The sequence below is a fragment of the Periophthalmus magnuspinnatus genome, chromosome 17, assembly GCF_009829125.3.
Source record: "Periophthalmus magnuspinnatus isolate fPerMag1 chromosome 17, fPerMag1.2.pri, whole genome shotgun sequence".
Lineage (NCBI taxonomy): Eukaryota > Metazoa > Chordata > Actinopteri > Gobiiformes > Gobiidae > Periophthalmus > Periophthalmus magnuspinnatus.
In genome coordinates this window covers 11,631,825-11,770,828 of record NC_047142.1, presented here as the reverse complement: position 1 = coordinate 11,770,828, position 139,004 = coordinate 11,631,825, and the positions used below count along the sequence as shown (strand labels likewise).

Below are 139,004 nucleotides of genomic sequence, written 5' to 3'. Positions count from 1 at the left end.
ATATCCTCGTCCCCGGAGAGCGGAGAAATCAGAACAAAACATGGCTGCATTTAGACAGAGGCCATTCTATAGGGAGACAGTGGGCTGTGAGACAGGTCTAAGAGGAAGGACACTGAGCAGCTTTGGAGTGGTTTTGCAAATGATTAAATATCACCTGATACAATGTTGTCTCCATGTCCCCAGAGCTCGGTCACGCAGAGAGAGCTTGGAGTAGAGCCGCTGCTCCTCCATGTCGAGAGGGGCCAGCTGAGGTGGCTATTCTGGATGCCTCCTGAACACCTCCCTGGGGAGGTGTTCCGGGCATGTCCCACCAGGAGGAGGGCCCGTGAAGACCCAGGATATGCTGGAGGAACTATGTCTCTCAGCTGGCCTGGGAACACCTTGGATGACGTGTCTGGAGGGAGGGAAGTCTGGGACTTGTTTAGACTCCTGCCTGGATAAGCAGAAGAAAATGGATGGATGGAATGTTGTCTGATGATCAAGTGACTTAAATACGACAATGTGCATGTGTCTGCTCTATAGTTATAATCTATAACACCTGTGGATCATTATGTCAAAATTTGCACATTTTAAATCGCAATATTCATTTAAAACAACTTAATAAAAGAAAAAAGTCCACTGACTTCTGTGTTAGAAAACTGCGGTGCCCAACTGGAGCTGACGTCGGCGTAAACGTCATCACAACAAAGAGTCTGCTCCTCCGATGGATACCTGCACGAGCAGCAGATTTTTTCATTTTTACCAAAATGACTACACAACGCTGACGAATACTTCGTGTATCACTGATTAAGAAAATAAAATTGGAGAATGAAATAAGCACAGAGCAGTGTGCCAGTGGAGGTAAAAACAGAGATTGATCGGCAATATGTTGTCTTGAAAATAAGCGATTAAAGATTGCCCAAACATGCACAAACCACTCCAAATAAACTTGTAGTGAGTAAATGTTGAAAGGAAACAACTACAGAATGGTTAAAAGCTCTGAAAAGTCAATTTTGCAGAATAGCTCTGTTTTAACTGACAAGTTTTTGTTTCTTCACAATGGCTCATTCCCACTGCTGCCAGTAGATGTCTTTCCCATGGTTAATTTCCACTCTCACACACATATCTGTTAGCATCATGAAGCATCATCATGAACCCATTCCACTAATTATTCATTTCTAAATTACTCCACTGTGCTGCAGGTTTTCCTATGCTTTATTTTATTGTGTGAAATGTGACGTAAACAGATTTTACACCAGAGCTAGTTACCCATATCAAAATTACAACCCTTAAGAGCACATCCAAGGACACTACCAGTGCTCACAGATTATCAACGCTCAATCCTTAGAGCTAGCTTGTCTGCGCGTTCTGTGACTACACCAACCCAGGACACGTTTGAATGTCACCACGGCCCTGAAAAGGTTGAAATATTATTGCTATTATCAGCGTTTTGCCCCTGTTTAAGTGTAAGAGAAATGGTGTGCGCAGATCCCGGAAGCACAGCTAATTTAAGGTAGTCTCGAGTGGACCGCATTACAAATGAAACCAAAGCTGCTTTAATTTCTTAATTAGGACTGTGTCTGTGCTTGCAGTTTTCCCACAACGGCATCCCAAATGAGGTACCTGAATTAACATGAGGAGTATGGAGGGCACATATGAGACACATGATTGGGACATGAATCTTGGAAGTAATGGGAATATGGGCTCACGGTCCAGCATTTGGTTTGCGTATTATCCTGGTGAATTGTGGGCAGCGTCTGGGAAGGTCAAACAAGAATACAGTTGTACTTGATGTAGATCTGCCCACTTCCTTGAAAAATTTTAATTACATTTTGATAATAATAATAATAATGGATTGGATTTATGTATAGTGCAGCATGTATATTTCAAGCAGTCGTGGAAGAAGTACTCAATTCTGTTGCTTAAGTGAAAGTACAGATCCTAGAGAAAAGTAAAAGTAAAAGTATCACATGAAAAAAGTATTAAAGTACCTATTAAAAAAAAAAAAAAAAATTCACACAGATTTTCACAGAGAAAACATACTTTTACTTTTCAGTCCTGTTCAAAAATGTAGTAGAGTAGAACATAGATACCTGCTCCCAAATGTAGTAAATTAAAAGTAAAAAGTCCACATTAAAATTTGAGTAAAAGTACAGATAAAATTTGTACTTAAGCTCAGTAATTTGCAACTTTTACTTTGTTGCGTTCCAGTGTATGTTTTCAATAAGATAGAAAAAAATCCATCAATTTTTCCCATATCTCCCAGGCCAAACTGAAAGGGAACAATGACCTGGAACTGCTCCTGTACTGAAGACCAAGGCATAGACGTTGTATGGGTGTGTACTTATCATCCAGACATGCCCCTGGTGAACTGAACCTTGAGAGAGAAAGTTCTGACCTGTAAGTTGCCATAAATCCTGGAATAAATATATTATTGTTGTCAAAGTCATTGTCTCTATGAATGACATGTGACCAGCTTGCATTTCTTTTCCTCATTGTAAATCATACATTGGCTTAAATATATTTCTAGGTGCCCAGACAGTCCCTTTCATCCCTGCAGTGCTTTTGCTTATTCCATACGTTTATTTGAATTATCTTCCCCAGTAGATGGCGGATGCGAAACCTCATTCCCATCATCTCATTGCAAAAAATTACATGTGAACAGATCATCAACTGTAACTAAAGTAACCAACCATTACCTCCACATCAACCTGCTCCTAACGGTACTGAAGGTGTGTGTAGAATGTTCACAGTGGTACTCCAGAGCCGGTGTTGCACAGAGCCTCAAAATGGTGGACACGGGAGAGGGGGAGAGGGGATAAACAGTTTGTCTGATTGAGACGGAGCGGAGTGCATTAGAAATGATTGTAGCGCGGTGATAGAGCGGAGTAATGAAAAGGCCCTGATGTTATCTGTGCTCAGCCCTCTGTCTGTTTGGGGGCCCTCTTCCTGTTTAAGGCCCAGCACACACAGCAGGATTATCTTTAACTTCTGCCTTTTAGCGCTACAGTAAGTGTCTTCGGAGTGTGAGAAAAGTAAGGTCATGTGATTGGAGGATCATTTCTGAACTGGGAAAGAAATTAATTACAGCTAACTTGAATATCCTGTATTAAATCAGATCTATTCTTGCAAAATCGACTTTTCAGAGTTTTTACGCATGTTAAATGTAGTTGCCATATTGCCGATGAACTCCCGTTTTACCTCCATCGACAGACGCTCACTGTGATGTACGCACTTTGTTCTCCAATTTTATTTTCTTAATCGGTGATCGGTGTTCTGCGTCCTGATTGGCTAAGTAACTGCAGACCATTGTCCATCACTCTCCTCTGTGCCGTGTCTCCTGTACAGTACAGAATGTGTTCAGACAAATTTACATAAAAGTTTGATCGACACTACAGTGGAGTGACGCCAGGACGAAGAGGCACGGTCAGAGGAACTGTGAAATACACACGAGTCACTATTAATTAAACAAGAGAGAAATGTAAGAAAATGCCAATGCCTGTCTGAGAAAAGTGTATAAAGTGTGTGGTGAGGGGTTTTACAGCCGCAAAACATATATAGTAATTGTAAAAATAAACCTGACTACTTTGCGGATTTTGCCTATTGCGGGTTATTTTTAAAACATAACCCCCACGATAAGCGAGGGAACACTGTACTCGTAGGATTCGGCTGTGTCATGTAGTCATTTTGGTACAAATGAAAAAAAATCTGCTGCGCGCTAGTGTGATGTGCAGCTATCCAGAGGAGGGGCCAACCGCTCTATGGCTCTTTGTTGTGATGACGTTCACGGTGACGCTCCCATTGTGCACCGCGGTTTTCTAATATGGAAGTCAGTGCAGTCCACCAGAAGTTTCATTCTGCACAAAATAATTGAGTTTTTAAGATTTTGTAACAATATTTTCTTTGTTCACACTGTAATCCCCAGACTACACCTGTCTAAGCTCAAATACTTGGTCACCACTGAGTCACATTATGGAATGGTCCACAGAACACTCTTTTGAAATTGCCTTTTTCTACGTTGCATTTTCTGGTACCCAACTTTGAGGTTAACAGCGATTGTTATTAGCCTCATTCAAACCGCCTCACTCGTCAGTGCTCCAGCAGAGGCCGAGTCTTTGCCTTCTCTGAACATCTTATCCCAGCTATCCTCACTGAAGAATTGACTTTTTATTGACATTAGATGAACTGTTGACCATAGTTCCCTTGAGCCATAAGACTCCAAAAATGTGTCTCTATCCAAACACGTTCATCCCTGCACAGTGACATTTTGCACGTACCAGCTACATCATCTATTTATTTTATTTTTCAGTTAATTATTTATTTCAAGCAGGTTAACAAACACAAGAAGAAAGTAAGCACACATGTATTCAGAAGACTAAATGTACATTTCACTAGTTTTTTTCATATTTAAAGAAGACATTTGTGCGTATGTCTGCTATATAGTTATAATCTGACACCTATAGATCATTATGTTATAATTTGCACATTTTAAATCATAAAATTAATCTAAAATGACTTGACAAAAGAATCAAGTTGCTGTAAACGTCGTCACAACAAAGAGCCGTAGATAAGATCTTATGGATAGCTGCAGATCACACTAGCAAGTAGAATTTTAATTTTTTTTTCCCGTTTGTATTAAAATGACTACGCAACGCTGCTGAAACCAATGAGTATCATTGATTTAAAAAGTTTTATTGAAGAATGTAGTAGGTACAGAGCAGTGGGCGTATGCCTTTGGTGGTGAAAACGGGGGTTGATCGGCAATAAGGCGTCTTGAAAATAAGCATTTAAAGATTGCTCAAACATGCACGAATCACTCTAAATACAGCTTGGAGAGAGTAAATGAGAAGGGAAACAAATATAACACGGTCAAAAGCTCTGAAAAGTCGATTTTGCAGAACAGGTCTGCTTTAAGCTCGAAAAGGAGTGGGAAGAAGAAAACATTAAATCTCAAGCTCTCGTGATTGTCTATGTCTAAAAACTGGCTGCATCAGAACTGAAATAGGAAAAAAAGCTTTCAGTTATTTTACTTCCCAAAAATGGAATACATTTCAAGAACATGCAAAACTGGACACACTGGTGCCACTAATGCGCTTTAATAATCTGATGATAAACATGTATAATCAAACCTGCTCCTGTTTTTAATGTTTAAATAGACCTATGCAGTTAAAATAAATTGGCTTTTTTTGTCAGGTTGCAACAATGGTAAAGTACAGCACATACAGTTTGCACATAAAGATGCAAATGTATCCTCTCAAATATGCTTTTTCAATTTGCCATAAAATTTAATGTTTCTCCAAAATACATTCAGGTTGGCATTATGTATTTTCTGTGTAATCCAGTTATCCCCAGGCTGCTGTGAGCACGTATGAAGGCTTATAGACGTGTAGACCAGTATTTCCCAACCAGGGGTACAAAACACTGGTCTGGTACTTACAATTGATTCAGATTTAAAAGAACTGAATCTAAAATGTTCTTTAAAGGTCCTATATTACGCAAAATTGACTCTTATGAGCCTTAAGCCATGTTATAATGTTGCTCCCTCATCAAAAACATACTTTGAGTTGCGTTTTGTTTCATTCACACATGTTTGAGTAACCCTGCATTATTACTCTGTCATCTCCAAACCTTAAAATGCTCTGTTCCACCTTATGATGTCATGAAGTGGTAGTTTTCAAGTTAACAGATACTTTTTGCCTATAGTTCAGTAGAGATTGGCTATTCCAGGGTTGAAATCATCCAAATAATTCTAGTTAAATGTGTATGGCGTTTAAAAACACAGTGGAGCACTTCCTGTATTACCACATGATGACATCACAAGGTGTTTTCAGTTTGAGAGAAGAACTCAGCCGAAATATGCAGGCTTTGTGTGTTAAACATGTGAATGAAACAAAACACAACTCCAGGTCTGTTTTTGATGAGGAAACAACATTATTACATATCTCAGAAAACAGCGTAATACGAGCCCTTTAATAATGTTTCTGTAGGATCATTTGGACATAATTATCATTAAAATAAGAAAATGCAACAGTTACAATTTTAGAACTACAAAGAACTATATATATACACACAATAAAGGGGGTAGAGTGCGTGAGAAAAGGTTGGGAAGCTTTGGTGTAGACTGCTGCAGACCCAGTGTACCGCATACACCCTCACTGCAGCGCCATGGCAACACTCACACGCCTCATGCCACGTGCCCAACTCTGTCAATGAAGCAAACCCGTGAATGAAGCAGCGCTCGGAGGAACATACATGTGCCGGAGGTGGAGGGGAAAGAGGGGAGAGAGGGAGGGTGGTGCAGAGGTAGGCATTCACAAGCTTTAAACCGCAACATGAATGAGGAAGGGGTGGGGTGTGATGGCCACACGCATAGGATCTTCATTCAGGCACTTCTGCGAATCACGTATTTTTAGCTTGTTTCAAATTAAATAGTTGATAAGAAAATCTGAGTTTACCCTGCTCCCTTGACTATATCTCTTGTTCAAGGACGTGCAAAACTGGGGACACTGGTGCCACTTATGCACTTTAATAATCTGGTGTTAAACATATATAATCTTGTATTGTTCTGTATTTGAACAAGGCGAACGTGAAAAATAGAGTCTGGTCTCGTGAGTCTCGTCCAGGGGGCGACGTTAGATGTTTGTTTGGAGGAGCTATGGGCGTGCGAAGTTCTTCAACGGGGGCTTAATTGAGAGTCTTAAATGGATTCTTCCTCTGCCATGTTTGCATCGCTGTTTTGCACAAGTTTAAATGTAGTTAGCCCCTGTACTGGTTTATGAAAACTAAAACACCACCTCTGCTCTCATTGGGCTCTCTCTGTACAAATAAAGATAAATGAAAAAAAAAAAAAGTCAAATGCATAGAACAAAACTCCATAAAAAGGTCTATTTGTCATTACTGGCTATAGCAGAACGATTGGGTCTTAAGAAGAACAGGTAAAAAAAACATCTACTAACTTGCTAATTTCTCACAGAACTCATATTTATTTATTCTTTTTAGTCACCAAAGATTCAAGATTTCATTGTTATTATCATCGAAAACAACAAAATTCCATTTAGAGCATCAAACACTGCACAGTTTTGATGTAAAATGCAATACAAAAGGTGCAAGAGCTCATACAATAACCCCATAAATTACCCCATTGCTGCAATATTAAACAAATTCTGATAACGGCTTGGGGTCCCACTGGAGGAGCTGGAGGACGTGTCTGGGGTGAGGGAAGCTGGGGAGTCCCTGCTTAGACCGCTGCCCACACGACCCACCCCTAGGTAAGCAGAAGAAAATGGATGGATGGAAATTTAAAAAGCAGGAATGTGCATTTTGTAGCACTAAGAACCTCTGTAATAAACAACAGGCTTGTTTTTTTAAGTTTATGCAAGTTCATTAGTTGAAATGTTACACAGTGGGGTTTTAAACGTCACTGTATTTTTCTGTAGGTTGTCAATCAGTCCTTTTAAACCTGTAACGATGTGGATATGGCATTTTAACGACACAGATCATTATTAATCTTTTGAAAATGTACAATTGCTGGTTGAGAATTAACATTACTTCACATATTTAAAAAAAAAAAAAAAAAAAACACAGCATCTTAAAGAGCTCATATTACATATTTTCTGATCTATGTTATAATGTTTCCTCATCACAAATAGACCTGGAGTTGTGCATATTTAGCATGAGTTCTTGTCTCACACGGAAAACACTCTGTTCCACCTTGTGATGTCATCATGTGGTGATACAGGAAGTGCTCCACTGTGTTGTTAAACTCCATACACCTTCACTGGAATTATTTGGATCATTTCAGCAGTGGATTGAAAATTGCCAATTTTTTTACTGAACTAAAGGTAAAATGTAGCTGTTAACTTGAAAACTACCACTTCATGACATCACAAGGTGGAACAGAGTGTTTTGAGCTTTGGAGATGTAAACGGACTGAAGATAAAGGTTTACTCAAACATGTGGGAATGAAATAAAACACAACTCTGGGTATGTTTTTGGTGAGGTAACAATATTATAACACGGCTAAACACTCACAAGAGTCAATTTTGCGTAATATAGGACCTTTAAGTGATAATACGGTAAAACATATCCCTGCTTACATTCCTATAATCGTTGTTTAGTCCAGTTTATAGATTTGATTTTGTTTCGGCAATATCATGGATTTCAAGATTCATACTAACAAGATTACCAGTTTTAAACCGGTTAGCACCAGTGGAAATCTACTTTAAATACTGGGTTTTTCCTATACGTAATCTGCATCACCATTACAGTAATATCCCATAATGACTGCTCTTTGATGCACATCTGTGAACAAAATGGCGTTTGTGCGTGTGTGTGTGCGCTCCACCTGCTCCCAGCATGTGTCTGTGGGTAATTACTGTCAGTGTGCTGGTGATGAATTCTCCGTCGCAGAGGCTCTGTCCTGGGTCTCCCCCCTGCCGGGTGACCCCCAGGTGCCGGGGGAAACCTGCCCATATTCCAGCCCGGAAACCCCTGTCGCCTACACTGGAGCGCGCAGCTATTTTTAGACCCGCGCTGATAAATAATAAAAGCTCTCCCCCACATGCGCCGCGTTGACTTCAGGCTCTCTTCGTGCAGACAAAACGTAGAGGAGACAGTGACATGTTTCAGTGTTGAGTTTTGTAATTTTAAATGATGGTTTAAAGGTCCTATATTATACAAAACTGACTCTTGTTAAGCCGTGTTATAAGGCTGTTACCTCATCAAAAACAGACCTGGAGTTGTGTTTTGTTTCATTTGCACATGTTTGAGTAATCCTTTATTACTAGTCTGTTTACATTTCCAAGGTCAAAATGCTCTGTTTCACCTTGTGATGTCATGAAGTGGTAGTTTTCAAGTTAACAGCTACCAGTTACCTGTAGTTCAGTAGAGATGAGCAATTCTAGATCTGAAATAATCCAAATAGTTCTGGTGAAGGTGTTTGGATTTTAAAAACACAGTGGAGCACTTCCTGTATCACAACATGACATCACAAGGTGGAACAGAGTGTTGTCTGTTTGAGAGAAAAACTCTAGGTTTGTGTGTTATACATGTGTGAATGAAACAAAACACAACTCCAGCTATGTTCTGATGAGGAAACAATATTATAACATAGCTCAGAAAATAGCGTAATATGTGCCCTTTAAAGCTGCACTGTGTAACATTTCTAGTAGAGGGTCCACCACCTGCTTGTCTCTATGGGGATGTAATTGTTTTGCCTGGAATGTTCCACAGTACAGTATTGAACGTGGCTATTTTGCATTTGTTCAATTACAGGTGTTTTTATTGGTTAAAGCAGACATATTGTGCTTGTGTCGCTCTATAGTTATAATCTCTGACACCCGTGGATCATTATGGTACAATTTACACTTTTTAAATTGCAATATTCATCTAAAACGAAACTACTGTGTCTAATGGGAGCTGACTTCTCCGTAAACGTCATGGCAACAAAGAGCCGTGCAGCTGTGGATAGCAGCAGATCAGGCTAGTGAGCAATTCAAGTTTTTATTATTATTATTATTTTTTTTTAATTTATTTGCGATTGTACCAAAATTGAAGAACAAAGCAAGTACAGAGTAGTGGGCGTGTGCCAGTGACGGTGAAAACGGGGATTGACCTGCAAAATGGCGTCTTGGAAATACCGCAGAAAGCATTAAAAGGTCAAATGTCACTCTTTGGATGATTGATTGATTCATTGAATGAGGAAACAAACAGTGAAATTACAATTAGCCACTTCCTCTGATGTACACAGACACAATCAAGACAACGCGGTGAAACCAGGACACAACATTTAAACAAGAGAATTATTTAGCATGTGCTATTTTAGCCTCGCAGCGACAACGTTAAGTTCACAAGGTAGATAAAACTGCTTTTCCAGACAGGGTCAAGCGCAAAGACCCGCTATATCGTCAATCATTAGAGTACTGCACTCCGAGGTAGATTCTAGCGATGCGACAGTTCCTTAATGTGAACGATCGGACCTGGATTTAGACCTTTTTCTGTTTAATTTCTCTGCATTTTTACACAGATTATCCCTGAACCTACACAAGAGTCGACACAGATCAGAGCTTTGTGCAAAAAATAAAACAAAACACACGCATTTATCATCGTAATAATGTTGTTTTTTTTTACTACTTCAGCGCAGCGACACATCATTTCGAAGGGTAAACACGCTCCCACTCCCAAATCCAAGCCTGGGTTATATCTGTCTGTGATTAGTTTGCTATTAAAATTAGTTCTCACATTGGCTGCTGTCATATAAATAAATAGTAAAAGAGCCAGTTTGATCAGCTCTTGGAAAGGAACGGATTTGCAAGATTTAGATCCCACAAAACAGCTGAAATTCCCATCACTAGCACACACACACACACACACACACAAACACACAACATGCTTTTTACACCACACTCGCTGCTTTGTGTAATATGATTTGTTAAAGTATTGTAAATTATGAATAAAAAGCCAAAATGGATGACTTTAGGAGGTCCCCAGTGCAGAGAGACACGACGCAGGCTGGAGTGGGAGGGAGCGGTCCGTTTCTCCCCGACACTGGTGTGGATATGTCTCCTGCACCATGACGACAGTGTCTGAACCGCATTTGTTTGGTAATCCTCTCTTTTATTATATAGTTACACATGCTAATTTTGTCATTTGCTTTTTAAGCTTGCCTAGGGGAAGCCATTTTGTCACACGACAGCACTTGCTTTGTACCAACTCAGCTGAAAACATGGATTTGACGCACCAAAGCCAAAGGTAATAAGCTGACATGAGAAATACAGTGGAATATCAGTGGAATATCAGTGGAATATCAGTGGAATATCAGTGGAATATCAGTGGAATATCTGTGCCAACGCTGAAAAGTGTTGTGTAGTTACTTGAGGATTACATCACATATAAGTAACACATTTGGATCAGTTTTGTCTCATTGTATTTTTCTCTACACTGGTATCGGCTGATATCGGGAATCAGCAGATACTTAAAAGCTCTAGTATCGAAATTGGAATTGCAAAAGGCTCGGTACATCCTTAATAGTAATTGTTTTGTGCTATGTAACATCGAGCCTAAAATTCAGATCATGTCACTTAAACTTAAAGTCATATTTGGTTGTTTATTGGTTCAAATTGTAGCTACTACGTTTTCTCATCAATTGCAATTACATAAAAAACAGCCATAGATACATCTTACTTCTTAAATTTCTATTAGTAACATGCAAACAAAATGATGTTGCCTCACAACATGCTAACAGTAGTTAATGTGCACAGAGACTACGAGCAGGCAACAAGTCCATGCGCCAACATAACCAACGGAGCTCACAAGTTCGCTCTGGTTTCGGAAGTAAAATTATCCATTAATTTTCCCCATAGACTTTTTCAAAAATTCTAATATTAAGAGTTTAAAGGCATCGCAGAGGCTAATGAGCTACGTGCTAACTCATATCCATAATACTGTTGTTTTAAATCCAAAAAGTACGTTTAAAACACAAGATTTGGCAAAACGTTTCAATAATGTAGCGGTTTATAAAAATTCAGAAACTGATTTTAAATACATTTATAGAATATGTGGTCATTTTTGAAAAGTCTAGCCTATGGGGAAAATGAACGGGAAATTTACTTCCCATTTATGGAAATTTACAGCCATTGTTGAGCTCTTTTACACCTGTTGTAGGTCTAGCACAGGAGTCAGCAATTTTGTGTTAGTTCTTTTTTTTAAACTGTAGTTCTAAATTGGAAGATTATTGTGATCTTGAAATATTAAAATAAAATTACATAATTTTTTGTTGCTCAAAATAAGTGTTACACTCACGGAAACCAGTATAAAATGCCAAAACACTGCCCAAAACGCATTTGCAGGTATAAGTCAACCTGATCTGGAGCTGGAGCTGGCTGACAGAGCTGACAACGATATGTGGGTGTCCAAATTCAAACACTTGACATAGGATCTTTAAGATGCCACCCATCAGAAGACCACTCTTGATCAGAATCACAAATGGAGTGATACTGAGAACCTTCCAAGACAAACTCATGTTTGAAACATGGAATGTCATCCCTGACACCGACATAAACATGAAGAAATCTGCATTTGGAGTCCTGTTGATGTTCAGATCCACATACATCTGTGAGCAGCTATTCTCCACCATGATCTATGTTGAAAACAAACGCTGCTCAAGCCTCACAGACGACAGCTCACAGTCCTGCGTAAAGATGAAAGTGAGCCCCTGATTTACAGACGCTGTGCACAAAGGGTTAGGAGCAGAAGTCCCATTAACCAGTTAAAAACAAATATTTATGTTTGTTTAGTCACACAGTGCTTTTTTTCCAATTTATTGAAATTAAATTCAGGTCAAGGCTCCACCACACTCTCCGAAAGCCCAAAGGCGATATAAGGATGACGGTTTATGGCATTTTGTGTTTCCTACATGGATAACTTAAGTCCAGCTTTTTAATTCATTTTAACAAAGCATAAAGATTTTTAAAAAATAAATAAATTATTGTGTTATCTTCTTCATTTTCGATGCCAAAAGTATTTGCGGCTCCCAGTGTTTTCTTTTCTGTATAAACCAGGTCCAAATGGTTCTTTGTGTGTTAAAGGTTGCTGACCCCTGGTCTAGCATAACACTCAACACTCAAATTATACTACAGAAAGTCTTGAAACATCTTCACATTAATTTTCAAATTAATATGATTTAGAAAAAAACAGATTAATCAAGCAGCAGCATTTTGTACCTCTAACACTCAAACTTTTTAGACGTTTTTTACACTCTTAGTTAACACATGTTCTAGTTCTTCATATTTTAACTTGTAGCATTCACACTTTAGCACCAATGTCCACAGCAAATCCTCCTTTTCAGATACACAAGGCATTCCCCGTGTCATTCCACGGTAACAGTAACACCACACTTCTAAATACTTGTCATTACCACAAGAAAACACCAGATAAAAGAAGAATGGGAAACTGGACACAACATCTCAAATGCAAATGAAGCAGCACTCCTGATTTCTGACGATATAATGAACACACAATTTGAAAATGTAAGCAATAAATAAGTTAATAAAAACACATTTGACAAACACATAAAATCCACAAATAACAGAAACCAAACCATGTGCGGTCCTCTTCTGGCATGACGCGCCATTTCGGTTTTGTTTTTTTTGTTTTTTTGTTTTTTGTTTTTTTCTGATTCCCGTTGGTTTGTCTGGTCACGATTCAAAGCCTTCCTCACAACAGCTTGATCGGAACCCCCCTTTCCCCCCCCTCCCCTACCCCCAACACACCCGTTTGTAGCCTCATCCATCCTTCCATCCCTCCCTGCATGCATCCTTTTTTTCTCCTCTCTCTCTCGCTCTCCTCCGCCCACGCCGCTCTCTCCAACCGGCACCGGCGCTAAAAATAGCAACCAGGAATCCCCGCATCAATTCTGCCAAAGGGAGGGGGCTCCAGTCGGCAGCACACAAGGTCAAAAAACCCCTCTAATATTAGCTAGAATTGGTTTTATCTGCAAATATTTTTACGCACCAAATGTACCTCACAGTTTTGGCCAAAAAAAAAAAAAAAAATACGCGCAAACGTTCCAAACATCCTCATAGCAGTTTTACGCATGAGCCACTTCTTCCCAAATCATAATCTGACAGTTAAACGCATTTAGGCTTCGCTAGGGTATTATTTGGGGAAAATCAAGCATACCAATTTGCACGTAGGCTACTAGGTCGGACAAAGCCAAGCAGCCAATCGTTGCGCGCACAGTGGAGAGGAACATGCAGCGTGCGTCTGTGTGTGACTGTGTGTGTGTATATTCCCAGTTATTCCGTGCCATGAGCGACTGGAGACGCGAGCACTTACGGGGACAGCCCCTCTTCAAGACTGGAGACACATATTGATTTGTGTGCAGTGATTTACAGGAGTCGTGAATGAGCTTTTCCTCACGCGGACAGAGGGAATACGCGCGTCAAAATAGCCGGAATCCCATGATGAAAGAAAGGTAGGAGAGGATGTTCTTCTTTTTTTTCTTTTGGGATTTTTTTGTTTTTGTTTTTAGTGTGGAATTGTTTAGATGTGGGAAGTGTTGGGAATACAAAAGGATTAGTGGACTTGTAGTGGACTTAAATGTGTGTTGGGGATTATATGAAAACAAGTAAAAGACACATTTTTGAGCAGAAGGGAACTTTAATCTGAAACAACTAAATATGGCAGCAAGGGAAAAGTGTTTTATTGTTATTTGAAAATGTATTAATTGAATTATTCTTAGGGGAATTTTGAGTTATGGGCAATCACTTTAAGTATTTTGTTTTTCTGAAGGAGGTAAGGCAAAAAAAGTTTGTGATATCTTTATTATAATGACATGTGCCACATACACTCCTCACACAGCACTAACTGTGTAAAAATATGAAAAGTGTTGTTTAAAAATAGAATATTGGAGCAACGTGAAAGAAGAAAACAATTATGCCGGCATTATTCAAAATGCAGTCAGTGTTACGTGATGAACACAGCCATTTTGTTTTGTCATCGTCTCTTGAAATACTTCAGACATTTGCTGCACACTGGTCATAATGGCTTTTATGTTGACATATGTCGTTTTTAAATAACATTTTATGACCGACAGTGTGACTGTTCAGCATGCTGTTTTCATCTGCTTCATTTCAAATTTTCAGGGATATTATGAATCATGTGATAAACTGGGAATAGATGTGCTTTTCCTGATATATTTGGAAGATGTTTTTGTTGGTGCGGTAGTTTGACTTTGCTTCGTGGGTTCTAATAAGTTTGGAGCAGCTTAAAGGGCTATTTTCAGTTCTATGTTATAATGTTATTTCCTCGTCAGAAACAACCTGGAGTTATGTTTTGTTCATTCACACATGTTAAACTACAAATCCTGCATATTTAAACTCAGTTCTTCTTTAAAGCAGAAAACACTTTGTTCAACCTTGTGATGTCATGTAGTAAGTCGCTGAAAACTGAAAACTACCACTTCATGACATCACAAGGTGGAAGAGCATATTTTGAGCTTTGGAGACGTAGACGGACAAGTAATAAAGGATTACTCAAACATGTGTGACTGAGAAACACCTCCATTAATGTTTTTGAAGAGATAACAACATTACAGCGTGGTTTAAAGCTCACAAGAGTCAATTTCGCGTAATATAGGACCTTTAAAGTTGCACTGTGTAACTTTTCTGGTGTCGTGCTTATCACCTGCTTGTATGTGTGAAGATGTAATTGCGTTACCTACATCGTTCCACGGTATGGCATTAGACTTACCCATCCTGCGTTCATTAATTGCAAGATGTTTTCCTGCTCAAAATGTTTTCCATGCCACAAATCGTCATGGAGATGATAGGTGAGTTTAATGCCATACTCTGGAAGATTCAGGCTAAATCAGTAAAATCTCAATGGTCACAAGCCAGAAAAGTTACTGAGTGCACCTTTCCTCGGTAGACAAACATTTGCTCATCAACCCAAAGGTTTGCAGTTTTGTTCCCAGAATTGTCAAATCTGTTTTGTTGGGCAAGACACTTCACCCACCTTCAGGGGCTTGTTACTCATTTTGCTGTATGTGGTTGCAATTTAACTACCAAGTTTAACTGTCACTGATATGGTTTGGGTTTTTGAACTGGTCTACAGCCAATCCTCTGTTGGTAAAAGCATGTGTTTGGAGCAGAGTTCAGACTTTAGAGGAAGAAATGTGTTTGTTTTTTTGTGTTAAATGGCACAGATATGACCTATGTTGTTTATATTCATGAAATCAATAGTAAAAAACATGTATTTTATTTTTGAAAAGACTGAATAAAATTGAATCATCAAAAACCCCATTTCCCCCACATCGCCCAACTCTACCGCTGCATGTCACATAGTCTAGGTTGTTGCTTACAAAATGCTGCTGATTTCTTTTTATAGCAGACGTGTACGTAGCCTTGCTGGTGTTGTGGTGGTGCTGAGGTCATGTGATCATGTCCTTTGTACTGGGGGCCCGATGATGAGACGGGCCCTGAGCCTTTGAACCTTTGCATGGGCGATGAGCTGCGTCCTCTCTTTATCTGGCATCACCATATTTTACATTTTACAAGCGTCCAAACGGATGGAGGATCTGTGAAAGCCTGATGCAGTCCGCCCACAGTACACGTGCGCAGACACACACCCCCCAGGGCTCCCGGCTTCTATGCACCGCACTTACACAAACCAAGCACTCACACATGTTCAAGGTATATGACGTTACTGCCGGAGGGGAGACAGCTTTTCAGTGCTGGTGGGTCAATGAATAGAGATGAGCCCAGTGGTAATGGAAGTTTGTGATGCAGTTTCACAATAAATGAGTTTAATGCCATACAGTGGAACATTTGCTGGAGAAGGAGGTGACAGATCCCCCACTAGAAATATGCCAGTGCTTTTCACATGGTTATAATGGTGAGATTGCCAGGTGGATCAGTGCAGTGTCTGCTGTGATGCTGTCGCTGTATCAGAAGGAGCTGGGTCCAAAGGCAAAGCTCTCGATTTACGGGTCAATCATGATCATCTCACACCACAGATACAAGTGTTCAAAATGAGTTTCCTCCAAAGGGCGGTTGGACACTCCCTGAGAGATAGCGTGAGGAGTTTAGTCACATGGAAGGAGCTCAGAGTAGAACTGCTGCTCCTCTGCGTGGAGAGGAGCAGCTGAGGTGGCTTGGGCATCTGTTCCAGATGCTTCCTGGATGCCTTCCTGAGGAGTTGTTCTTGGCATGTCCCACCAGGAAGAAGTCCAAGGCAAGACCCATAAAACCATAAAGTGAAAGAAAATGAATGGCTGGATAATGGTGTTCCTTTCATCATTAGTTTACTCTGACTTCAATTTTGATTTTGAGCTTTCCTGCAATGTGCTGCTTTGAGTCTTGAGTGCACAGAAAACGTCTCTAAAAATCTTTCCACCAACCCCTAATCCCCACCCGCTGCTCTTTGTTTACTTGCAAATATTACAAAAATGCAGACTCACATCATACATGTTGGCTCCAAAAATGCGACATAGCCTTTTTCAGCAATAAAAACACATTTATGAAAATGCTGTTTGCTACTGTAGCAAAGCAGCAGATTTTCATAAATGTGTTTTTATTGCTGAAATGTCACTATGAATAGCCGCAGCCTCTCAGTTTAGCAGTTTAGAACAGGAAGTCAATGGAGCTTTTTATTGTTAAGCCGTTGAAAATAAATATTGCGGTAACAAAATGTAAAACAATGATCTACCAATGTTATAGTTTCATACTAAAAACTCCACAAAAAGCATCATATATTTGCTTTAGAGACACAAAATTAAGAATTGTGAGGAAAAGGCTCAAAATTGCCTCATAATTTTCAACTCTAAGGAATTACTCTTGCACTTGTTACGTCACAGTGCACTATGTGGCTCTATAAATTGCCCTGTTATGTTCACCTCTTTGTCCTCCCCTCTCACCACTCTCCCTTAATGCACAGACACCATTGTGAACGTGATGGTCCAGTGCTTCCAGCCAGGCCTCACCTTAGAAATCAGACCAGCGCTGGCTTGTTTGTTTGCCAGCATGTGGATGTGGGAGACGGCAACGAGAGCCAGCTGAACGTTGAGAGGAGCAGACAGGAGAGCGACTGTAGCCCCCACAGACGGAGCTGCTGAAGGGAGGAGCATGACGTCAAACTCTGTGGAGCTCCGGATATCATGTCTACACCAGAGTTACAACCAGGGGTGGCTGATATTGACTAGGTCTGCCATGACAATTACTATACCGACTTCAGTATTTGACAGATGGAACAATAATACAATAACCGATACTTGCTCAAACATGGGTACTTTATCTTAGAACTAATGGCCGACTTTTGTTATTTTTGTGTACTACGATGAGACTTAAGCCATAGAAGGTTGAATAAATAACTCAGAGGACTCATTATAGATGCAAACTAAGATTTATTTATTGGATTTCATGTTTTTTATCAATACTGTCAATTTAAAATAATGTTTTTTGGGTAATAGGGGTTAGTGTCAGTGCCATAAATGAAATACTATTGTTCAATGTTATCTCTAAGGTCACATTTTTACATAGTTTTATCATTTTATCGTCTGTATTTTCTCAGCAATATATCGCACTTCCAAATGTGTTATTGTGTGTAGATCAAAATTTTTTGCATAGACATCCAGAATTCATATTTTAAATTTATCTCTCAGCTGTAGTTATGATTAGCGTTCCAAACAGGAAGTGATCTTGGGCACACGTCCGGCTCCATCGACACTGAATTCACTTTAGATTAGAAAACTGTCGTCTCTCTGTCTGTAGCTACTGCTGTCAGACTCATCATTCCGACCTTAAAATGTTCGTATTAACCCGCTCTACATGATCCTGGTCTTTCACTATCGTGTCCCTAAATCACGATATGAACATTAATATCAGACAAAACACCTTCTTTCTCTGAGGTTGCTCTTGTTAGCGTTAGCAACAGGTTTAATCGACAGCGTTGCTAAGTGGCTGCTCTGTGCTAAACCAGCGGTGCGAACGGGAAGCGGTGTTACCTTCAACAGCCTCGCTCCGGATTGGCTCTTTGGTTGCTATGATACTCGCGGTTGGAATTCCTAATACAGAACTTGGCTTCAAATTCACTGTATAACTGTTGAGCGTCATTCGATTGAAGCCGAAGCCGATGTCACGTTTTTGATATAATGCCTCATGTCTTTAATATTTTAGTTGATGAAACAGCAGTTCGAATGATTTTTTTTAAGAATACTTTTTTTTTGAAACCTTCACAATTACTGTTTTTTCCCCATCACATGTTTATTAGTATGTCTTAAATCCATTTGCCTACTCCTTATTCAGTTTGTGGAATTGCATGTATAAGATTTATTTTGCTACTGAATTTCATGTGATATACTTTGGCCAGTGGAAGTTGTTTCAAATGCGTTATATAAATAAACTTGGACTGAATGGAATTGAAAGATCACGGCAGTGCCCTGGAAGAGGTCTATGCTGCCTATTTCACGGTGACTGTAGATATTATGATGATCGCGGTGGTAAAAGTAGAAGTATTACAGTAGTAGTGGTGGTAATGTTAGAGAAACGTCATGTACTGTTCTGAGGGCTCTCACTGTCAGCTCAGTCTCTGTTATCTTAGCCTGCGTCATCAGAGGTATAATACTCCCTACAATGGAAGTATAGCTAAACTGGACTGCACCAGACTGGAATGGACAACATGATCACAGTGTCTGGAGGGTTCATGTTTCCAGGTGATGGGTCCTGTACTGATGTAATGTGTTGTCATGTCTCTTCTTTCAGCTTTCAGGTTACTACCGTTTATTCTACAACCGGTAGTAGTAGGTTTTGTAGATAAATGCCAATATTAAGTCAACTATTGAATGTTCTGGTTGTAAATTGCATTTTTAAAAGTGTATTTAACTGTAGTTGTCAAAGGGAATGTATTTCTTATTTATGCACTGTCCTCCATTTGACACTTTCACCTACCCCCTATCTCCGCCCACTCCTCTGGACGTGAGATTATTCAGATTTTTTATTTTTTTTTAATGGAAATCTGCTTGCTATGGTGAAACGCCACTAGAAGAGACAGGGCCAGCAGCTGCACTTTTTAACAGAAAGACATTACACCAGTTTCTATTATTTATTGATAATTTAGATCAATATTGCATCTACATATGTTATAGTTTAATACTGGATACATAAAAAAAAAACAATTGATACTTTGCAGCTGATGTCATCAACATTCTCAGGGGGTGTGATGCTAACTGGAGGCTCTGCTCTGTCTAAAGCTCAGTTATTCAAATTAAATGTTAATCTGAGCTTTGTTTTAACATTATTTGACTAGAAAGAACCACAGCAACAACAGGCGAGACAATTTGAGCACTTAAACCAGTCTCTCACATAAAATTACAGCCACTAGTTAGCATTAGCCAACAGTATTTAAGTTAAGTCTGACACCTAAACTCGACCAGGTTCCTGAAAATGTGTTGTTTAAATCCATTTTGTATTTTGTTCTTGAGTTTTCAGACCACGTTGCACATTTCACAGTGTTTGCTAATGTGTGCATTGTGTCACCATGGTAATTGCTGAACATTCCAGCACAGACATACGTGCACAACACCCCCAGCTTGATGTCAGTGCAAAGAACCAATATGTCTTTAATGCTACTGCGACAAAGCACAGTGCAGAAAGTCCCTCCTCCCAGATTTTCTCGTCATGTCTCTTACAAACAATTACTGACAATAGGATCTGGCTTGGTATTGTTGGTGGTAATCTCTTAATTAAAACCGAGGCAAATGTAATAATTCGGTTCAGTAATAGAGCCGTGCAGATATCGTTGGGTGCATAATCTGAACATGTCTGTGGACACAGTGTGGCCGTAGAATTGCTCTCTTGTCCGCATTGTGATGCTAAGGACCCTTTACTGTGCGCTCCTGAGCTGCTGCTGCTGCTGCTGCGGTGTGGCGGGAGGGGATTACCCATGATGCTGCTTGAGTGGATCCCCTTGTGCGTTCAATAGGATCTCATATGTTACACCTGGGTTTGGCTCAGACGGGGGGGAAATGCTGTGTCACAGTGCTCTGCGTATTTGCTTGGTCCATGTGCGTTTGAATTGTGAGTTCAAAAAGCGTTTAACAGCGGTTTGAAACGACATTCACAAACATGTTCACGTGCAACGAGCCAAGGTATTATCATTTTTAAATCTAAATCATATTATCTTTATTATCTCTACTTTGGCCATGTTTAAATCCAGGCTCAAAACACTTCTGTTTAGCTGTGCATACGACTGAAAGCTTTTTTATTCTGCCTCTTCTCATTTAATGTCCATTTTATGATTATTTCTGATTATATTTTGATTAATTGCATTATGATTTGAATGTATTTCTTATTCTGTAAAGCACTTTGAATTACTTTGTGTACCAATTGTCCTATACAAATAAACTTACCTTGCCTTACTATGATTTTGGTGCTGCCCTAATGATAGATAATACCAGATTTTTTTCACTTTTGGTCCATTACTTGATACTAATGAATACTCGAAAAGAACTTAAGAGGTACTGCAGATAGAAACCAGTGATAAGCTTAACGTCTCTGTACAATATCCCTTTAAGTAAAGTTTAAACAAAATGAATTGATAAACTATAAATTTCCCATTATGAATAACAATGTTTTGGGGCACCACTGGAGCAGAACTAACTTGACTGGGTTTTGAAGAATTCAGTGGAAAGGTTCATTCCTGCCGGTTGTACTGGAAAACAAACCAGTTGTCTTTCTTTAAGGCGCACAATATCGATACTGTATCACCAAATTTAGTCTCACAAAATATAGACAAAAACCCCAGAATCATGTAGTGCAGGTTAATCCGGACATTTTAAGAGAGAGGGGCGACAGTTTTCCAATGTGAAGTGAATTGGAGCCAGTGGAGCCGGAAGTGTGGCCATGATTACTTCCTATTTGGAGCATGGCTGCTAGCAGATTAGCTATGTACATTTATATATATAATCTATGGCTACAACCCTATTGACAAGAAAGTAAATTCACCAGATATTATCATTAAACAACACATTTTAAACCTTCTTGTGGCTTTAATCTCCTATTAGACATGTTTTTGGTCATCTTTAAAACTGCACATTTTTACCTGTGACGCAACAATTTGGGCGAAATTTGAACAGTGCATTTTGGCTTTTAACACCGCGTGAGTTGTGTGCTCCTCTGTGTTTTTTTTATTATTTATTTTTACGTGTTTTATTGATTTTATGTACAGTTAGTTATTAGTCAAATTAAATGAGCACCTATTTATTTTTGATTGTTGTTCCTTTTTATTTTATGTCACTTTGTCTCTGTGCAGCACTTTGGAAACAATTTGTTTATGAAATGTGCTATATAAATAAAGTGGATTGGATTGGATTGAACAGAGAAGACAATTTTGGATTAATGGATCAATGGAACAAGCGTGAATGTTGCAAAATACAACTCCAGGATGAGGGACAACAATATAACTTATACCGTTCTTCAGTCACCTTGAACTTGAGTCGGACAGCCATCCTTGAGTGTCCCCTTCCCTTCTTCTCTGGCTGCTCCTCCTCCTCTCTGACTGTTGCCGGTGGTGATTAATATGACTGTGGGCTGATGGGGCGGGCTGAATAAACGCTGATATGGCCCTCTCATGATAAACAGCCTGTGATGGTGCTGGAGATATGAGCGGCCCGTGACTCAGAGAGGGCCCAGGGAGCGCCTCAGCCCAGCGAGGAGAGGCTGACGCTGGGGTTTATCACCACAAACACTGGCTGCTGCTGGATCATTATACTGATCTTCTTCAAGTGACTAAAGCTCTTTGTCATGTCTCACAAACAGGTACAGCTTTAACGCATGACTCCGTGCTGTGTTTAAAGGGCCTGTATTACGCACATATTTATGTTATAATGTTGTTTATTCATCACAAACAGACCTGGAGTTGTGTTTTTTTTTTCATTCACACATGTTTCACACACAAACCTTGCAGATTTAAGTTGAGTTCTTGTCTTAAACTGAAAACACTCGGTTCCACCTTGTGATGTCATTGAGTGGTGATACAGGTTTTTAAACTACACCTTCACTAGAATCATTTCAATAAATTTTTAATCTACATCTGTTTTAGTCTTGTTGAAACGTCTTCACTTCTTGGTATACCAGGTTTTATGTGGCAAACTCAACTGAACAAAATGTAAAACAAAAATAAGAAAGAATTTGAGTGTATTAAGTTGAAGGCTAAAACAGCTGTTAACTTTAATAAGGTGGAACAGAGCATTTTGAGCTTAGAAAGTGTAGGCAGCCTAATAAAGCAGCGTTGCTAGTAGTTCATCACCTGTTTGTTATAACAGACCTATGCAAAACTGACTTGAGAGCTTTTAACCATGTTAGTCGTTTACCTTCTCGAAGTTGTATTTGGACTGACTCATGCAAGTTTGAGCAGTCTTTAATCACTTATTTTCACAAAGCCATTTTGCTGACCCCTGTTCTCACCTCCACCAGTACACAGCCACTGCTCTCTACTTACTTCATTCCACAATTTTATTTTCTTAATCAATGATACTCATAGGATTCCTCAGTGGTGCGCAGTCATTTTGTCAAAAATGAAAAAAAAAAAAGTCCGCTGCTCGCCAGTGTGATCTGCAGCTGTACATTGGAAGTGCTGACTCTTTGTTGAGATGAGGTTTATGATGCTGTTGGCTCCCCCTGGGCACCTCAGTTTTCTAACACAGAAGTCAGCTGACTTATTTCTTTTTATCAAGTCGTTTTAGATGAATATTGTGATTTAAAATGTGCAACTTACGATCCACGGGTGTCATAGATTATAGCTATAGAGCAGATACAACTACAGTAGGTCTTCTTTATCCATATCGTCTAGCTCTGATGCAGTGCTGAAAAGGCTGAGGGTTATGTTCATAATTTGAGCAAACTAATAAAAACAGCCAGAAGAAAACTATCAATTCAGTTCAGGTCAGTACTTAATACTTTAAAAGTAGATTTTTATGTGACACGTTTACTTGACTTTTTTCTTTTTTTTTTGGTGTCTGTACTTTTACTTACGTAACAAAATGGAGTACTTCATCCAGCACTGCTCTGGTGAAATGTAAACCTCCGCCTCTCCATCGCCCTTGCAGCTTCTCACCAGTTAGTCATGGCAGAGTGAGATGACATGTGCAGAGGTGACAGACCACTTCAAGATGGCTACCTTCCCTTAAGCTGATGGCCCACCAGGCGACAAGGACCGCTCCACTGGGTCTGAGCTGCTACTAGACAAGTCACCAACAAAGTCATAAAGTCACAGCCTGTGCATATCCTCTTATGGCTGATGTCAGAGAGTTCAAAGTTCTTGTTCTATTACAGGATGATCCACTCTGTTAGGAAAGTAACTTTATTTTAGGAGACACAATGGAGAAACCTTCATGACTAGATCGAGACTGATGAACTAGATGTTTTTATAATATCCATTCATTTTATTCTGCTTATCCGGGGCTGGGTCAAGGGGGCAGCAGTCTAAGCAGGGACTCCCAGACTTCCCACACCCCAGACTCTTCCTCCAGCTCCTCCGGTGAAACCCCAAGTTGTTCCCAGGCCTGTTGAGAAGCATAGTCCCTCTAGCATGTCCTGGGCATGCCTCCGGGGCCTCCTCCCGGTGGGACATGCCCAGAACACCTCCCTAGGGACTCATCTGAGAGACATCTGGAACAGATGCCTGAGCCACCTCACCTCCTGCAGAGGCTGCTCCTCTCCATGTGGAGGAGCAGCAGCAGCTCTACTCCGAGCTCCTCCCGTGTGACCAAACTCCTCACCTTATCTGTAGGGGAGCACCTAGGCACCCTACGCAGGGAGCCCATTTCGACAGCTTGTTTCTGCAATCTTGTTCTTTTGGTCATTACCCAAAGCTTATGACCATAGGTGAGAGTGGGAACGTAGTTTGAGATCTTTGCCTTTCGACTCAGCTCCCTCTTTACAGCAACTTTTCCGTGCATGCTTCCAACTCCATCGACTCATTTTGGTCTTAAAATATTTGCATTAACCCGCTCTACATGATCCTGCTTTTTAAATTTTTGCTATTGTGTCCTTAAATCAAGATATGAACATTAATAACAGACAAATCAGGTGCCTTCTTTCCCCATGGTCACTCTCAAAATCATTATCAACAGGTCTTATTGATTGAGGCATTTCTAAGCATCCGCTCCCTGCTAAACCAGTGATGCGGGAAGAGGCGTTACCTTCAACAGCCGCACTTTGGAATTCCAAATATGGAACTCAGCTCCAAATGGCCCCAGTAACTGCTAGAGCCTCGAGGACCTTCATTTGACTGGAGCTGAATCCTGTGGGTGACGTCACACTCACTTAGTCCACTTCTTTATACAGTCTATGAATACTTTCCACATCTAGTGGCGGAATCCTAGATAGTATCGGTGGTGGTGAAGAGGAGGAGGTAGAAAGGCTGAGGTGGCTGACAGTTCTGTTGCTGTGGTGGAAACAGCACTACGTGTATGATTGTTTGAAGGGTTAAGTTATGGGTGTGCTAGGCTAGCCACTACAGACAGGTATCAGGCAGTAAGAATGAGATAGGAAACAAGTCTTTTCATTGAGCTCCTGCTACAACTGCCCAGATTGAACAAATTGCAGTGCTAAAGGAGAACACTCATGTTTGCTTTTGAGCACACGATGCACCAATTTTATTTAATGAAAGCATCTGTTGCCTGTGGGTTTGTTCATATCAAACAGCTTGTCCCTACAGGGCTTCCATAGCAGTTTACAGCCTCAAAAGCACTAGAGTAAATAAGCATGTTTACCACCAGGTTCTATTTAGTGTGTTTATTGTTTTTACTTATCTCAGGTAAAGAGAGTATGTTGTTGTATGGCTTGCTTGAATTGTTTAGCATAAATATGTTAAAGGTGATTTTGATTAAATATAGATTTAAAGCTCTCTACCATGTTATAACCTGAAGACATTTTAGATGTCATCCATGGATGGTTGAGTAATTTAGCAATCTCTCCTGGGCATTATTTAAGCCCTCCTTGCAGTTACCCTCAAGTTTCTGTCCAATGCTCTGCCCACAAGCCTACGTCATCCACGCTCGCACACAACAATTCTCCATAAATATACAAAAACATGATACATAACTGTACACAACAACTTGGCAAACCTGATGTGATGTGCAGTAGTTTCATTGGCGGGATGCACGCTGACTGTGTTGTGATATCGCTCTGAGAGGGGAGTAACTTAGTGCAGAGAGCAAAGGGCGAGGAGACTCAGAGCATAATTTTTTTTGTCTTGACTTGTTAGGTCTTTTCAGATCTGAAAATCTTAAGACTTATTTCAACAATGAGGCTAGGAGATTTAGTACTTCAGAAAGGCTTAAACAAGACATAATATACTGTTTTGGACCACTGTTTTAATGACTTAATAACAGAAATGGCTGCATTGACTTCCTGTTCAAAACTGCAGAACTGAGAGTGGCATTTTACCGTAGCAAGCAGTAGATTGTAATTTATGTGTGTTTTATTTTTGAAAAATGACAGGGCATCTTTCAACTCCAGGTGTAAGAACCAGTCACAGTTTTTTGTGAGCAATTACAGAGACGTGGGCGGAGATAGGAGTTAGGTGAAAACATATTTCTGCACTCAAGCCTTAGGACAATACAGGATTCTGAAAACATGCACAAATCTGCACAAATTATTTGTAAGCATTAATGCTGTCTGGAAATGTGTCTTGGAAAAATATCTTATACCTCATACAGGCCTCAGGGTTATTTTTATTTATTTATGTATGCATGTATGTATGTATGTATGTATTTATTTATTTATTTATTTATTTCGAGCACATCTCACAATCTGGTCTCATACAGGCTCGAAAAGGAGGAATCACGTGAAGCAGTGATATTATGATGTGTCTTCTTCATCGTCACCAGGATCCATTCATTTAATCACTGCTGTGCCTCTACTGTCAAGGTTTCAGCAGTACTGCGCTCTGTCGCTGTCTGACTCTTTCACAATAAGATTCCTTTGGCACTGAGAATGCTCAGACCTTTATTGTGAAAGAGCCATTACGGAAGCGGCGGTTAAACTAGCGAAGCCTTGACGGTTAAAACAGCGGGACTTCTACAAGTTCCGGTACTTTTGGGATGCGGTCGTTTTGGTGATTTTCAGCAACATGAGAGGACAGACCGCGCAGTTTGCGATCGTGATCCGGGATTTTAACATCGAGGCGCCACACGGAAATGCGGGAACGTTTAGCAGCGCTTTGACCGCGGGGATGGGACGCACGCGCGGCTCGGGTCCTCCACTGCTGCTACACGTGCGCCAGGTAAACACACACGCGCACATACAGAGAGAGCAGAGGAGGACAGGAACAAAACCTGCAGGATCACACGCAGAAAAGCGCAGTTTAACCTCTCTGAACTTGCATATTCTGCTTTTTGTATGATCCATCAGCCCAAAATGTCCAAATTGTGCACACCGACTACAAGATAAACTACTTGCCTTCACTGCATGAGCTCAATTTGATCTGCCAACATGGTGAAAAGAAAGGGCTTACATATCAAACATCATAAATATCCACATTGGAGGGCTGAAATGCCACTTTGATACATTACATATGAATTTAACAGGTTTTCTTTTGGACCGGGGTTGCTGTAAAACTGTCTTTTAAATGTGAAATGCTTTTATTCTACACAGTATATTAAAGCGTCCATAAATGAGCTCACACAGGGCTTCACTAATCTGGTAATGGAAGCAGATTCTCAATATCTCTGTCAGCATCATTTATAAAGAAATATCCATATTCAAGGCAGTGATGGATGGGAAGTATAATGCGTATTTTTAGACAGGGCGTTGTGTCGAACGAAAGGCATAGATCAAGGCTTGTCAAGTCAAAAATGTTGATTAAATGTAACTTATCAAACTAAAGAACATCATTTTTCACTTGAGTCATAACTCAACCATTTATTTTTTCTTAAATGAGTCCAAAGAGTCCAAAATTGACTTTGCAGTGACATCACGCTGGAGGTGTTCTGCATGCATGTCTAAGGTGGAATGTTCAGCAGTTACCATGGTGATGCAACACACTCATTAGCGACACTGCGCAAGATTATGTGGAAACTCAAAATGCATTTAAACAACACATTTTCAGGAGGCTGTGATCAATACGAGTGTTCACGGTCCTGTTTGATTTTCAACAAAACGACGAGAGTGACTAGCGGAAAAACTGTTGGCTAACGCTAGCTGGCTTGTGATTGTAATTTTATGTGAGAAACTTGTTTAACAGCACAATTCAGCTCACCGGTTGTAGTTCCAGCTAACTCTAAATTAAGTGAAGTTCTTCATGGTCAGATTGTGTTAAAATAAAGCTCAGGTTAAATTCTAATAAAGCCTCAGACAGAGCAGTGCCTACGGTTAGCTGCAAAGTATCAATACCAGATTTATGGGTGTATACTAGTCTATGCGGTCTTGTACTTGTTCCAGTACAGTTCAAAATCATTCCAAAGCCGTTTAGGAAAGGTTATCAATACCTGCTTAAATCTAGTTCTGATACAAAACACCAGATACTGCAGACTGAATGTTTTACCAGTTGAACATCTATAAACAAAACCTTACGTGAACTTTTTGCTACAACCCTGAAAATTCCATCCAGACCTGGTTTACGAGACGCTACGGTTTGATTGAGCTCCTTTATTTTACCGTTATTGAAGCTGCTGAAGTAATGTTTTTTTTGGCTTCGGCTCGGGAGGACCATTGCGCGTTTGCACATCCAGGACTTGTAAAGTTAAATTTAATTATTCATGCGGAAGCCGTAACATCTCTTCCCAAACTAGCAAATGAAACTCCATCTTGCCAAGCAGCGGCTCAGCACAGGTCAGCGCCACCAATTACTTAATGAAATAGATCGGGTTTCTCTTCCCTGCTCCTGGGCACATCCACACCCTCCGAACCCTCTCCAAAACCACCATAAAACACATTGTTGCCTCAGCTTTTGCAGCGGATTTTGGGGTAAACTGTGCAACCGCTGCAGTCTTCGCGAGCCATCAAAAAACGTCTAAGCGCTGAGCCAGCCTAGGAGTGATCACTTATTAAGAGGGCTACTGTATGACGCAAACGTTGGCTGGAGATGGGACCCTGGCACGGTGGATGTGTACTCCGGCCCGGGCCAAAGTAGACTTGTTGCGTTGGTACATTTCTCAAACCGAACAGCTCCTCAGACATTTGCACATTTAACTTTTGACAAATGACTGGTGTAGTTAGATAATTGGGCGTCTCATAAGGCAAAAGTAATGGGCGTAGGTTTCGAATGAAGGTTTTGTTTTCGCCTCGCGGTGCATTACGAGAGCGTTCGGGCGTTCTGAGTGCTTTGTCGTGTACCTGTCTACTAAACATAACGGAATGGAACGCTGGAGTTAGCTGCAGAGATTGGCATTCTTTAAGTAATATTACGCAAGAGAAAAATCGGTCTGTTTCTGGCAAGCGGGCAACAACATGCATAAGTAAAGTAAACAAAAGAGTTACAGAACCAGTAGGGTTGTCAAAATGATGGAAAATCAGATACTAATTGATATTAAACTAGAATCAAAACTAGACACTCATTAGAACAAGTGTCGATACTAAAAAAGTCACATTTACAGGACAGAAATGAACCTTTCCTGAGTAGCTTTAGAATGATCAGAACAAGTTTAAGACACATAGACTCCCATGGTCCTCTATGAGCCTACCTGAACGACTGAGGGATCACACAGATAGAGAGAAGGTAAGAAAGTACTATGATTTAATGTTGAAAATTACAATCTATATAGAGTTTGATTGATTAACTCTAACTGGATCTTACATTTTCATTAGCATACTAGTTAAAGATGCACTGTGCACTTCTTCTGGTGGGGGATCTGCTACCTGCCCATCTCCAAGGTAACACGATTGCTTGGAATGTTTTACAGTTAAATTTGCGGTCGCACCCTCGTCTCTCAACAGATCTGACCTGTAACTTGACCTGCTTAAGTTTAACGTGGAACATACCTGACAAAGCGATGACATCTCAGTGGAGACGAGGAGGTGGCGGCACACCCTCACCCAGAAATGTTACATTGTGCACCTTCAAAGATCCCATATTGTACTATTTTCTGATTTATGTTATACTGTTGTTTCCTCATCACAAACACACCTGGAGTTGTGTTTTGTTTCATTCACATGTTTAACACACAAATCCTGCATATTTAGGCTGAGTTCTTCTCTCAAACAGACAACACTCTGTTCCACCTTGTGATGTCATCATGTGGTAATACAGGAAGTGCTCCACTGTGTTTTTAAACTCCATACACCTTCACTAGAATCATTTGGATGATTTCACCCCTGGAATTTTTCAATCTTTTTCAATCGTTTTCATGTCAAGTTCCAAATCAATGATATGGTATTGTAGATATTCAAAAAGAAAATGTACTGTTAGCCACGGAAAGGAACATCTAATCAACCACAACCACAAAATTAAATAAAAAATAAAGATGGATGACAGGTGACAGGTAAAATATTCAACTATGAAAAAAAAACATAAATTGATTTGTGCTTAAAAGTCCTGTGAGCTTTAAGTCACGTTATGATGTTACCTCATCAAAAACAGACCTGTACTTGTGTTTTGTTTCATTCACACATGTTTGAGTTAGTTTATTATTAGTCTACATCTCCAAAGCTCAAAATGCTCTGTTCCACCTTGTGATGTCATGAAGAGGTAGTTTTCCAAGTTAACAGCTCTTTTTACCTTTAGTTCAGTAAAGATTGGCAACTCCAGGGCTGAAATCATCCAAATGATTCTAGTGAACGTGTGTGGAGTTTAAAAACACAGTGGAGCACTTCCTGCATTACCACATGATGACATCACAGGGTGGAACAGAGTGTTTTCAGTTTGAGAGAAAAACTCAGCCTGAATATGCAGAGTTTGTGTGTTAAACATGTGAAAGAAACAAAACACAACTCCAGGTCTGTTTGTGATGAGGAAACAACATTATAACACAGATCAGAGAATAATATGGTCTCTTTAATATCTCACTTGTGTCAAATCCTGACGCAGACTGTGCTATACTGAATGCTGTTGTTTTAAGCATATCCAAAAATGGCAGACAGCACTCAGATACATGTGTCCACATTTGCCCCGCGTGTCCTATTCCTATGGCTGTCCCCTCTCATCGGCAGAAGGCTCTATTCCTGCGTCCCTCCGGAGGGTCCGATATTTCAGACCTCAGTCCTCCTCACAGCTATGACCTCTCCATCTTTATCTCCTCTCAGTCACATGCTCTCGGGACACGTGTGAAGTCACCCTCCCAAGCTTAAAAATAGGCGAATCAAGTTGTCTTCTCCAATTCTCAATAAACTGGAGACTTACTTTTGTTCCAATTGTCTCTTTTGCCCTGTCCTTTTATGCGATGAGGTCTATAGCAAATGATAAAGGGATCGGACCTATTTTGGTTTGAATAGCAGCCCAGAAAATGTGTTATATTTTGTGTGAAGCCACGCAGTGCTGTGACTGCTTTGTTTTGGTTCAGCTCTAGGCTCTAACGGGATGTGAGGTGTTTTTTCACAGTTGCTATAGTTACGGCGCGCGGTGCTTCTGTGGCAGTGGACTACAGTTTGGATGAGGTCATGTTTGGAGCAACAACAAGTGTTTTATTCACAACTCGAACAGATGTGGAGTCCGCCGCGCGCTGCTGCAGGTGACGTAGCCGCGCGCGCTCAGAGCCGCATTGATAAAGTATCGCTTCATGATGGAGTCCAGAGGATGACATCGATCCGCTGCAACCTGTGTGCGCGCGCAGAGGGAAGGAAGCCGCTGCTTTTTCTTTCTTTCCCTTTTTTTTGGCCCCGTGACGTTTTAAGGCAGGTCCGTGTCTGAGCGCCAATGATACGAGCCGGTCCTATTCAGCGGGGAGCAGCGCGATGAGCGGCGGTGGCAGAGGAGCACCGCGAAGGAGCAGCCAGCGCGCGACGAGGAGGCGACACCCCGAAGAGAGGCGACCGAGAGGGGCATGCGGCATCGAGACCACAGCCCCCCCGCCCAGCAGCTCTTCAGCCTGCCGCCCCCGCCCTCTTCTCAGCACCGCTACAGCCTCCACGAGCTGCCGCGCGTGAGCCAACCCCCCCGTGGCGACCCCCAGCTTCTGCCCGGCGTCAACACCGCGCAACACCGACCTCCGTCCTGCAGCCAGCCCCAGCAGGACCCCTGGGCCCCGCAGCAGCCCGTTCCTCCGAGCTGCCACTGCGGTGCGCCTCCGCAGCCCCCCCCGCCACTGCCGCGTCCCCTCCCGCCGCCGCCGCAGAGCTCCGCGGCGCGAGGGGCTCGTGTCCGGACCCCACAGCAGCAACAGCAGCGGCAGCAACAGCAAGCGGCGGACAGCCGCAGGGGGCGAGGCGCGGACCCCTCCCCAGCTTTCGATGAGAGCGCGCGGACCCAGGACCCGCAACAGACCCCGCAGCTCCGCGCGCAGCAGCAGCTCCTGGTTGGGAGCAGCCTACCCATCAGCCACTGCGCCAGCGGCTCGGGGGAGCGATGTAGGAGCCCGCAGGTCGGCCCCCCGCGCGCCCCGCAGCACTGTGAGCGGCAGCGGAGCCCTCCGCACCGCGTAGACGCCCCCCCCGCACGGAGCAGCAGCCGAGGCTCGAGCCATCACCTGTGGCCCGAGAGCCGCAGCGACCTCCGTCAGGTAGGCTACGCACTGTGCGCGTGCACAAACACTTTAGTCTGTGTCCGTGCGCGGCCACGCCTGCTCGCGTGTTTGTGAATGAGACACATGTAGATAAAGACAGAGGTGTGGAGTTTTGGGAAAGAAGCGGCAGCCTGTTGTTGTGGTGTTTCATGTGGTGGCGCGCGCACGCAGCTCGCACGCGCACACACCTGTTCCGTGTTGCAGCGGTGACTTGTCCGCGGACAGTGGACACTCTACGGACTCTAAGCGGGCTATGAGCGGGCTATGAGCGGGCTATGAGCGGGCTATGAGCGGGCTATGTGCGGGCTATGAGCGGGCTATGTGCGCTGTAGGACTCTCTGTTGCTGTTGCGCGCGGTGTGTGGATGTGGTTCTGGCTGTGGAAGAGGACACATCTCCGCAGACGGCAGCCTCCGCTGCGCTGAGCTTAATTTGATTACGGACAACCTGTTAGCATGGTAGCTGCGTCTCCATGAGGATGCCAGGCTTCTAGAGCCATCCACAGGTGAGACATGTTGAGTGTTTCACACAGAGGCAGAGGAGCAGGAGCAGAGGAGACTGCTGCAGTGGAGGACAATTTAATAAGCGCTGTCTGACAGTGTCCGTGCGCAGGGAACATGAGAGCCTCGCGCTGTCTCTGTCTCATATTCAAACTTAGACATAAATCCTTTGACACTGGATGTAGGCTCTAGGGGTGTGAGGTAGAACAGCTAAAATTAGACTACAGACAATATTTAACGCTTAAACTGTGTGATTTCAGGGATGTGTTCATGAGTTATGACTTGTTGCTGATCTTGCTTAAATAACCCATAATGACAAACAGGCTATTGCCAATGACAGGCCCAGTAGCAGCAGTGTGGGCGTGCTCCTTTTAGCTTCATCATATAGGTTAGAAATGTTCGGCTAACCTGTGGGGTTTTTTTAATTTGTAAATTGATAAAGATCATTGCAAATTATCTAGAGAATCATTGTCTTCAAATGAACATATTTGAGTTCAACTTTACCCAACCTCTTCAAACTTTTACATTACTGAAATACTTTTTGGAGCAGGGAGTTGCTTTCCACATGAGGAGAGGGCACATCAAAACTCATGCTTAATTAACATGCTGAAGGTCTTGAGCCAGGATCTCCCCTGAAAAAGAGATCAGCTCGACAGCTTTCCTGCTTAAAGGTCCTATATTACAGTTTAGCCATGTTATAATGTCATTACCTCCTCAAAAACGGACTTGGTTGTGTTTGTTTTTGAGTAACCCTTTATTATTAGTCTGTCTACATCTCCAAAGCTCAAAATGCTCTGTTCCACCTTGTGATGTCATGAAGCGGTAGGTTTCAAGTTAACAGCTCCTTTTACCTTTAGTTCAGTAGAGATTGGAAATTCCAGGCCTGAAATTATCCAAATGATTCTAGTGAAGGTGTATGGAGTTTAAAAACACAGTGGAGCACTTCCTGTATCACCACATGACATCACAAGGTGGAACAGAGTGTTTTTAGTTTGAGAGAAGAACTCAGTCTAAATATGCAGGATTTGTGTGTTAAACATGTGTGAACGAAACACAACTCCAGGTCTGTGTGTGATGAGGAAACAACATTGTGACTTAGGTAGGAAAACAGCGTAATATGGGTCCTTTAAAAAAACGTTTAAATAAATAAAATTGTTGGCCTATAGTTAAGAACCCATTGTTTCTCTGTTGCTTACCTTTTCTTCAAGAGAAAATGCCAAATGTGATTATGAAACAACACTCCCTTATTGTGCATAGACTGATTTTAGTAAGTAATAGGAATTCAGATTAAACTGTTGATTTCAGTTGCAACAAATCTTTACTAGTAGTTTTAATACATCCAAGTCTTCTGACATTACAATACTGATTCCGATACTACGATGATGATAAAAAAAATAAATAAATAAACCCTTTTTATTTAGACAATTGAATGTGATTTTCAACATTAAATTGTAGTACTTTCTTTTATATTCCCATGTGGCCTTATATCCGTGTAATGCGTCAGTCGTCCAGTAGGTTCCATAGTGGTCCAAGGGCGTATACTAGTTGTTACCTGCTCAAATGAGTATCTAGATTCGATACTAGTTTAAGTATCAGTTCGTAGTTGACTTAAGATACTTGACAACCCCAGTATGGATAGCTTTTATCGGGGAATAGTGACAATAGTAGCGAAAAAAAAGTGGATTTAGTGTTCAGTTTCACTTTTAACTTGATGTTTGTTTTTGTAGTGTGTCTTGCTCAAGGACACTGTGCCATGTGGGTAGCAGGACTAGAACTGCCAACCTGGTTAATGGGTAAATGACCCTACGAACAGGCCCAGGGTTAAGGTTTGGAACAAGTATAAGACACACAGACTAGTATACACCCATGGACCGCTATGGAACCTAATGGACGACTGAGGGATTACACAGATATAAGGACACATGGGAATATTAAAGAGTGTGTTATTATCATCGTGGTATCGGAATCGAGTATCGAGTCTATTCCTTAGCATCGAAATGGAACAGCACTAGTGTCGACTGAACTTGCCACAGTATAAAGCCTCTGCCAGTCTGAAGCTACAGTTAATATTAAAGCATAATGAATCTATTGCTTCAAAACCTTTTTACCGCACAATACAACTCCACTTTCCTAAATAATGAACTACACTACACCCCCACCTCCACCACTGCACACATTTAATGCATTTTATTACGTAATCCCAATTATAATCTGTAAAATATAACCGCAGCCGAAAGACACTAAAATCTCCCAAGTGCATATGACAGGTTAGCTTACACATTTCACTAAAACATATTAACATCATTGTATTTAAGATTTTCCAACAAAAAAAATCCTACATTTTTCTAGTTTTTTTGGATTTTGGTGAAGTTTATAATTTTACAGAGGTAATTCCATAAGTTTTACACCTTGATCTTTTATGATAATTACTATATCGACTTATCGTTTGAACAACAGTTGGTCAGTCGGATGAGTGTTTTTCCACTGATCTGAACGTTGGAGGTTCGAATCCCGCTCTCGACCTAAAACGTCATCGGTAAAGCGGTCAGATCCTCTCACCCACAGGTTGGTGGTGCAAACTGTATACTGTCCTTGTGTCCTCGGGTGAGTGGTTCCTTGATGTGAAGAGCTTTGAGTGCCTTAAAGATGGAAGCCAGTATTTTTTAGGGTCAATATTTATCGTCTGTAAGTTTTCTTTGCACCACTGGGAGATTTTTGGCTATTTTTTGGCTTTATGATGAGATTCGAGCTGTAGAAGTTTGCATTAATAACTTCTTTGACTCATTACAGATGCAAAGTCAAGTGTTTTATTCTGCTGTTTATTTATTGCAGGCCCATGTAAATTTAGAATTGTTTTTGTGGTTTAAATTTGCTGTTGTTTTTTTTGTGTCAGTTGCAAAAATAGTTTCAATATTATCGTTTTTCGCTGATTTTTACTTATGGGTACGATTTTGAACTTCAAAATCTATTATCGTGACAGGCCTAGTTACACAATATTTATGATTAGGTTAATGAAAATAAATGACAACATGAAAATTTAAACTGTCAGAAAAATATGTACATCGCACGTAAATGATCTGTGCCTTTTGGATGTAATGTTCATGTTGATAACAAAGGTAGAGGGATTCTGTTTTCAAACTCGGCACTACTTCTTTTGGTTTTGTGCTTTTCTTTTCAACTTTTTTGCCCACAAACTGCAATTTAACTTAAGTAAAACTATGATAAATATTTACAAGCGATACTATCCCACCAAACCAAGTCATAAGGTGGTATATATGGCGCTTTTCCACTTTTTCCAGCACTTTACATCAAGGAACCACACACACATTCATTTGGGGGGAGTCAAGAGATCAAGATTTGAACCCCCAACCTTTGCATCAGTGGGCAAACGCTCTACCCACTGAGCCACTGTCGGTCATGCACTCTTTAAGTACCCGGCAAAGCTCCATTAGCTAGTATTCTGATACGCCCTCGTCTTCTTATCTACGCATGGATATTTGCTAGTATCACTGTTACATCTTATTGGCTAATTAGACAGGACTTGGCTACGCTGCTGGATTTTTGAGGTACTTTGAACAAAACACTTGTGACAGAACATGTCCGATAAGGGGTTGGGTTGCAGCATGAAACCGTAACTCAATAGGCGTCCCGGTGATGGTTGAATTGGGTCCAGTCGTGCTTCCATTGTGGAGGGCTGTGTAAGTACTCTAATGCCTGCCACTTAAATGTAGCACTGCGGGGACGCGGGCTACATAAACGCTAATGGATAGTGAACAAGGTGCGGTTTTTTTTTTTTTTTTTGTTCGTTAAGAGTGATTAATGCTTTTGCGAAGGTGTTTGTCAGATTTGGCGGTAATCCAGGTCATGGTAAACTTTGAAAGGGGTGGGTGCGGATCGGGAAAGTTGTGAAGAGATTTGGAATTGGAAGTTGAGATACAGTACGGTGTCGCGATACTAAAGTTTCAAACTCGATTTCGATACGGAGGAATAGACTCGATACTCAATACTGATACCACGATAATGATTAAAAAAAACTCTTTTTAGTAGAGAAATAGAATATGATTTTCAACATTAAATGGTAGTACTTTCTTTCATATCACCATGTGGCCGTATATCTGTGTAATCCCTCAGTCGTCCAGTAGGTTTGTAGTGGAGCGTTTACTAATCTATGTGTCTTCTAATTAGTATCAATTTGATACTTTTGACAACCCCCCTATGTTGTTTGTGGTGTTTTTATTGTAGAATTGAAAGAATATTAAGAAGTGTGGTATTTGCATTCCCAAACTGCAAATGTGGATTACGTTTACTTGAGTCACTTTCAGTAAAATTGTACTTCTCAGAGTAGTTTGCAGACACCGTATTCCAACTTGAGTAATATAATAATGCATCAGATTTCTTTGGACACTCAAAGACATAAGATACTATTGTAGCCACAGCTGCCCTGGGGTCAAAGCGAGACCGCCAATTGGCCCCTCCGACCACTACACACACACACACACACACACTAGGCAACGTGGGTGAAGTGTCTTGCCTAAGGACACAATGACTGCCACTTGCGCCCCACTGTGGCACCTGATATTCCCAGCAGTCTCCCATCCGAGTACTAAACAATCCGAGTACTCTACAAATGACAAAACCTTTAAGTCGACAATATGAAATGATTTGAACGTGTGTGTTTCTTGCAGCGCTCCTTCAAATATAATGTCGTTTTTTTCAAATTTTTGTGTCTGTCCTTTGAAAATACCAGATTACGTGCATCATTTAATGTTTTGTCCTTCCACTTACATTAACTTCACATTGTAAATCAGATATTACGTCCAGACAGTTACCCTTACTTGAGTTTCTTGCTTATACGTCTACTTGAGTAGTATCATTCTGAACTAACAGTAACTTTGCTGCTTGCTCATGAAAGTACCTCTATTCTCGTTTTATTTCCGGAACATCCTGAATGATACTTATTGGGTGTGATAAGTGGAGGTGTAGTCCTTTAGTTCATGGAGTCGACCAAAATGTATAAGTTCATTTTAGTTAGATTTAAGGATTAATATGGGGCAACAGCAGCAACAGCAAGATATGTTAGCTAAGTTAGTGCAAGATTTGGAAGTGAATAATTGTTTTATCTGCAATTTATCGCGATTTAGCATGAACTCCCCCTGCAGGTGTAGTCTTGTAAGTGCAGTTTGGGTCGGATACATACAGATACGTAATCGCTTTAAGGGCTTTTGCCACGCCCCTTTTTAGTCGACCAATCGATCTGCGGCACGTGTCTTTTGTGGACCAAGAATTTTTTTAATCGGCTACAGCCCGAGTAATAAGTAAATCTCGTTGTGGTTAACCTTATAGTGGCGGCAGAACTCCGCTCTGGCCTCTCAGATTTGTGAAAAGAGCTTATAAACTCATCACTGTGAATAATTAGAATGCTCGTAATGCGTCAGGGAAGTGAGGAATAACTTCGGACCACGGTAAACCATTTAATAGGCCTGTCACAGTTTGTTGCAGCTCATGTCTTTTAATGAAACGGTCTATTTAAAAACGGTTTACTGGGATTATCCTGCTTTATTTTAATCTTAATCAGTGGCGTGAAGTACTTTCAGTATTATCATTTCTCGCAGTATTTCTCCGTAGCGCTATATCGTGCTTCAAAATTTGTTATCGTGACAGGCATACCGTTAAGTTTAAGATGATGAGTTGTGTTTTTCACTTTTTTTAACGTAGCGTCTTGGAGTATCTCATGCCCGCTCGCGTGAGTGTGCTATTTGTTCATTTTTGTGTTTTTCTTTACTTTTCCCATCTCCCAGAATGAACCAGAAGGTCAAGGTAACAGGACTGAGGATGTAAGCTTGGATTGACCTCACTCGGAACAATCGATGACGACAGATCTGCTTACGGAGTGTGATTGAATAGTGGATGTGTGCCAGGAGAAACATTGTGTTGATTTAAATTTTGCCTATCAGTCATCCTCGAGCTGCCGTAACCGTCCAGGCCTTTGTTTCACTCTCATTAGAGCCATCGGCGCTTCGGCCTTCCAAACCCGAGAGGCCAGAACACGCCGACCGCCGGACTGCTTTATTGTTGATGCAAGTCTCAGCCAAGTCGGGGCACTTTTGTCCTTGGAACGCCTCCGGTAGTCGCTGGAAAACTGAAATGACGTTGCAAGATCTACTTTTTAAAAATGATCTCATCTCATGGGCGACAGTGGCTCAGTTGGTAGAGTTTTTGTCCACTGATCTGAAGGTTAGCGGTTCGAATCCCGCTCTCAATGTAAATATCATTGGTTGAGCGAGCAGATCCATGGACCCACAGGTTGGCAGTGCGATTCCAGCTCCCACAGACGAATACTGCGTACACTGGTGTATGAATGTGTGTGAGTGGCTCCTTGATGTAAAGCACTTTGAGTGACTTGAACGTGGAAAAGCGCTATATAAGCTGTCAAAAGTTTCAAAAATCAGATACTAATCGTTACTAAAACTAGTATCAAATCTAGATACTCATTTGAGCAGGTGTCAATACTAAAAAAGTCCCAATCGCAGGACATAAATGAACCTTTCCTGAATGTCTTTAGAATGATCTTGAGCTGTATCAGACACATAGACTAGTATACACACACATGGACCACTATGGAACCTACCTGGACGACTGAAACTACCCGGTCCACTTGAACCAAAATTGCATAGTACCAAAAAGATCCATCGGCCTTTTCATTTCAAACCATCACACATTGAATCAGCTCCAGACCGTCTGAAATTGTTTGTAGATTTGAATAATTTTACTAGAAATTTGAAAAAGTACATTTTAGATAATCAAACATGTCCACACTGGTCTAGTTAATTTGTAATGTTTCACTGTAAAAACCTGCACATAATTGATTTTTTTAGATTGGTATGGACGGTGGGAAACATACTGTATTGGACATGGGGGACATTTATTGTATTTTACTGCTACTGTTTGTCTTCTGATGTAATCGTAATGACCTGTGTATTTTAATGTGTGTTCACCTGCTCAGGGGCTGCACATGGAAAGTAGCAGTAGCTAAATCTGGAACAAATCATCTTTTCTTTTGTAAGATTAATGAATTTGTACATGGTCCCTGTCAAATAAAGAATAAAGAAAGAAAGGGATTACACAGATATAAGGCCACATAGTGATATAAAGCAAGGGTTAAATGCAGAGGACAAATTTCCCTACGGGGACAATTAAGTACCATAACCTTAACCTTAACATAAAACAAAGTACTACGATTTAATGTTAAAAAAAATACATTCTATTGTCTAAATAAAGCGTGTGTTTTATTATATTACACATTGTGGTATTGAAATTGGTATTGAGAATCAAATCTATTCCTTAGTTTTGAAATTTTCACTATAACACTATTACCTCATTAAAATTGTATTGTAAAAGTATTTGTAGTAAAACAAGTGCAATACATAAGTGCAAACTGTAATGCTATGAGCTACAGAAAAGTTTAGGTCCCACTTGTTGCAATACAATGTATGTGAAAGTGTCTTGCTCACTTGCACAACATCAACTTGCTTAAAGGTGCACTATGTAACTTTTCTAGTGGGACGTCCGCCAGCTGCTTGTCTCTTTAAAGATGTTATTAGCTTGCCTGGAATGTTCTGCAGTGTAGCAATAGTCAGTCTTTGTTTACTACTTTCTACATTTTAGAAAGACATTCGAAAGACGTCAAATATGTGAATCAAGATGTATGGAATTATGTAACAAAGAATGTATGGAATTATGTAACAAAGAAAAGGTGAGGGTGGCTATAAAAAAAAAAAACTCAAACAAATTTGGAGTTTATCTTCTGTTTACAGTACTACATTTCAGGTGGGTCCATCCATAGGTTTGATAGTTTCAGTGAGGATCTACACTGTAAATGATTTTGCACAACAGCTTTACTTAATGTGTAGCTCGATTCTACTTTTAGCACACGTATATATCTGTGGATTACTTTATGCATGTGCTTTGTGAGGACCGCACTAAACATAGAACAAACTAAATGTTTCATAACTTGTGATGTTCGCTGCACTGAGTAAAAGCACAAGATCTATATATATAGTCTCATGGCTGCATTCATTCATACACACTTGTTCAATGCTTTATGAAGTCTGGTCACCGCTGAATCTGTTTTCAAATGGGGGTGATGGATTAGCCAGTCGGGGACATGTATGGTCCATCCATATTGGAAGTACCGATGGGACTTTCAGTTCTTTTAGGGGATCCGAATCTTTTGGATCCATTCATTTGAAAGAGCCGTTCAAAACATATTTATTATTATTTATTTAAGGTATGCTTTTCTTGTGCACAAACTGCTCACTTGCGTCACCTGCTCCGCTTCTGAGCCGGTTCCTGTGTTGGTGCAGCACTAATCAGTTTAAAAATGCATAAAAAAAAAAAAAAAAAGATTTGTTTCTTTTAAAAAATTTGATCCAGTTCCAACCATTTATGTTAAGGGACCGTTCAAAAGAGCCGACTCAGTCACGAATGTCACATCACTAACTGGAAATAATAAAGGAAAAAATATATGTCACGGGGCTGAAAAACATGGAAGATTTCTGCTAAATCAACTCTGTGAATCTCAGGTGAGAGAAATGTCATTTTGCTTATGAATCACAGGTGACCAATGAGCTCCTCTGTTTCACATTTGTCACTGAAAAGAGTGAATCTGATTGGACGATCACGTTTGACCAGGTTTGAGACACAACGAAGGACATGAGACTGATATCAATCTGTATAAAAAATATAGAAAGAGATCACAGTGGATTCTTAAAAATCTCCATCAATTTCCACAATGATTCTTTTTTATTTTACTTTGTTGATCGATACTAAAACTAACATTGAAACCAGATACTAATTTTGAAGAAGTATCGATACTATCATAAAGTTTTATCCTGATTTTAAGCTCTATCAAAATGAATATAGGACGTCACGTTAAGATAAAGGACATACTATCATTTTTTATATGAAAACAACATTGTATTACTAAAAAAAGGAGCATTTTTAAATTCATTGTGGCATCGTAATCGGTATCGAGCATTGAGCGAATTTGCGAACAACACTACTTTGTTGACCAACCATCTCTCCACCGTCTTTTCAACACTTTGCAAGCCGCCCAACCCACACCTCCACTCCCGCCTAGAACAATAAAATACCACTCCGCTCCCAGCTCCAGCCTCCATGCCCCACATCCTCCCAGGGCTGTGTGACGAAGGAGTGGTCCGAGCAGGAGATCTCAGATAAGGCTAACAATGTGCCCCCAACCAAGCTATCCCCTTCCACTGTAGCGCAGCTGGCAAAGCAGAGCAGACCGTAAGTACCAACACGAGGCGCTCTTAATAATTGATGCCTGTTTTGCCCACTTTGAATGTGGCATAGAAGGGCTGGAATAGATTTGTGTGTGCTGTTGCCATGGAGAAACGGGCTGGTGCAAACTGGGGATTTGAGAGGTATGGTATTTCTGATTTATAGACATGTGCAAAATTGAGTTTTTAATCATGTTAGAATTGAGAAGTTTTCTGTTCTCATTTGCTCACTCAAAGTTGTATTTAGTAATCTCCTGTACTTGCTAAGTTCACTTTCTTTTTCTTATACGTGGTTATTTTTTTCTATAAGATTCAAACCGTTTAATTAATAACTGTGACTTGTTACAGATGCAAGCTAAGTACTAAAGTGCTTCATTCTGCTGTTTATTTATTGCAGCTCATTATTCTTAACAATATTGTAGATTTAGAATAGTTTTTGTGGTTTAAATCTGCTTTTGGGTTTTTGTGTCACTGGCATAAATTAGTTTCAATATTATTGTTTATCGTCTATATTTACTTCAGCGATATATCACACTGCAATATATTTTCTTACATTTTTACGGTGGCTACTGTGTGGTGACTGGCAGTTATACGGTTATTTACTATAAAACCAATTCAATCATTTGTAAGTTTTGAGAAGAATTGCATTCAGCGCTGACAATCAGAGGCAGGTAGTTATATTTACTGAGTTACATTTATTTGTGTAACTTTGTAAACTTTAGTGTTTCTCTTTTTTGTGAAATACTAGATTTTATGCATTATTTAATATTCTGTCAACTTCAAATTACATTCACGTCAAATTATACATCAGATGTTACGTCCCGACAGTTACTCTTTAAGTTACTCTTACTTCAGTAGTTCTTTTTTACTCTTAAGTAATTTCTTGACCCACTACTTTGTACTTCTACTCTTACTTGAGTAACATTTTTGGCTTCTCTACCCACCGCTGCTGACAATGAATTTGAGAATTTTGCGTTTTAAACATTGTAATGTCAACCAGGCTAAAGAAAATACAGGTCATTCTGTTATTGATGCAACTTGATGTGAAAGTGTCTTGCCCAAGGACACAAGGGCAGTAGTACGAGGTTAAGTGGGAAGCGATCTGTGAAACCTATCGCCGACTATTTTGGAATTATACAATCATAGACCTTTATGTAAACATCAAAATTTATCTGATATTATTTCCGTTGTTTTACCTTGGATCATTTATTTGTGCATATGTTTTTTTTTGTTACGTCATAATTTCTGAATTTGTTGTGACTTGGGGAAATCAGGCATGGTTAACTTATCGCAACTTTTTATTAGACCATTAAAAAGAGTCTGCTGACATATGAAAAGTGTGATTGTCACGATGTTAAGAGACAGGAAAAAGTCAAACGTTTGGACACACCATCGCGTTCAGTGTTTTTTCTTTTTATGTTTATTACTGCTACATTTTGGACACACACTGAAGACATCAGATATATGTTATGAGTTATTCTTAATTTGCTACATTCCTCATGTGTTATTCGTAGTTCAGTGAGAATCTATAATGTAAATAATCATGGAAATAAAGAAGAAAAATTAAGGATAAAATGTGTCCAAACTTTTGACTGCTAGTGCGTACATTTTAAACTTGTGTGAATGTAATATTGTGGTAAGTTTGTTCTATGTAAAAGCCGTAAGGGCAAACACACCATTTCCTTTCGTCGTGCTGAGAACATCCTCTATCCTCTCCTGTTACTTCCTTAAAGTTCAGCAGCGCCAATCCATCACAAGTGTTTGTCAAGTGTCCAGGCACTGCTGCGGTTTCTCGGATTTTGGCTAAAGCTTAAACGTCCATATTATGCTAGTTTCTGATCTATGTTATAATGTTTCCTCATCACAAACAGACCTGGAGTTGGGATTTGTTCATTCTTTTTAATCTCCACACACCTTCACTAGAATAATTCGGATGATTTCATTCCTGCCAACTACCAATCTCTACTAAACTAACTTTATAAACTTTGGTTAATGTCAACAATGGCGTAACATGCAAAATTGAGCTTTTATCCATGTTAGAATAAAATACTCAAAGCTGTATTTAGTAATGTTTGTGTAATCTTTATCCTTTTGCATTCAAGTTGGCATTGCTCAGAAAATTCCTGTTTTCACCATCCTGTACGCTAATCTATTTTTCACAGGGTGGCAGGGGAAGCGTGGCCTCTGATTAGCTGCGTTGTTCCTGTCCGTGTCAGCTTAAGGTTAAGCATTAGCTGGAAATGGTTAAGGTGAGGGAATAAGCTTGGGATAACCAATCAGCAAAGACCTTGTCAGCCACAAGCCAATCAGAGAGATCTTAAACAATGATACTGGTATGATTCAACCGTGCCGCTTCACCATTTTGGCACAAATGAAAAAGAAAACAAACATACCTGCTACCAGGCGCCAATAGGTCCAACACATTTTGAAGCATGATATGTTGAAACTATTTTATGCCACTAATACAAGACCAATAACGTAACATAAAACCAGTAAACAATTTTTAAATAGGCAGTATCATTAAGTGGAGTGAGCTGCAAAAAAATTATAGCAGAATGAAGCAATAATTAGTCACAGAAGTTACATTTTCAATCCTTTACACCTCAAATTTTCTCTTATTACAACAAAAACTCCAAAATATATTGTTCCAGCTATTGAAGTCGATATAGTAATTATCACGACAGGCCAAGGCGTTAGCATGGTCTGGCAACGCAGCATTTTGTTGTGACGCTGTTTGAGGTGACGTACTTAAATCGTTTTTTTGACACTTTCTTGAGCAAAACATTCCATTTATCCCATACAGGGACTTCTGCACGGTAAGAAAGTTCTAAAAGAAAGTATTACAGTACAGTTACAGTTTCTACAGTGTCTTTCAGTGCTATGATCTTTTAAATGGTTTTCAGTAATGTTTTTCTCGTCTGATTTATGCAGATGTCTCTCCTTTTATATACTGCTTTTTAACTTGATTAAGGATGCAGCAATATTCTTATGCAATTCAAGTATTACAGTGGTGCTCTCATTGGTGTTGGCTTGGTTCCTGGAAGAAAAAGCATTTGAATCTCTGTAAAGTCCCTTTGGCCTTCACAATGCATTCATATTACCCATTCATCTTAGTCAAATAGTGTTTTAGTGCAGTTTGTACAGCTTTGAAACCAGCTCGGCGATCTATGGAATTCAAACAATGTAGGTAATGTAATACGTATGCAGAGTTTGACCTTGACTTGAGCCTTAACCACAACGTTTGAGAACATTTCTGTGGAATAAAAAAAAAAAAAAGGAAATAAATAAATAAATGAATAAATAATAAACATTAAATCATTATATTTTTTTGTCAATACTGCCCAGAGCTATGGAGCGAAACAGTGACCGCCTGCTCAGATTCCCGAAGTAAATTTTCCATTCATTTTCCCCATGGACTTTTCAAAAAATTCAAATCACATCGTGGTGGCTAACTAGCTACATGCTAACTAATATCCGTAACATGGTTGTTTTAAGTGAAAAAAGCACATTTAAAACACAAGATTCAGCGAAATGTTTAAATTACTTTGCGGTTTATACATTTTCAGAAATAGATTGTAAATACAATTATAGGGCTTATGGTCCTTAGTTACCACAGAGCTGATTATCTCCAAGGAAGGTTTCAAACTTATAATTTACTTTTTTTTTTCAGAAAGTATATGAAAAAAATTAATGGAAAATTTTATACCGAAACCGCGACGGTCACTGTTGAGCTCCATAGCAATGAAAACCATCGTACGACATATTGAGAAGGTGCATGAAACACGTCCCGGATCATCAGACCAAGTGTTTTCAACTCGGGACAAGAAAACACAGAGCAAATATGTAAGATTTCGCAAACATGCACAAATGAAATAAATCACAACTCCAGATATGTCTTTTACTTGTTCTGATACAGCTCAAGATCATTCCAAATCTATTCAGAAAAGATTAATTTCTGTCCTGTGAATGTGACATTTTTAGTATTGATACCTGCTCAAATGAGTGTCAAATGAGTGTTTCAATACCAGTTTTAGTATCGATTGGTATCTGATTCTTGATACTTTTGACAACTCTACTGCGCTGGTGTGTCAATATGTAATGCTATAATAATGCCAACTAACATGGTATCACTACAGTTTGATTTAGATGAATTTTTGACTACTTATCTACTCCTTAGTATCGAAAAGGATTTTGAAATGTTTGTATTGTGACAACATGGGTATGTTTTAGTGAAGCAGTACTCTAACCTGTCGTTTGCACTTCTGTGTGGGTACGCTGTGCCGCGTGCACTGTACTGTCGCCGTGTAGAGTTGCCGGAGCGTCTCGTCTGAGTGCGTCCACACACAGAAGAAGCCGCGCTGGATTGAATTACTCTCAGCCCAGTGAAACACAAAGGCGGGTGAAAGCATGTTAGGGCTTTCCTTAACGTCTCACTACATGTGCCCACGTCTCCTGAAGCACTCCGGGACCTGACTTTTGGCCTCTCATCATGTTTCCATTCACTAATGTGTGTAGCTACTAGGGTTGTCAAATGTAACGTATCGTAAATTCAATTGGAGAGCGACGTAAGTACATAGCAATGGGTGTGTACCAGTGGGGGTGAAAACGGGGGTAGATGGGCAAAATGGGGTCTTGAATACAGGAGCGTAACGATTACTCAAACATGCTTGTCTTAGGCTACGAAAATGTGAGTTTGGTCACTGGTGAATCTCCCCATTTTCAGATTAGCGTATGGTCTGTTCGTATTGTAAAAAAAAATATCATGGGACTGAAAAACATGGCGGATTTCTGCAGAATCAATGAGACAAGCAGTAAACTCTATGAATCTGAGGTGAGAGAAATGTCATTTTGTTTGTGAATCATAGGTTACCAATGAGCTTCTTCATTTCACATGAGTCACTGGAAAAAAAAAAATCTGAATGCACGATCACATTTGACTGGGCTTGAGACATAATGGAGAAAAAAAAATATAGAGACATCATTCTGGATTTGCCAGGCAACACACATGCATGAAACATGCAAAATAAAACTTTGAGGGGGTAAATGAAAAGGGTTTAAAAGCTCTAAAAAGTCTATATTGTACTATAGTAATAATCTACTTAAAAAAAAAACAACCCTAAACAAGCTAAAATGAAGCATTGCACTTTGTCACTCTCCTGTTGGACTTCGCATGTTTCTACTCACTAATGTGTGTACCGGCTATACTATACTATATCTGTTTTCCCCTCTCCGACGTGGTGTCGTGTGCCAAGCCTTCAGACGCTGCTCTTAGCTTAATAAATGACCACAACTAATTTATATGGTAATTCTTGGGCGATCTTAGCCAAGAAGTGCCAGCCATATAATGTATCACGGCCATGCATATACTTTATGGCTAATTAGCTTATTGATCTGGGGCTGGCACCATCACAACACGCTACTATGAATAATGCGACGCTAAGCACATATTTGTTGTGCATTACACTGCTAAGAGGCGCCTGCTACTCCCATATCCGACGCTGATGGCTACATATGTGTCCCGCGCACTGGTGGAAGGTAACAAAGTAAACTACTCTACTTAAGTAGAATTTTTAGTAAGTAAATTGTACAGAGAATACTTTTTACTTTTACTCCACTACATTTTTGAACTGCACTGAAGAGTAAAAAGTACTTTTCATATTATTTGAGGGGTTATTTTTACCATGTTTTACCTGATTAAAGGTTCTGAGTTCGATCTTTGGCAAAATTCTTAAGAAATATTAAGAAATTGATTCGTATTGTTTCTGTTGACCAAAATATGTGTGTGTGTGTGTGTATATATATATATATATATATATATATATATATATATATATATATATATATATAATTTCTTAAAATAAATATCACTACATTTAACACTTGGGGTAGGGGGCACTGTTTACCCAGGGCCCAGTGCAGGGAGGGGCCTCTCACAAAATATGTACTATGCATTTTCATTAGATAACATGTAGTCCAGGCCCACCATAATAATTTGTACTTAGGGCCCAAAATTTGGCACGACACCCTTGACAGGAAGTGCGGTTAGCATGCTAGTGATTGTTAGCTTGTGACTCTGCACTTGCCTCTGAAAAATGCTTATAAACTCAGCACCGTGAATAATTAGCACGTTCAGAGTACACAAGGTAAGTGAAGAATAATTTTGGACAACTGCAAACCATTTCAAATGAACTAGTTTTGGGTTTTTGTTATGTTTTTAAGAAAGAAAAATTAGGCAGTGGTTGTTTTTACGAAATGCTAGAAGAGGATGATTCACTTTTCTTTTAAAATAGTAACACATATTTTTAACCAGAATGAATCAATTATTTTGAGGAACTTACACTTTATCAAAGTTGCAAAATTATGACGCAGATAATTGTCAAAGTAAACTATTCCTCTTTGGCAGATGTCTTATAATTAGTCAGCACGTAATATACAAAAAACATAGGCATATTTCGATAATGATATTTAACTATCATCATGGTTTCAGAATCGGTATTGAGTATTGAGTCTTTTCCTAGTCCAAAAAAACAATAGCAATTAACATTAATATATCATTACATATTATCTTATTACCACACCTGTGCAGTAGGCAAAAGTATTGAAAATCAGATATTGATTGATACCAAAACTAGATACTCGTTTGAGCAGGTATCAATACTAAAAAAGTCACATTCACAGGACAGAAATGAACCTTTCCTGAAAAGCTTTAGAATGATGTTGAGCTGTATCAGAACAAGTATAAGACACATAGACTAGTATACACCCATGGACCACTATGAACCTACTGGACGACTGAGGGATTACACAGATATAAATTGTGCGTTTTTTATGATCATCGTGGTGTCAAAATCGTGCAGTTATGCTAGTGTTTACATGCATTACCCCAAGTTGCTGTGTTATTCTTGACAGTGATTGGCCGTAGTCCCGAGGGCCGTGCCGGAGATGTCACACGTACAAGTCTATTTCATCAGAGTTAGCTCACCTCCCCTTCGCCCTTGATGCGTCTCCGTGCTCGGAAATACGTCAGTCTCATTGCAAAAAAAAAACCTCACATAAGTACTCGGGTGTATGCTCAGTGTATACGCCAGAGATAGACCAATATTTGCACTTTTTAGCGTTTCGGCTTCCTGCCTTAAACTTCCGACCAAAAAAATACACACAAAGCTACTTAAAACGTGACTACGGTGGGGTGAAAAAGAGCTGTCTGTGAGTTTGTTGTAAGTCCAGTTTTTTTTTTATTAATTAGCCCAAAAATATTGGCAGAACTTAACAGCTGTCGGTTCCTCTGGATGCTAACAACCGCTATCAGCCATAATCTCTAGTATCTACCCCCATATTGTGTCCGCTCCCTTTGACTTTCTGAAAACATACATGAAACAAGATGGCCTCCTCCTCCTCCTCCTACCCCTGCTCTTGCCCGGGGACATGCGTCAGGCTGAGTGCTGGTGGTCTCTTGGGTTATCATCGCATTGCTCCATATGTTGTACTCATCTGGGTTAGCGTGCTACATTCCTCCGGCTGTGTGCGCGGATAAATATTCAAGGAAAAGTAAGCTAACTGAGCTAATCGTCGCGTACGTGATGTGGATAAACTGTGGATAACATTAGCGTAACGGTGCGCTATGTGTGACCAAATGTGTTAATACTGATCACTCTTATATTTGATTAATTATTGTGGGGGAAAAAAAAAATGTTGTTGGAAAATAACAAGCTACAAAACAGGTGAATGCTAATGTAAAAAGGCGATATTAGGTAGCATTATATTAGGATTTTGGTGTACATATTGTCAAGTCTTAAAGAGTTTGAACTTTAAAAACATGTAGGATTACAGCTATAGAAGAATGAAAGACAATATCCCAGGGAAAGCAATGTCATCTCCATGGAGACAGTAGTTAGAGGACCCTCCATAATCCATCTTTAAAGTGACTCTACCCAATTTTTGTCCATGATGTAGAGTAAAATGAGTTTTGCCTCAGTACAGATATAATGTAAAACGGCTCTTAGTGTTGCGTTTGGAAAGAGAGGAATAACTTTGGAACGCTGCAAACCAAAACTAGTTCAGTTTTTCATGTTTTAAAGAGAAAAAAAACAGGGATAGATTACATTTTGTTGTTTTTTAAAATTCTCATAGTGATGCGTTAAAGTTTTTGTACTGACACAAGTCTTGCACACGCTGCTGTTGTGAGGGAGGTTCCATTAACGCTTCCCATGTTCAGTTAAATAATGCATCAGAAGAAGCCCGGCCTAAACAACCTGGTGCAGTGGGCTGTGCATATCAGTTCAATTCAAGTTTATTTATTTAGCACATCTAAAACGACTTCAGCTGACCGAAGTGCAAAAAACAAAACAAAACATGTAGATAACACCATACAGAGGGAAAGTACAATAAAACACCAAGATATCCTTTCTAGCTAGTATTAAATGCCAGGGAGAAGAAGTGGGTTTTTAGTGTAGTCTGAAACTGCGTTAAAAACTGAGAGGATCTGACAGGCAGGGGGCGCTGTTCTATCGTCTCTGGGTGGAAATATAGGACTGTAGTAACTCCGTCAAATAAAGAGTGAAGAAGAGCTTTAGAAAGACACGTAAAGATGAGAGAAAATTTGCGTCAACCACTTTAAATACTTAAATACTAGGTGGATGAAGTGTCTTGCCCAAGGACATAACACTGGACATAGACACTGATGGGAACTGGGATCTAAGTAATCTTCTGTTTTTAAGAAGATCGCAGTATCGCTATTGTCCAACCAAACTGTAAGTGGCGTTATTTTGTAAAAGTATAAGTGTATTTTTTTTTGGATATTCAGTATGAAACTATAGCTTATGTAGGAAATTATTGCAGAATTTGTTCATAACCAATATATAAAACCAAATGTAATGTCGTCTAAAATGGCTTGATAATAGAAACAGGTCAAATGATTCCCTGTTCAAAGCTGCAGCACTCACAGACACTACTTTTTCATAGTGGCATTTCACTGTAACAAGATAGATTTTCAATTAGTAAGTACAGAGCAGTGGGTGGGGATAGGGGGTAGATGTAAACAGGATTTTTCTGATAACTCAAACCTAATCTCAAATTCTAAACAAAGCAGGATTACTCAAACATGCATGAACCAATCAAAATGTAACACTGAGTCAGCTAACGATGAAGGAACACCCAAAAAAAAGAAAAGAAAAAAAGGCTATTACAATATGCCTCCTTTAAACCTACAAAAAAACACTAGAATATTTAAAATGTTCAGGAAAAATCTCGTAAAAGTTGGAGGCAGCGAGGCTATTTGGTATTATAGTTGCACCTTAGCTGCAGTCTCGTCTGCAGATAAGTCCTGTATTTTGGCTCTGACTTTGACCTTTCAGACTATTATGATCAGACCTGCTGTGGTGTGCTGATAATGTGCCACAATAACATCTGAAAAGTCATGGGTACAGTGTGGCACCAGACCAAGTCAGAGCTGTGCCAACGTGGGCTAAAGTCTAAAAGGCCAACAATTATCTACTTCAAAATAATTCAGACATAAACACTCAGAGGCGAATGCGTGCAATGAAATCCCTTCTAATACTAAGCACATGGTCGGAAATTCATGCATGTGAATACTAGCAATGTGGGAAAGGGTGGTTGTTATACCTAACCACCTTTTAGGAAAAAACTGACAAAAAAGCAAGCATGTTTTTTTTTATTTGTGATGTTTTTATTGCACTGAAAACAAAGAAAAACATGTGTCCTTACAGTGAGTGGGCTTACATCTCCACAAACCTGACTTTTCCATGATTTCGGAGTAGGAATAGGATTCTCAATACCGATTCCGATACCACGATGATACTAAAAAACACTTTCTTTCGGCCAGGGGTGTCAAACTCAATTTCACCAAGGGCCACATCAGCAAAATGGTTTGTCTCAAATTTACAAAGATATAAAAAATATGTCTGTGTAACTGCGTAAGTCCTGATAAACTGACATTTTAAGACAGTCATACATTTAAATTTATCTTGTCGTAGGCCACATAAAATGACATGGCGGGCCGCATTTGGCCCCTGGGCCTTGAGTTTGACACATGTGCTTTAGGCAATAGAACGTGATTTTTTCGACATCAAATAGTAGTACTGTCTTTTATATTACCATCTGACCTTACATCAGTACTATCCCTCAGTTTTCCAGTGCTTATAGTAGTCTGCGTGATTTTATACTTGTTCCAGTACAGCTCAAGCTCGTTCTAAAGCTATTAAGGATTCAGGAAAGATTAATTTCTGTCCTGTGAATGTGATTTATCAAGATTTGTTCAAATGAGTATCTAGTTTTAGTATCGATTAGTATCTGATTTTCGATACTTTTGACATCCCTAACCTCCAGAAAGTTACGATGTTGCTTTAAATATCTATACTAATGGCTTGAAAATCAGTCCTTGCAGCTTTAATACTAGTAGCACAGGCTCTTCATATCAGCAGCCTATTCTACGTGTTTTCTTCATCTACTGTGTAATTGTACTATTATTCCTCAGGCTGTCACACTCACTGCCTCTCTGTTGGTGGTTTTCTATGGAGTCGTGGCACCCCCCCACCATATACCGCTGCTAACCACTCTGCCGCTCTCTGGCCTAATTTTTTTTTTTTTTTTTTCAAAGTGCCATTTTCTACCCTAACCCCTCCACCCACCTATTCTTTGGGAGCACATTCCGAACGTTTCCATTCCACAGCCATCTTTATCAGGCTGGAAAAATAAAGTTTTAAATAGAATCAATTTACGCTAAAGGGCCCGCGGGGAACAGCAGAACGCTAGCACTTAATTTGATAAGTGAAAGAAGCTGGTAGCTCGGGGCCGCACCACATATCTGCACATCTGTAGCATAAGAGAAGACAGAAAGACTTGTGCACGACTCTAGACCACACGTGAACTAGTGTTGTCACGATGCTAATATTTCAAACTGTGTGATTTTTGATACTTTGGACAACTCTCGTACGAACTGGAGCTCATTATGGAATGTTCAGAGAAATTAAAGTGGTAATGTTTGGTTTACAATTTCAAAGTAAAAAGCTTTTCAATACAATTACGATAAGCTGTGTTTGAGTAATCCTTAGTCTATTTCTATTTTTGAGCGCTCACTATACTTGATTCCACCGAGTAACGTCACCTGCAGCTATCCAGAAGTGCTTCTAAGTTTTTAAAGCCCATATTCAACGGGAACAGCGACTATTATTAATCTGAATAAAACTGCTTCACTCTCTTGTGCTTCACTTCTCTTGCACCCCCTGTTGGTGTTTCTTTTTACACAAACATAACACTAAATCACTACTTATAGGCATAATTTTACATGCCTGGGATCCAGAATAAACACTTCTCCAATATTTAAAGATGTGAGTCTTATCACCAGTTATACCTACCTGAGTTCAAATGGGTTTGATTGACAGGTGTATTAGCCAATCAAGGCATTGTATCAAAACAAATATAGCTGCTTACGAGGGAAAAAGAAGGGGAAAAAATACCAGGACTAAAAACATCAAGGGTGTTTGTGTAATCAGTGAGCGAAGCATTGAAGTCTGTTAATTTGAGGTGAGAGAAAAATCATTTTCTTTATAAATGCCAGGTGACCAATGAGCTCCTTCGTTTCACATGAATCATTGAAACAAATCTAATTGGATGATCATGTTTGAAAATAGGCAAGACAAGGCAAGTTCATTTGTATAGCACAATTTGTACACAAAGTAATTCAAAGAGCTTTACAGAATAAGAAACTCATTAAAATCACACAAATCAAAACATAAATAATCAAATAAAATCATAAAATTAACATTAAAAGAGAAAAGAGCAGAATGAAAACCTTTCAGTCGTATGCACAGTTAAACAGAACAGTTTTGAGTCTGACAATGTTTGACAATGTTTTTAACCTTTAAACAGTGTCTCACATCTTCAGGAAGACGTTTTAGCTGCATAAAACTGAAACACTGATTCTCCATATTTAGTCCTGACTCTGGGCACCTGCAGACCTGAGCACAGGACGCATGTGCTCGTACTTCCTGGTTCTAGTCAGGACCTGAGCAGCAGCGTTCTGGATGTATTGCAGCTGTGTTAAGGCTCGTTTGGAGAGACCAGTGAGTGGGCTGTTGCAGTAGTCTAATGTACTGGAGACGAATGCATGGATAAGTCTCTCCAAGGCTGATTTTGACAGTAAACCTTTGATTTTTTGCAGTGTTTTAGGTGGTAAAAAGCTGCAGATGTTATTGATTAGATGTGGCTGTTAAAGTTCTGAAGTCCATTATTACCCCACAGGTCAGGGACCTTTTATCTGAGACACATTTTCCAATTTCAACAAATTACTCCCAGTTTTCTAGATAGGACTTGAACCAGTTTAGTGCTGCACCAGAGATGCCCACCCAGTCCCCTAGTCTCTGTAAGAGGATCCCATGATCCACAGTGTCAAAGGCAGCACTCAGATCTAACAGGATCAAGACTGAGACTCTGCCTGCTGTTTATCTATACACAGATAAAAAGCCAGATATAGTGCATTATTACACATCTGCATATTGTGATATAGATGTTTGTCTTGGAATAAAATTATTAATTCCACAGAAAAAGATACTGCACATGAGTGATTGTCACAGTGTAATTTGCAACTAGATTGCAATCATTTATTAGCATACTCCCAGTCTGTCCTACAGCAAGAATATTCAACTTACTTTTCTATATAAATACATCCTTATGACCATGTGATTGATATTTATTGAAGTGGCTATTTACACAAAAACTCTTCCAGTCAGTCCCAAGACAGCTGCGTCACAGAACTAGCTTGGGGCTCACATTCCGGAGGTGTCTAAAAAACCTTTGAAACACCGATATTCCCGACTAGCTAATCCATATTCTAAAGACACAGGACAAGAATGCCAGTACGCTGCTAGCTGCCTCTCACACTGTCCTCTGTTGGAGCGTAGCAGGGAGGAACCGCGGCTCAGATAAGGATATTCAATTAGCACTGGGTTCCAGGCGCCTGTGCTGTGAAGGGGAAGACGTTCACACGGGCTAGCTAGCATACGGCTTCTCTCTCTCCCTGTGAGCGACTGTGACACTGATATCAGATATGTGTATACGTGCTTTCCCTGCCCGCATGTCAAACACAAACTGCAGACACGCACGCTTCAGTGGGTAGGCTACTTCCAGAGCACACTTGGAGATGATATAAACAGGGAAGGGAAAGGATTTTAGGGAAATAATTAGAGCCAGTTAAATGGTTAAAAAGAGATTGTAGGGAGTAGGGTGGTCAAAAGTATCGAAAATCTAATATTAACCAATACTAAAACTAGTATCGAAAGTAGATACTCATTTGAAGAAGTATCAATACTAGAAACGTCACATCAACTGGACAGAAATGAACTTTTCCTGAACAGCTTTCTTCATGGACATGTTGTCACTTGTCCTGGAACGTTCCACAGTATGGCATTTAATGTACTAATTTCCATGGAGGCAAGCAGGTGACGCTACCAGGTAAAGTTACAGTTTAGATCTATGGAGAGACGGGCCCTCTCACAGATAAGACACACAAGATCGGTACGCAGTACGTTCTCCATGGCGATAAGCAGGACTGTCCACCAGAAAAGTTACATTGAGCACCTTTTTAACACCAGATGCCCTTCCCTTACAACCAGCAATAATCATTTTATTTATTTATTATCAACCCAGATTTTGTCGTCCAACATAGTATTGAAATATGTTTTGGGAATTGTCGTTTGTGCAACAGTTGATGGATTATAGAAGTTAAATGTTCCTTCATTTTCCTGAGGTCATCAAAGAACTATCCCTGCCTCCATTTGTCAATTATATCGTATTAGTATATAACATAAGCTTAAAAAAATCATACACGAAATAACCTTCTAATCTGTACAATGTTATGTCAAGCCAAATAACTGCATTGCAATATATTTATTACTTGAACAGTTTGGAGCAGACTGCCAACAATTTCACAACAGACTCCGCCTTGACCTGAAATGCCCAGCCATTAGGAAACATTAGCGTCATCCAATATATCATTTACGCTGTGAGATTGTAAACTGCACCTTGAAATTGGACGTTTATTAAGATGAAAATTCCTCAAAATTTTCCCCTCTCTCCCCTGTAATAAATTTCACCGGGACATTTGCAGCCAACTCTCCACCCAGTCAATCTTTAGTGAGTTTGTTTTGCTATCGATCCCTCCCGTGGTATAAGTTGTCCTGCCTTTTCTCCCTCTTCTTTCCAATATTGATGCCCTCCATTGCCTCCGGGAGCAAAATTGAACGGCGCCAGGCCAGAATTTACAACACGCTTGTTTTCAAATGACTCGCAATCGCTCGGCAATCAAAATACAAAGTCGGGAGGAATGATGGGAGCTGGATTTCGGGATGAGTGGCCGCGGAGGATTCCCGAGTTGTTGTGTTGGGAATGGTGATGGTTACGATGCACGGAGGGGTGATAAAACAGCAAGAGGATATATAACAGAGGGGTAGGGGATGGGGGGGGGGGGGGGTTGATGGGTCACTATGGGAACTGTCACGTAATGAAGATGAGTTGGCCATTTGTGTCCATCCCATAATGCCTTTTAGATGATTGTGCGTTCATTCAACAAATATGGAACCCACGAGTGGTGGTGTCTGGTTTAGCTAGCTGAAGAAGGCAGGTATTTATACGCTTATTGATATCCTTTGAGGCCATTTGCTGGTGATTCTGGTCGTCCTGGGGTGAAGCTAACTGTAGGCGCTGCTCTGTCTTAAGCTCCGTTACTCGACTTGAATCTTAGCTTTGTTTTAACACAATCTGACCAGAAGGAAGTGATTACTACAAAGGTGAGTCCCTCTCAAATAACATTACAGTCACAAGCAAGCTAGCATTAGCCAATTTTTCAGTTTGTCACTCTCACTTTTTTGTTGAAAATCAAACTCATAAACAGGACCATGAACGGATCACAGGCTCCTGCATATGTGTTCTATGATTGATTGATTGTTGAGTTTCCAGACGATTTTACAAACTTTTTGGCAGTGTTTGCAGTAACATCACGCTGGGGTGAAGGGGTCTGCATGCATGTCTATGGTGGAATGGTCAGTAGTTACTATGGTGGTACAATCCACTCACAATACAATTTATTGATCACAATAAGTATCAATAAATCTAAAAGTCTAAAGTTCTCAGCAGAGATAACTAAAGTAATGACAGTATATAAACAAGTCTGATGGTGGAGTATGGACTTTAAAAACAGTAATTAGTCAATACTGGTGTAGAAAAGGCATTTTAAGATCACAATATAAAATTTTATAGTATATTAAGTATAGTACAGGGGTGTCTAAACTTTTTTCATCAAAGCCCAGATCAAAACACAGGCAAAGGAGGAGCGATCGAGGGCCAATAGGTCATAGACTGGTGGTCAATACGGTGAGTAATTCAAATATTTGCATTTATAACACACTACCAGACCTTTATTCAAACTTAGATCCTCAATAGGACACAGAAAAGATTTCATATGGGCTTTATCAAGGTATATTTTCAAAAACTTACAGTAAAAAGTGCTGCTTAAAGTAATATGGGCCAATTCACTTGGAAACCTGAGGGCCAAGAAAAATTGGTCTGAGGGCCGCATTTGGCTCCCAGGCCATAGTTTGGACATGCCTTGGATATAGCCCATTGGTATAGTATATCTGTGTATCTGCATCATTCTGACTGTACTGTTTAAGGTTAATTTAATCTTGCTATTGATACTTTGCAGTGACATCACACCGGGGGTTGTTCTACATGTACCTCTATTGGCGAAATCTTCAGCAGTTACCATGGTGACACAATGCAGACATTAGCAAACACAGATGAAAACATTTTAAGATAGTCTGAAAACTCAAGAAAAAAATACAAAATGGATTTTAAACAACACATTTTCAGGAGTCTGTGATCAATACGAGCGTTCATGGTTCTGTTTAGGTGTTTGATTTTCAACACAAAAGGTGAGCGTGACTAACTGAAAAACTGCTAGCTAGCTTGTGACTACAATGTTATTTGAGAGGGAGTTCTTGCAGTTCCAACTAAGTCAACTGATTCTGGTCAGATTGTATTAAAATAAAGCTCAGATTAAGTCTAACTTGAGAGCTTTAGACAGAGCAGTGCTTACAGTTAGATTCACACTCCCAGAGCATGTTGATGACATCAGCTGCAAAATATCAATAACATTCACAGATTAATTTCTCAAGTGTCCCCAGCCCTCTAGGTCAACCTCAGTGGTCAGCGGTATAAAAATAACACGCCGCATCATCGTACACCTGACCATTATCAATTCACTAATGACTTGTTTGTCTAATATAAAACACCTGAGCCTCTGGTAGCCCCTCCCCTTAAGCTCTTTCTCTCTCCTCTGATTGGCTCAAATCTGTCTCTAGTCAAAATCTCCCTCATTTCCTTCACTTTGGTCGGAATTAGCCGCTAATATGGGCCATTAGGTGTACGGAGATAGTGCAAAGAGGCCGGTATCCATGGGGAGACAGGACACGGGAACAAGCCCATGGGAATTCGACATTGTTAGCACACAACGTAATTATCCAGCAGCAAGCTAACAGCGTGTACCGAACAGAGAGAGTATGTTCAAAATGTGGTCGCGTGGAGGAGGGGGCGGTTGGAGGTTGGAGGAGGAGGGGGAGGAGGGTACTTTTCCTTTGGGACGGGCCACTGCCTCGTTTAGGAAAAATTAATTTCGCCAAATTAGCAGGAGGGATGGTGCAGGCCTAATTTGTGGATCAGGGCGGAAAAGATGGAACGATTGGAATGGAGCTGTAAGTAGACCGCTGATAACGAGTATGAGAGGAATTTTGAAGTTAAAGTTTGTACGGAAGTGAAAGTAGTAGACATAGTAGTAGTAGTAGTAGTACAATGAAAGTACCATGCAGAATAGTCTATGCAACCCTTTAGGAGTTAAAAGCTGTACAAAGGTCCTATATGGATTATCGTGAGCCATGTTAATGTTGTTACCTCATCAAAAACATACTCAGAGTTGTGTTTTGTTTCATTCACACATGTTCGAGTATTCCTTTATTATTAGTCTGTCTCTATTTCCAAAGCTCAAAATGCTCTGTTCCACCTTGTGATGTCATGAAGCTGTAGTTCTCAAATTAAGAGCTGCTTTTTACCTTTAGTTCAGTAAAGATTGGCTATCCAGGTCTGAAATTATCCAAATGATTCCAGTGAAGGTGTATTGGGTATAAAACACAGTGTAACATTTCCTGTATTACCACGTGACATCACAAGGTGGAACAGAGTGTGGTCCTTTCACCCTCCCAGACAGCAGCAGCCGCAGCAGCAGGGCCCATGCAACAGAGTCATAAAAGCTCTACAATAAATCGCGTCAACACTTAAAAAATCTGGCTGAGTCGTGTGCGGCAGTAGCCTCGGGAAAGCCATAACCTTTACTGAAGCGAAGAACTAGACTTAAAATATAGCAGAGTAGTGAACACTCCCTAATGCTAGCTTTAGCGAGCTGACAACCGCTAAAGACTGTGGTTACTCCTGCTATCAATCACACCAAAGAGGTAGACAATGTTTGTGTAGGCTGAAGTGAATGCTGAGGGAATGAATAAGCGGTTAATAGTGGTTGGTGGTGAATTTAAAGGTCCTATATTACACAAAATGGATTCTTGTGAGCTTTAAGCCATGTTGATATTGTTACCTCATCAAAACATACCTGAAGTTGTGTTTTGTTTCATTCACACATGTTTGAGTATTCTTTTATTATCAGTCTGTCTACATCTCCAAAGCTCAAAATGCTCTGTTCCACCTTGTGATGTCATGAAGTGGTAGTTTTCAAGTTAAGAGCTACTTTTTAGCTTTAGTTCAATAGACATGCAATTCCAGGGCTGAAATTATCTGGATGATTCTAGGAGTGTTTGGAGTTTAAAAACAAAGTGGAGCACTTCCTGTATTACTGTATATCACTGACATTAATGTTCATATCTTGATTTACAGACACAATAGTGAAATAAAAATACCAGCACCATGTAGAGCGGGTTAATATGAACATTTTGAGACCAAAATGACCAGCCTGATAGCAGCAGTTACAGAGAGAGGGGCCACAGTTTTTCAATAGAAAGTGAAATGAAGCCGGAGCCGATGGAGCTGGAAACGCGCTCATGATCACTTTTTATTTTATTTGGAACAAGCTGGCTAGCAGGTTAGCTATGTCCATTTGTGCATACAGTCTATGATTTAAATACAGAAAACTATGCTTGACTGAGAATTGACTGAGTGCTTCATAACGTTATTAATTCCGCGCTCTGTTCACAGATTTATTTCTAACCAGCAGTAGTGGAAGGTAACAAACAATAGTAAAGTACTGTACTTCTGTAGAATTTTTTGGTGTCTACTTAAATACATGTTACACTTTTTACTTTTACTTCACTACATTTGAGACCAGGGATCTTATTTTTACCATGTTTGTGGCAACATCCTGACTTAAATTTTTTAGTTCAAGCTTCGGCTTTGAGAAAACAAAAATAACCACACAAAATTCATGAGAAATATTACTTTTACTTTTAACTCTTAGATACATTTTTGAACTAGTACTTTAATACTTTTTAACTTATCTACTTAATTCGATTTTTTCATGTGTTACTTTTATTTGAGCAACTTTTTACCTCTATAACTGTACTTTTACTTAAGTAACAAAACTGAGTACTTCATCCATCACTGCCAACCACCCCCAGTTATACCTTAACTTTAATATAACTTGTAAACAAACTGTAGAAAACCTCTAATCCCAACTTTAACATCAACGAAGTACTACTATCAAACCTGTAACAAATTGGCTGGAACATGACGTGCAAGGATCTTTGTGATATAACAGTTACTATTTTGCATATTTCTCCATAATCAGCCGCGATGGTGTGACTGCATTCATATCAACATATTGTACGGTATGTAGTAGGCAAGCTGTTGTGGTTCGGTGTTGGCAGGAGGGTGTAGGCTGTCAACGGTGAGCGCGGGTGGATGGTATGCTAGCTCACACGTTAGCAGATGCTTCATACGGTCGGAATAAATGCATGAGACATGTGCCGTACTCGGGCGCAGTGGCTTCTCTTTAGCATTTCAAGCTCTCCTCCTGACAACTGCCTGACACGCCGCGGCTGCTGTTTTTGTCAAGAACCTCGGATTAATGTTATTCATGGGGAAGTGGAGTTGGAGCGGTGTGCGGATTTGGGGTGTTGGTTATATAATGTAATGAAATATTCAAATGTAGGAAATATATACTCAGATTTCAGATGTGTTCACATTTTAGCTTGTATTTATATGTAATTGTGGACTTTTCTTGTTGTTGGTCAGTTGTTTTGTATTTGGTAGTTGTCATTTTGGCATGTTTTGAGTATTTGAAGTAGTATTAAATAAACTATGGAATAAGGATAGGATAGAACGGGTCTAACACAGGACTAGCGTTAGTTGATATCAAGCTGTAACATATAGTCTCAATAATTAGGCTATGTTTAAAGTTGGGACTAAGTCTAGAACTAAACCTAGACCATGACTAAACCAAGTCTACAACAGGTCCTAACAGGGATCAAACCAACACTAGAGCAGTACACGTGAAAGCAAGCTGACTGCTGATTGTCACGCTTGGGTGGAGTGTGTTCTTTCATAATACAGTGATTTCAGAGATTTACTCCACAGTTTGGAGCCTTGACTTGTTTCACACTGTCTGTTACTGTATCCACATAATCCAGGCTCTGAATGAGGTTCTCTCTGCTCCACCACGGTCCATATGCACACTCCCCTCCTATTCCAATCCATCTGCTCCAGTCTGCAAGATCCAAGTCTCCAGCACTTAAGATTCAACACACATAATGCCCACTTTAAGGTCCAATGATATGGCAAATTTGCTTTTTGGACATTTTAACCATTTTATAACATTATTCCCCTACCAAAACCACACCTGGAGTTGTATTTTCCTTCATTCACACTGGTTTCTCTAATCCTCTGTGAAAAGTCTTATGCCTCTGAGCCACAGCAAATATGCCGTTTGAATTTTCCCAGGATTGTTGCATCACAGGTAAACCCCGCACCATTCTTAAGTCTGTAAATTCTAAGCAGACTCGTCCCAAGCAGTGCTCTGTTCAACCCTGTGATGTCATTTGGCATATTCACACAGTAGGAATCTTTTGCAGTCACCTACCCAGTTCCCGGTTTTAAAGTGCAAAGGTTGTCAATAGTTTAAAAAGCGTAGAGACCTTTAAGAAACAATGGCAGCTATGAATGTTCCATTGTCAAATTATTGTAAAGCAAAATACGGCAGTTGGTGTGGCTCTCTTTTTATATATCACCATAACGATTACAGGCTCCTATCCCCATTTTTTTATATTAACCAAAAAAAATATATAAAATAAACAAAATCCAAAATGCTCTGTTCCAACTTGTGATGTCATTAAGATGTATTTTCTAAGTTAACAGCTAACTTTTGCCTTTTTTTTTATATAGTTTGGCAATTCCAGAGCTGAAATTTGTAGTTGTTCCAATTCTAGTGAAAGTCCATGGAGTTTACAAGCACATTGGAGCACTTCCTGTATTACCACGTGACTTCACAAGGTGGAACAGTGTTTTCTGTTTGAGAAAAGAACTCAGGCTAAATATGCAGAGTCTGTGTGTTAAATGTGTGAATGAAACAAAACACAACTCCAGGTCTGTTTGTGATGAGGAAACAACATTATAACATAGATCTTTAAAGATACAAGTGTAACATTCTGATGAAGGGTCCACCACTTGCTTAATTGTCTCTATGGAGATATTCCACAATATGGCAGACCCTCTACCCGAAAAGTTCCACGGTGCATCTTTAAATTCGATTTCCCCTCTAAAATTCTTTCAATAACATGGTCAAATCAAGATTAATGGTAAAGCCTATTCATTGTGACACCCATAGTGGCACCTTAATCCAGCGCTAAAGTCTTTTCTATCAGACGGAGGAGACCGCGACTCCGTTCTGCACCGTCGCTTTTCCCTTTGATTAAAGAGGCTTCATTTCAGAGGGTCTGCGCCGTACCAGGGGGAGACAGAGCCCAGCCTGCTCATACAGAACCACTATACCACCGGGGCAGCTGAGGACAGGTGAGGGGAACTCCGGACCAGCGCCGGCCCTCCGAGTGTGGGGTTACACGAGGAGAAGGGGAGAGGAGGAAGACTGTGAAGTAAAGTGAGGCCAAAAGTGTTCACAAGACATGGAAAAGTACCTACGATATGGTGGTATCGCATCAAAAGTCTCACAAGAGTTTTATTTTGTGCAGGAATTACTTGATGTTATATTTGATGTTGATGTGTATATATTATCTTCAAGACTGGTAAATGAAAATACCACATTCAGAATCCAATCTGACGTTATTTCTAAAGCAACATGGCTGACCAAAGTGCAGTACACAGCAATCATCATAATAAAAATGGACACAGATTGCAAAAATACAGGCATATAAAAACACTGTACACTATAAAAGTCAACATAAATCACGAGACGCTAAAGAGAACAGGTGAGTTTTAAGAGCTGATTTAAAAACAGAAAGTGACTCAGCCTGTCTAAGCTGCAGGGGCAGGGCAGTCCACAGTTTTGGATCTGCAGCAGCTAAAGAATGTGTCCCTGAAATGGCGTATCTTAAACTAACACTATTTCCTCTTACTTTGCAATTAGATGTCTATGGAATCTCTCAGTCATCCAGGTATGATCCACAGTAAGAAAAATTCAGACCTGTCAACTGGACAAAAAGCCAAACGTCTTCACTCCTACAATTACACAACGATGGGCAGCGAAACGCCTGAAAGTGTTTGGAACCAATGATCAGAACGGTCAAACAGATACTTCAATCTGATTGGTCAAAGCAGCACAACATCAAAACAAGTCAACAAATCAAACTTTTGTTACATCCAGTTGAGAGAAAAGGACAGGCATCTCATCCGTCCATAAATGCACAAAACACTTACCTTTTGTACGTTTTTCACAAACTAAATAGCCTGTGTATTTCCGCTAAAATAGGCTGAAGGACGTCTCCATGTTTTGGTTAATTCGGCGCAAATACACATAGATTATACTGTTGAAAATTATGGCTTAGGTTTTTCTCTACTTGGCTGTCCAATTTTATTTCCCTGTTAAATCCAAAATGATCTCTGTATTTTTTTTTATGCAGATTGATATCAGTCTGGTCCCCACGTCCTCCGTTGCTTCTCAATCCCAGTCAAACTTGAATCTCCAATCAGATCAGTTTTTTGTCAGTGAAACGAAGGAGTTCATTGGTCACCAATGATTTACAAATAAAATCAAATCTGTCTCACCTCAGATTAACAGAGTTTAGTGGTTCACTCATTAACTGTGAAATCCACCATGTTTTTCAGTCCCCTGTGGTATTTTTTTTCCTTTATTTTTTCCAATACAGACAGACCATGCCTGTCCCTGATTGGCTAATCCACCTGTCAATCACACCCATCTGAAAACAGGGAGATTCACCAGTGATCAGACTAACATCTTCATAAAGTACTGAAGAAGTGTGTATTGTGGATCCCTGGCAACAAATTTATGGCCTCTTACATTCATACAGTTTGCATTATGTTTGTTTTCTTTGCACATACATACAAAGTCTGTTTCAAAAGATTATGATAGACATTTTTTTTTACTCTTTAATTGACCTAACACATTGATATCCAGTTTCCCTTGATAGCAAAAAACTAATCTCCCACTTAACATTGAAAGTTTAGGATCATGTGACTGTGTTTGGGTATGGGATGGTCGCCGTGGTAACCTGATTCAGTGACATGCCCCCAAACCCCAAACTACCCAAACCACATGGGACTTTCACTGTTTAATGAGCACTACTGAACCGATGCAGAGTTCAGACTGAGACCAGGCTACGCAGATATAGCATTACCGTTTATTTCAGTTGGCGTTTATTTCAGTTGGCGGACTTGAGGACTTTTTTCTATTCAAACAAATAGACAAATTAACTTTAAAAGGCCCATATTGCGCTATTTTCTGATCTATAATGTTATCAAATTGTTTCCTCATCAAAACACATAAAACCTTCACATTTAGGCTGAGTTCGTCTCTCAAACACTATGTTCCACCTTGTGATGTCATGCGGTAATACAGGAAGTGCTCTGCTGTGTTTTAAACCATAGACACCTTCTCTAGAATCATTGGGATCATTTCAGCCCTGGAATTGCTAATCCTTACTGAACAAAAGGTAAAATGTAGATGTTAACTGAAAACTACCACTACATGACATCATAAGGTAGAACAGAGCGTTTTGAGCTTTGGACATAAACCAGGATTACTCAAAAACACAACTTCAGGTGTGTTTTTGACGAGGCAACAACATTTAAATGTTGCTTAAAGTCTTATAAACGTAAAAAACAGAACTAGTTTTACAGTGGTCCAAAGTGATTCCTCACTTACCTTATGTATCCCGAGCGTCCTTTGGGACATCTTTGACAAATGAGACCAGAGTTTTGTCACCATGGTAAAGTTAACAACAGCTAGCATGCTAACTGTGTACTTCCTGATTATTAAACAATAAAACAGTATATAAAGATGCAGACGGCACACAGTGGACTTATTTTGACCTCAAGAGCTGCTTATACAACACAGCTGCACTGGTGCAAGACCAATACTCAAATACACGGGAAAAAATTTTGTACACGACTTTTAAAAACTACATCTACCTTCTACATCTAGCTTAATACGTGAGTAAGTAGTCATGTATAGTCCATCATAGTATCACCACTTTTGATGTTTCCAAAATTCACTTCACAGTTGTTCTGAAAAGGAAAGCTAGAATCATCGTAGCTTGTGGTCTTGCCGTTTGACCCTATTCTCCTCCCGTAGTAGCGCCCTGACCGTAGTGAAACTTTAATCACATCACCAGCGCAACACTTTAACTCCACACCTTTCCGTAGTAACCGTATCCCCTCGGACTTCTCTGACCGCCGTCCTGACCTTCTTCACTGATGAACGGTCAGCGCTGCCCGAAACCCGATCTCCGGCTGTACCTGCTTCTCCCAATGTCCAGTTCATTTCCATTATTAGAAGTTCTCCTTTTACGCCTATCCGGGCCCAGGCTGTCACAACACGGCCGTATTACACTGATCTACCGGGGTGTAATTGGTCACTAGAAACCCCGTCCGCCATAAGTGTCAGATTGCGGTGATTCCCGACACGAAATATGGAAATTTTTAAAGCCGGAACGACGTGATTTACAGCTTTGACCTTCTAACAGTCGGCTTAAGGTAGTGTGGGGCGATAGTGCTTGAAGTCAAGAGCAGGGAGATCCCAAAAACGTAGTATCTTATCCGCTGTCTGCTAGTGTCCCCCCTGCCAGATAAGGTAAAAGTAAAAAAAACATAACCCAGATATTTTGGGCCAGGTATTGCCAAGTACTTCACAATATACATGGTCCATAATACACTACATATTCCGATACTTGTACTTTGATATGATATGTGACGCTTTCAGAGATTTTAACCATAGTATTGTAGTTATTTCCTTCTCATTTCCCTCTCGAAGTTGTGTTTGGAATGATTTGTGCATGTTTGAGCAATCTTTAATCATTTATTTTCAAGATTAATTGATGATACGCACAGGATTCAGCAGCATCATTTTGGTACAAATTTTTAAAAATCCGCAACTCGTTAGTGTGATATACAGCTATCTATAGGTCGTCAGCAGTTTTCTAACTCTATGAATTTGTTTCTTTTATTAAGTCATTTTAGTTGAACATTGTGATTTAATTTAACTATAGTGCAGACACAAGTACAATAGGTCTTTAAAAATGTGTTACTAAATCGATGTTTTGATTATGTAGAATAACAAAATGCATTGAAATGTCATGTTCACAGTGCCCTTTAATAAGAATACATTTGTCTTTTGAATAAGTCACCTTTTTCAGACAGGCAGATTCAGCCTCAGTGTAGTAGTCAGATGCGCTGTATAACTTTATGCATTCTGAACATCCTAATTATTCACAGTGATGAGTTTATAAGATCTTTTTTTAAGTTTTAGAGGTCAGTGCGGAGTTTTACTGTGGTGGTAAAGCTAACAGCTAACACTTAACATGCTGACGTGCATTTCCTGATTATCAAACAATAACATGCTTTCTAATTAGACTCAAACAGCACGCAGGGGACTTATTTTGACCTCAAGAGCTCCTTAACCAATATATCTGTACTGAGTCAAGACATATTTTGCTCAAATACATAGGAAAAAAACATAGAGTACGAATCTATGTTGTTTATAAGTATCACGATCTCTGTATTGATACACGTACAAAGAAGTCTGTCACGATATATATATGGCGCAGTGTTCCCTCGTTTATCGCGGGGGTTATGATCTAAAAATAACCCACAATAGGCAAAATCCACCAATTTTACAATTATTCTATATGTTTTGCAGCTGTAAAACCCCTCACCACACAGTTTATACACTTTTCTTACACAGGCATTAACATTTTCTCACATTTCTCTCTTGTTTAAACTGTCAAAGTTCAAAACTTCGTAGGTGTCTTTGTCGGTGCAGAACGTTTCATCGACATTGTGGGTTTTGTCGGGGAGAAAACAAACTGCAAACATACAGCACTTCAGAGTCACACTGCGATCCAACATTTATGTAAATTTGTCTGAACACATTCTGTACTGGACAGGAGACACGGCACAGAGGAGACTGATGGACAATGGTCTACGGTCCCTCAGCCAATCAGCCAGTCATTTGGTTTACTACTTTGTAACATCACATTCACAATATCATCCATTTTGTCCCATTATCCTAAAGGAAAGCAAGTTGTGGCCTTTGTGTCCATTTCCGCCCGTAATCCCATTCACGAGTACTTCCTTGTACTTGGGTGTCACAGTAAAAATAGAGCACTTCTAAAAATGTTCAAAGATGTCCTACTCCTACGGGCTCTCTTCTCCTTCCTCCATATCCCTCTCTTCCTGTCTCTATCTTCTTTCTTTTACTTCTCCTCTCTCTCTCTCTCTCTCCCTCTTTCAGTCCGGTGACTATATTTACACTTCAAACATGTCAACTTAATAAAAGAGTTTGACAGGGGATAAAAATATGCTGCACAGCTTCTGAGATATTACAGTTGAATTCTTAGAGCCACTTATACTCTGTACTGTGTTCCCTTGGGTATATGTTCCCCATATTCTATAGACAGGAAAACGTGGGTACCTCGCACCCAAAAAGTAGGCCTACATGCTCCCCGATGCTAACCATTTTGAAATTTGTCATGATGGAACGATTGTTTAGAATCCACAGAAACCGAAGGCTAGTACGTTCTGCTGATATTTTTGGGTCAATATATATGGCAGCTTGAATGAGCATTGAAACGTCTTGACTCCTACAACGTTTTGTCCAGTTGATAGATCTGATATTTCTCTTTTGCTATGGATCAGATCTGGACGACTGAGGGATTACACAGACACCAACTTAATATGAGTGTACTGCGTCCTCTTTGTAGTAAAGTGTCCAAATACACGAAAAACTACAAATCTCGTCCAATGGATATATCGAACTGTCTCTACACCAAACCGTGTATTTCAATGCTTTTCCAAATCTTTCCTAAACTAATCTTTCCACTTTAGATCTCATGGTACGCTAATAGTTATCCATATCACCTCAATTTGTCCATATTGTCCGAGCCATATTTATAACCACCAGCGCAGAACTCCCGCAGACTCCCCTCCGCCCGAGCGCCCGTGTCCCTCCGAAGACTCTCCAAATGCGCTCCGAGGTCTTAATGGCACCGATTAAAAAGCAATTTAACAGAGAAAAGGGGATTAGCAACAGTACGGCCGAGCTAATCCTTAACCTTTAGTCACTGTATGCGCCGGACGATAGCATCACCGGACCAGACTTTTACACTCCCCATTACCGCGCTGCTATTCCCCCCAGCACTCACAGGCATTAGGAGAGGCTAATGAAAAGGCTCGTATTGATAGGCTGTTTGGGGAAAAAAAAAGACTTGGCCATGTTAGGTGAAGTCTGCGTAAGATGGGAATTGCAAAGAATTACAGAACAAATATAATTCTCCTTGTAGATACGCTGGACACGTCTACAAAGCTATTAAAGCGGCCCATATTTCGCCGTTTTCTGATCAATGTTATAACGTTGTTTCCTCATCACAAACATACCTGGAGTTGTGTTTTGTTTCATTCACTTATTCACACAAACGCTGCATATTTAGGTTGATTTCTTCTCTCAAACAGAAAACACTCTGTTCCACCTTGTGATGTCATCATGTGGTAATACAGGAAGTGCTCCACTGTGTTTGTAAACGCCTTCACTAGAATCATTTGGACCATTTCAGCCCTGGAATTGTATATAGAATTAAAGGTAAAAGGAGCTGTTAACTTGAAAACTATTGCGTCATGACATCACAAGGTGGAACAGAGCATTTTGAGGTTTTTGAGGTTTGTAGACAGACTAATAATAAAAGATTACTCAGACATGTGTGATGTGTTTGAATGAAACAAAACACAACTCCGGGTATGTTTTTGAGGAGGTAACAATGTTCTAACGTGGCTGAAAGCTCACAAGAGTCAATTTGGCGTACTTTAAACTTAAACTTTAAACTCAGTAGTGAAATGTTGTTTGAGTTTGCTGTGTGCTCTGGTTTCTGTTGTGTGCTCTGTGTTCAGCTGCTGTTTGGTTGTGTGTAACAGACCTCAGTTTTGTGGGACTGACTGTAAAGTGATGTCTCTTCGAAATCTATTTTGCGAAATAATGTGAATTCAGTCCATTCACTTGATAATTTACCAAATGGCCCCAAAGCTTTTTATTCGTAGCAGTCGCGATGTCGGCTTCTGCTTCATATCAAAGGAGCACTGCGGAACCTTTTTGCTTATCTCCATGGAGTTTTTGTGACTTATAGAATGTTTTCACAGTACGGTATTGAACTATAAGGGCAAGTTACAAGTCAAATCTGTGGAGAAGGATGCATTTTTTCAAGATACTTTTGAACAATAAAACTTGTGATGAAATAAATACAAGATAGATATGTTTAATGTGTGGAGACAAGTTACACGTTGCATCTTTATTATTCCGGACACTTTACTTTTGTGTTCAACAGCTGACGCTAAAATGTGTAAACCAAAATGTCTACTTGCTAGTAATGACTTTTAGCTAACCCTAAGTGCTCCAGACTTAGCTCTCCCCATACGTTCTTACATAGGGCTATGCTAGTTCCCCTAAAGACCATCTCCCCTGCTGTTTTCTGAGGGACTACTTTCACTTTTAGCCTCTTTCTGCTCATCGGACCAGGCAGAGTGCTACGCTAACAGTCACCAGTGCTGTCCCGCGCATTAATCTTTCATATTGAAATTTGTGCTGCTCAAAGATTCAATTTTCTGCACTCTGTGGCCTATACGATTGGTCACGTTGTTTTATTTATACGTAAAAGTCCATACATTATTTACATGCTTGGAAGCCATATATTTTTGGTGTTTTCTTTAAAATGGGGATTTAAAAGCATAGAGGACATGCTATTCCATTATGCATGTTGTTGTGTTGGTTGTTTAGACACTGGTGATAAAGAAGATGAAGAGGTTGAGGGCGCTTATGGCTTATTTGGGAAGGCAGAAACAACGAGGGGGAATGGAGTGTATTTTAGTGAATGTTTTGAGAGGTGATTGGCTGACAGTGACAGACAGGTGACGGGACGTAGGAATGATGTTCATAGTTACATTTTTATAAGTCAGTTTTATGCATACTTGTTATAGTATTTTTTCTCCCATATATAATTGTGGATGTTTGAATGTGAGCCAGGTGAACTTGCTGACACGTACTTTGAAACAGAGCTATAAAAACATATTTGTGATGTGCAGTGGTACAGAAACTTGGCCCAATATTTTTGTCAAAACAAACTGTTGCCGTGCTCAGAGCTGCAGTGTGTTACTCCCACAAAGCTCTAAATAAAGCCTGAGTTTGTACTGGTCTAACATTTGTGTGTGGCCCCTTACAGGCCTCCTCTGAGCAGAAGAAGCTGAGCCATGCTGGATCCACGCCCTCCCTGTGCGAGAGCAGCGGACTCCCTCAGATAGCCATGAACACCTGCAAGTACAATGGCGGGGTCGTCCGACCACTAGTGGGCAGCCTGGCGTCATCGTCGCGCCGGAACCTGGCCGATCTGGACTCGGAGACGCAGCCTCTGCAGACGCTGCACAGCTCCGGGCTGGAGGTGGTGGTCTCCAAGGGCAACGGCGAGGACCCCAGCAAGGCGTCCAACGAGAGCCTGGTCCGGGAGGGCAGCCGGGGCGGGGGCCGGGCACCGCAGAAGAAGAACAAGGACATTGGCTACAAGCTCGGCCACCGGAGGGCGCTATTCGAGAAGCGGAAACGTCTCAGCGACTACGCGCTCATCTTTGGGATGTTTGGGATCGTCGTCATGGTGACGGAGACAGAACTGTCCTGGGGGGTTTACACTAAGGTGGGTCCTGGTGCAAGCCCCTCCTACTTTCTTTGGCCCCTCCCTCTCTGTGTGGCTCCTCCCTCTCTCTGTGGCCCCTCCCTCTCTCTGTGGCCCCTCCCTCTCTCTGTGGCCCCTCCCTCTCTCTGTGGCCCCTCCCTCTCTCCTCTTTGATAGAGCTTCACTTAAGCTCCTGCCAATAAATCCACACTCTGCAGACGTACAGCTGATGTGGCCAAAAATTCTAATTCTCAGCACGTGCCACACTTTTAGATCTGTTGCCATCTTCCCACTTTGAAATGAAAACTACCAATAATTTATGATAGCTTATTACATTTACAATGAAAGCACATTTTTTCACTGTCCGCAATTCAATTTCATCAGGATCTTGGAGTCGCCAATCGAAGGAAAAGAAAAGAAGGCAATAACATCTTAATTAAAGTTGCACTATGTAATTTTTCTTAAGATGGATGGGCTACTTGTCTCTAAGCTTTGCCCAAAATGTTCCACAGTATGGTATTAAACTCATCTATATCAATGTAGAAAAGCAGATGACACAACAAAGCCAGCCGAAGCCAGACAGGTTAGATCTGTTCATTGAGACCTTGCTTATGATAAGTTTGTGTGTGTGTGTGCGCATATATATATATAAGTGGCAGACCCTCCGCCAGAGAAATTACACAGTGCAGCTTTAAGTGAATATCTCTGAAATATCTCTTCTGACACTACAGTTTTTCAAGATTACACTTTTCCAGTGTATAATCAAATACAAATGAATAACAACATTTTTCCTGTCTTAAAAACGTGAAAAACAGAACAGTTCATTTTAAACAGTTTGTAGTTGCTCAAAGTTTTTCCTCACCTTATGCATTCTGAGCAAACTAATTATTCACCGCGAAGAGTTTATAAGCACATTTCACAAAGCTCCCTGACTCAATCCAAAGAAAGTGTGCCATGATCAGAGTGTGAAATCACATTATTAATATGCCTGATAACAGTATCAGAAGAGGTCTTTGAGTGGAGTAAAGCCAAGTCCCCCGGACAGCAGAGCTTTGGCCTGTTTTTGCTGAAGCACTTCAGTGTGTATTTCATAACAATTTGCCATGCAGCGTCAGCAGAATAAGAGCAGAACTGGTGTCCAATTATGAAGAGCAGTGGCTGAATGGGATCTTGGCTAAACCTAAGTTGTAGACATATATTCAGTTAAAAGATACATTTAAGACTGAATTTTATGTCAGAGCAAATTTTTGGATAAAAGATCGTTGATTGCCTTAGAGAGGAGGAGGTTTTCTCAGACCCCTGCAGAACACTCTTGTGTTTGATGAAATGTTCTCCCAATGCTTGGATTTGTTCTGGTGTAATGATGGCAACAAGATGAAACACCAGTTTCATTTTAATGTTCATAGGTTGGCATCATTTCTTTGTAAAGCCTGGAAGAAGCATCAGACTTATTTGTTTGTATGGATCCATTTGTGTTTGTAACACACGTCTGGCAACTGGCCTATTGCACTTTTTGTTAATGCCCCAAAAAGGGCTGGGGATATATGTATGAAAAATACAATAATAAAATCCATTCAGTCATTCACTATCAGATACTAGAGCGAAGTTTTGAGTGTAAAGCTAACAACAAGCATGCTAACATGCATTTCCTGATTATCAGACAATAAAACACTTTCTAATTAGATGCAGGCAGCACACCTGACTTATTTTGACAAGAGCTGCATATACAATATATCTGTGCCTGGTCAACACCATAGACTGTATAAGGAAGTGGACTAAGTGAATGTGTCGTCACCCACAGCGTTCAGCTTCAGTTCAATGAAGCTTATCGAGGCTAACAGTTATAGCGGCAAATTTGGAGCCAAGTTCCATATTTGGAATTCCAACCCACGAGTATCACAGCAAAGCTGTTGAAGGTAACGCCCCTTCCCACCCACACCACTGGTTTGGCAAGAGGTGGGTGCTTAGTGACGCTGTCAATCAAACCTGTTGCTAATACTAGGGGGAGCGACCTCAGGGAAAGAAGACAGTTGATTTGTCTGTTATTAATGTTCATGTCTTGAGTTACGGACACAATAATGAAATAAAACACCAGGATCAGGTAGAGCAGGTTAATGCAGACATTTTAATACATAAATGACAAGTCTAACAGCAGTTAAGCAGAGAGGGGCGACAGTTTTCTAATGTAAAGTAAATTGGAGCCAGAGTCGAGCCAGAAGCGCACCTATTTGAAACGTGGCTAGCAGGTTAGCTATGGCCATTTATGTATACAGTCTATGGTCAAGACACATTTTCCTCAAATAGATTGGGAAAAAAGCGGGTACAGGACCTCTGATTTTCCCCTTCTAGCTTTCTCACGTGTCTGCGATCACAATTAGGCACGTCGCTAAGGTGTGGGCAGTGCATTAAGGCCGGGGCTAATCTATAGGATGATGTATGTGGTTTTAAGGCAGTCGATGGGTCTGTCTGAGCCCGCTAACCACTGGGCCGAAGTCCATTCATCACCACGACCTCCCAATAGATGCATACGACCTCCGCAGTGAGTGACGGAGGAGGGGAGGACCATGAGTGGGTGGGGGTGGGGTGTTTTGGTATTCATGCTGTCACAATATGTCACAGCGTTATGGTTATTGCGGTTGACCCTTTAGGAGAACAGTGAGTTGAACATGACATAATGCGTTTACAATGGAGGTAGCGTGATTGTAACATGATTAAGATGGATTTTGGCGTCGCAGCTAGCAGGTAGATGTTTGGTAGTAAAGGGAATGTTACAATAAATCAAAAACTAGACCATATAGTGTGGTCAAAATAAAAGATTTCAGTCCTAAGGAATGCTCGATAATCAAGACCGATTCTGATACCACACTGATTAATAATAATTTTTTTAAAATCGTAGTACTGTATGTGGTGTTATATCTGTGTAATCCCTCAGTCGTCCAGGTAGGTTCCATAGTGGTCCATGGCCTTATACTAGTCTATGTGGTCTTATACTTCTAAAGCTAGAAAGGTTCATTTCTGTCCTATGAATGTGACTTTTTTTAGTATTGATAGCTGCTCAAATTAATATCTTGTTTCGATTAGTATCTCATTTTAGAAACTTTTGATAATTCTAGTACAGAGGATTTCATTAGTTGAGTTATTCTGATGCAAATCTCCCTGTGATAGTTGCATGTGTCTGTAGAATGGATCATATGGAGGAGCAGCTTGCAGACTGGTCTAAACTCTCCAGTCTGCCGACAGTCTGCTGGACCTCATTTGGCTCCCGTCAGAGCAAACACAGAAGACAGAGCCATCAAAAGCCAAAGACACTACATAGACCACGCTCTGTTTAGCATCCCAATTATTCACCATCTTCACATCCAAGTTCAGAGACCAGAGCGGACTTTTGCTGTCATGGTAACACTAACAACAACTAGCATGCAAACAAGTGGTTAAATAAAAGTGCTTAGATGCAAACAGCACACAGCGGTCTCATTTTGCGCGAATACCTGCTGGGATAAGACAAATTAACTTAAATATATTACAAAAAATGTAAATAAAAAATCAGGTGCTGCAGTTTTAAAAGTCTTGCAGTGGTCCAAAGTTATTCCTCACTTACCTAATGCATTCCGAGCATCCTAATTATTCACTGTGAAGAGTTTATAAGCGCTTTTCTTAACTTAAAGCGGCCATCACCATAACACTAACAACAGCTAGCATGCTAACACACACTTCCACACAGTAAAACGCTTTATAATTAGATGTAGACAGGGTGCAGTGGACATATTTTTGGCTCAAGAGCTGCTTATATAATATATCTGTACTCAAGCAAGCCACATTTTGCTCAGATACGTGGCACCGTTATGAAGCATTATGTTATGTAGTTATATCATCAGTTATATTGTTTCTACAAATTTTCACTTTCATATCGTGCTATATTTTAGTCCATATGCCCACCACTACTGTATTTAACTATTACAAATCTTGTCGACCAAAACATAACCAGTGATGGGAAGAATACTTTGAAAATGTATTTAGCTACTTATACAATACTGAATTCCTGCATTAAAATGTCTAATAGCCAATCAGAGTACTGCATTCAGAATACTTAGAATACTTTTACATTTAAATGATAGTGTAAAGACGCTACATCGGATTGAAAACAGCTTCGTGTTTGCTTCACCGTTTGTTCTCCGTTTATTTATGACAAATTGGAGAAGGAAATATCACACATGCACCAACAAAACTCTGTCACTGATTATGAAGAGTTTGAAGCCTAAATTGTGCGATCATGTCCTGCAATGTATTCTTTGATTATAGAAAAATAACTTCTGAATACCGTACTGTCAGTGTGTATTCAGGTACTTCGCAAAGCTGACACAATTTCAGCTCGTCTCCAGAACGTCTTCGTCAAACTAGCACAGAACAATCTATATTCTATCACTCACGTTGTACCTTTAGCCTCCTTGTTTCATGTCCCAAAATAAAGACACATCAATCCCAGCGCCCAGTGGGACTCCAATCTGCTTTTGATCAGGTGGATGCGTTCGTTTATGCTCGTGTTGTCTACCCAGGGACCTCTCTGAACCTCTGGGGCACAGCAGCCGGGTTGATGGCTAAAAATACATGGTGTTATTTCATAGAATTTAGAGCAGTGATTGATAGGACTCCGTCACACTTTGTCATTGACATTTTATTATTAGCGCAGCCTTACGATAATTAGCTAGATGTGGCTGGCTTACGCAAATATTGGCGTGTAATGTCCAAGTGACAGTTTCTTGCAGATTTAAAATTCAAATTGACTCTAGTAAAAAAATAAATAAAAAAAAAAACTATCATGAGTTTTGAATTATGATTAAAAAAAAAAAAAGTCAAAGTTATAGTATTCTATTTACATCTATATTAACTAACTATATTTAAATACAAGCATGTGTTGAAAGTCTATCTGCATCTTATTATTAAACGTCTTTATCATCTGCAAACATTACCGGTGCGCTGTTAGCATGCTAATTAGCGTTGCTGTGACGGCAAAACTCCGTGCTACAAAAGTCGCAAACTATTTAACATGAGCTAGTACATTTTTAAGACCGTAAAAATCAGGTCCAGCACCTTTTGATTGTTGAAAATAAAAACTGGATATAAAAGTTTCCAAGTTATTTTTAAAATGTCCCCAAAACAACCACACAAATCACACGGGCACATACTAGCAAACGCTTTCGAAAGAGCCTTGTTTTGCACATAGCTGTTGCGGAGCTTGCACGCTTCTGGCTATTCATCACAGCAAACGCCTGTGTGGTCCCCTGCTAACGCTAGCACCATGCACTTAGCTAAGGTCCCTGTGTTAGCATTGATTTATTGCTAGTTTGGGTTGTGCAGAAATAGTGGAATGGTATTGTTAAACAGTTCCCAGCCTGAAGAGCTGAGAGGTAAATCTTACGTGTTCTCCAAACAGCTAGTTCCATGTGAGCTGATCCGTCCCGGGGTTCAAGGATACGACCTGCAGTCAATATCACAATGAAGTGCACTGCTGGCTCGTGTTAGGACCAAGGCTTAAATGGAATTGATTGAATTGTGAAATGTATTGATTTTTGTGTGTTAATCTGGCTGTGTGAACCTACGGCTGTGACTGGTGGATTAGTTACAAGCCCTAGTTCTGATTAACGCAAGTGCTGCTTTCCCGGTAACTTTAAAAAGGATTAGAAAATAAAGAAATATTAATTTTAAGTAGGTCTGATTTGTTTACTTGATTTATTTCAAGCTCACTTACTTTGGTGTGGAATTCTTAGTCTATACTTTTGCGATTTTACCTTAGTTCTGTTTTTCACATCTTAAAAATGTGAAAAACAGAACTAGTTCATTTTAAACGGTTTGCAGTTGTCCGAAGTTATTCCTCACTTGCCTTATGCTAATTTTCACCATGATGAGTTTATAAGCACTTTTCACCACTCTCAGACACCAGTGCGGAGTTGTGCTGTGGTGGGAAAGCTAACAACAAACTAACAACATGCTAATAGCGCACTTCCTACTTATTACTTTACCACAAACGTTCCTCAATCTAGTCCAAACTACTCAAATCTAATTTATTTTTTGCCTTATAAATAATGACTAGAGTTTATAAGCACGTTTCACAACTTTAAGAGGCCATCATTGTAACGCTAACAACAGCTAGCATGCTAACACACACTTCCACACAATAAAACGCTTTATAATTAGATGCGGACAGTGTGCAGTGGACATATTTTAGTTCAAGAGCTGCTTATGCAATATATGTGTACTGGTGCAAGACATATTTTACTCAAATACATGTAAAAAAAAAAAAAGACTGAAATCACAAACAGATGTAAAAGTGGACTCGCTGAGTATAACCATGTTACGTTCATATTATGTCTTAAACATCAGGACTTTAGGAGCGGCTGCTAGCTAACACCAGAGCAGTGACATCATTGTAATTCTGTGTGTTTTTGTGTCTCTGCAGGAGTCTTCATACTCATTTGCACTGAAATGCCTTATCAGCCTATCCACTGTTATTCTGCTTGGTCTTATAATAATGTACCACGCCCGGGAGATACAGGTGAGTCTCATCATGCTTTTCTATGGGGGGTTTTTCTGCAAAGAATTTTTAAACTCCTGCATTATTTATACTGTAGATACTTGCTTTAACTACCCACTGGACAGTATATTTTATGTTTAGAACATAAAAAGTTAATTTCATTTCATTTATAAGGCTGTAAGGATTGACCCTCTGCTGGTGCACTGATGAACGAAACAGTTTAAATGAGGCTAAAACAATAACTGATAGCTTCAGAGTATGTTAGTGAAGAACATTTGTTCATGATAAAGATGTTAGGTGTAACTGAGCATTGTAAGACCAAATACAGAGGGCCGCTCATACATGCAAGAATAAAAATAAACACAAGTCCAGGTTTGTGATGAGGATATAACATTATAACATTGTTTACACATCCAAATCATTGATAAAACGAAATACAGGACGTTTAACAGCACTATGTTCATGCTTTTTTTTCTTTTTTCCTTCACAAATCATATACCTGACTTTTTACATCACATTTTATATAAACTTCATGACAAACAATGCCTTTGTGATTTAGTAATAGTGATTCAAAAAACTTTTATACACACAACCTACTTGTTTTTGATGTTTTATATGGACTTATTTGTTTTGATTGTTTTTTCGGTTTGTGTTGTATTTTAAACAGGGCACCCATGAAAAAGAGAGCCCATTGGGTCCTCCTGTATAAATAAAAAATTCACTTCTGCTTCCAGATGTGGCATTGAACTGTGTCTGTTTTTGATTTTGTTAGATAGGTTCAGTAATTTCAAAGATATTAACAATACACCAAGACAGACTGCTTTATAACAGGGCTGCCCAAAATGGGGCCCACAGCCAGAATTAGCTAAATAAATGCAATTTAATCACACATTTATTTAAAAATAAAGTCTTTACATACAAAACATTGCTATGTTTGGTCTGTCCTCCAGCTCAATGTTAAACTATGGACAGTTTAGTATATAGCCTTTTGAAAAAGAGAGAGGCGGACATATTGTGCTTTCACCTTTTGAAAGGTGATATGGTTTATGGCTCGTCCACTGACGATTTACGCCCACTGTAAGAAATGTCCCATCCATATGCTTTAAGTACATTTACAGGGCGAGCGGGGTCATTTTACATTTCTACTGTTTATCCTGATGATAATTTTACAGCAATTTAACCTCAATGTTTTACTTTGTTTTAATGTTTTCAAAAATAGTGAACGCCTCTGCACATAGGCCTGTTTTATATGCCCCAAAAGCAAAAGGTATTTTAGTTTTCAGTTATTTTGAGTTTTATTTTTGTTTGCTACATTCCATATGGTTTCATAGATTTGATACCTTCAGTAAATAATCAAAGTGTTTGCAAACTTTTGACTGTTAGTGCGTGTTACAGTGAAGAGTGAATCTGACCTAACCTGCCTGTGTCCTCGTTCCTGCAGCTGTTCATGGTCGACAACGGCGCGGACGATTGGAGGATAGCCATGACATACGAGCGCATCTTCTTCATCGTGCTGGAGCTGCTGGTGTGCGCCATCCACCCCATCCCGGGACAGTACGTCTTCACCTGGACCGCACGCCTCGCCTTCACCTACACCCCCTCTGTGGCCGACGCCGATGTAGACATCATCCTCTCCATCCCCATGTTCTTCAGACTCTACCTGATCGGCCGCGTCATGCTCCTGCACAGCAAGCTCTTCACCGACGCCTCATCCCGGAGCATAGGCGCGCTCAACAAAATCAACTTCAACACACGCTTCGTCATGAAAACCCTCATGACCATCTGCCCCGGGACCGTCCTCCTGGTCTTCAGCATCTCATCCTGGATCATCGCCGCGTGGACTGTGCGCGTCTGTGAGAGGTAATGGGGATGAGAGAGGAGGATGCTGGGAATGTAAACAAAAGCAGAGTCAAGATGGCCGACGCACACTTACACGGATTAGGTGGCACATTCCGACTTCACTTGTCTGTCTGGTGTTGTGTCTCACGCTGCTAAGTGTTAGCTTGCTGTCATCCGCACTTGTTAAGTGTGTGGCACTGAGGAGAGGTTGCCATGGATACGCACAGGCATGCACAGCTTTAGGCTCACAAGCGCACGCACACACACACACACACACACATATGTAAAGATGGACAGAGGTGCAAACAAAATCACCTATTGATTTCAATGATGGTAAAGTCACGGGAATATAAGATGAACCTATTAGGACTAGAGTTGTCAAAAGTAGCAAAAATCAGATACTTATCGATACCAAAATTAGATACTCATTTGAGCAGGTATTGATACTAAAAAAGTCACATTCAGAGGACAGGAATGAAACTTTCCTGAATTGCTTTAGAATGATCTTGAGCTGTATCAGAAAAAGTATAAGACACATGGACCACTATGGAACTACTGGACGACTGAGGGATTACACAGATATAAGGCCACATGGGAATTTAAAAGAAAGTACTATTATTTTATTACTGAGTTCCCAAAGTGCTGCCCTATTCAAATATAAAAAAGATTACTTTAACTCCAGTAGTCGCCATTAAAGCAGTAGTGGTATGTAGATATGGAAGTAGGTCCGTGGTCAAGCGTACATAGTAGAGATTGACCGATATGGGTTTTTTCGTGGCTGATGCAGATACCGATTGCTTAGAATCCAGAAAAAACTATGGCTGATATGCTCTGCCGACATTTTTGGGCCAATATGTGGGGCCAATTTTGGTAATTTTCCCCAAATGATATAATTCAACTTTATTACAAACTCACCCACAGCCCAGTGTAATCACATTTTGTGTTGTTTTCTCTCCGCACTAAAGTGTTCAAATTAAGCTTTATACATATTCTTTAGGCGGCTGAGTGGCCTAAATGAAATATCGGCCACTGTTTGAGATTGAAGGCCGATAGTCGATACGCTAAAAATTGCAAATATCGCCCATATCGGTCCATCTCTGCTACACAGCCACCCTCCAGCTAGCTACCAATTGGCATGTTTTCGTAGGGTCAAGTTATTATCCACCTATGATTAATTTTAATGACCTCTTTTTCTAACTCATTATCGGTAGCCTATTTCTAAATTATATTATGGACACATTATAAAAGTATATTTGACCGTAATTCAATATACGCGTATGAAGAATTTTAAGGCAGTGCTGAAGTACCAAATGATCCAAAGGGTGTGACCTGTGCACTGGACATGCCTTGTATTAATGTCCGCATGTGTTTTTATGGTGCTTTTAGTGACACACGATAAAAACTGAAACATGAGCGTTCAAGTTTTACTGCGGGACGATATTGCCGCCTCAGTGTAAGATTACTCCAACATTAAGAAGTCATAAAGTCTACTGCAAGATTCAGCTGAAAACCAAACGAAAAATAAAAGCCTATCCATAGGTTTCAGAAATTAGAACAGTTACCATAGCAATTAACAATTTAAAGGTGCTCTTTGTTGGGCCTACTACCTGCTTGTTGCCATGGAAATATTATTGTTTTTTTCTAGAATGTTTAACAGTATGGCATTAAACTAGACACAAGCAGGTAGCGCCTCCAAGCTAACTTACAGGTCAGATCTACGGAGAAGTAAGAGTGCATTTTTTCCAAGCCTTATTGTGGAACATTCCATTGTGCCCTTTTAAAATTATATATAAATAATGAAAGGTGCAACATCGTCAAAACTTCAGCCATAAACCGGAAGCTAAAACCATTAGCTTGCGGTCCTAACAATTTCTTTTAAAGACATAACCCAACCATGATTGCACAAACATTAGAAACGAACTGTGCGTTTTAGGTGTAGTTTTACATAACCATTAATTAGCCATAACCAGTCAGCTAGCCTAGCCCTATGCTAACACTAAACCCTCTGTCCATCTATACATTACCCCACACTGTACCCGCCCCACACTGGTGACTCCACTCCGTCACAGCCCGCCCTCCTGGGTTCCCGCTCTCCTCCACGGCTGATCCATAATTCATCAGCGTCTAATTGTTTGTTTGCTGAATGGTTTGTTTTGGTAATATGTAGCAGCCCCCCCACAGGACCCCACTCCCCTCCTCTACACAACCCCCGAACACCGGTCTCACGGGGCAGTCACGATTCTCACTGAAAACCAAATCAAATGACTTACTCCCCCCATCTCCACACCCCTTCTCTCATTTAGCATTTGCATAGGAAAATGAGTTGCTAATGCTAGCTTTGATGTTGGATAGGGTGGATAGGGATTTCAGATATGGAGGAAGGGGAGGGGGTGGGGGTAGTAGGGCATATCTTTAATCTAATAGGGGTTGTGCTGCTGCTGCTAATGCTAAGTGGCTAACGCTAGTTGAGATTGCTAACACGGTCCATGCAGCCCACTTTGCAGCCCAATTTGTTTGCCTGCTTTGACCTCCCTATTCCTCCTACTTCCTGGCAACTGCCCCTAACCCCGCCCCTTCTTGCACGATTGCCCCGCCCTTAACCTTCTAACCACCCTCACATAAATATGCAACACAAGGTTCACCTCCAGGAGTTGATATTTTTCACATATACACCACAACAAGACACAGAACGGGATATAGACATAGGAGATCCTCTTCACAATATTATTGAGCTAGTTCTCATTCATTAAACTGCAGGTTGTCCCGTTTTTGATCCAACTGTAATGCTAGGAGTAAAATAATATTGAATTCTGTCAACTGGACTAAAATTGTACAGTGGAGACGTTCCGCCACAGTTCGGAGAAGCCACAGACAAACTGAAGAAACCTCTTGAATGAGCAGCGAAACTGGTCAGTCAAGTAAAACTTTAGTTCAGTTGACATAATTCTGGAGTTTAGCTAACAGGAACTAGCCAGATGCTACTGGAAAATTGGCTCTGTGCACAGCGGTAGCCAACTAGATCCAATTAGGGGGAACAGTCGGCCCGAACATTTCCAGCATTATGTAATCCCTATGAGGCTTTTGCCAAGTCACACTAAAGTCACTAAATCCTGAGAGATCAGACAGTGGACAGGGAGCTGTGGGTGTCACTGACAACACGTTAAACACTTTACAAATGTGAAGAAAACTTGACCAGAGGACACTTCTGCTTTTAGAAAAGTACGTCTTTGTGTGTCACTGCTCATGCTAACTTCTATTAAAACGTTAAATGTAACATAACAACAAAAATACATTTGTTGCAAGGACAATTATTACCTTACAATGTACCTTTATAAACACTTAAGTATCCTCTGGTGAAGTTTTCCTCACATTAGTAAAGTGTTTAACCTGTTGTCAGTGACACCTGCAGCTCCCAGTCCACTGTCTGATCTGTCAGGATTTTGTGATTTTAAGCGCCACTCAGCAAAACCTCAGATGTTACATTACAGCGGAAATGGTCGCGCCACTGATTGGAACTAGCCAGCTACCGTTCTGCGGAGAGCCAACTGCCTATTGCCCAAATACTGTATGTCTAGACAATTTCAATTTTAGCCCTTTACACAAGAAGAGGGTGATTTCTGTTTTTGTGGCTGCTAACCATCAGCAAGTAGCTACCTAGCAAGACTGTTATGCAATTTGTCACTGACCATTATGTTGCCAAAACTATACAGTTGATGCTATGAAATGACCCGTGTAAAGGCCTTTAGCTTTAGTTTTGCAATAAGTAAAGGTACAACAATACAGTTAAAACACTTGTCTGTTTAGGAGAATGACACACAAATCCACGACACACTATCCATGCGCATGCTAGCTGTTTAAGACAACTGGATGAGAGACTGCGCGAGTGTGAGCGTGTTTGTATAATGTTTTGTTGTACTTTCTATCTCCCCACTACGCTGCTCCATAGGGATACCATGTGAGTCCTCGTTCTTTAGCCGTGGACAACTTTTTAAACAATTCCAAATATTCCCTGAAAATCCAATCTCATTTTGTTTTTGCACCGAGCTGATGCCACTGCTGCCTTCAAACCGCGGGCTGCCGGGGAGTAGCTGGGGATGTGCACGGCATCCGGGTCACGGGTCGACGTGGTTCTTTTGGATGGCATGAAAAGTGGCACCATGTGGGATCTGGCACCAGGCTAGCGGCTAACATAGCAGTGAGAGGCTGTTAGCGGCTAACATAACAGTGAGAGCCTCGCATCTCGTTTGTGTGTAAGAAGTAGCTTTAGGGTCACAAGTTTTGCCCTTTATTCTAATAGAGACAAATGTGTGTTGTTTTTACGAGAATACAATTTTCTTGAAGGGCACTTTGTCTCCATAAGTGTGCCCTGTGAGTGACTTGGTTTGCAGATCTTACATGGTTTTTAAAACTTGCCAACAGATCTGGCAACACCATACTTCCAACGTAAAAATAAAAACACATTTGCTTTTTTTCATGATAGAAAGAAAAAAAGAAATTGTAATACAAATTAAAACAAACTAGATTTGAAGAGGAGGATAGGAACAGTGGGCGAAGTTAGAAACAACAAATAGCAACAGTTAGCAACAGCTAGCAGAGTGATGGAGGAATTAACGGGTGACTTAAACAAGAAAGAAAACACAATTGTTGGTATGTTTTTGTTGGTAAGGGAGTGTTGTTCATTTTGGATCTTTTGCATATTATTCCCAACTCTTTAAATTAGAAATAAAAGTAAGATATTAGCTAACCTCCTAGAAGCTTTTGTTGATTAGTTAAATCAACAGTAGTAAACCTAAATGGCTTTTTATGTCATATTATTTTTATTATGTCTTTCAGAAAGTAAGATTTCATGCTGATGTGTTTGGCAGTTTGAATGAAAGTGATTTGAGGATTTCACTGCTGTTTGGTTGTGAGGTTAGTCCTTTTGAATAATCATAAGTCTCATGTTTTTTTTCTCCCATCTTTCTCTGATGAGTTTTTATGTATTACTAATGTTGTCCATCCATTGTATAATATTTTGCAGTACAAAGTAGAAGGTGAAGAAAAGGATAATTGTAGTCTCGATACAGTGCACTGTGCAACTTTTATGAAGGTGGCATTCTCTATGTAGTTTTATTTCTATTGATACTTTGCAGCTGATGTGATCAATATTCTCTGGGGGTGTGACGCTAACTGGAAGCACTACTCTGTTAGAAGCTCTGTGACTCAAGTTAGACTTTAATCTGAGCTTTATTTTAAGTAACACAATCTGACCAGAAAGAACTGATTTAGCTGGAACGCACAACAGATGAGATGATTTGTGTTCCTAAACAAGTCTCTCACACATAAAACTGCAGTCACGAGCTAGCGAGCGTTAGCCAACAGTTTTTCACTTAGTCACTCGCACCTTTTTGTTGGAAATCAAACATCTAAACAGAACCGTGAACGTTTGTATTGACCACAGGCTCCTGAAAATGTGATGTTTAAATCCATTTTGTATTGTATTTTGTATCTTAAAACTTTGCTGTCGTGTGAGCGTTGTCACCATGGTAACTGCTGAACATTCCGCCAATAAAGATACAGGTAGAACACCCCCAGCGTGATGTCACTGCAAAGTATCGACAGCAAATAGATTTCCTTTTATCGTTTTATGTCACACTGTGGAAAATTATAGCGATAGGAACAACACATGGAGACAAGCAGGATTAGGAGTCAGGTTTGTGGAGATGCAAGCTCAGAGAAAGGATCCCCATTTCTAATTTAAGGTTTTTCAGTGCGATAAACACAACCAAAATGGAAAAAACATGCTTTTATTTAACTTTTGGCTATAAAGTTACATCGTGTGACTTTGAAGAAACTGAAGGATTGAAAAGTCTCGGCGTGACCTGCTTTAAAGAACTGTCTGGTTTAGAATGTCTGGGTATTTACTTAAGTAGGTTTGGGCTTAAAGACTCACAAATGCATGAATAGTTTATAGAATGGATACAGGTAAAGACGTCAGCGGTGTGAGGAAGAGAATTATTCATTTGTTTGGAGAAAATATATCCCCCATGGACTAGACTGGGGGCGTCCAAAACTGCAACCTTCAGACCATTTTTTTGGAAATATTCTGCCGTAACTAACATTTTGATATGATAACAGTCTAAAATAAATGTCCCAATGCTTATCGTTGGGTTTCAGATGACATTACAACATTCTATAGGTCAATAATAGTTGGCTGAGGAGGCTGGTGTTTGTGCTGCTGCGGTAGTGTATTGATAGGAATGGCTCAAGAGGTGATTGGTTGAGAAGAAAAGGGAGCGGGGAGGTTTTTAAAAAAGTACTTTTGTCTCATTATTTTGACGAGGACTGGTGAAACTAATTTGAGTCACTTGTTTTATAGATGTTTTTTTCTTAAATCAAATGATGGATGGATGGATTAAACTTGAAGAGGAAAGGTGCAGAGGCCAGATGAATTTGGGTTAATGCCTTTCTATTTATAATTAAGATTTCATACACGTATGCCTGCTCCATTAAGGTCTTTTTAATGTCAGCCAAAATAACGATTAATATGCGTTTAAATTTAAATTAGGTGGAAAGCAGTCCCAAAACTGGACCGCCTCCTTGAAGTCACCTTCCGAAGACGCCGCAGGGACGTCGTGGTCTCCTCTGTCTACTCTGTCTCTGCTCTGTTCATGATGTGATTGTTATAGATCCAGTTTGTGCTAAGCCTCGTTAGCTTCAGCTCAAAGATTAGCCGAGGAACCAAATCCGTGTCCACACATTACATTCCATAATGTCGGAATTGTCCCTAACAGCCAGACGGAGACACGTCCAAGTGAAAGGAGGATGAAGGAGTGGAGGTGTACAATGGACTGGTTAAATCTAGTAAAGTGATATGTTTTCTTTGTTGGTTTCAGTAGTTAGTCTGCAGAAAATACATATTGCTCAGGTTAAAACGCACCTCCTAAAAGTGATGTTAACTTAAATACACCCCAAAATATAATGCTGTTGTAACGTAGACTGTGTAAAGAAATGGACTAAGTGAGTGTGACGTCACCCACAGCGTTCAGCTCCCATCAAATGAAGCTCATCGAGGCTAGAAGTTATAGCGGCGAATTTGGAGCCGAGTTCTATATTTGGAATTCTGACCGCGAGTGTCATAGCAACCAAAGAGCCAATCTGGAGTGAGGCTGTTGAAGGTAACGCCCCTTCACATCCGCACCACTGGTTTAGGAGGTAGCATGTGCTTAGCAACGCTGTCAATAAAACCTGTAGGTAACACTAGCAGGAGCCACCTCGGGGAATGAAGGCACCTGATTTGTCTTTTATTAATGTTTATTTCGTGATTTACGGCCACAATAGCGAAATAAAAATACCAGGATCATGTAAAACGGGTTAATATGAACATTTTAACCCTTTAATGACTGAGCACATTATAGACCAGTATAGTAACTGCCCTCCATCGGTGACGGTATCATCCACCACAATAGGGTTAAGACCAAAATGACGAGTCTGAGAGCAGCAGTTACAGTGAGATGGGCCACAGTTTTCTAATGTAAAGTGAATTGGAGCCAGAGTCGATGGAGTCGGAAGCGCTTACATGATCACTTCCTATTTTGAACGCGGCGGTGAGCAGGTTAGCTATGTCCATTTATACATACAGTCTGTGTGTTGTAATCATGGCTGTGGGTGAAATATTGACACGGGAAATTGCTGCAATCCACTTCATTTTAAGACCTTACCTCAACAGGCTGAAATGTTTAATATCGATAGTTTGAGATTTGGAAATTAAAAGTGCCCCGCATAACTTTTATTGTACTTTTATGGAGATAGATAAAGTTAATGCCATACTGTGGAACTTTCTTGGCAAAGCAATAACATCTACTTGGCGGACACTTTACCGGATAAGTTACATGGTGGACTTTTAAGCTAATTGAATAAAGTTTTATTTACTTTAAGTAACTGGGCTGGGCTGGGCTGAAATAATGAAGTTTTAGTTTGGGATGCTGCAGTTTGTTTGGACTTATCCCACAAATTGACCTGATACACATGACATTTTGCTATATATCGATATTGATAAAGTAAAATATCAATATTTAAAATAAAAAATTATAATTAAAATGCAGTTTTTTGGAGTTTTTTTTTTTTTTTTTCATTTGAGTTTATCTGCACATAGATGACATTTTTAGATCTAGGAGGGAGCGACACCAAGTTAAAATTCTGTATGGTGTTGGAGTTTCAATGGGTTTTATTACAAATCACTTTGGTCTTGGTACTGATCAATATTGCGATACTTGCCTTACTTCATTATGTATTGAAACATCTTACACAGAAATAGCACCTCATACCAGTGGCTTAAAGCTGACCTATTGTGCTTGTGTCTGCTATATAGTTATAATCTATGACACCCATGGATCATTATGTTATAGTTTGGATGTTTTCAGTCATAATATTGATTTAAAATGACTTAATAAAAGAAACAAGTCCACTGGCTTCCGCGTTAGAAAACTGCAGTGCCCAATAGGAGCTGATGTTGGTGTAAATGTCATCATAACAAAGAGCCGGCATCTTCTATGGATAGCTACAGATCACACTAGCGAGCAGCGGATTTTTTTTATTCATTTGTACCAAAATGACTACACGACGCTGCTGAATCTCGTGTGTATCACTAATTAAGAAAATAAAACTAGAGAACGAAGTAAGTACGTCACAGTGAGCGTGTACTGGTGGAGGTGAAAACGGGGATTGATCAGCAATATGGCGTCTTGAAAATAAGTGATAAAACATTGCTTGAACATACACAAATCACTCCAAATACAACTTCGAGTGAGTAAATGGTGAGGGGAAACGACTATAACATGGTTTAAAAGCTCTGAAAAGTTGATTTTGAGAATAGATCCGCTTACCCGATACCTTGTTTGCTCATATTTGTGAAGTGTGTCAATAGAAGGTGGACAGTATATCTGGAGAAATGCTAATGTTAAAGTGGACGGGTTTAGCGCTGGTCACTGGAGCCTGCTCATGTCTTTCAGCACATCCAATCTCCACAGCTAACCTAGCTCAACTAAGCCTGTCTAAGCTCTCCCGTCTCCTGTCTGTGTCGTGTCTACTCAACCATCCAACGCAGACCCCCCCTCTAACCGCATGCTCCCGGCTCCCTCCTCTCCCCTGCTCTGCTCCCTTTGTTTTGTCCCGCTAAAAGTAGGTTTATAGGGCCAATATAACGCTATTTTCTGATTTGTTATAATCATCAAACTCATCAAAAATACACCCAGAGTTGTGTTTTGTTTCATTCACATATGTTTAACACACATCTTGCATATTTAGGTTACCGTATTTTCTGCACTATAAGGCGCATCGGAATATAAGGGCCACCTTCAATGAATGGCCTATTTTAACACAAATTTCATATATAGGGCGCACCGCATTATAAGGCGCATAGAATATAAACTACTGTAGTATCTGGGGTTGTGTTACGCATCCACGAGATGGAGCTGCGCTAAAGGGAACGTCAACAAAACAGATAAGTCAGTCAGTCAAACTTTATTAATAGAATAAAAAAAAACATTCTGAAAACTTTGTTCACTCACAAAACAAGTTAATGCATCACAATATAGTAACTCTTGAAATAGTGCAAAGCAATAACAATAACTCAACGTAGTTCAAACGTTAATGTCCATAGTCACAATATCTCCAGCCTTGTTTAGTTGTAAACACGTGAAAGAAACACGTAAAGCCTCACTTTTTCAGTTCATTCCTCATTCACGAATCCGTCGAGTTCTTCCTCTTCAGTGTCTGAGTTGAACAGTTGGTCGAGCTCATTCAAAGTGCCCGATTCCGTCTCGTCAAAATCGCCATTATCCGTGTCGCTGCTGTTGTCTTAACAGTTCAGTGACAATTCCTGCCTTCGTGAAACTCGGACCACAGTTGAGACTGATATATCAGCCCAGACATCCGCAATCCATTGGCAGATTGTGGCGTATGTCGCCCGGCGCTGTCTCCCCGTTATCCCTATGGCGTCAGATCCTATCGTAGCCGCTAGACTCGCGGTTGCGGACTTTTCAGCAGCGTAACTCCGCGCCCAGTCGTGCTCTCGTGTAAATTCAAACGCCGTCTCAAAGCGGAGACATGGGGCTATCTAAATATTTTACCGTCATTACAGTAATCTGCCTCTGTTGTCCCTCAAAGGTGACGAATGAGAGCGCGGGGCTGCGGGGATTTTCACTCATTTATTCGATGCGTAAAAGAAAAAATACGGATGGATGTGTAAAATAGAAGTAGTTGTGTGAAAAAATGCAGTAAATTCTGATACTTCGTTTGACATGATTTTTATGGCTAAAAAAGAATAAAAGTCTAGGTCTAGGTGAGCTATACTGGCCCATAGTGTGCTCAGTCCTTAAAGGGTTATTACCGCAGTTACTTCGGCGACACCTCCTGACTACGGGTGTCATAATTGACCAATATTGATCCATATATAAGGTGCATCGGATTATAAGGTGCACTGTGGGTTTTTGAGAAAATTAAAGGCTTTTAGGTGCGCCTTATAGTGCGGAAAATACGGTAAGTTCTTTACTCAAACTGAAAACACCTTGTTCCACCTTGTGATGTCATGTGGTAATACAGGAAGTGCTCCATTGTGCTTTTAAAGTCCATACACCTTCACTAGAATCATTTGGAAAATTTCAGTCCTGGTATTGCCAATTTCTATTGAACTAAAGTTAAAAAGTAGCTGTCAACGTGAAAACTACCGCTTCATGACATCATAAGGTGGAACAGAGCATTTTGAGCTTTGATGTAGACAGCACAGCACTGCAGAATTACTCAAACATGTGTGAATGAAATAAAACACAACTCCAGGTCTGTGTTTGAGGGGGTAACAACATTCTAACATGATTTAAAGCCCACAGGAGTCAATTTTGCTTAACACAGGACCTTTAATCTACACAAAAGTAGTTAGTAGCTAGCGCAGTGTGGTGTCTAACTGCTTTCCACTTAATGTTGTAAATGTTGTGGCCTCGTGAAAATTGTATAGAGGTTACGCACATGACATCACAACTCAATATTTATGGTGAGTTCTTTTTCTTTGCAAAAGTGGGGGGATTTAGGGGCAGTACAGCGGAAAATAAATCCTTTTTTATGGCAAATTATCTGTACGTTCTGCTTTTTATTTGTTGCAGCTCATGTCTTTTAATGAAACAGTCTATTTAAAAAGGTTTACAGTTGTCCCTCACTATATTGCCGTTCACGTTTCGCGACCTCACTGTTTCACAGATTTTTTTTAATCGTGCATTATGTTCTGCGTCCTGATTGGCTGAGGGACTGTAGACCATTGTCCATCAGTCTCCTCTGTGCCGTGTCTCCTGTACAGTACAGAAATTGTTCAGCCAAATTTACATAAATGTTGGATCGCAGTGTGACTCTGAAGTGCTGTATGTTTGCAAGTTTTCTCCCCGACAAAACCCACAATATCGATGAAACGTTCTGCACCGACAAAGGCGCCTACGAAGGTTTGAACTTTGAGAGAGTTTAAACAAGAGAGAAATGTGAGAAAAGTGTATAAAGTGTGTGGTGAGGGGTTTAACGGCTGCAAAACATATAATAATTGTAAAAAATTAAGCTGACTACTTTGCGGATTTCGTCTAATGCGGGTTATTTTTAGAACGTAACCCCCGAGATAAACGAGGGACTGCTGTACTTGGTTTGTCTTGCATTATTTAAATCTCAATTAGTAGCATAAAGTAAGATTTCTCTGTAGCGATATGCTATGCTACGTGCTTCAAAATGTGTTATCGTCACAGGCCTAATCACAACCTCTGGAGCTTTATTAGTGAGTGTCTACATCATGTGAGAGTCAGTGGTGAGGAACATTTTGTCTGTGGTGCTGTTCATAGTTCTGCCTCAGTGCCACTCAAAATGTCAAAATGTTGAGGGTCAGTTTTCAGATAAAACGATGTCATTGCATAACCTCTATTGCTTTGCCTGGAATGTTCCGCAGTGTGGCATAAAGTAATCAACTGCTTGTCTCCATTGATGCCATTTTGTGGGACATTCTAGTAACGCTGTTGTCCGTTAGTCAACCGCGTTTTTCACGATCGATCAGTTATGTTATTGGGATTATACAGATTTATATGGATCACAGTTGAAATGAGAACACATGATGTGGCTTTGTTTTTGGTAGTGTTTGGACAAAAGTTTTCTCAGACGTATTTGGTTAGATCTCTTACGCAAAACAACCAAGGGCGTACCTAGATCAAGTAAGTCATGGTTAAGGAGAAACAAGGTTATTCCTAGTTAGGACGCAGGTTGTTCAAGGTAAATTCAGCAACAGAAACACCTATAGTGAAATAAAAGAGTTATTTTTTTATTTGAGTCTATAATGGCTGAAATGTTACACAGTGAGGCATTAAGTGGATAGATTTTGGTGCTAGACCTTAGAGATGTTGTTGAGGAGAAGAGAAGAAAGAATGTAAACTATATAAAGGACATTATGGAGATGCTGAGGAGGCTAATGGTTCTGCTGCTGCTATAGTAAAGAAGAGGGGCTTCAAAACTCGTAGGTGATTGGCTGAGAGTCAAAGGTGTTGTTTAGATCACACACGTCTAATGACTCCAACACATGTTTAATGATGTTTAGGGATGCACCAATACAGCTTTTTCAGTTCCGATACCGATTTTGATACTATTTGGATTAAAGACAGTATGTGCTGATCTCTACTGATACCAGCGCAGAGACTGAAAACTGAATTTATTTTCTTTATACAAAAATAAAATAAGACAAAGCCAATCCAAATGTGTTCTGTGAATGTTTTTTTATCTCTCAAGTCACTACAGAACACCTTTGTATGAACAAAAATTCAAACATTCGCACTCTGCCGAGGCCTGTGTGGCAGGGTGCGGAGGTCAGAGGTTAACGTGGCAGGGCGCAAAAATCAGAGGTCAGTGTAGCAGGGCTCAGAGGTCAGAGTGGCAGGACACAGAGGTCAGTGTGGCAAAGTGCAGAGGTCAATGTGGCAGAGGTCAGTGTGGTAGAGGTCAGTGTGGTAGAGGTCAGTGTGGTAGAGGTCAGTGTGGCAGAGGTCAGTGTGGTAGAGGTCAGTGTGGCAGAGGTCAGTGTGGTAGAGGTCAGTGTGGCAGAGGTCAGTGTGGCAGAGGTCAGTGTGGTAGAGGTCAGTGTGGCAGAGGTCAGTGTGGCAGAGGTCAGTGTGGCAGGACACAGAAATCAGAGGTCAGAACGGCAGAGTGCAGAGATCAGTGTGACAGTTGCAGAGGTTAGTGTGGCAGAGGTCAGAGGAGAATGTGGCCGGGCACAGAGGTCAGAGGTCAATGTAACAAGGAGCATTGATTGTAATGACTTTCAATTCTTGCTGGACCCGTGCGATTCCTGAACTGCATCTCCTTTGCTGTCAGTGTACACCGGGCTTTATTTGGCCAGCTTACTTGGTGTTTTTGTGTTGCTTGCTGGGGCCAAGTGTTACTTTCATAGATGCTTCATGCCTGTTAGCCACATTAGCATGATATTAAGAACTAGTAGACTCACACTAATGCTATGAGGAGTCCAGTTATCTTGTTAGTGAAAGACTCTGCTATGTGCCATGTCATGACATTATTTTCCCATCCCTACGTAGAGATATCAAATATTCCAGACTAGGGTTGTCCAAAAAATCAATACCCAAATACTAATTGATATTAAACCTAGTATTGGAACTAGCTACTCAACTGTCAACTCAAAAGTGTAGTGTTGATCTTTTTCAGATTTAGTACAAGACCAAATGGTAAAAACTACTATTGAAATTGGTATCGAGCAAGTATTTGTATCGTGACAACACCATTCCAGAGTGTTCCAGTATCAATGCCTGACTTTTGACTCTACACTACTTCCCTCTGCAGTAGCTCCTCTTTCTAATCTGCTTCTCTCCACCCCTCGGCTCACTTGTGCATGCTGTACCTGGCTCTCCGGTCGGCCCTTATCTCCCTCCCTGAAACTGAGCGCTCTTGTTTCTTGGCTCTTTTACTAAAACTGTTTCGTTTTCAGAAAGTTTAGCCTTGGACTTTCCCCCCGCTTGGCCCTCTGCAGCGGATTATCGGGTTTGAGTTACTGGTCAGTCTGGGTTAGAGTTGTCACGGTGCCACTAGATACAAACGGTGGCAGCCAATGACAAACTCTACAAATGTGTGAACAAGGAAACCAACACCTGCTATTTGAACTCGTTGCCAATCCACAGCCTATTGTTCTGTCAATCAATATAACCGCAGATAGAGGATGTCATTCATTGCGTAACATTTAAGCAAAGTTTTAAGTCATGGCTAAGGAGAGGCAAGCTTGCTCACGGTTAGGATGCAAGTTATTCAAGGTAAATTCAGCAGCAGAAACACCTACAATGAAATAAAAGAGTTATTTGTTGAGTCTATAATGGCTGAAATGTTACATAGTGAGGCTTTAAATGGAATCAATTTTGACGTGCACACCTTAAAGATGCTGAGGATAGAGAAATAGAAGAAACAGAGAAATTGTAATTTACTGTATATAAAGGACATTATGGAGATGCTGAGGAGGCTAATGGTTCTGCTGCTGCTATGGGAAAGAAGAGGGGCTTTAAAACTCATAGGTGATTGGTTGAGAGGCAAAGGTGTCTTGGCTGATGTCATAAGATCTATGAATACACTAAAAACTATGAATAGCTGTGTAATAGTGTAGTATAGTAGTGTTCTTTCTCAAAAGTCTATTGTCTGCTCCAAACCTCATGCTTTTACTGAGGTTTGACTGTAGATTAGAAATTACGTAATCTCCATCTTGATTAAAATTTTGTGGCAAATTCCTTATATGCTTCAGAAGGTACATTTTGTAGGGAATCCTCATGTGTTAGCATAAATTCCACACAGAAATGCAGTCATTTCTACAGATGAAGGACGTCGAGTGAAGCATGGTGAAGTAGAGTGAAGCATGGTGACATGGCGGCTGATTTCGCTGAGGTCTGAAGGACGTGTGCATTGCTGCTTTGATGACTCCATCTCATATGGGCTTTTATGGCAGTGCTTTGCAGGCATATCGACTCACAGTGCTGACCAAGCATGTTCTAACACCAGGAGCAGAGGAGCAGAGCACTGATCTGTGGACCAGTGAACACCTCCACTCAGGCTCTGACTCACAGTGGCACTGTGTGAGGTCTTGAAGGGGACATATGCAAAATGGACTTAAAAAACTAAATACAATTTGTCAATCTGACCATTGAAATTAATCATTTCTGTTTATAAGGTCGTCTTTTCCCACACATTCTTGTGTTGCAATTTTCCCCAGATTATTGCGTCATAGATTGGAAACCCCTTAGTCTCCTGCAAAGGTTTAAACACATGAACCATCTTCAAACATGTTCTGAGCATTATTAAACAAGAAATATATTTGTACAAGACCCAATTGTGAAATGGTTGTTAAAAAGATTTTTTTTTCATGGTCCATGCTTATTGTTGACAACAGGGGGAGCTCAAACACAAATCTAATGGGTGGGTGTCATTTCATAAAGACAGGTCATTTATTGAACGATAAACACTGGCACTTAGATTACGAGATGCTCTGAAGAGAGGGAATCATCAAATGTTTAGAGAGAAAATATTTTGACCATCATTTTTCAAACCTTTCACACCAAGAATCACCATAAAATATATTCCTGTCTGAGTGCCATCCTGAACAAACCACATGGTCAGACAGATATGGATGTTGATTCTAAACCAAACAGGTAGGAGCATGTACTTCACCAGTGATACCTGGTCACTGATCCAGAAACTACTGGCTGTGAAGATGAGGAGATGGAGAGAATGTGCATTTATGGGAGTAGTGATTGATAGCTAACTGTAGCAGGCTGTGATTGGCTGACATTGACATACAGGAGAACGTCGCCCTGTTCTAATGTAATTTCCAGTATTTTGGTGATTTTTTTTTTTTTTTTTTTTAAACCTAACTGCTATAATAGGTGGCAGTAAAAGTTTTTAATTTGATATCCAATAATACAGAAAAGTGTGTACACATTTCCAAGGACAATATATACATTGTCCAGGACATTTTGTCTTTTTTCTGGAAAACAGGCCAATCATTTTCCAGGTTTTCCCTCATTTCCAGGCAGTGTGGGAACCCTGACATTACATACTACTCAGTTGTAGTACTGACTGTTGTATGGTAGTTGCTCCATGTCACATTTTTGTTGTTTCTCTACTTGAAAATCAAACTAATTTTAGTCTTATGCCCAACTGTCTTTCTAAATGATCTCTTTGTAGTAGAGAGCCTTGTTCTGCCTTCCCCCTGTAAACGCCTTGTGTGCGTTTGATCATCCTCACTCACTGAAAAACATATTTACAACTGACAGCTGCACACATCTCGCGTTCATTAGAGGAGGCTATTTCTGGATTTTTTTTTTTAATTGAAAAGAGAAGATATGAGAACAGAAAGGTGGTGTATGCGAGGGGTGTATGTTGTTGTTAATATGGAAATGGGACTTTTGAAGATATCTCTATTTAGTATTATGTCTAAGTATTAATAGCGCTGTACCTGATCTTAAACGGTTTGCAGTGGTCCAATTATTTTTAAGCACTTTTCAAAATCTTCAGAGGCCAGAGCAGTTTTGTACCAACGCTGTAAAGCTAACAACAACTAGCATCCTTTAAACTATTGAAAAAATTCAGGAATCATTCTAAACGTTTGCCTTGGCCAGCGTCGCTAATAGTCATGCTTTTCAGCCTATAATGTTCTTTTAATGGCCAAAATGGAGTCTTAACAAGTTACAGCTTGATTTCCAAACGTGTTACGCAGTGACTTTGTGCCATTGAGCAGAGACCGGGCTGGTTCAGAGCGCAGCGTTGGACCCCAGCCAGACGAGGGAGACACACGATTTATTGTCGTCCACTTAGCAGGCAGTGTTCTAGACAAAAGTGCTCACACAGGGGACCAATCTACCGCTGTTACTCAAAGAAGAAATACAGTGACAGAGAGGTTAGAGGAAGGCTACGGTAAGGATTACTCTGCAAAAAACAAAAATGCTTCATCATCCAAGAGGTTCTGCCAATGTAAATACTTCCCGAATCTTAAGTACTAGTGCTATTGAGGCCAATGTTTTCAATTTAATATCCTTTGTCATTCTTTTCCATCAACTTACAATAATGCACTATATAAGAACATTACATTTCTACGTAAGAAACACCAGGAGATGGCTGAGTGAAGCATAGACTGTATATATAAATGGACATAGCTAACCTGCTAGCCGTCGTGTTCCAAATAGGAAATGATCAATGGCGCGCCTCTGGTTCCAATTCACTTCACATTAGAAAACTGTCGCCCCTCTCTCTGTAACTGCTGCTGTCAGGCTCATCATTACGGGTTTAAATGTTTGTATTAACCTGCTCAACATGATCATATTTATCCTGTTTTTATTTCATTATTTTGTTCGTGAATCAAGATATGAACATTAATAACAGACCAATCAGGTGCCTCTTGAGGTCGCTCTCGCTAGCATTAGTAACAGGTTTGATTGACAGCGTTGCTATGCGTCTGCTAAACCAGTGGTCCGGGCGGACAGGGACGCTACCTTCAACAGCCTCACTCCGTATTAGCTCTTTGGTTGCTATGATATTCGCAGTCAGATTTCCAAATATGAAGCTTGAAATTGGCCCCCATAACTTTTGGCCTCAGTGAGCTTCATTTGGCTGGAGTCGACTGCTACGAGTGACATCACACTTACTTAGTCCACGTCTTTATACAGTTTATGGTGTGAACCAATTAATTAAACAATAGCTGCTAGTGTTACAATGCTAGTGTTCCAATGAAGCCAATTTAAATTATGAAATCATGCAAAGGAGTCTGATTAAAAGTGTATTGACTTTAAAAACATGGAGGAACTACTGCATATACTGATATGCTCACACAGATGAATGCTGCCATTGTGTCCTTGGGCAAGACACTTAACTCACTTTGCCCCCAGTGTCTGTGTACACTTGTGTTTGAATGTGTGTGAATGGGTGAGTGATTTCCCGACGTAAAGTGCTTTGAGTGCTTTGAAGGTGGAAAATCGCTATATAAAAATGTGACCATTTACCATTTACCATGAGCATAGATGACCCCCCAAATGACATTTTCACAATGTTATTTATCAAGTGACAAAGCTCCTGTGCCTTAAACAATGGCATCCTTTTTAATCCATATGAGCAAATATTGTATGAGATTTTCACACTGTACGATGGGGTGAATATCAAGTTTCCATGTGGGAAAGTTACCCAAAGTTTCACTGGTTAGCTGAGTCTAGCACTACATGCTGCTGTAAAGTTCCAGTGTTCAAAAATCTCCATGAATCTCTGCTTTAAAAGTACAGCCATAGATTTAAAGAAGGGGGTATTGTAGCTAATTAACTAAAGTAACTAACTAGATGAAAGAAGAAACAAAACTGACTAATTCATTTCTCCACTCATGGTGCAGTTTTTAATCCTGATAATGAGTGTCTTTGGACACCAGAGTGGTGCTGGCAGCGGCTGCATGCTGTGTGTATAGGACAAGTTCATTATCACTTAGAGCTGGTGATCAGTGCTGCTCACACGTACCCACAGAGATAGCCGGGATCGTACCCGTGTCCCTGAATACCCCCTCTCATGTGCTGCTAAACATCTGCTTAGAATTTTGTGCTGCATGTATGTGGTGGGACTTTTAATAAGGGACCACTACCACGCCTCTGTTATTCTCAAGGTCACTGTTGTCTATTTGTTACAACAACTTGTAACCATGTCAATATTATCAATGTCATCAACATTGGCCTTGTAACAACACACGTACTTCTCTTTGCAATTATAGCAAGTGTGGAGCGATACAGACTTCAGGCAAGTATATTCCCCACAGTGCATTTCAATGGACTGTTTTGTAATAGTGCTTGTTACACTGTTTTACGCTGTTGGATGTTTTGTCTCACCTTGTTTACAACGTGATTTCCTAAATACGTCAATTATTATTTTTACCAGCCCTGCGCCTTTATGTTCTTTCAGAAAATGCACACCATTGAAGTGCGTAGTGTGGCTCTGGGGACAGGGCATAGAAATCATAGAAGGCTAAAGGCTTGTCAAATACGACGTGATCAACAGCAACAGATGTAGTCCTAAGATGGACGCCACGTCAGACAGACACAAAGACTAACTTTAGTTTCTTTATTTGGTCATTCTATTTCTATAAACAACGAAGCAGGATAAAGGATCATCCTTTCATAAGTAAAGTTCACTGCACTCAATTTACTGCTTCAAATGTGTTAGTTTAGCTAAGCTCACAGCCAATAAATGTAAATGTAACTGTTAAAACCCCAATATAAAAAAACATTTATGTTGGTAATTAAGCTATTTAAAATAACTAAACCAAAAATAAGCAGCAAAAAACTATTGTTACCATTGATTTCAGTCCTCGCCATTCATAAATGATTTGTTTAAATCCATTTTGACAGGTAAACTAACTGTTAAACTGTCTTGAGTGACCATTAGTGAAAGCGAGGCCTACCACAGGAGCAGCGCATAAAACCAGAATAGGCATTGCTGGTTGAATCTAATACTCTGTTCTAATCATCCTTGGGGGTCGGAACTTGGATCTTGGAATGACGTAATCTCTGAGTTAAAAATCTGATGCCCATTCCACTTGTTAAGTAGGAAAAACAACGACCAATACATTACAGCAAAGGTTCATTAAAGTTATAAATATAAGAATAGTGCCCAAATCAACCAAAATAAGGATCCAAATAGGTGAATTTTGTAACTCAGACGCTTACTACATTAACAGTTAATAAAGCAATGTTTGAGAGAGTGAATTTCTGCTTTTGTTGACATTAGCGCCATGTACACGTTAGCAACATTAGCATAACAGAGCATATCAGTGCATTTATAACTGCAGAGGCTCAACGTCTGAACAGGAGCAGGTTCACAGAAGTAGGTGCACAGGAGGGAGCAACTAAAAGCAAAACAGCACAAGTACGATCAGTAAAAATATCAATCAATAATATTAACTGTCAAATATCAAAGTTTATCCATACGCAGGACACCACCATGTTGGATTTTCTTAACTCAGACTCTTAGATGTTTCTTAGAGTTTCCGAATAGAAATTCCGTGATCACTGCACATTCCGACCTCCAAGGACAACTGTAACACTCCGTAAGGCCTACCACGAGAGAAAGGAGGAGAACGCAAAGTAGGAAGCCTATAAGCAAATAGAGGAGGAGTCACAGGTCTTGCTTCACAGCAAGCGGGAGTTTTTGTCCAAACTTAAGTTCTACCAGGAAAGAGAGGAGACAGCAGCAGAGGAGGCCGAGGAGAAGGTCTACTAACAGCAGGAGGAAAAGTGGAGGGCCAATGAAAACACCTGCTCCAGGACAGAAAAAAGTTGGTGTTGGTGTAACCCCTCAGTAGCCCAGGTATGATTTATAGCAAAAGATTATATTATTATTCAAAAAGCAAAGGGTCAACTTTAGACCCATCAAAAAACAGAAGAAAAATGAGGACCATGGGTGGAGAGAGAAAGAGAAAGTCTTTGTTCATGAAGTTTCTCAAAGTGGACAAAATCAGTGCCAGAACCTGATCACACGCGTGGAAGTGTCTTTGGATGAGCCTCCTAATCAGGCTGAGGAGGAAAAGAAAACTGAGGAGGAGAAACCTGAAGAAGCTCCTCGTACTAAGGCAACCACAGTCAAAGAGGCCAAGGATCCAAAAAAGTTTTAGATTGAAGACCAGCAATCTGACTAGAACTGAAGAAGCCGCTTAGATGAGAGGTGTAATATCTTCACTCTAAACTTTTATCCAGTTGACAGAACTGAATTTTTCTTTTGTTTTGAAATGTTGGTAGAGAGAGCAGGAGTTGTTGGCTGATATCAAGTCTTAACAGGAAAGAGAGGAGCAGAGGACTGCAGAGGAGGAAGCCAAGGAGAAGGCCTGCAGCCAACAAGAGGAGTGTCAGGCTGGTTCAAAGAAAGAAAGGACCTGGTGGAAAGCAAGGTGGGGTTCTCCAAAACTGAGGCCTTGAACGACACAAAGCAGAAAACATCTAGTGGAGTGGAAGGACAAAGTACAAGCCTGAATCACAGAGAAAACAGAGATCATGGAGATCAAGGAGACAGCAAGAAAGCAAAGGAGAGAGAAGAAGCCTGAAGAAGCTCAATAATGTAACCACAGTCAAAGAGGCCAAGGATCCAAAAGATCCTCCAGCCAAGAAGGTTCCATCTACTCCAACTCCAACCAACAACAACCCAAGGGACAGCAACAAGAAGAAGGGGAAACAATAATACTTTCAATTTATATAGTGCTTTTCAAGACACCCAAAGCACTTCACAATAACACAAAGAACACAGTCACATGGGAGTGGTTAGGTGTGATTAAAGACCAGTTCAAAAAGAAATCTTCAGTTGAAATTTATTTGAAATGGGCGATGGTTTCAACAGTTTGTATTTGTGGAGGGAGTGTGGTCCAGATTGTAGGGCCCTGGACACAGAAGGCTTTTTCTCCCATGGTCTGCAACCTAGAGTGGGGAACGGTGAGCAGGCTTATGGCTAGGAGGAGGGTGTTTAGGTTTGTAGCAGGTCTGAGAGGTACTGAAGGGCCAGGAGGAACTGGGTGAGGAGGAGAGTTGTACTGCATCTGGTATTTTATGGGAAGCCAGTGCAGCTGGGAGAGAGTTGGGGTGATGTCTTGCCAGGGTCTGTCATGAGAGAGACAGTTTTGGATGTTTTGAGAGGTCCCAGACAGGACTCCTTGCAGAAGTCCAGGCAGGAGGTAATGAATGAGAGGATAAGTGTTTGAGCAACTGAGTTTGGGAGAGATCAGTGGAGGTGTGGAGGTGGTAAAAGTCAGATTTTGACGCTGATTTGAGGTGGAGTTCACAGGAGAGGGTTGAGTCCAGGAACCGTTGGAGAAGGGAGGATATTATTGCCATTAATGGTGCGTACCAGATCTCCAACCTTCTGGAGCAGTGGTCTGGTGTCCACAACCATGAGCGCATTAGCTCTGTCGTGTTACTGTTGAATTTGAGGTGGATGATAGCCAGGTTTGAAGATCAGTGAGGCAGTTAGAAGGACTGAGGGGCGAGATGGGCGGACAACTTGGTGGAGATTTTAAGTTGTCTATCATATGAGTGAAAGTTGAGTCCATGTTTTTGTATGATTTGTCCGAGGGGGAGGATGTAAATGATAAACAGAAGTGGACCAAGCACATAACCTTGTGGTACACTCTAGTGGAAGGGAGAAGAAGATGAGCAGGAGCCATTGAGGGAAATTAACTGTGTTCTGTTGAAAAGGTATGATTGAAACCATGAGAGTGCAGTACCAGTCAGACCAATGTATTTGAAGGGGCGGTCAAGGAGGATAGAGTGGGAGACTGTATCAAATGCAGCGGATAAGTCTAGGAGGATGAGTATGGTGATTTGACCTGAGTCTGCAGCTCTGAGTATGTCGTTTTGGTTTGATGAGTGCTGTTTCAGTGCTATGATGGGGTCTGACTCCTGATTGGAATGGTTCATTGAGCTCACGGTTGAGCTTTTCTTCTTGACAAAGCTAAACCATTTACCAGCTGTGTGACTGGCTCTACTCTGGTTATGGCATGAGACTTTGATGGCAATAAAAAAAATGCAACAAAAATATTTTAATCTCTATAAAATTATTCTGTTTGTTGTGCTAGATAAATGGGGATGTATTTTACCTTTTTTTTTTACTTTGCAACTTGTTTGTAAATCACCACTATATTAAGTACAATATGCATGGACAATTGATACTTTGCAGTGACATCATGCTGGAACATACATGTATGTCTATGGTGGAATGCCCAGCAGTTACCATGATGAAACAATTGCACATAATTGGCAAACACGGTCAAAAAGTTTTTAAATGGTCTGAAACCTGTAGAAAAAAATACAAAATGGATTTAAACAATATGTTTTCAGGAGCATTGTGATCAATACGAGTTCATGGTTCTGTTTAGGTGTTTATTTTCAACTAAAATGTGAGAGCAACTAACTGAAAAACTGCTTGTGATAGTACAATTCAGCTCACCTGGGGTAGTTCCAGCTAAATCAGCTCTTTCCGGTTAAATTGTGTTAAAACAAAGATCAGATTAAAGTCTAACTTGAGTAACAGAGCTTCAGGCAGAGCTGTGCCTACAGTTAGTTTTAAACCCCCAGGGAATGCTGAGAGTGAAAGTATCAGTACAAAAATATTATGAAATCAAATTGTTGTGATGGTTTGAAGTGATTGGTAAATGTTGATTCAGTGCAGTTCAAGCTCTAGTCTTAAATAAATAATGTTTTCCATACATCTAGGCCTACATAAGTATAAATCGAACAATGTGGCCGCTGTGGTCTTAAGGTTTCTAGTAATGCTTGAATAGAATTTCAGCCTAATGTTAAACCAATGGAGCTGCTAAATACTTGGGCGTTCATTCAAAAGTATTCTGTATAGTCAATGTATTTACGTGTAGTGATCCATCAAATTGTTTCATAGCTCTTTTATTTACATTTTTACATTGTTTTTGCAAATGTATCTATATGAACATTTGCTGATATAGAAAAACATGGCAAATTTCCATTGTGACAATCTTTTTTGACATTCAATTCCGAGCTCTGTAGGAGTACATCACACGCCCATAAACGGTCACATTTATATAGCACCTTCAAGGCACTCAAAGAACTATTTCAATTTACAAGGACACAGTCTCCCATCCACACACATTTATACACCAACGTGTGCAGATACTGAGGGCAAGCGGGCTAAGTGTCGTGACAAAGGACACAACAACAGTATTCCCCTGAGGGAGTGGGATTCTGTTATGTATGTCTAGGTCGTATTTTGGGATGCAGATTTTTGTTTTTGTTCTTAATAGCATTGAATGGAGCATTGAAGGGCAATACTTTTGTAGTTTTGCATTTGTGGAGTTTAGTGTCCCATTTTATGGAATTTGAGTTCTGCATTTGACCCATCCTTCAACCACTGCTACTGGGGCATCCTGGCAGGAGCAGCCGGCAATCGGAGACCCATCTTCTTGAACTAGGATCTTGGTCAGGAGTTTCTAGCTGGAGGATCAACCTTCTTGCATGTTGAGATATGGTCAGAGGTTTTGGATGTTCCCATTTGATATTTCTCTCTAAAATCCTGTGTATCTAATAGCCTACATAACATAACTAGATTTATTTTGTATTTTGCAGACTTGGTTTGTTGAGCGCTTGCTGTAGCCATTTTTCTTGGTCCAGATTCAGTCCAAAGTGGTGCCAGCTCTTGTCCATGCTAATCCAAATCCGACACAGTATATTGAGAGCCCTAAACTCTTCAATCGATCAACCGGCGTATTTTGGCCCCCTCTGCTCGCCGTATATTGCCATCTTGTATTCGCTCCATAGAAGGATTATTTACGCTTTGGGATATCTACTGCTGAGGTACATGTCAGGCCAGAGGGGGGAAAGGCACTAATAAAAGACGAAATATTTACTCGCTACGTTTTATTGCCTTGGGAATGATGCTTTGTGCATTTCTGTCGGCCTTATTTATGACCTGTATTTACGGTCACTTGAGAAAGCCAATGCCGGATGGTTAATATATTGTTCAATGTGCCGTGCGTTCTACTGCCTGTACCTACCGCCCTGCTAGCATCCATGTAAGGGCAAACTCACAATAGGTTGCGTTCACATTATGTAATAAAATCATATAGTTTAAAATTGAGGGTTTAAGACGGCCATATTACACTATTTTCTGATCTATGTTTTAATGTTGTTTCTTCATCAAAAACATACCCGGAGTTGTGCTTTGTTTAACACGCAAACCCTGCATATTTAGGCCGAGTTCTTCTCTCAAACAGAAAACACTCTGTTCCACCTTGTGATGTCATCTTGTGATACAGGAAGTGCTCCACTGTGTTTTGAAACATACACCTTCACTAGAATCATTTGGATGATTTCAGCTGAATTACCGATCTCTACTGAATAAAATGTAAAAGGAGCTCTTAATTTGAAAACTGCCACTTCATGACATCACAAGGTGGAACAGAGCATTTTGAGCTTGGGAGATGTAGACAGACTAATGATAAAGAGTTACTCAAACATGTGTGGATGAAACAAAGCACAATTCTCAGCATTTTTTTTTTTTTTTTTGATGAGGTAATAACACAGCTTAAACCTTACAAGAGTCAATCTGATTTGTGGTTAATATCTTTGTAATTACGTTTCCAATCTACTTGACACAAAAAAAAAAAAAAAAAAAAATTTGGCACAAAGGTGAGCATCTTCTCTGTCAGCAACAACTTTTTTTTATCTTGCTAATCCTTGCAATACTACTATAACTGGATTGGGCAATATGGTGAGGTAATTTACCACAAGCCAATTATGGTTTGTCAAGGACTGAACCACTTTCCCCCTGGTTGGATGGTGAAAATTTTACTTGCATGTGCCACTGTCAACCCTGGTTATTAAACATGAACTAAAGTGAAATAGTTCTTTTATTGTATGTGATTTTTATGAATTGGATTTTTGTCAGTTACCATGACATCTCACAAGAATAATATAGTGAACAAAAAGTCAAGTTTGTGGAGGTTCTTTGCTTGAAATGTTCCACAGTAATGCATTGCAAACTTAACAACTCTAATACTATACTGTGGAACGTTCTGGGCAACACAATAACCAGTAACAGAAAAGTTACATAGTATACCTTTAACAATTATTTTTTATTTTCCATTTTTCTATTGAATAAATTGTCATACCCCTAGAGTTATATTAGCTCCTTCTGTGAACGTGACCTATTACAATATTTAGCTAGCAGATCAAGCCAGGGCCCCAAGGAGACAGGTAAAGAGACAGCGGTGTCAAATTCAATGAGCGTCCTCGTTTGTCTGGTCGTGTCCACGTCCCAGTGCAGACCCAGGCAGCTCTCAATATACTGGACCTCTACTGGAGCATGCAGGGCAGAGCTCCCCCCTGCATGGTACAGACTGCTGCTGCATGTCGCCCACAGTCACCCTCCAACCATCCCCCAGACAACCAACCCAACCCGGTGCTCGACCCAAAACCGTACCCCCATCTAACGGGATAGTCCAGTATTTTGTGAAAAGGAGACGACAACAACAAGGGGCAGGAAAACGGTTCTCTACAATACGTATGTGCAAGTTTGGAGGAGCAGACTGGAGCACGGACAGATATATCTTGTTTTAAGTAAAGCATCAAAGACTCTATAAGTGAATAAATAGCAACACTATAGAGATGGTAAGTGATGATGTCACTTCCGGGTCCAACCAGAAACTTCACAGCTGATGTTTTCTAGCTTTGTTTTTGTCTCTTATTCATCAAAACAAGAGACAATTACCTTTAAAATATGTGTAAATGTAAATAATATGGTAATAATCTATCATAACGTACGATTGCCAGTGTGTACGGTATATCTCGCTAACTGGCAGTCACCAATAACGCTAGCTGAGGTTAGCCTAGCCTAGCTTCTTACCTCAACCTCCCTTGTATACTTTCTGTCACAGTTTTAACCATCCATACTTATAACCTTGGCAGCTTTAAACGACTGCAGTCTCTTTTTAACATGAAAAAAGAGGAAGTTGTAAACATTATTTCCACTCAGCTGATGGACCCAGAAGTGACATCACACTTAACACCTCTACGGAAAAGGCCTAAAATTAAAGTATCAAGCCATTCAAATTCACAAAAATAGCATACAATCTGCAACTGTTGGTACTATGTGATTTCAAAAGATTCTTAGCTAATTATCCAGGCCCGTCGACAGTAATTTGGGGGCCCGGGGCAAGAAGCCACACATGGGCCCCCCTCTAATATAAATGAGCAGGGGGATTTATGTTACAACAATATCACTGCAGTTACAGTGAAACACAAGTCCACGTCTTTAGCTAAGCTCTTGTCTGCGTCTCCAAACTGCACAAAAACTTTCCACAACAGGGACATAGTAAGTTCCTTGGTAAACAATGTGTAGCTTTACAAAATACTGAACTATCCATGGGAGCATGAGTAGTCACCAGAATGGGACCACAGCAAAGGCATGAGCAGTTCACAATAATGAGAGCAATGGAGTGTCCTGGAGGAGACTTTCAAACTGAAGGAATCTACAAAAATGCAAATATACAAATGTTGTTTCAGTTACGTCCAGTGTGGAATGAATTGTAAATGATCATAAATGGAGGAAAAAAACAAAAAGTGAAAACATAATAAAACATTTTCTTGCAATCTCCACATAAAAAAAATATAGTTATAAATGAACGTAATCCAAAATCGAAGTTACCTTATTGTCTCCTCTTTGACAGTCCATTGGGAACAGGCTAGGATGGGCTAAATGATACAAAACCATCATGCGGGTTCATAGATACTATTTATAATTTACAAATGAGCTTGGGTCTCTCGTTCGACGATTTAAGCATGGCTGTCTGCTACCTTCAGCTCACAACATGTTTGAAACTTCCAGTGAAATATTTTGGGGGAGCAGCCAAATCTCGATTGAAGACCACGTTTGCCACAAGACTTTGGGACATGGATTTTGGATGGTATCCTAATGGAGCCATTTAAATCAAACCATTCTTCATATGGATGATGTTTACATTAAATTCATACAACGCTCTACTTAAAAAAAAATGTCTTTCCTAACTGCTTTTACCCAGAATTTGAATGCATACTTTGCCAGACCACTCCACACAGTGTAACACCTAGTTGCACTGTTTCTTTCTTCTCCACTCACTTTCCCAGCATGCATGTGTTCAGCCAGCTCCGCCCACTGTGACTGACTTGGCCCCGCCTCTGCTTCTCTCCACCCCCTCAGGTATCATGACAAACAGGAAGTGACCAGTAACTTCCTGGGCGCCATGTGGCTCATCTCCATCACCTTCCTGTCCATCGGCTACGGAGACATGGTACCACATACTTACTGTGGCAAGGGCGTGTGCCTGCTCACCGGCATCATGGTACGTACTTTACATTATTTACATATTATTAGTCTTAGATGTTCGAGTAAAGCGCTGTACCTGATTATTTCTGTCTTAAAAATGTTCATTTCAAACGGTTTGCATTGGTCCGAAGTCATTCCTCATGTTACTAACACATTTATAACATCTTCAACACGGCAAAGAGTTTATAAGCGCTTTTAACAAATTTCAGAGATCAGAGCCGTCGTAGTAACGCTAACAACGACTAGCATGCTAACGGTGCACCAGCCATACTTCTTGGTTCACAGACAATTTAAAAAAATACTTTAAATTAAGGAAGCACACAGCAATCTCAAAGTGGCTTTACAATATATCTGTACTGGAGCAGCGTGAAAAATATTTGTGTACAACTCCCTTAAGTTCATTTGATTAAAGGAAATGTGTTATTCTGAATGGAGCGTGCGTTTGTTGATGATGTGTGGTATCCAAAGGGAGCGGGCTGCACGGCGCTGGTGGTGGCTGTGGTGGCCAGGAAGCTGGAGCTGACCAAGGCTGAGAAGCATGTCCACAACTTCATGATGGACACTCAACTCTGCAAACGAGTGAGTCCACACTGCTGCCCCCGCCACACACAACGCTCTAGTTATACTCAATGGTGCAACATAATGAAGTAAATGTAGTAAAGTACTTCATTTAAATTTGTGGATGCTATTTACTTTTACTGCACTACATTTGAGAGCAGGTATCTCTACTTTCTAGTCTACTACATTCTAAGTAACTTTGACGAAAATTCAGCACAAATCTTTATCACTACATTTGAAGCCTTATAAGACTCTAAATCTACTCGAAATACTTTTACTTTTTACTCTTTTAAGTACTTTTTTTAAACAAGTGCTTTAACACTTTTGCCTTTTTCATGTGATACTTTTACTTAAGTATTTTTTATTTACTCCATTATCTGGACTTTAACTGAAGTAACAAAACTGAGTACTTGTTCCACCATTGGTTACACTTATTTACTCTTCACTTCACTGGAGCTATTTAGTCTGAGGTTGTGATAGGCAGAACTTCATTGCAGACTGATGGTCAGGAGTAAAAACAGAGAGAAACAATATAAAAACACACAAAACAAGACCTCTTAGACATCTACACCAGTGTTTCCACAGCTGAGAAGAGAAGCCGATGGCACTGTATATGAGTCAACAGTATTACAAAGTTTTCTGAATTATTTAAAAAACACAAATATATATATTTATACATTACATTTCTTAAAACAGCAGCAGTGCAACTCTTCAGGACAAAAACAGTTCACTCGCACTGGTTTATCTGGGTCCTCACACACTTCTACTTTCTGATTTTGTCCCATGCACACTCCCAGTCAAAAGTCTGAACACACTCTAATTCATTTATATATATATATATATATATATATATATATATATATATATATATATATATATATATATATATATATATATATATATATATATATATATATATATATATATATATATATATATATATATATATATATATATATATATATATGACATCAGATTTATAAAGCAAGATATATTGAATTATGTAGCAAAGAAAAACAGGTAAATAACTCTAATTTTATATTCAAATCCTCAAAGTAGCCAACCTTTGCTTTGTCCAAAAATGTTTAATAGTTATTTAACTTTTTTTCTTTGCTACATAATTCCATATATCTTGCTTCATATATTTGATGTCTCCCGTATGTATATAAACTGTAGAAAGTAGTAAAAAAAAAACACTGAATGAGAATGTGTGTCCAAACTTTTGACTGGTAGTGTAAATCCTTGCAAAACTGGATACACTGGTGCCACTAACTTTAATAATCTGGTGATAAACATTTCTAATCACACCTGCTCTTGTTTTTAATGTGTCAAATGGACCAGTTATCTGTTTTGTTTGTTTTTGTATTGTTGGATTTTAACAGGGCGCTCATGAAAAAGAGTGTGGTACTCTCATTGGGCTCTCCCTGTATAAATAAACATGAAATTAAATACAAATTTTGGTCAACTAAGACACCATGCACCAATTAATCTACAAAACAACTAAAATCCTCCAGCCCTACTACCTCCTCCACTGAGGAACACACTGGAGCATTCAGTGTGTGCTGTCCGTGGTGCTGAAATGACTGAAGTGTCCCTTGCCCTCGCCCTCAGGTAAAGAACACAGCTGCCAATGTACTCAGGGAAACATGGCTCATCTACAAACACACCAAGCTGGTGAAGAAGATCGACCATGCCAAGGTGCGCAAACACCAGCGCAAGTTCCTCCAAGCCATTCACCAGTAAGTCCCTCTCTTATCTCTGTACGGCTGTGTGGAGGTATATGGTGTGTGTTAGACTGGGTTCACAAAGGGTTAAAAAGGAGAGATGTATTTTTGTACTAACAATGTATTCTGTATTTTAGCACTGATCAGCCATTACATTGTGACAAGAGGAGCGGTCCAGGGAATTCTAGCGTCTCACTTTGTTTACGATGTGTTGTTTTTAGTGTTTATTCTTTTTATGATGTATTGATACTTTGCAGTGACTTCATGCTGGGGTTGGGATTTTAGTTCAGTTTATTTGAATCTTTATTTGAAGGAACAATGTACAGAGACGTTAAGCTCAGAACATAGACGCATCATTCCAGCTAAATATTTAGTTTCCATCTGCAGTATCTGATTAACAAACACAGCCTGATACGTTAAAGAAAAAATACAAAATGTTGTCGAGAGCCAGTGTTCGGGGTCCTATTTAGGTGTTTAATTTTCAACAAAAAAAGGTAAGAGAGACTAACTGAAACACCGTTGGCTAATGCTAGCTAACTCGTGACAGTAATGCTATTTGAGAGTTTATTATCTATTTGCTTATTTGAGTTTAACAGCACAATTGTCTAGTGTCTAGAAAAGCCAGTTCTTTCTGGTCAGATTGTGTTAAAACAAACCTAATTTGAGACAGACAGAGCAGTGCCTCGAGTTAGCTTCAGCACCCCCAGGCATCGTCGATGACTTTAACTGCAAAGTATCAATTAGCAGAGTTACCCTTGTGTGGTCATAATGTTACGGCTGAAGTTATTTTGTTGGTTTTATCTCCCTGATGTTTAGGAGCAGTCGATAATAATCAAAATCCAGGCTCTTTCTGTGAACTACACCGGATCATACTGGGAGGGATTTGAATAGTGGTCATACATGTTTAGGAAATATTAGAGTGACAGACTGAGCTAATACACAGAACTTACTGAATTTCCTAGAACAGATATGTTGCAGTACTAGTATTATACTGCAATGGAGCACTATTCACATTCACTTCCTAGCAGGACTGTTTGTAGTTCATAGTACTGGGCATAAAAGGTTGCGTTCATGTGAAGTCATAACATTGTAAAGGGCCTGTACTTTAAAATTGAGACGGAGAGCAAAATTAATTCTTAAAGGAACTGTATGTAAGTATGTAGTTTGATTTTAAATTTCATAAACGTGACCTAAATGCGTCCCTGGATGCAAGGTAAACATATTCACTTCAAATATAACTTTGGACAGGTTGTCTCATTCGTTTATGTTTGAATTGTGTGTTTTGGTTCTCAAGCTGATCAAATTAGAAAGCAGAAAGAGTCTGTCGTTTGTGTTGCCAGTTTTAATTCAGAAATCCAGTTGGTTTAAACCTAAAAGGACTCTCTTTAATCTGAACGGTCACTACTTAAACCCCGGCACATACGGTCAGGGTTGCATGTGGAGGTTCTGCGCTTTCACATGGGGCCTGTCCATATACTGAGAATGAGAAAACTTGTATATGTTCTCTATCTGCAGGTTAAGGCTCTGGCAACCCAGGTTCAGTTGTGATAGTAGTAATTTTTTTTAAAGAGTAAAGAGAGGAGGCTGCATACAGTTCCTTTAAATAGTGAAATTGCTAAAACCGCGCTGTTTCCTTGCATGTTTTCTATCTTAATTCTTCCAACAAAAACTGTCTCAAAGTCTAACATGTTCAACTCAAATGCACAGGTATTATTATTTGTATACCTACATCCTAACAAGTATTAATAAATGATCTGTTATTATACTCAATATACAGCGCTGCATTACTTAAGACACCGTGAAATACTTTCTGTGAAGGCAACCAATTCTTTTACAACTGTAAATATTGTAAACGCTTGCATATTTGTGACTTCTCCCCCGCGTACATATTGTAGCATTGTAGCCCCGCCCCCAGCCGTGCTTCCCCTCCCCCTGACCCCTTCCCCGCCCCCCCTCCCCCCCTTGCTTTCCTGGTGCCAGTGGGACTCCTGTGGTGAATGTCGTGGGTTAAACCTGTACTGTGTTTTGTCTTTGTTTTGCTGTATCACCGCAGAGCTCAGAAGTAAGTCTTTGTCTCCTACCTGTCCCTCTCTCATTATCCTCTCTTTCTCTCTCTCTTTATGTTGAAATGCATGGATTATTACGACCAAAAGTTTTGCTGGAGTTTGATTTTTGGTTTGAAAGTCCCATATTATGCTAAAGGGATTTTTTTGAGCTTCTAATCATGTTGCACAGAACACCTCTGGAGTTGTGTTTTGTTTCATTCATGCATGTTTGGGAAAAATACGACCTGTTTGGGAGCTTGGTTTATGCCACTCTGCTATGTAATGTGGTAGTGCCCTCCTCCTGTCGCCAGCAGAGGGCGCAGAACTTTAAAGCGCCTATATTACGCTATTGTCTAATCTGTGTTATAATGTTGTTTCCTCATCACAAACATCACTGAAGTTATGTTTTGTTTTGTTTCATTCACACATGTTTAATAGACAAACTCTGTATTTATGCTGAGTTCTTCTGTCAAACTGAAAACACTCTGTTCCACCTTGTGATGTCATGTAGTAATATAAGTGCTCCACTGTGTTTTTAAACTCCATACACCTTCACTTGAATCATTTGGATACTTTTAGCCCTGGAATTGCCAGTCTTTGCTGAACAATGTTAAAGGTAACTACCACTTCATGACGTCACAAGGTGGAACAGATCATTTTGAGCTTTGGAGATGTAACAAACTAATAATAAAGTGTTACTCAAACATGTGTGAATGAAAGAAAAAACACAACTCCAGGTCTGTTTTTGATGAGGTAACGACATTCTAACATGGCTTAAAGCTCATAAGAGTCAATTTAGTGTAATATAGGACCTTTAAACATGAAATACCAAGTGTGGCCAAAGCATAATATGGGAGCTTTCATTTGCGTGTGCCATCTCTCTCCCTCCTCCCATCTCCGCTGAGCCGGGCGTGCAGTACATGTCTGAAAGGGAGGCTGCTGGAGAGACTCTTGTTTTGAAAGCATTGTGCACAGAATGAGCTTGGAGCTGTGTGGTCTGATATCATGTTCTGTTTGCTCCACATGTTAATATAGCACAGTCTGCTATATTAGCTGCTCCATGCACTTCTTACTATGGGTTTGTCATGAAGACATCAAGTGATGCACTGCAAAACCAGGTTATCTACACGAGTTCAAATTCAGTGCATTCAAAACATTGATCTTGTTTTGGGTAGTTTTTGACTAGTAACTTAGAAATACATAAAAATATATCAAAACTAATCCAGCTTTTGCAGTTCAGATATTGATCCTGATACTAAAGTTTTAAGAATCTGCTGATCCTAGTGCAGAGACTTTTTATACAAAAATAATACAAAACAGAACTGGTCTAAATGTGTTATGTAGCTGGTATTTATCTCTCAAGTAACAACATAACAAGACTTTCTATGCCAACTATAACCAGGAAATAGTTTAATTACATCAATTTATATGTCCAGCCATATCAGCAGCACCGATACTGACATTTTTCAGTAATCAAAACTAGTCAAAAGTACTCTATGTTTTTAATGCATGCCACTTCAGCTCATGTAGATATGTTTTTGCAGTGTAAGGAATGCTCCAATGTTCTTTTATCTTGTTTTATTGTCTTGAAATGAGTTTACAGCACAATGAAGGCACCAGGAATCACACAATGACCAAGGATACTGCCAATACTCGAGTGTTTAAATGTGTCATACAGCAGCCTTTAAATAAACATATGGACACAATGGTTTCAGGACAGAGTGACTCACCTGGTTGTGTTAGGTGAATGAGGCTCCAGTCATTTCACTTCAGGCTTTTTCCAAATGTCAGTGTTCTCAGTGTGTGTGCATCTCCAATTAAATTCGGTTACAAACCCAAAGAACTGACTGAGTATTGACTTATGAAGGTACAGTGTTGGGAAATAACTGAATACAAGTACCGAAAACACACATTCAGGATACGAAATCTGAATACCTGTACAGTTACTTTTTCATTCAGAGGTGTTCAGAATACAGTTACTTTCCTAAAATCAAACACATTGTGGTATTTGATCATGCAATGTAGCCTTCAAACTACAAAGCATCAATAAGAAAGATAGAAAACACTGGTCCTCTGATGTGTTTGATTTTTTTCCTCAAAAAACATGATGCAACAAACACAAAACTGTTCTAATCATATGCCGCGTTTGTTTACACTGTCATATAATACTATTTTAATATGTAAGTATTCCAAGTATACAGTACTCTGACTGGACCGTGTAACTGAATACATTACGAAATACATTTTAATGCAGTATACTCTATAACTAAGTATTCTTCCCTCCACTGTGATTGTAACAATGTAGGGCAGTGGGCTGACCTTGAAACAGTGGCTGTTTCTAGAAACTTGGAAACACTTTAGCATTTCTAATACACATGAAGCAGCAATCCCAAATTACTAGCATCTTAGACATGACTCGTATTTGCGCTGCTTAAATGATAACTCACACTACATCTGTTTTGACAAATGTAAACCGTTTGTTTGATTGGATTGCTTGGGTTGGCACAGTAACAGAAGACACACTCACATCACACAATAGCTCTCATACAGTAACACATGAGTGTAATAATGGGCCTCGGCACAGCACTACAAAGCAGAGCTCAGACAGAGCCGGGGTTCCCACAGCCACACGCAGACACTCATTTGCACATGAAGAAATGCCCTTGAATGTCATCTCCCCTCATCATTAGAACAGGAGCTTGGGTGGCACACTCCACCATGTTCAGCAGGCTTCCCCGCTACTGCCTGATTACAGATAAGACACAGGTTAGAACAGGACAGATCAGGATGTTTATGGAGACACGCACCCACTATTACAGGCTGTGGTCTGTGCATAATGTATACAGTGTGGAGATGCACGGGGAGGGCTGGAGAGCTGTGTTATGGTCCCTCTGAATGCAATGGTACACTTCATTATAGTAGCTAAAGAGCGGCACAGTTTGTAGTTGTGCAGTGCTAGCTACATTATAGTAGTGCTGGAGATGGTTGTGGAAAAGGAGCTTGAAAGTCCAATACGGTCCAGAGGTTCAAACCAGGAACAATTGTGTTAACAGAAGAACAACACAACAAACTGCACTGTATCACTACTGGAATTAAAAGTCAAACTTCCCTTTTTGCCACACTGAGATGGTCCGTACAAAACATGTGTCTGCTAACAGCAGCTATTAGCATCACCAGCTAGCGTAACTATAGGTAACGTAAACGTGTGTCTGTTAATAGTAGCCTTTAGCATCACTAGCTAGCATGACTCTAGGTAACATTAGTGACCATTCCTGAGACCGGGAGCACAGATACAGGCCTTCCATTGTGCTCTGCTCGCTGCACGCCGCTGAGGACCAGGCCATGCCATCTTTACTTTGTCAGGACATGCTTTGATTTGACTCTGATGTTATACACGTTCAAAAGACTCTCCTCCACAGAAGCATATTGCACTCTCTGGAAAAGCACTGCTTTTTGTCCATCTCAAACTGTCACTTAATGACTGTTAGAACAAGATCTGGTTTCTTCATGTATGTGGCTGCACATTGTAGTAGCAATAATAATAGTAGTAATATAATCAGGGCTCTGACATTTTGCATGTGTTTACTGACAGCTTCTTATAGGTTCCATGCACACTTCAAGAGGCAGAGCAACTTTTATAAACAATTAGAGGCCACTCCTGATTAAATCCAAATCTGACACGGATCAAGGCCCCATGTCACCTCCTGCTGGTACAGAAAATGAAAGAAGTCAAGAATAGCGCAGAAATGCGCAGACAAATGCACAGACACACACGCACTCAGAGATGTGCACACAGAACTGTGCTGTTCGACGTGTGATGACACCTTTACTCTTCAGTCCACAGCACATTGATGTGAGGGACAGAGTACAGTGACAGAGGGTCTAGCACTCTCTCCTCACAGCAAGACAATCGCGAGTTTGACTCCTGGGCCAGCAATGGGTCAAATCTTCCAGCTAAGGTAATCCTGACCCCCGCCCAGCTTAAGAGCTGGACCTGAGCCCCCGGGTGCTGCACTGTATCTCAGGAGCCGTGGGTGCAACCTTATTACATCAACAAATGTACAGAACTAGAGGCCCCAACAAGAATGCAGAATCATAGCCTAGCACCCCAGTAAACCCCTCCACAGGTTGAGAAGTGTCCCTGCCAAATACCAGATCTTGTTCAAACTATGATAAAAAGTAACTAAACGTTTTGAGTTGGTGCCTGCAGTATGCCTCTGTGATTTGCATGTATTGACTGGTTTTGCATTGATCCAAACCACAACAGCTTGTTTTAATTGGACTGTATTTATACATATATAGCCCTCTTCATATATGTATACATATGGACACATAACGACGGCATATATCTGTTATGCATGAAGGTTGCACTCACTTTTTACATTTACATTATGGGCTTGCCAAAACTCTGACATTGTTTATTGTTCCTCCTCCTCCCTCTCTACTCCCATTGGTCTATTCTGTCCATGTCCCGTCTCTTTCCTTTGTTGCTCCGCCTATGTCCTGCCTACTCTCCGGCCACCAGACTGCGCAGTGTGAAGATGGAGCAGCGAAAACTCAACGACCAGGCTAACACCTTGGTGGACCTGGCAAAGGTACATTTCTCTCTGCCAACTGTTCCTATTTTAAAACAGTATAGAATTTCTAATGCCATTAATTCTAAGAAGTAAAAGACTTTAATGCTATATTTGGATCATATGTGAGTACGATAACCTTTTGTTGTAGCCGAATGGCGTTATATAAATTACCCTAAAGCAGACGTATGGCAGACGAAATAAGGTTAAAAATAGTAATGCAATGATGAATGATTATTACATTTAAAACACATCAAAAGCCAGTGACATATATGTAATAACCTACTTAAGTAAAAGGTTAAAGCACTTACATTTGTCAAAGGGGCAATACGTTTTATATGATACGTCTGATTGGCGGTGAGGATGTAGAAATCAGCACAACTATGTAACGAATAGACAAAGCACTAACAATCACTCGCTTCTAAGCTAGTCTGGGAACATTTTTTCAGTCCTAAAGCCCGTCTCTTGTATTTTTTTTCGTGTAGTCGTGAGCATTAGCCCTCAAAAATCACAAATTCTGAACTGTCAAGATGGTTTCAGCTCATATCAACCCGTGTGTTGTTGAAATTTTGCAAGTAGTCCATAGAACGTAGATGAAAAGGCAGGAGTCTGGATGTGTTATGCAGAGGAAGTCAGTCGTTTTTAGATGAATATTGTGATTTAAAATGTGCAAATTGTAACATAATGATCCACGGGCGTCAGATTATAAGTATAGAGCAGACACAAGCACGATAAGTCTTCTTTATGTAACCTCTGTTGTACGTCACATTGAAGGACATATTGAAGAACTCTGTGTAGGTCAGAAGACTATGCATGAAACATATATTGATACAGTGTTCTAGTTTGACCGGCGTACAATTTGACCCGATAACATTAGCTATTCTCTAACACCGGCCACCGTATTTACACGAGGTCAGAGCCTATTTAAAAGTAACTGAGCCTGTAGGCAAACTCCTGGATTGCACCAACAAACACAACAAAATTTCAAAACTAGGAGGAAATATTGTCCCTCTAGTTTAATTCAAGGTTCAAATAACAAAAATATTGCACCAAATTTGGCCTTTATGTTAAGAATTATTTACTGTTTTACCATGAGGCATTCAGGTGCAGTGTGGAAAATACAGTTGTAAGTTGGACCTTAGTGTCCCGTGGTGCCCTCTCACGCTGACGTTTCAAAGGCCAGACCATGGAGCTTTGATGTGGTGCCATTTGGACCTATGTGTGGGCTCAAACAAACAGAAACTGAGCCTCGGAGTAAAAACGTGTCACCTCTGCACAAAATTCATGACAACTTGTTCGTACAGACATGATAAGTCAATAAACCACTATGATTTTCTTATATTTTTACTAAATGCTCATTAAACAAAGCTGCACAGTGTAACTTTTCTAGAAGATGATCCATCACCTGATTATCCCTGTTATATGTTTTGGTCTTAACTGGAATGTTCCACAGTGAAGCATCAAACCTATCTCATTTTGCATTTGCGTGTTTTTATAGATCATTTTTACCGTACGGCATTTGAGTTTAAAGGAACTGCACTGGTATCGGTTCATATCAGGTATCGGCAAATACTTCAAGCCTTAGTATCGACATCCGTATCGAAACAGAAAAAGCCGGATCCCTCTGTTCTACGTTATACAAATCAAATCTATATCTCTAAATTCAAACGAACCGTCTTCTCTTGTCCCCGTGTGTGTCCGTAGTCTGTGTGTTGTGATGGACAGTACAGTGAGCGTCGGACACCCGAGTAGCGGTTAGCATTGTCAGTACTGCTTCTGCTCTAAGTGCTGATACATAGCGCTATACGGATGCACTGCGATGCTAAATAACGCAGACACTTTTCATTAGGTGATTGAGGCGCATAAAGAGCTGTTGGGGCTAAATGGATTGTGGTTGTTAAAAGGCTGATAAAATCTCTGCTGACTGGCTAAACTGTAAAAGCCCTCCTCTCCGACTCCGGCTCTCCACTGCAGGATCCCTCGTGAGTTACGGCCCCAACCGAGACAATGCACATTACAAAGCATCGGACGTGTGCTAGCTTTATTGCCAGCCATTTCAAATCATCAAGTTTATTTTACAAGCTGCATTTAAGCTGTTACTTTGATTTTTAGCGTATGTGGTTTGAGTTACCGCAGGGTCGGCTAGTCACATAAGTGTATTTATTTAGTCAATAAAGGGTCCGTATTACGAGACTTTCTGTTTTTCACATGTTAAAAATGTTTTGTCTTCAAAAACAGACCTGGAGTTGTGTTTTTTTTCATTCACACATGTTTAACACACAAACCCTACATATTTAGGCGTTCTTCTCTCAAACAGAAGATGCTGTGTTCCACCTTGTGATGTCATTAAGTGGTAATACAGGAAGCACTCCACTGTGTTTTTAAACGCCACACCTTCACTAGAATCATTTTGAATAATTTCAGCTCTGGAATTGCCAATCTCTATTGAACTAAAGGTAAAAGGAGCTGTTAACATGAAAACTACCACTTCGTGACATCACAAGGTGGAACTGAGCATTTTGAGCTTTAGAAATGTAGACAGAATGATGTTACCTCCTCAAAAGCATACCTGGAGCTGTGTTTTGTTTCATTCACACATGTTTGATTACTTTATATATTAGTCTAACATGGCTTAAAGTGCACAAGACTCAGTATAGGTTCTTTAATGTTTTAAATCCATAACTCACTAATTGTGTCATTGTCTCTCCCCTGTATGCTCTGTCTCTGTGTCTCTGTGTGCTCTCTCCCTGTTTTCTGTCCCTGGACGTCCCCCGGCGGTGCAGACCCAGAATGTGATGTACGACCTGGTGTCGGAGCTACAGGAGCGCAGTGAGGAGCTGGACAAACGCATTGGGACTCTGGAGGACAAACTGGACTCTGTGACAGGCAGCCTGCAGGCCCTGCCCTGCCTCATCTCACAAGCCATATCCCAGCAGCAGCAGGACTTCCTGGACGGCTTCATGCACCGCTTCAGACCCGCGTCTCTGGCCTCGGAGCGCTCCGAACGCTCTGACCGCTCCTGGACTTCCACCACCCGTAGGAGGCGCTCTCCATCCACAGCCCCGCACACCTCCTCTGACAGCGGATAGCCCTCCTTACTCTGTGCATCCACATACCATGGACTAAGACCTGAGTCTTAACCTGATCCTCCGGCATCAAACCCCCAACCTCTGACTGAGCCCTCAGCACGAGAGCTGCTCAAACACACGAACTGAGAAACACACAATGCATCTAAAAGAGAAGTCCACTCCATGTGACGGACAAACCCAGATCAAGTAGAGTATGGTTTATGTTTTAGCCATTGTATGGCTGTTCAAGTTAGCTTTTATGTAAAAGCCCTTGTATAGTTACGTGACTGAGTCAGTGCTGTGAGAGCTGGCTGTCACCGGAGAGTCCTTAAGGCCAGGCCAGGGCAGTGAGTGGGCTCACGGCGCCCTCTGGAGGACACAGCACCATCCTTCAGCACACTGTCTGTGTGCAGGTCCATGCACTTAGGAGGGCGGAGCCTGCACATGGCATTACTACTGGGTAGGAATTTACGCAATTGCCAACTTCAAGGGTTCAGCTTCCTTGTTCTTACCAAGGAAAAGAGAGCGACTATCTTTTTTAGTTACATATTGACATGTGATTTTTCAGTGCCTGAATGTATAAATAGTAGAGGGTTATTTAATTACTAATTTCAGAGCTTTTTTACGATGTTACCAGTCTGAATACAGCATTGCATTCCTTTTTCAGAAACATTCCTCAACAAAACTTTAAAGAAAATGTCTTAATGTGATGCATAACATTGCCTCATCACACAGCAGCTCCTACTGTTGGGTTGAGACCTTTTTTCTGTTTGTACTAACACCTGCGAAACGCCAGTGTAGGAGACAGGGCCATGTCCGCACAGTACAACTACTGCATAATGGACCTTTCATTGGATCATTTACCCACAGTACCAAATCTAAGTATTATAACAGTCAACAGTCTCACATTAATACCAAAGAAGAGCGCTGGGAGGAAGAGGTTAATACAATTGGACAGGGTTTTAAGAACATTTCACATGCAAACACAGAAGGCCTAATCTATATATCTGATAGAGTGTCCAAGTGTTTGTACGATTGCGGATGTGGCCTGGACTGTGTGAAGGGGTCACTTTTAGCTTGATGCTAGTATACACTGATTTCCACAGAGAGATCCAGTCCGTAGGAGAGGCAGTCTGTGGGCACGGCTCCAGGTTAGCTGCTAATCACAGAGCGCACAAAACATATCACAGCCCCGCCCCCTGACACAAGCCCCACCCCCTCGACCCAAGCCCTGCCCCCTCTGCATGTGAATTCTTCAAAAGGCTTGATGATTTTATAATTAACATTTTTTTATGATTGAGTTGATTTCTGTTTGGTTGTTGCATTTTCCTTTGTCTTTTATAAAATCTTGGTTTACATTTTTGGTAACACTTTGGGGACCACATAATAATTGCTAAGCTGTAATTAGCGTACTAGCTAGTGGCTAAGTAAATCTTAGCTTATGTGTATAAATTGCTATTATTAATTACTATTTAAATATGAAGAAAACAGCCCAACAATATCCATATACCAATTAACAGTATTTAAAGAGGGGGTATTATGCCAAATCTACTTTTCAGAGCTTTCTATCATGTTATAAAGCATTTATGCATCAAAACCATGCCTGAAGAGGTTTTAGCTGTCATCCATGCATACTTGAGTAATTTAGCGATCTCTCCTGGGCCCTTTTTGAACACTTCTGTGACATTCTGTCCAAGACTCAGACACAAGCCCACAGCCTAGTGATATATATCAAAACAACAAAAGGTAACATGGTGATCTAAGTATATTATGTGCATATACTGTATAAATAAATGGACTTAGCTAACGCTCTAGCCACCGTTTTCCAAATAGGAAGTGATCATGGACGCACTTCCGGCTCCATCAACTCTGGCTCCAATTCACTTTACATTGAAAAAGTATCACCCCTCTCTCCATAACTGCTGCTGTCAGACTCGTCATTTTGGTCTTAAAATGTTCATATTAACCTGCTCTACATCTAAATCAAGATATGAACATTAACAACAGACAAATCAAGAGCTTTCTTTTCCCAAGATCACTCCTGCTAGCGTTAGCAACAGGTTTGATTGACAGCGTTGCTAAGTGCTCGCTCCCTGCTAAACCAGTGGTGTGGGAGGGAATTGCCGATACCTTCAACAGCCTCGCTCCAGACTGCCTTTTTGGTTGCTATGTTACTCATTTAAATTCAAAATATGCAACTGCTCCAGCCTCGACGAGTTTCATTTGACTGAAGCTGAACTCTATGAGAGACGTCACAGTCCTTTAGTCCACTGCTTTACACAGTCTATGGTTATAGCAAATACTCCATAGAAGTGTAATACCCCCTCTTTAACTGTTTATTAATGAATAAATATTGGTTTATGGATAAATAGTTCTAGAAAATGATCAAACATGAGATATCAGACACAGACATCAAGTTAACATCTAGATAGTATGCTAATAAGGTACTTTGGTTGGCGATTAATATGTTGTCTCTAGTCTATAGTGTTATCCATGTTTCTTTTTTACTAGAGGGTAGGTTTTTTTTTAGAGTTCCTAAAGAGTTGCAGTAATATGATTCTGTAATGCATTCCCTGTTTGAGCGAAAGACAACTTTGACACAGGAGTCAAGAAATGAGACAATAAAGTGCTGAAGAAACTGAGCAGTGAATGAGTGTGTGAATGCAGCCCAGTCTCACAGATCTACAGTGGACATGAGGTTTCCGCCAAAACTGGGAAAAGGCCATTTAAAAGAATAAACGTTTGACTCCATAATGCTGAAACATCTCAAAAACTGATTAGTAATTCACTCGTACAAATTTGCTGAGGTTAAAGTAGTCAATTACAGTCTCCATAAATGCTAACGTGATGTTTTTGATGTTGATGTAAGCTATAACTTGACACACAAGAACGTCCGTTGCACAAAAGATTTGATCTCCCAGAATCCTTTTGCAATGCATGGGCCTGACTTCTAAGGATATGTCAAGGCAAAGCTGAGAAAAGACTAGTATTGGTAGATTAAAGCCACACACTCTTCACACACATGGAAAAAGAACTATTGTATTGTATTGTACATTAAATTACTCAACTTTACTTTCATATTCATGTCTGTAGCGCTAATATTTTTCCTCTCCCATGTTGAGAAAAACAGCCAGCATTGCTAGCTTGTTTGGCTAAGCACAGTGTGATCATGGATCTATTAAAATAACTGGATAAGGTATTGCTGCTTAGAGCTGTCTCAAGTTGGATTAGTGGCCACACATTGGTACTACAACAACAAAAAAATCCCTCCTGCCCAGAAAGGATTTTTCTCATACAAAGCAATGTAATCACAAACTGCTCGTGTTCGGCTGACAGGGACTGACAGGGACTGACAGGGACTGACAGGGACTGACAACTCTCACAAAGGTACAATTTTGTGGTTAACTATAAATACTACTTAACTGTACTTAACTATTTTCAGATCATAAATATTTTCTCAGCTCAAAATCTATCTGTTGCCTTAAAAAAAGTGTTAATCGTTAGCTTTGGCTACGCTCTGTGTGCGCTCTAGCTAAGCTCAAACTCTGATTGGTTAGAGTGTGGTACGACATGAATGAGCATGTGAGCAACTGTCATGAACGAGCCGCAGGTTTAGAACATGGATCAGAAGATCCTACAAGCATAAACATGATCATTTACAATTTATTATTCCCTTGCCTTCGCTCACTCTTGTCACACACAGTCTCATGGGAGGGGTGGAGTTTAACTGCACATGGTCCATGGGCAGGGCAGTAACTAGCTGCTAAAGGCTAAACTTGCGACATGCGTCATTAAGCACGGCCCAGTGACTTCAATGGGCGGCCATGTTTAGGCTTGAGTGTGACGCATTCTTTGTAAGACCAAATAATTTCTGAATACTATGTCGCCATTTGGGTTGTATTATTTTGAATGGGGCTGCCGATCTTGAGGAAATAAGTTCTATGTGGACTACAGAGCCATTTTAAAGGCTCCAGAGAATCAGAGCAGTGTTGACTTGTTGGTCACATTGAACATTTTACACAAATCAACATACTTCAGATCAGATTTTCACAGCAAAACGTCTCCAAATTCTCCATTTAAATGAATGGGAATCCTGCTTAACCAGAAGTGCCGCCACAAAGAAAGTGCAGTTTGGAGCATTTAGAGGAAAAAGTGGGAGGGGCAGAATAACATATATATATATATTTTTTAAAAACAACTACCACCTGTTTTCACATTATGGATAAAAAAGCCTAGTCTAGCCTTGTTTTAACCTTCAAATGAAACTATCACATGGTACAACACCTTTTTGGTGGCGAGCACCATTGAGCATGAACAAAAACAATAGTGGCCATTTTTCATTACGAGTCCGGTATACCCCACAAAAACAGATTTAAACAGTAAAAGTGACTGAGTTCAGCTTTTACTAACTATTCCACATTACAGAGACACAGGCTGAAACCCCAGCACCAGCGTGGTTTCTGTGAGACTGGGTTACTGATGTCATGAAAATATCTGATTGTTTCATAAGGCATGACAACTTGTAAATGTTGAATTGTTATTTTTTAAAGCGACCACGACGAGAAAGTCAGCGAGTTAGCAGGCTAGCATGCTGTCCTAATGTAGTGTGAATGGTAGATGATTCCGAAAAAGACCAAAACAAAACATTTATAGCCCCTCAAGCTAACACACGCTAACATAAGCTAACATAAGCTAACATCTCCTAGCACGAGGATGCTTGGGGGACTAGTGGGTTGAAGTATGGCGCGGCGGAGGGCACTTGGCCTACGAGTGGACTTAATCAGCATGACTATTAGCTTATTTCTTTTCACCTTGAGTTTGATGAAGCATGGTTCTTTGCTCCCTCCAACCTAAGACCACTTGCTCCCGAAGTGGTCCTCAAACCCACTCCACACAAGGCCCCTACATTCACCCAGCAGTCACTCCAAAAGGATGTAGTAAAACAGCTGCCTGATCACATCTAAGATAATGCATTTGTCACCCATTATTATGTTATATGATATTTTCTGATGATTTTTCTTGCATTTCTTATAAATCATAACGTTGGATACTGAATGCCATGGAAATTCTCGAGAAAATCAAACACCACATGCAGATTTTGTGTTAAAATTACTACAAAATAAACTTACATTGGTGACTTTAAGGTTTTGAAGGTCAAAGGTAGGGTTAAAGGAGCTGTACCTGATATTTCACAACTTTCAGAGACCAGAGCGAATGTTTGCCGTCACTGTAAAGATAACAACAACTAGCATGCTAACACGCTCTTCCTGATTATCAGGCGTAAAACCGCTTCGTAATTAGATGCAGACAACATTTTGACCTCAAGAGCTGCTTATGCAATATATATCTGCACTGGGGCAAAACTAACTACGCTCAACTACACGGAAAGAATCGGGTACAGGGCCTTTAATTGTAATATAGTAACATATGGGTGTAGTGTTGGAATAACTCCCAGGATTAATCCAAATCATTTCCCTCTGACTCACCGTAGAATGAACATTAAATTTAAATATCGTATAGAATAAATTTCCATAATTGCTCTCCACTTACATTTGACTTTTGTAATAGTTTATTTCATATGTTAAAGGTGCGCTATGTAACTTTCCTGTGGGGAGGTATCCATGGAGATGTTAACACTTTGCCTGGAATGGTAGACTGCACAGTATTGAACTTTTCTGTCTCCATGGAGATAAGCAGGTGGTGCATAGATGTTTCAAGGGATTTTTTTTGGCAATAAAAACAAGAGGAAAAACATCTCCATGGGAACAAGCTAGCAGGAATGTTACACAGTGCGCCTTTATGGTAGATCAGGGTATACCTAAATGTTCCCGTTTATGAAGTTAATCTCTGTATTTGACACATTCTTTTATGTTTTTGGACAACAGTTTGGGCACACTTCAACTATGCTATGTTTTATGTGATTTCAAACTGTTTAATATTGCCCGTTTTGGACATTTTTGGACATTTTTACTCATCTGATTCTATCGATCATCAAATTCCTTTCCATCATTCCCCATCACTGCCAACTTCCTGTCCAGTACCATTACATTATAACAACTGTACCTGATCCAATCCCGGTCTTCCCCGCTCAGACCCTCCCCCAGTCGGACAGCGTCAGTTTGAAAAATGACACCCATTTTTCATGTACTTGGCCGCATCTGTTTGGTCCGATGGGAGCGTGTAAACATCCAGGGCATCTGTCCCGGGTGCGACCCCACTGTAGGTGTCACCAAAGTGGGACAGTGAGGTGATGGAGGGTCCTGTGGCAGTTGGAGACTGTATTATGATGGGAAAAGTTGTATACGCTGAAGGTGAAGCCAAACTAGCGTACTCTGTGAAGTTTATTAAAGTGCGTATGACTCCAGTTTTGACTTAAGTTTGTGGGATAATACCTGTTGTAAATATAAATTATAGTTTTACGCCGAGCAGAAGAGCAACCGAGAAGAAAAGCTGACAAATAAGTTGAAAATTATAGGAAGTAGAGAGTTCCATATTGATGACATCACACTGGGAGAATTCTGTCCAAATGTTTGGCACGATTTACACGAAAGAAACATTTGTTCTAATCATAAACTGTATATATAAATGGACCTGCTAGCCCGCGAGTTGGAAATACGGAGTGAGCATGGGCAAACTTCTGGCTCCTTTGTTTCTGGCTCCAATTCACTTCAGATTAGAAAACTGTCGCCCCTCTCTCTGTAACTGCTGTGAGCCTCGTCATTTTGGTCTTAAATGTTTGTATTAACCCGCTCTACATGATCTTGGTATTTTTCTTTCACTATTGTGCCCGTAACTCAAGTAATACACATTAATAACAGACAAATCAGGCACTCTCTTTTCCCCGAGGTCTCTCCCGCTAGCGTTAGCAACAGCTTTGATTGACAGGGTTGCCAAGCATCCGACTCTTTAAACATTATTTCAACAATACATTCTTATCATTGTATTTGTCAAAGTATAATCTCTGTACATTAGAGGAGTTTTGGTCCAGTTTACCACATGGTTGCTAGGTAACACTAATGGAATTCCCAAGCGTGATGTCATGATTTCTAACCAGGAATTAAAGTTTTAAACTTAAAAAGAAATTACCTAATTTGGAAAAAGTATTGTTTTGTTTTTGGTTTTTTGGTGTGTTTTTTTTTATCTTAAGTACCATCATAACTCAGTGTGTTTTAATAAAATGAGTAATCCAACCTGTCATAGGCACTTTAAAATATACAATCCAAACCAAGAATATAGCTTTTGTTCTGTAATATTTGGAATAATGTTTTTAGTAGGGCAGCAAAGTTTATAGGTTTATAGTCCAGCTAGTTTTTACACTATACATTGGGAGGAAGGGGCCTTTTTACTCTCACACACCTGCAACACTGCCCTGAAGAAGTCGGACTGCAGATGGCGCTGTTGTCCTGCCTCCACCGGTATGAAAACAAACTAAACTTTGTCCCGGAAAGAAGAGAAGGTTTTGGGTTGTCATATGCGACCAGACACTAGGAGGCAATAAGCGTAGTTTGGCTTCACTTTTGGGTGTTTTTTCATCCAATTCTTTTAGTGTTTGACCACCACGTATTTTCAATAATTGACTTTAATGCATTTTGTTGCTGTTGTTGTTGTTTTTGCCATTCTCACTCATCAACCAAGATCTTTTCAAGACTCCCCGATCTCCCAAACGAAACGCAAATTCCCAAAAATGTTCATATAGTAATTTTGTCAAGAGTAGATGACCCCTTTAGCCCCTTAGACGGCCCCTTTAGCCTCCCCGTGTACACTGCCACGCCACACACATGTACGTACAGTAGTGGAGTAACTGGCTTGTATGGGAGGGCATCTGGGTTTTTCCACACCTTCTCTGTATGCTGTTGCTGTTCCTTCATTTTGCAGGTGAACTTTTGTCCTAGAAGGAGACACACCAAGGTCAGATCATTAAAGACTGTCTTCAGCTGACAATGGGAGTCTGTGTGTTTATTTGGGGTTTGGGGACATAAAAGAAACATAAAATCCACAAAAATCCACAAATTTTTAATATATTCTCTGACCGTTGTGACCCAAAGCTGTACTCAGTATAAGTCCAGCTACATATATAAAGGTAGAGCTAGTTAAAGGTTCTTTATCTGAAGTATTTCTTAAAGGGCCCATGTTACGCTATTTTCTGATCTATGTTATAATGTTGTTTCCTCATCACAAACCTACCCGGAGTTGTGTTTAGTTTCATTTACACATGTTTAACACACAAATCCTGCGTATTTATGCTGTGTTTGTCCCACAGACAGAAGACACTCTGTTCCACCTTGTGATGTCATGTGGTAATACAGGAAGTGCTCCACTGAATTCACCTTCACTAGAATCATTTGGATAATTTCAGCTTTGGAATTGCCAATCGCTGCTAAACAAAAGGTAAAAGGAGCTGTTAACTTGAAAACAACCACTTCATGACATCACAAGGTGGAACAGAGCATTTTGAGCTTTGGAGATGTAGCTGGAAACAACAAGAGTCAATTTTGTGTAATATAGGACCATTAAATAGTGTATGCATAGCAGCTTTAGCGTTTATAATCTGTGGGTTTTTACTGTTTAAAAAATGGTGCCAACATGGGAGACTGATGGTGAAACGGTTTAACGATGAATTAGAAGGTCACATCTCGAAGTCACTTTTTGATGATGTCATTTTAATAACCTGTAAGCCGATCCAGTGGATGTAATTATTGCGAACGTCCAAATGGCATTTCGGCATTTAGCAACAGAACTATGGACTGCCAGGAGACATGTGGGAATTTGGTCAATTTTGTCAGTCAATATGGTTCAAAGTCTTATTTAATTTGTAGAATAAATATAAATATACATTAGATTAAACTGTGTGAAAGGTAATGTCGTATTTTCCGGACTATACGTCGCTCTGGAGTATAAGTCGCACCAGCAAAAATACGCATAAAATGAAGAAAAAACATATATAAGTCGCACTGGACTATAAGTCGCATTGTTTTGGGAAATTTATTTAACAAAATCTGAGACCAAGAACGGATATTTTATCTTTAAAGGCAAGTTAATAACAATAATAACAATAAATTAAAGCCGCGAGCGGCGATGATAGCCCTCGCCACCCGCGCGACCGCCACCCCACGCGACCGCCCGGGTCTGGCCACTGTCCCCATGCATCATTCCTCCCGCCCGGCCACCCCACGGCCACAATCCGCCCCCCTTCACACAGTTTCTATATAAATATGTGTGACCATCACATTACAATGGCTTTGCAAGGCGTTGGACCGGACACCACGTACATAAAACAGGTATGGTGTAATTGACTTTTTTACCCCATTTAATGCCCACAATTATCTTCCCAAGTTTCATGCCAATCGGACAAAGTTGAGTATTTTACCAATACTGTAGGGGGCGCTATAGTGTTCATTTGTATAACAATTATTAATGCATTCTATTAATACACTAATACCACATGTGTGATGAGAATTTCAGCTGTCTAGAACAATGTATGTGCGTGTAAAACATTTTTTAATGATTTTTTTTGAGTGTTTGCGCCCCTGGTGGCCAAATGTGGAAAATGACTCATGACCATAATGTAATTTTTTGTTTCTTCTGATGCCCTCGATTTATTCCCCGAATTTCGAAGGAATCCGATAATGTTGGCGATTCACCCCTATGGTAGGGGGCGCTATAGTGTTCATTTTGATTAAAATTAATATTGCATTCCATTCATGCCCCAATCACACATATGTGATGTTAATGTGAGCTCTGTAGAGCAATGCCTGTGGTCGTGAGAGGACATCGAAATAACAGGAAACAAAGGCGTTTTTTTTTGGCAGTGTACAGGCGAACCGTGTGGAATTCGGACAAAACGTGGATGTTTTATGAAAACCTATGTGTCTGGATGTGGCATGTGAAATCTGAGCTCATTTGGACCAAAAACCTGAGACTAGTAGCGTTTTGAAAACACGCTGCGAATGAAGTGGCGAATTTTTTTTCCAAAATGGCCGACTTCCTGTCTGTCATAGAGCAGTGCTTCAATTCATATTTATGCTTGTCTCATGGTGGTCTATCACTGTTCCAGTTTTTGTGCATGTATTACAAAATTAACCAGGCTCCTCTCCCATAGGGGTGAAATTTTAGGTGGCGCCGTCGAGTCAGGGGGCATGGGACATTTTCCCGACACCAATTTTATGAAATTTTTCACCGAGCCGGTCGATCCTATACCCCCATGTGAGACTTTTCGTGCATGTTCAGGGGGTGAAAAATGCATTTGTTTGGGCAGAAAAACGAAAGGAGGGAAGGAAGAACAATGTTAATTTAAAGCCGCGAGCGGCGATGATAGCCCTCGCCACCCGCGCGACCGCCCCCCCACGCGACCGCCCGGGGCCGGCCACCGCCCCCACGCATTATTTTCCCTGCCTGGCCACCCCACGGCCGCAATCCACCCCCTTCACACAGTTTCTATTTAAATATGTGTGACCAACACATTATAATGGAGGTCCACGGTGTTGAACCGGCAACCTCGTGCACAATACAGGTATGGTGTATTTGACTTTTTTGCCCCTTTTAATGCCCAAAAGTATCTCCCCAAGTTTCATGCCAATCGGACAAAGTTGAGTATTTTACCAATACTGTAGGGGGCGCTATAGTGTTCATTTAGATAACAATTAATAGTGCATTCTATTAATACACTAATATCACATGTGTGATGAGAATTTCAGCTGTCTAGAACAATGTATGTGCGTGTAAAAAAATTTTTAATGATTTTTTTTGAGTGTTTGCGCCCCTGGTGGCCAAATGTGGAAAATGACTCATGACCATAATGTAATTTTTTGTTTCGTCTGATGCCCTCGATTTATTCCCCGAATTTCAAAGGAATCCGATAATGTTGGTGATTCACCCCTAAGGTAGGGGGCGCTATAGTGTTCAATTTTGATTAAAATTAATATTGCATTCCATTCATGCCCCAATCACACATATGTGATGTGAATGTGAGCTCTGTATAGCAATGCCTGTGGTCGTGAGAGGACATCGAAATAACAGGAAACAAAGGCATTTTTCGGCGGCGGTGTACGGGCGAACCGTGTGGAATTCGGACAAAACGTGGATGTTTTATGAAAACCTATGTGTCTGGATGTGGCATGTGAAATCTGAGCTCATTTGGACCAAAAACCTGAGACTAGTAGCGTTTTGAAAACACACAACAGAAAAAGATGGCGAATATTCGATCCAATATGGCCGACTTACTGTTCGTCATAGAGCAGTGCTTCTATTCATTTTTATGCTTGTCCGATGGTGCTCTATCACTGTTCCGAATTTTGTGCATGTTTTCCAAAATTAACCAGGCTCCTCTCCCATAGGGGTGAAATTTTAGGTGGCGCCGTCGAGTCAGGGGGCATGGGACATTTTCCCGACACCAATTTTATGAAATTTTTCACCGAGCCGGTCGATCCTATACCCCCATGTGAGACTTTTCGTGCATGTTCAGGGGGTGAAAAATGCATTTGTTTGGGCAGAAAAACGAAAGGAGGGAAGGAAGAACAATGTTAATTTAAAGCCGCAAGCGGCGATGATGGCCCTCGCCCCCCGCGCGACCGCCTCCCCGCGCAACCGCCTCCCTGCACGACCGCCTCCCCACGCGACCGCCCGGGGCTGGCCACCGCCCCCCCACGCACCATTTCCCCCGCCACCCCACGGCCGCAATCCGCCCCCCTTCACACAGTTTCTACATAAATATGTGTGACCCACACATTATAATGGAGGTACACGCCGTTGAACCGGCAACCTCGTGCACAATACAGGTATAGTGGAATGGACTTTTTTGCCTCTTTTGAGGTCCACAATGATCTCACCAACTTTCATGCCAATCGGACAAAGTTGTGTTTTTTACCAATACTGTAGGGGGCGCTATGGAGGTCACTGGCCACATGTTTATTATGGTTCTCTATTCACAGTTTTAATCCGCATCAGTGATTAGAGCTTTTTAGGCTGATCCATGTGTCTGTGAGAAGGAATCAAATATGCAGGAAAGCAGTCATATTTTGACAGTGTGGTGTGCATAAACCAGAAAGAATATCCCCAAAACGTGGATGATTATTGACAATAATCATGTGTACATGCTGTATGTGGAGTTTGAGGAAATTTGGATGAAAAACCTAGGACTAGATAGGTTTCATTTGCACTTAAGGAAAAGTCGTGTAGGAATTTAAATCCAATGACGAAGTCATATTTTGAGGGCATCCTACTCATGAACCATAAAGAATATCCCCAAAACGTGGATGATTATTGACAATCGACATATGTACATGCTGTATGTGGAGTTTGATGTAATTCGGATGAAAAACCTAGGAGTAGATATAATTCATAGACATGCAAGTCAAAGTGCCAAGTGCCAATTTCTTTTCAATTCATTGCGCCCCTGGTGGCCAACAGTGGAAAATAACCCATGGCCATAATGTAATTTTTTGTTTCTTCTGATGCCACCGATTTATTCCCCGAATTTCGTAGGAATCCGATAATGTTGGCGTTTCACCCCTATGGTAGGGGGCGCTATAGTGTTCATTTTTACTACAATTAATAATCCATTTTATTAATACCCTCATATCACACGGGTGATTTTAATTTGAGCTGTGTAGACCAATGCATGTGCGTGTCAGACATTTTTCAATGATTTTATTTGGAGTCTTTGCGCCCCTGGTGGCCAAGTGTGAAAAATGACCTATGCCCGTAATATTATTTTTTGGTCCACGTCATGCCCCCAATTTATTCCCCGAATTTCGTAGGAATCCGATAATGTTTGCGTTTCACCCCTATGGTAGGGGGCGCTATAGTGTTCATTTTGATTAAAATTAATATTGCATTCCACTCATGCCACAATCTCGCATATGTGATGTGAATGTGAGCTCTGTAGGGCAATGCCTGTGGTCGTGAGAGGACATCGAAAAAACAGGAAACAAAGGCATATTTCGGTGGCGGCGTACGGGCGAACCGTGTGGAATTTGGAGAAAACGTGGATAACTTTTGAAAACCCATGTGTCTGGATGTGGCATGTGAAATCTGAGCTCATTTGGACCAAAAACCTGAGACTAGTAGCGTTTTGAAAACACGCTGCGAATGAAGTGGCAAATTTTTGATCCAAAATGGCCGACTTCCTGTCTGTCATAGAGCAGTGCTTCAATTCATATTTATGCTTGTCCCATCCCATAGGGGTGAAATTTTAGGTGGCGCCGTCGAGTCAGGGGGGCATGGGACATTTTGCCGACACCAATTTTATGAAATTTTTCGCAGAGCCGGTCGATTCTATACCCCCATGTGAGACTTTTCGTGAATGTTCAGGGGGTGAAAAATGCGATTGTTTTGGCAGAAAAACGAAGAACAATGTTAATATGCAGTGTGGGCCTGGGCTGTGTGGCCCTGACTCTATATGAGAGGGGTCTGTGGCTTTGCACCGGCAACCACGTACATAATACAGATATGGTGTAATTAACTTTTTTGACCCTTTTAATGCCCCCAATTATCTCCCCAAGTTTCATGCCAATCGGACAAAGTTGTGTATTTTACCAATACTGTTGGGGGCGCTATAGTGTTCATTTAGATAACAATTAATAGTGCATTCTATTAATACCCTGATATCACATGTGTGATGAGAATTTCAGCTGTCTAGAACCATGTATGTGCGTATAAGAAATTTTTTAATGTTTTCTTTTTTTTGTATTTGCGCCACTGGTGGCCAACCGTGGAAAATGGCTCATGGCCATAATGTAATTTTTTGTTTCTTCTGATGTCACTGATTTATTCCCCGAATTTCGTAGGAATCCGATAATGTTGGCGTTTCACCCCTATGGTAGGGGGCGCTATAGTGTTCATTTTTATTACAATTAATAATCCATTTTATTAATACCCTCATATCACATGGGTGATTTTAATTTGAGCTGTGTAGACCAATGCATGTGCGTGTCAGACATTTTAAAATGATTTTATTTGGAGTCTTTGCGCCCCCGGTGGCCAAGTGTGAAAAAAAACCTATGCCCGTAATATTATTTTTTGGTCCACGTCATGCCCCCAATTTATTTCCCGAATTTCGTAGGAATCCGATAATGTTGGCGTTTCACCCCTATGGTAGGGGGCGCTATAGTGTTCATTTTTATTACAATTAATAATCCATTTTATTAATACCCTCATATCACACGTGTGATGTGAATTTGAGCTGTGTAGACCAATGCATGTGCGTGTCAGGCATTTTTCAATGATTTTATTTGGAGTCTTTGCGCCCCTGGTGGCCAAGTGTGAAAAATGACCTATGCCCGTAATATTATTTTTTGGTCCACGTCATGCCCCCAATTTATTTCCCGAATTTCGTAGGAATCCGATAATGTTTGCGTTTCACCCCTATGGTAGGGGGCGCTATAGTGTTCATTTTGATTAAAATTAATATTGCATTCCATTCATGCCCCAATCTCGCATATGTGATGTGAATGTGAGCTCTGTAGGGCAATGCCTGTGGTCGTGAGAGGACATCGAAAAAACAGGAAACGAAGGCATATTTCGGTGGCGGCGTACGGGCGAACCGTGTGGAATTTGGAGAAAACGTGGATAACTTTTGAAAACCCATGTGTCTGGATGTGGCATGTGAAATCTGAGCTCATTTGGACCAAAAACCTGAGACTAGTAGCGTTTTGAAAACACGCTGCGAAAAATTTGGCGAATTTTCGATTCAATATAGCCGACTTCCTGTCCGTCCTAGGGCCGCACTATGATTGGCTTTTTTGCTTTACTCCATGAGCTCTATCACTGGTGTGAATTTCGTCAAGCTAAGGCGAAAAATGCATGTCGGCTCCCAATTCATTTTAAAATTTTGAATTTTCTAGGTGGCGCTGTCGAGCCAGTGTGTGTGGGTAATTTTCGTGATGCATATTTTCTTGAATTTTTTGCCAAGCCGGTCGATTTGATACCCCCATGTGAGACTTTTCGTTGACGTTCAGGGGGTGAAAATTGCGATCCCAGGGGGAGAAAAAAAATAATAATAATAAGAAGAAGAAACCCAGGAAGAACAATGCCCCTCGCCATCACTTCGTGAGTGGCGAGGGCCAAATAGAGAACAAAAGGCTGAATAGCAGTACAGCACGCTAACGTAACACATTTATATTTATTCTACATGAAGCATAGACAAAGAACTGAATACATGTCTGGTTTGTTAATGGAAGATATTAACAGTTAATCAGATAACTAAAGCATAAAAAACAAGCAACAAGTTTACTGTCGATCTCACTACAAATCAGTAAATCCATTGAATTCTTCATCGCATCTGAGTATAAGTCGCACCCTCGGACAAACTATGATAAAAGTACAATTTATAGTCCAGAAAATACTGTAGTTTTTTTTATTTTTTTATTTAATCTATAATTATTTCATCTGGATTTTAACAATACTCATTTTTGGTGCCCCCCCCCCATCTGTATCAAATATTATTGGACTATAAAATGTTGTGATGTCATCAGAAACCCAGCAATTAAAAGTTCCTGCATCAAAATTCAACAAACAAGTTCACTTCAGGCAGTGTCTCGAGTTGTCCCTCATAAATACATTTTATACAGTGTTGTCCATCAATCAATGTTTTCTGCTTTAGTCTGTCTTGGTCACAGAAGCAGCAGAATTCCCTGTCCACGTCTGGGATTTTTTACATTTTTGGGATTGGTGGAAAAGCCTGAATAATGCATAATCTGGGGCGTTTAAGGACAAATGAGCGCTCCCTACTCGAAGAAACTGGCCTTGAATAACCTTTCCGCGATTCTCCTCAGTAAACATCACATCCACGGGGCCCGTCTCGTCCCGTTTGACCCTTCCAGAATGTGTGAGTGTGTGAGTGTGTGTTGAAGGGACGTCCTAACACAAGATTAAAGTAGCTCATAAACACATTCACACACCAGGCTTTGGGCAGGGGCCAAAAGAGACCAGAAGAACCAGCACATCCTCACTGCTCCAAAACCACTGCTGTAGTGTCCATGTCCCTGTAGTGTCCATGTCCCTGTAGTGTCCATGTCCCTGTAGCGTCCAGGTCCCTGTAGTGTCCATGTCCCTGTAGCGTCCATGTCCCTGTAGCGTTCATGTCCTTGTAGTGTCTATGTCCCTGTAGTGTCCATGTCCCTGTAGCGTTCATGTCCTTGTAGTGTCCATGTCCCTGTAGTGTCCATGTCCCTGTAGCGTTCATGTCCTTGTAGTGTCCATGTCCCTGTAGCGTCCATGTTCCTGTAGCGTCCATGTTCCTGTAGTGTTCATGTTCATGTCCCTGTAATGTCCATGTCCCTGTAGTGTCCATGTCCCTGTAGTGTTCATGTTCATGTCCCTGTAGTGTCTATGCCCCTGTAGTGTCCATGTCCCTGTAGTGTTCATGTCCCTGTAGTGTCCATGTCCCTGTAGTGTCCATGTCCCTGTAGCGTTCATGTCCCTGTAGTGTCCATGTTCCTGTAGTGTCCATGTCCCTGTAGTGTTCATGTTCATGTCCCTGTAGTGTCCATGCCCCTGTAGTGTCCATGTTCCTGTAGTGTCCATGTTCATGTCCCTGTAGTGTCCATGTCCCTGTAGTGTTCATGTTCATGTCCCTGTAGTGTCCATGCCCCTGTAGTGTCCATGTCCCTGTAGTGTCCATGTTCATGTCCCTGTAGTGTCCATGCCCCTGTAGTGTCCATGTCCCTGTAGTGTCCATGTCCCTGTAGCGTTCATGTCCCTGTAGTGTCCATGTCCCTGTAGCGTTCATGTCCTTGTAGTGTCCATGTCCCTGTAGCGTTCATGTCCCTGTAGTGTTCATGTCCCTGTAGTGTTCATGTCCCTTTAGTATCCATGTCCCTGTAGTGTCCATGTCCCTGTAGTGTTCATGTCCCTGTAGCGTCCATGTCCCTGTAGTGTTCATGTTCATGTCCCTGTAATGTCCATGTCCCTGTAGCGTTCATGTCCCTGTAGTGTCCATGCCCCTGTAGTGTCCATGTCCCTGTAGTGTCCATGTCCCTGTAGCGTTCATGTCCCTGTAGTGTCCATGTCCCTGTAGCGTTCATGTCCTTGTAGTGTCCATGTCCCTGTAGCGTTCATGTCCCTGTAGTGTTCATGTCCCTGTAGTGTTCATGTCCCTTTAGTGTCCATGTCCCTGTAGTGTTCATGTCCCTGTAGCGTCCATGTCCCTGTAGTGTTCATGTCCCTGTAGCGTCCATGTCGCTGTAGTGTTCATGTTCATGTCCCTGTAATGTCCATGTCCCTGTAGCGTCCATGTCCCTGTAGTGTTCACGTCCCTGTACACAAACACGGAGGACAGATTAGTGCAGAGGAGAGAGTGGCCTGTAGGGGGAGCCACTCACGGTCACAGAGGACAGACTGCAGAGGTTAGGAGAGCTCGTGCATCAGTTTTATGGGGCACTCACAATTGTTAATATTTGATCCAAAATTGAGCCCATTTTAGTTGGGACAAATGTAGTCCAAGTTTTGTTTTGGGTTTAGTCTCAATTTGAAGTGTGACTGTGCCTATAGATTTAAAATATTATGGATAGTGACGTTACAGCTGGATGGGTTCACAACTGTTTCAAACAAGAGTGAACATGTTTTTATTATGTATTTATTTTGCATATTTATTAAGTGGCCATTTCAAAATATATACTTATGTGATACTTTACCATCAGAGAACTTCAAGGAACATATTTAGAGATCATTGATGTTTTATCCCTATAGTGAAATTGGTCCTCTGCAAGGATTTTGACTTTAAATTCCATAAACGTGATCCAGATGTGACATAAACATAGCTTTTATTAATAACAATTCTGATGCTGATTTATTCTTAATTACAAAAAGCACTGGACATGATAGACAAGACGATTATCCAATCAGAAAGCAGAATGAGCTTCACACGAGTTGCCAGATTCAGTGCTGAAATCCAGTTGGTTTAAACCGAAAAAGGGCTCTGAATCTGATCTGATGGTCACTACCTAAACCCCAGCACATGCAGCCAACCATGAATCAGTGCTAGTGCAGCCTCTACAGCTCAGTGAGTGAATTCTGTAGGTTTTGATCTTTTATACTGAAGGCATAAATCAATCTGCAGGTTAAGGTAGTAGTATCCTTTTTAATTAAAACCATAAGACGACCGGCTACATACAGATCCTTTGATGGAAAACGCGCCATCTTAGAGTTGTCCCGTTCTTTATGTGTAAGCGCCCGGGACAAAGGCATTACGTATAGGCCTACATAAATCACTGGAGAAGGCCTGATAAATGTTTGGACGACACTCTAAAAACCCTGACAGAAAACTGATTGGACCGTCCACGCCTCGTCTTCACCTCTGCTTTCAAACCAGGTCCAAACCGCTATCCATCGCTGTCATAACAACATTATGTATGGTAAAGCACAGGGAGCGAACACTGTAAAACAACACGACGTCATCTACAGGAGGGAGGATCAGATCAGAGACAGTTGTGTTAGTTTGTATCTGGGGACACGCTGATTTATGGCATTTCAAATCAAAGTCATCATTACGTTCAGTTCATTGTAGTTTTATGTGTACGCCTGCTACACATTTTGCTCGCCAATCTTGTCAATTTACATTAAAAAAATGAAACTTGAGCAGGTATCTTGAGTGTTCTGAAGTCTTTAGACCTCGTGTAGATCTTCGACTTTTGCAGTGTGGTTTGTGAGTGTGATGGACTTGCCCCCCGCGCACCCGTCTCTCCATCTGTCCCCACGGCACCTCTGGGCGACAGGAGCTGAGTCGGCAGGATGCGCTCTGCAGTGTCCTCTAAGGGTCACTTCCTGCTGCATCTTCTTCTTCATCATGTGGTTCTGCTCAAGCATGTTCCTCCAAAGGCCTCCTGGGAAATCTACCATCTCGCATTCTCATTCAAGACACATGAATGAGGACGTGACCTTGAGGAAATATGGCGGTATCGGTTTGGTTACTACAAAGTTAAGGATGGAGAGGATGGAAACCAGTATTTTATGACTAGTTTTAAATCAAATGCAACCAGCTTAAGATAAAATATGTCTCGTGGATAGCTAGACTGGGTAGACCAATTTGAATATTTACAAATTAAGTATTGGGTTTTTCGTTAAAAATCACAAAATGCATGTCTATGGTCTCATTTTTAAGAAAAGTACTGTTACTGTGACTACTACCACTATTGGAATTAGCCAGTACATATACTACTATAGCAATGAAGGTGTGCAAAAAGTTTAATTACTGTATGTTCCAGAGTATAAGTTGCACCGGAGTATAAGTCACACCAGTGAAAAATGTATAATAATGATGAAAAAAACATATATTTCACATATAAATCGGATCTGAGTATAAGTCGCACTGGAGTATAAGTCGCACCAGCCAAAAAATGCATAATGAAGAAGAAAAAAACATATATTTCACATTTAAATCGCATCTGAGTATAAGTCGCACCCCTGGCTAAACTATGAAAAAAAATGCGACTTGTAGTCCAGAAAATACGGTAGCTGTA

At 40.4% G+C, this 139,004-nt stretch overlaps 1 protein-coding gene across 2 annotated transcripts; it reads left to right on the top strand.

Moving 5' to 3' along the window:
* The first annotated feature begins 26,592 nt into the window (after positions 1-26,592).
* kcnn1a (potassium intermediate/small conductance calcium-activated channel, subfamily N, member 1a) lies at positions 26,593-122,498 on the top strand. Of its 2 annotated transcripts, none has more exons than XM_055228631.1 (9): positions 26,593-26,760; positions 70,891-71,355; positions 77,789-77,884; positions 79,305-79,723; positions 107,456-107,597; positions 108,050-108,160; positions 109,751-109,878; positions 116,434-116,503; positions 119,266-122,498. In XM_055228631.1, exons 1-9 carry the CDS (start codon positions 26,608-26,610, stop codon positions 119,569-119,571), a joined length of 1,890 nt encoding a protein of 629 aa, XP_055084606.1. In that variant the 5' UTR covers positions 26,593-26,607; the 3' UTR covers positions 119,572-122,498. The 2 variants fall into 2 exon arrangements, with proteins under 2 accessions (XP_055084606.1, XP_033838963.1); XM_033983072.2 differs by lacking the exon at positions 26,593-26,760 and adding an exon at positions 32,087-32,128 and having other exon boundaries at positions 119,266-120,191.
* The last annotated feature ends 16,506 nt before the right edge of the window (positions 122,499-139,004 follow it).

What these genes read in the sequence shown, in the direction of transcription:
- kcnn1a (XM_055228631.1), top strand. Translation starts at nt 26,608, where the DNA reads ATGAGAGGACAGACCGCGCAGTTTGCGATCGTGATCCGGGATTTTAAC. An exon ending in CCTGGGGGGTTTACACTAAG is followed by an intron (nt 71,356 to 77,788) that starts GTGGGTCCTGGT and finishes GTGTCTCTGCAG; the next exon opens with GAGTCTTCATACTCATTTGC. An exon ending in TTCCTCCAAGCCATTCACCA is followed by an intron (nt 109,879 to 116,433) that starts GTAAGTCCCTCT and finishes TCCGGCCACCAG; the next exon opens with ACTGCGCAGTGTGAAGATGG.